Consider the following 144,179-nt stretch of genomic DNA (forward strand, 5'->3'; position numbering starts at 1 on the left):
CTTTATAGCATTTCTGGCTTGCTGCTCTTTTATAACTATCAAAAACACTTAAATGATCTGTACACGTCTGCTCTGTAACAGCTTTCCCAGCTTCAAGTGAACATTGAGAAACTGCTCCAAAGTTAGGTCCTACCTGAGCAAGAGTTTATCTGTTGATATAAAAACATGGACACCAGAACGACTACATATAAAGCCTAAAATAAAACTTCATGATTTGCCTACGGATTGTAGTACATTGTCTCTGGATGAGAATGCAGGGATTTCAACATGTCCCCAGTGGTTCAATGTGAGGAAGAAATAAAGCCTTTGTAGAACAGACTCTGTCAGCCCAGTAGCAGGATACCTGTGACAGCTGCTACATCAAAGCACAGCAGCTTCTCAAATTTGCCTCCAAATGTAGGTGTTACAAAATCACAGTTTCACTAAGTGTAAAAGCTGAGTGTGTTATAGCATCTGTGAATCGTGATCACCAGAGCAGCATCTCCAGGGGGATCAATCAATTCCCCAACCTCACATGAGTTGCAGAAGGCTGAAGAATGGCAAAAGGGAGAAAGTAAAGAAGAGAAGCTATGATACATGTTCCCACAAATCTCAACCACAGTTACAATAGAAGGAATTCTGAACCATCACTAATTCCTAGGAAGGGGGCACATTAGAGAACCAAATGCAGAGCAGATAAAATATTTCCTTTTGGAACCCACTAATTAGCGTGCACCCATCACAGAGGTTGCAATTTGATTGCAGCTCCCAGGCATGTGCCCTTTTCCTTCAAATACTACCAATAAACTCCCATGTTTTGCATTACACAGCTTCTGCTGCCCTCAGTTTACCAGCCATGGGAACACTGGGTGTGAGATTAGCTCAGTTTGTCAGAGCAGGGTATAAAAGGCTGTGGGTTTGATTGCCTTATGGGCCATCTACTTGAAAGTCAGACTCAATGATCCTTGTGGGTCCTTCCAACACAGAATATTCTGTGATTCTGAAATTCACTTCCACATCATGTCTAGAGAAACTGCACTCCTTTTTCTCAGGCACAGGGACACAATGAAAGCTGAAAACTATCACATGGATTGTCTGTTTTTTTCATGTGATAAAAGGCAGAGGTGGCTGGAAATTGAAAATATGAAGGCAAGGAAGATCTCACTCCAAATCTCAGAGAGTCCAGCTTTGTAGTAAGTGATCACCCTCACTGTCAGATATTGCCCAGAGTGGACCTCTGGGTAGGGATTTTCCTGCATTGAGGTGGCCAGGATAGAGATTCTGAGAAGTTTCAACTGATCTGGTTGAAGGAATGTAACAACTTCGTGTTTGACCTCTGATTTGGGCAAAAGCCAATGCCTGGATACTTTATAAATCATTGCTCAATGCCCTCCTGAAGCAGACAGTGAACAACATCTGCATTCCACTGAAGGGAACCTGGACAATCAAAGTGAGGGACCCAGCACCCAAGCTGGAGCTCACTGGCAGAGAGGAGACTCTTCCTGGTACCCTTTGTGAGGAGATTCTCTGACCACTTGTTTAGCCTCAATGCCTGATTCATCCTTACCTGTACTCCATGTTTCCTATAAACTCTCCTGGAAGAGAATCCACTTGCACAGGGATGCTTAGGAAGAACCTTGAAGTATCAATAATATTCTCTATGCTGCAGTCTCATTATAAGGCTTCTGCAGACCGAGAAAAATGCATCAGACAGACTTTGGTCCCCAAAAACATGGCCCTAATACCATATGAAGGAGTGTATCTACCATCCACAGAATCACAACTTGTCATTAGGAAACAGTAAAATAATAAAATAGTCATTCCTGTAGAACTATAATGCCTCAGAAGACACTAAGTGTTAGAAAAAATATTTGAAAGTTGAAATAAGGAAGTTTGGCTTAGAGAAATCATCACAGAAGGGGCATCAACTAAAATTCCAAAACAACTGTAAAGCAATAAGGTCAATTAACATACAGAGGCACCATTAATTTGTCTTACAATATCAATTCCCCCTTTATTGTAACATTAAAAAGCTGTTGGTCTGGGTCAAGTGAAAGAACAGTTGTGTCCCTGCAGTTTTTCAAAGGAACATGAAGTCTGTAGTTACACACAGTAGAACACTAAATTTAGGGAATGCTTACCTAACATGGACCTTGGTGCTACCAGAATTGCCATTCCTGAACAGCTACTTGCTTATGACTTGACACACCTTAGTTCTGCCTTTTGTGTGAATATCATACTTTTATAGCTCCTTCTTCCAATGTACCTACTGAGACAAAAGGTTTATATGAAATAAAGCAAGCAGAAAGAGTAAGAAATGTGGATCATTGCTGTAGTTTCTTCCCCTTTGTAAGATTAAGGGAAGGAATGCAGTATGTACCTCTCACTTTAAGTGAAAGCGAGTCCAAATTAATTCCATGCTGAAGCTTAGAGTTAAACCCAGACAATCAAATATTAGTTATTTAACTTCTGACATCCCTGTGTTACCTTGTCCTTGTTGCTTCCACTCTTGCTTGTGTTTTTGTATCTCTCATTTCTCTTTTCCAGCTGGAACTGTAATTCTGTTCCCAGGGGTGACTGAGAGCAGGGCAGCCATCTGTGGGGCAGTGGTTTTGCCTGGATCATCAGTGCACAGCAGTCAGTCTCCAACCTGCCTCAAAAGCACCAAGTCCCAAAGCACAGCTTGGCACAGAAGTGAGGTTTTGTTCAGAGGAATCTGACCAGGATGGTGTTGAAAGCAAGAGCATGTCCATACTCAGGGTGAGTGGCATAAATCCAGAATGGGACAGGTCACTGCCTGCCATGTCTCTCACACAGGAGCCCACAGAAGACCCAAACAAACATTTGCAAAGCTGCACAAGGAGCTGAACTTCAGCTCTGGGCTCAGAGCAGTTTTAGCACTTCATCAAAGGAGATGGGAGTTTTACTTTGGACAGTAGACTTTATTAGAAATTTTCTCCTCATTCATCAGTAAATTCACATTAAAATATGCTGAAGGCAGCTCAGTCTAAACATTTGACATTCTGCCCTAACAACAACTTCCAGTTTAAAAACTAGATAACTGATTCAGGCAGATAACTTGAAACATGTAAGAAACACAAACAGAAAGCAGCATCTTAAAAAAAAGGGATGAGCCTGAAAAACTGATACATTTCAGATGGAGCTGGGGAAAAAACCAGAATCAGTCACCCCAAGATGGGAAACAATTAAATGAGAACTCCAGACGCTAAACAGATAAATAAACATTATAACCACACATACATTAAAAAGAAAACAAAGTACTTAGAGTTCATACCACATAAAAATTATAAATTTGTTTTAAAAAAAAAGTGACAAGCTTCCTAAAATATGAATATCCTAAATTCTTGGGACAATGAACACTTTGTTATAAACTGCAGAACTTTGGAGGGACTAGATTTGGTCTAGAAACAATGAACTGCACCTTACTGTTACCAAGTCCAGAAACTGATCTGACACATAAACCATTTGTTTCCTCTCATGTTTTAAAACCACATTCTCTTCTTTTAGACAATAATCTGCTTTTTTTAAACATTAGAGCTTTTAGATATTATAGGCCTAATTATGTTGAGCACTGAACACACAGAGCTCTCAACAACTCTGCATACCAAGGTTTAAATATTTTTCAAGAGTTACAGTAAAGACTTTTCCTTTGCTAATGTTTTTTTATTTACTGGAGTAAAGTGTAGGAGAGAGAACAAAAAATGAAAATCATAATATTGAAAAATGGTCTGCCTGCAGGACACTGAATCTTGCAGGTCAGATTTTCTTTTGGCATTTACCAGAAGCAACAAAGAAAAACCAATCAGTGTATGAGAGATGAGAATTATAGCCTTCAGGACTGTAAACACAAAAGGCAACAGGTAACACATGAACCTCAATCAAATCAATGTTTTCACATTCTTTAGTAGTCCCCCACAGTGATCTGCTTTCACTGGTTCAGAAAAAAATACATATATTAAAAATTAAATAACACTTCAGTGTCCATCACAAAAATTTATATTTTGCTGTAAACAATTTTCTGCCATTTGCATTGATGAACTCCAATGTGAGGCCAGAGGGTTCTACATTTCTTATTGGTACTGTAAATAATTTTTCAGAGACAGAGGCAAAGGTAGAACTTCTATGTCATGCAGGCGGTCTCTGCCAAGAGCAAAACGAATTGATCTTCGGCACAAGTCCATTAAAGGCAGGGGTTCCGCTGGAAAAACAGGAGAAAGAAAAGAAAAGAAAACAAAGAGTTAATTTTTCAGCATCTCCATTTACAGTCACTGTTTTGTTTATTAACAGAGATTCTGTATTCTATTGTCAGTCACAAAGATAGCAATGGTATTGGGAAAACCTCTGTATCTTGAGGCAATTAAGATAATCAGTAGAAGTCAAGGCAGAATTTTCTACATTTCACCATAGTCAGGGGCTGCAAAGTTTCACACTGAGCTTCTTTATCTGTGAGGTTTAAATCAATAGTGCCAAACCACTCTTCAGGCTGCTCTACCAAGCATGAGAAGTTACTACATTTCCAGATCTCAAACAAGACAGGGAGTTTCTACTGTGTTTATAACACAACATTCATCATTTTGTGTTAACATGAACTACACTGGCAACTTCTGACCTTTACATCCCAGCTCCTTCTGTATCTTAGGAACTGGAAATGGCACTTAGGGGTAACCCAACTTCTCAGCCAACAGTGCTTTTCCTGCAACACTCTTTTAGCCTTTCCTTCTAGGAGCTCCTTTGGAAGAAAAAACTAAACAAAACACCCTCCAAAATCTAGAGGAAACATAACCTTTTCCTCTGTGAATAAATTAGTGGAGGAGGATTTGGCTGACTGGAAGGCAGAGTGTGTGTTCCCATATGTAAGCACCAAACACCCCCAAAATATATAAACAACATCTTCAGATGTCTTCAGTTTAAATTAATCAAAGTGAATTAAGTATCTGCCAGAAATGCCTTGCTGATACCGCTTCAGATTGGAGACCCAAACTCTGATCCCCAGCATCTCAAACCATCTCACCCCTATATCCCATCCTGGCCTGCAAAGCTAGCATAGAATTGCAGGAATATCATAAAATTTCCACCTCACAGTAGCAAGCATCATCTCTGTGACTGCAGTGTTGGCAATGGAAATCCTTCTGCCACAGGAGCTGGAATAAAGCTGTGAAGTCTTGTACCAGTTACTGCTATCTTTAAGAATTCCAACCAGATGGATTTTGTTGCACATGCTGGCTTATAAAGGTAAGAACTTAAAAGATTAGATGAAACTTTTCTTCTTTACATGATGAAAGAGTAGTAGCCTTAAAAACCTTACTAGCACTTTCAATGGAGGGGGAAAAAAAAGTATTGTGCCTATATTGTAATGATAACATTTAATAAACTTGACAGATTTCTTACAAGTGCTCAACACTGTACAGCACTCAGTGGTTTTATCCAGATCTGTGTATGAGCCATGTGCAGATTTACACACACTGCCTAGAGGAAGGAGTCCCCTCATGGCAGGGGGGTGGAACCAGATGACTTTTAAGGTCCCTTTTAGGGACCATTCCATGACTTTATTCTATAATTCTGTGTTAATCCATCAATCTGTTAGCTGATATTTTAAAACTAGTTGGGAAAAAAAATCACTACAAAGCACAAAATACCCAGTTAAGGACTGGATTTATATGCTAGAATTGTCTGCTCTGGTGACACACCACTGACTTAATGGATTTTCCATCATTTATCCCAACATCACATTTGATTTGTGTCGTCCACAGTTCACTAAGATATTTCCCCAAAGTGGCTGCAAAAAAGCTTAGAAAGCATTCTGAAAGACTAAAAGGTTTTTTTAGCTTATAACCACTTCAGTGACAATATGGAGTCTATTTCTTGGCAATACACCTCATTGATAATTTTACCTATTAAAAATTACACAATAAGAGCCCTCACATTCCATTAATAAAGCAACATTTTCTCTGCATAGGTGATCTTAGTTTTCATTTTTTCCACAGCAGAATTATGGATGTTAAATCTTAAGGGATAAAGCTGTGAAATTCATTAACCAGAATTAATAAGCAGGAGCAAAAATAGCTCATGAGTTCTGGGACACAGAATACAACACATCTTACAAGCCTTACACCATAAACAACAATTTTCTGAGTATCTTCCCACAATCTCTGAGGTCCCATTAGGAAGATATAAAATGAGCAGGAGGAGTGTTTAAAGCCATTAACTGACCATGTGGTGTCTTTTTTTTCCTAGACAAAGGAATATGTAAAATGTAACCATCTGTGCAGCCAGGCACAGTGTTAATCCCAAACTTCAAAACACAATTTAAGGAAAGGTTAAATTATTTTTCAAGCTTGAAATGCTAAATGAATGTCTCCTGTCTCACTTCTACAGGGAATTTTCAAATGCTGAAGAAAATGCCCTCAAGTGTTTGCAACAGCTGCTAAATTGCACATGCTAAATGTGTTTTTGCAACTTGAAAATTGAACTATATTCTTTTATTCTACCTGACAGCAGTTCAAACCTACAACAAATTCAGAACAGGTTAGTCCTACTATACTAAATAAAAATTATGTTTTCTGGGGTGCTGGCTGTAAGAACTTGAGAAAAAAATTGTAATAATAGCATTTTAAATTAAAAGTGTATGTAGCTGTGCATAGTCCTAAATGAATAAAAATTAAATTCATAAAAAGAAATAATCTTAGTTTTGAAACAGTTTATGGGACAAAGGTAGAACTCTTAAAATTAAAGACTGACAATTCTCAGGCAGCCTAACTTGACAGAACTATTATAAACCACTTGGTGTGTACCTTAATGCTGTCACTCCCCTTCCACCACATCTCACATTTTCACTACACATTTCACAAATCAGCAATCAAAGTACCAGAGTAAGTCAGTCCTTGCAGAGGGGAAAGGACACACACAGACTCAGTGCACCCAAAACACTCCACAGCACATTCAAACGTTCAAACCATACTTCCAAAATGCTGTTTTCATTTGAGACCATAGAAATACTGCTGAGAACAGTCTAATAATGCAAGAGATGGGAAAAGATGAATACACTGAAGACGCATCATTAGCTTTAACTTGGCTACAGAAAAAGCCTTTCCTTCCCACCTTTAAATATTTACCTTTGAAAAACTTTTAAATTCAGGGATATTAACTGTTTGTCAGAACATCCCACTAATTCTAACACATATTAGGTGTACTAACAGTTGTATTTTTTAAACAATCCTCAATGGATTGGAACTGGAACATTCAAGGGCCCCAGAAGAACCTGAACTAACAATTTTTCCAAAGTTATGTGAACTCCAGTAAAGTCCTTGCCATTAGAAAAAAAAAGAGGAACGAATTGTTGAGCTGGAATGCAAAATTGCAAAGAAAACATGATTCACAAGAATGGCTCTTTGTACTAAATTCCCAACCAGGCTAAGAAAGCCAAGGTGAGATACTCCAGGGCAAGGGAGCAAGCTCTGCACAGGAAACCCAGCGCTTCCTCTGGGCTGCAGCAGCACCAGGAGAGAAACTGCAGCTTTGGGAAACAGCTCCAGGCCTGGGCCAGCCCCCGGCACCCTCCTGAACACCCTGTACCCAACCACCTCCTCATCCAAAGTTTACTCTGAGACCCCTTCACCCAAAGGTAGCTCCCCATATCTGCCACATTACAGGAAAGTATTTCTCAAGAGAAGAAAAAACGAATTTAAAAAATACTGCTTAATTGACATGTCCGAGTTTAATTCCTGTGCCTCCCCTTTTGGCACCAGTAGTTTTAAAAAAGGCCCATTTGCAAACCCTCCTTTCCCAGACACTACAGTCACACCCGGGGGACACTTTGGCAGCACAGCCACAGCCACTCCTCTTACCCAGAGCTGCATTTCACCAAGAGGGCCACAATACAGCTTAAATGGCTATTTAACATAGTAACTAATAACGTAAAAATCGCTTAAATATATGTTTGGTTAATTACATTAATTAAAACAGCTATTGAGTAACTGTTGATTCAGCTATTGATTCAGCTGTTAATAACACAAAATAACTGTGTTATTATACATATAGATATAGTCATTCTAATGGTGTCACTGCTGGGTTAAGGACAAAGGCAAAGAAACGTTTGTAACCAGACAACCCTGTGCTTGTGAGCATTCCTCCAGTGCACATACATTTTTGAGAGCAATTTGCACATCATTACCAGCTGAAAAGTTCATTTAGTTTTGGCAACCTGTAGTTATTTAACAATCTGGCACTCGAGCAAGGCTGCCTCCTCTCTGCAAACAGGCTTTTGTAGAGGAGATAAAGTCATCGAGCAGCTGATAACACTAAATGTTATTAACTGCAACATTACATACGGCTCACACTAAAGAGCTGCCCTTAGCAGACAACACTTATTTGCCAAATGACAATACTATTTTTAAAAATAAATTTGTAAAGCTCTAACAGTCAATGAAGAACGTATTTTTATCTCGTGTTATAAAAGCAGAGATGACTGGGAGGGAGAACCACAATCAGCAAAATTAAAGCTGGGTGAAAGACAAAGGAAGTTTTCATGAGAACTGATGTCACTAGAACTTAGGAATTTATAGATACATACCTAAGACACTGAGCTACCTTATATTTCGATAGTTTTGACCTTTAATTTATTAAAAAGCACTTAAATTCAGCAATTCATGTTAATGTTAACAATTGCTGAAAGGCACTTTTAAAGTCAGATTTAAAAAACAAAACCAAAACCCAACAAAACCCCCAGACATATGATTGCACACCATTAAATAAGTGAGGGACATCTCTCCAGTTCTAACTTTGCTTTTCTCAAAATGGATGGAGCCAGCTCATTAAGGAGCTGAAGCCACAATGCCTCCAGAAAGGGAATGTAAAGTCTTGCAGAAGGGCTGCATGCCTGGTGCACAGAGAGGAGTCTGGAAAGGAGGGAAAAGCAGGATGCCATTGCTCATGTCCTTATGTCACTGCTTGTGTCCTACCTGGTTGTCATGGTCAACACTGGCCAAATGCTAGGGCACCCACAAAAGTCATTGCTCACCTGCTTCTGCTACAGCTGAGCCTTCCCTGCCTACCAAAACCCAGGCTGTGCCAAATCAACACACCTGGGCACAAGGTTTTCTTTATCTTCTGTACTTTCTGGCTATTGCCCTGTTCTCCTTTCTAGCCTTCACCTCTCTAAGTCAGCAGCACTCCAGCTCTCCCCAGCACTGCCTTACACTGCTCCATTTTTACCTCATACTTTGCCAAGATCAGTGAGCATCATGACCTTCAGAGGGATGGTGTCCCCAAAGACTGATCCCTTGCCATGGAAGGAGCTCCAATATGGACACCAAGTCTTACACCGGGGCCTGGTGGGACTTCCACATCCAGCAAGCAGGAAGGGAAAGCTTCTCCATGGCTAGTCAGCACACAGCTGATGCCTCCCTGCTCTGAGGGACAATCCTATGTCCCCTACCAGGGCATTCTAGTGCCAACTGAGTACCCACTGTACAGACTGCAGCATGCTTTTGTTAAATTCTTTTTCCTCAATTTTCATCCTCCTCTAGTTATTAAGACACCTGCTAAGAGGTAACATGGCCTAAGTGCTTCCATTAGGGTGATTTAGAGTATGCAGAAATTTCTAACTACCATTTAATTATCACACACAATAAGCACACAAATATATGTAAGCCAGGAGTTTTCCTTCCAACCTTTGTGTCAGAGCCTAATTATTGTTTTAATTTTACACAGTACAGGCCAAATTCTTTCCAACACATAATAGGGTACATAAATACACCCCTTGTGACATATTTATGGCTTCCCTGATGCAACTGATGGAAAATTTGAGTTGTGTTCCTGAAATGGCACAATCTAGAGAAAGGAAATTGCAAATAATATATTAAAGAACACAGGCTATGACCAGCCATAAAAAATGCTAATAAATCTCCTAACAGCAATGGAAACTCGGACAAAGGGTAACACTTATCTATTTTCCCCACAGATGTCTTTAAGCTCTGCAGCCTAAATCAGTGAAGCACCTTAGAAATCCCATGTAAATCACGGTCCAGGCGATCCAGAGCAATCACCTCTCTGAAGAATTCTGCAATCCCAGAGGGCACGGTGTGATTTTCAGGAGAGCGTTATCCTTTTTCCCAAAGTCACAGGTTTATCCATCCCCCCGCCTCCCACGGGCAGCCCCTTCCCAGCAGCTGCAGCTTTGGCAGTGCCTTCCAAAGCTCCCGGGTGGCAGATGGGGGATTCTGTGTTATCAGGCACGGCTGATAAGGAGACGCTGTCTCCAGCAGTTGTCTGCCAGCACAAATAAAGCTTTGTGCTGTCCACACCCGCCCTTGCTTTTAGCAGGCACCGTGGAGAAGGTGAAATACATAAAACAACACAAACACCGCCCTGTAGTTGAGCTCACCGGCATCCCACAAAAATTCGGCACTTGAAATTTAATATGTTGAGGGAGAAAGGAAGGCAAGAAAGCTTGAACAGAGGGAAGGACTCAAGGGTAACCCTGCCCCCCAATCCTCCTCTGCATACCTTGGGCTGGGAAGGGAGAATTGGTTTACAGGTTTATCTTTTAAGTGGTAAATGCAGTTAAGGGCAGTTCAAAACTTGAATCAAGCAGCATTTAGCAGAATTAAGCCGAAAAAGCAGCAGTGAACAAGCAGATATTCTGCAACATCATTTGTTTCCAGTTAATGCTCTCCAGCTGTGCTTTCTTGAGAGGAAATGGTTGAAAAGCAGAACAGAATGAAAACAACCAAAACCGACCCCCAACGCCAGTGGCTGTTGCATACAAGTAGAGATATTATAAAAGAAAAGCCTTATAAAATCAAACCTTGCTCTGCTAAATTGCCAGCTAGTCGGTTACTTCTTCTAAGTGCAGCTAGCTAACTTCCCATGTGAAAAATCATAAGAGTGAAAGCAGTTAACACAACAAGCTATTCTAGTAAGAGAACCATTTACACCTGTAATAACAAAAGATCTGTCCCCTGAGAATCTACAAAAGAAAAATGTAAATATCTGAGTAAAACAAAAAGTCTTAGCCTGTACACACAAAACACCTTTTTTAACCAATGAATTAAGTGGCAAGAAAACTACGAGCCAATCGAAGTTAAACACAAACTCTGTAAAAACTATATAAAAATAAGTTATGTGAATAAAAAATAAGCTTTTCTACATAAAGAAACTGAGTCCTGTCTGCTTATTACTGCAACAAGTGGCCTCTTGTTATGGGTTGGATAAAGAATCTGTCCTTTAAGCACAAATATACAGCTCCATGCAATGTCTTTTTTGCAATTCAGAGTTTGAAATCTCTTGGGATGTAGACACACAAGACTCAGACAACTGATCTAACTCAGGAACACCAGAGCCTAAATTCAATTAATTCAACACAGGCTTAAAATTCTCTCCTAAAGATTTAAATTTAGTAGGCTTAAACATAGACGTAAACATTTATCATATTGGTTATAGGAATGTTCTTAGAAAAGTAATTTTTGTCTGTGTACTTTTGTAGGAAAGCTGTATTTCTAGCCACACACATCCATACCTGCAGCAACCCCTCTGAGAAGCTCCTTGTGGTCTCTAATAGTTCTTACCCTCTAGGTAGGTTTATGATCCACCCAAAAAAGGGCCCTGACACACCACATTTCATATGAAGAACAGGCACAGTACAAAGTCTGGCCCTGGCCAAATCTACATGCATACCTTACTGTGGAAACTCACCTGAAAATCTTCTTTTCTGAATTCCAACTTCTAATTTAAATGTACATATGCATCATAATAATCCAATTTCCACCACCAAAATCAAGGGTATAACTCATATTTAAAACTTTTTACTACACTATTTCTACAGTTTAGATTACTAAATTGTATTGCTTTATCTGATTCAGAAACTGCAAAACAGTCAGATAATAAGGAATTTTAACAGGAAACAAGTGACTTTTTAAAAAATGCAGCAAAACTGTAATAATTTTTTTTGCAATATCTTGATAAATTTGCATGGTGACAAAGAGCATAAGCAAAACCAGTGGCCACTTCCCTTCTGAAAGAGAAAGGACACATGAATTCATTCCCTATGTGCATCAGAAAATGCAAATAAGGAGGATGGGCTGGAAAGATTTCCTTTCTGGCCTTGATTTGTTTGCTCTTCTCCTCCCCTCAGATACTTCCACGTTTCAAGCTTTGCACTTGAACACAGTGTGAAGGTAAATTGGGACAGTTGCTTCAGTGATGATTTAAATGTTCTTTTGTAGCAAAGACACCAAAAAATAATAGACACTCTTTAAACCAACAAACAAAACCATGTGCTTGACATCAGAGATGAGCCTAAGACTCCTTGGCTCCTCCCTGATCAGCCTTCCCCAAATTTACCACACTGAGAATGAAGATTTGGCTCTGATTAATCTGTAATGTATACTTTATAGCTTTTAATCTCAGAAATACATTTATCACCATTAAATTCAGTTTGTGTGCCAGCCCATAAAAAGGGGAGTTAAAATATATCAAGGTGAGAGAAAATAAAAGCTTGGATGAAAATTTCACTGAGTAGATGCACTGGAGTTCAAAGACAATGTTGTTAGGGGTTATGGACAGATTTATGGAAAAAGTAATAACAGAAAAAGTTGAAGGAAAGTTCAAGATTCAAGGACAAACCACGGCAGACAACTATTGCAACAGGCACCTGCACACTGTGAGCAACATCCTGGCTGAAATATGCTGAAACAATTCCCTGCATTTTCTCTCTTCATGAGATGTGCTTCATAAATGGGCATATAAAATAGCACACATAGGTACACACCTGTAACTGCCTTTATGGCTGTGAACAAGTCCTTATTGCTCAGGAAAGGGGGACAGGAAGTCAAAGATATTTTTGGTGAACCTCTTATAATTCCTTTAATTCATTTACACATTTCTGCTTTAATAGCATGACAGCAGATGAGGAGACTTCTTGGTGGGAAACCTAATCATACTGATTAAAATATCCTAAAATTCAAACTTGTACATTTTCACAGCTGTTCTTAAACACATTTTTTTATTTTGGGTTAGCTAATCAAGGATGAGAGGGGGAGAGGGAAAAGGGAAGAGAATGAATGAGAAGCTGCAAAGAACCAAAATGCTGGCACTATGTGCTGAACCCAGTGGGTCCCTGGTTGCCTGACTGCCCCCTCTGCCCTTCTCCCATTTGCCTCATTTTTACCTGTTGTATTTTGTGTGACATATTCTTTGTGTGGGACAGTGAAATACTCCCTGTCACCTTTTCTTGTACTGTGCCCAGCATGCTGGAGCCTCAGCACAATTTCTCCACACTACCACACTGAAATAACAGAAATAACACACCCTCATTCAACATTTCCACTGCTTACAACTCCCTTTCTCAGCTGGAACCTCTCACAATAGTTTCCTGTGTGTCTGTTTAGTATTGCACCAAAGTTGTTTACCTCAGTTAGCAATTAAATTGATTCAGAGCATCTTTTGCACCACACTTCAAAGTTTCACCATATTGACAGGGTAACAGAACCGATGACTCACCTACTTATATTAGTACAGATTGTGCTGAGCTGTTTAAGACAATTAATATTTGACTACATTCCTCATATCATTGTTACATGACATTTCCTTAACTACTTCAATTTAAATTACCCAGAGGCTCCAACATATGCAGATTTCCTCAAACCAAGCGAAAAAATTACAGCAGCATGTCATTTAAATTTTAATGCAGTTGTATACAAGCTAATGATCTCTAGTGGAGATTTACAAACAATAGACCTGACTCATCACTTTATTATTCTAGTTTTGGTATTAACAGAATTACATTGGAATAAATCTGGAGCCATGAAGTTGCAATTAAGCTTAATATAATGAATTTGATCCCATTAGTTTAGTACCATTTATATCTTGGACTTGTTGAAAGTGATTTTTTTTCTTAAGCACTATAATCTTCACCAGCAGTAAATGGGTGCTGGAGATGATCTGAATTATTTTCATACTGAATTTAGGATTCATCATTGTTCCTGGCATGCAAACACAGCTGATGCTCTCTGAACACATTTCTAAAGCATTCAGTTTGAACACAAATACACTCTCATAGCACAGAGAGAGCACACAGGGCTGCCTCCACTCACCATTGTGCAGCTCTTAATCACAAACTCTTGTTACCATCTTTCAACTCTGGCAAAGCTCTGTCTGAAATATCACACCCCTCTGCCCCACCTACAATCAGCAGTCCTGCCATGTCATCTTACAAACCCATTTTCTGAGAAATAGGAGTGTAGAAAGAGGATTTTCATATTATGCACTCTACAGCTGCTGTATGAGATGTGTTATCAGCTCCCAAGCCTCTGAAGCACCAGCACAAATCCAGTGATGGGATGGGAGAGATGAGAGGGTAGGTGGGCTGCAGTAAGGTTTGCCCACTGAAGTGACTTTTCTTGTTCCTAGGCATGTGGGGTAGGGGAATACAGCATGGAGACAAACATTAAAACTCACAGAAACACCCCCTGGAATTTCACACAGGATTCCTAGAATCTGATAGCTAACTCGAGTTTTGCTCTCACTGAATTTCTTCACCTCTAGGGCAGAATCACTGAGCTAAACTTTCCTGTACTTGGTCCTTCTGGGTACCTGGACAGCAGGAGCCCCCTCTGAGCTGCCTTCTCTGGCCAGGACAGCTGAAAGGGGGGTGGCAGCTGGGATGGACCTGCTGCCGATCTCCAACCATCCTTCAGCCTACTCCTCACAACGCTGCTTAATATATTTTGAGAACTCAGCCTGCAGGGTAATACCACTCACAACTTCTCCCTGTCCTCTGCAGCCCACCAGATCCAGCCAACACATTTCCTTGGGACCTCTGCACAAGGACCCTCCCTCCCCCAGGGGTGCTCACTTGCTGTTCCAATGAATTCAGGCACAAATGGGAGGGGTAAGGAACGACCAGGGGGACATTAACCCCAGCCCTCTCCTCCTCACACATTTCCCAGCTTCACACTTCTGTCCTTCTGCCCCCACTCCTGATTTTAGGGCCACCATCTGCACAGGACCCCCAGGTGTAAGATCAGGAGGAGAAGAGAAAGCCAGGAACAGCTGAAGCCCCGAGTGCTGTGGCTGTGCTCTGGGGTTATTGCTTCTCACTGATTCATTCAGCAAACACACCCTGTCCATAAACAGCCTGTTCCAGCTCGCTCTGCCCCAGCTGCCAGCTGGCAGCAGATGCACAGGTGTAAATGAAAGCATCATTTGGCCTGCAGGAAAGGTATTATGAACAAAGATTTATCTAGAATTTCAGGTCCCAAAGTCAATCTGTGAGGCTGGCAATTAAAAAAGGCATTTGGGAACAACAAAGCAAAGCTGAGCAATTCACCCACCTCTTTCATGTACTTGCACACCTGATTTCTTTAGGAAAGGGAATCTCATCCACCCACTAATACAGCTGATAGCAAATAAAAAACTAAAATGAAAGAAACTGAATATGTATGAAAAACCTTATCACAGTTTCTACATGTTTCTGTTTTCAGATTCCTGAAGGCATTCAGGCAGGAGCTCGAGGCACTCGGCTCACTATTATGTGTGTGTTTGTGATTATTATCATAGAAAAAAACCCCATTTCTAGAACTCAACAACCTCAGATTGCTCAGCAGATGTGCAATAATTTCTTAATACAAAATATAAACTGGTTTCAGCATGGTTTTAGCTCCATTGGGGTCTATTTTCTGATCTGTGCATTGGTCAATAGGCAGGTAACAGTTTTCTATAGTGAGTGAGTTAATACAAGCCCATCCTGAGGTCCCACAATAAATGACTTGGTTCATTACAGTGCCAAGCAGGCAGCACAGCTTACTGAACACAATGGAGCTATTTCTAGCCCCTACAACAGGGATGGGGTTTTGTCATTTTATTTACAGTTTGGAATATCAATTCTGAATTTACACAGTAAGTCCTTCAATGGGAATAATAGTGGGGACTTCTGTTTTAGGTTTTTTTTCAGGTACTGGAGTATCAATTTGATGCTAAATTTCCACTATGTTTAAATAGATTCTGGACAGACTCCTTAACTATCAGCCTCATATTTTGGATTTTCAGGGTTTTATTAATGAGATTACAAAACCAAAAAGGTGAGAGACAAATATCAATCCCATTTTAAGCTTGTGTGGTAGATATAAACATATATATAATTTTAATAGTGTATATATATGTAACTCCATTCTGATTCTTTTCAGTCAAATCTTCTGACCTATTAGACCATTTGTCTTATTTTCTGTCTTATCAGCTGGCTCCTTCCCTATCTTCTAATCTCTTACTCTCAAACTGTGTCACTCAGTGAACTGGGGTTTAAAAAGAAAATGTCCTTCTACCTGTGAGTAGAAGGGAAACATCAGGCACAGAATATTTTACTTGTTTTATGTAAAAATCTAGGTGACATTGGTGCAACAGATGAAATGCTAAATTATAAGCCTAAATTCTTTCAAAGGGTACTTAGTCCAAAATACAACTCACCCAATTCAGAATTGCACAGAGCACAAAAGAAGGCTTCCCACAGAATTCCTTCTGCTCCCTGGCGACTCAGCCTTTCTGACTCTACAGCACTGTCAGCAAAGCCAAAGGGATTTTTGCCAGGGTAAATACTGCTAAATGGGGTCCCCCATCCATATAAATTTCACTTTATCTCTGTTGCCAAGTCCTTTCTGATTGCCAAGTCAATCTGCCTGTAAGATTAACTGGATTTTTCTTCCCAAGCACTCAGAGTTTTGAGATAAACGCTGGCTCCTCAGGCACAGGAACATGCCCAGGCCATTCTGATGTCTTGGATATTTCTTAACTAATTAAGTTCATCATGTAGACAATGACTGAGCAAAAAGCTACACAGAGCTTTCCAAAACCACTCTTCTCAGGGGTGGGAACAGCCAACCAGAGCAGACTTCCTGGGGAGCATTCCAAACCCATCCTCTAAACCCATGGCATTAGTTTGTTGTTTACTTTGGATTTGCTTTTACCCCAGGAGGAGAGACCAAGACCTCGTGCTTGTTTTACATCTTATTCAACCATACAGAGAATCAAACCCACAACCCCAAAGCAGACTGCAGTCCAGCAGTAATGGGAGAAACAGGAGGTATCCCACTTCCAAAGGTGCTGAGACCTGGTTTGCATCTCCTTGTCCTTTCAAAGATCAGAAAAGAATTCTTCAATAAGAAGGACTAACACATGAAGGAAGATGCTTTCCTTCGGAGCTGGGAGACAACAGCAAAAACCAAAGGGGCACCAGAGGAAAGAGAACTGGGCTGACTTTATCCTTCCAAGCACCTTCCAGCTCAAGAGGTGCTGAGGAAAGAAGGGCAGTGCCCATCCAGATACCTCCCTGGGAACTCAAAATGCAGCTCTGTGTGTGCTGCAGTGACAGAGGGGAGACCTGGAGCCCTCCACAGCCTGTCTCTCCTGCTTTCCTCTGCAGACATTCCCAGGGAGGCAGGGCATGCTTCCTCCTGCTGATCCCCTGCCTGGGAAGGTGGAGAGAGCAGGAGATTCCTAATGGACAAAGACAAAAAAAAATTGGGAGTGGCCAGCACCACATAAAGATCAGTGTTAAAATGTCAATAAACAAAGGAAAAATAAAAGCTTTCCTTTCTCTGTGTTTCTGTTCAGTGCATTGCTTTCATCATCTCTGCTTGACATATTTGAATGTTGATGTCATGAATTTCATATTCTGAATGAAATATTTTTATTATATATACTGTAATTTTTATTTACTGACACAAAACCAGAATTCTGGGCTTTGGATATTTGGAATCTTGGTAGCAATTGAAATATGCATTTCACTGTCTCTCAGGTAACTTTCCAGATTAGTAAAAAGGGCAACATTTTATTTTTTTTCCTTTCCTGAAGTATCTTCCAAAGACAAAAGCAGGACTGTATATTCTTCCTCACTGCTTCTTTCTTGGTAGGTAACATCAATTAAAACTGACCTTCCAGGACATTCAGACATTCTCCCCTTCAAAACAACAAAGCCAAATGACAATTCCTCAAAACTCCTGGACCCCTCCCATTCATCTTTCAACAAGAACTTCTATGCCTGGACACAAGCAAACTTCATAGAGAGCAACTTGTATCACTGCTTGAGGGTCTCACAGAAAAACAACACTCACCCTGCAGCAACAAAAGACCACAGCCCTTCCAAGTAGATTTCCAGTGTGGAGCAGGACTGGGACATTGTGTTTGCAACCTTCCAGCACCATGTGAACACATTCCCAACAAAAAAACATTTCATCCACTTCTCTCTTAGAAGCATCCCATATTATTTTAGAAGCCAATTGAGCATGATACTTGTAATTTCATCAAATTCATGCCTAGGATGATCCATATGGATTTAGCAATTACCACTGACAGAAAAGGTCTCAGAATTTTGCTGGTTCCAAACCTGTCTGTTCCTCTTCAACTGTTGCTCAGTAGTCACAGCAGGACCGAATCCTTGCTTCCAGTGACTATTCCCCAAGTATGCAAAGCTCAATTAATTTTATGTACCTTTTTCCTTATGGGCTTTACCCAGTTTTGATGAAAGATCCAGCTTGTTGCCATGCTCCTGGCAGCAGGGATACAGTTCCTCCCTGAGTTAAACTGTGCCACTCCCCACCAGAATTCCAACCATGCCCAGGACTTGTGGTTCCTCTTAGGACAAGTGCACCAGAGGGGGAAAGGAGAGGAATGCGAGGGCATTTATCAGTAGTAACAAAATATTTAGAGAAAAAGTACTTCAGAGCAAGCCTACACAAATTTCTGTCTTCCCTGAGGTCCCAATGCCTGGTGACCCTCAGGTGCTGATGGCTCCCTACAGACATTTCAGTGCTGTTCTAAATAGCTACTGCCTGTTTCCTTCCTGAAAACCCATTGCAGAGTTTGGCTTTGTTTTTCCACTGCCTATCCAGGCCAAAGCTGTAGTTCAGAGAAAATAAAGGCAAACATCACCACGTAGACAGGTCAACCCCAAAATTATTTTTGGCTGACAGGTAGCCATGACGACACCTGCCGTGCTTTGTCTTTCCTGTTTCCCCAAAGCACACCTCCTGGGCAGCATGGCCCTTAAGACACACAGTATTACAACAAATACACTGCTAATATACAGCTACACCCATTGCCATCCAGATGGAACATGTCCATAATGAATTTCCAACCCATTACTAAAGCCTTAGTAATTAAATTTGACAATTAAACTAATTATATGTGCACGCACAAAGTAATCTAGAGCCCACGAAGCAGGGGAGTTGAAAGAATGACAAAGAAAGCAAAAAGTAAGCAAACCAACAGCTCTCTGGAGCCTCCAACTCTTCTGAGGATTCCTCTGTGCAAGCTGTGCTCTGCAGATCTAACATGGGTTATGGTCTTAACCCTGCAGAGCCTCACTAAAACTGCCTACTGGGAGCACTCAGCCACATTTTTGGGAAGCTCAGAAGAATGTAAAATTAAAAACTGTTATCTGAAATTTAAATGATGATTATTCCCCCACAGTGCTGTAAATTCATTCGTTTTTTCAATGCAACAAATAGCATGACCCTCTGCATCTACCATTTGTGAGAATTTCAAACATCACTTCACAACCCTGAAGTGTATCTGATAAGGGGAAAATACCACTGCTCATGCAAAGCCAAAACAGTTTAAATCCTATGCAGGTTTTTACCCCTGGGTTTCAGGAACAGTAATTTAAATTTCTAGTTGCCCCTCTGTGACTCCATTTTCTCCAAGGAGAAAAAGGCCATTTCTTACTGCTCCTCTATGAACTGTGGGCAGTGCAGGGAGCCCCAGCCTGGCAGCAGTGCCAGCCACCCTGCTCAGCTCCTTCCCAGGAGCCCCAGGCAGCCTCCAGGTGAGAAGCCCAGGCTACATTTTCCCAGGGATGTGGTCTGTGACGTAAATGAGGCTGCTCCCTGAGCCTGCCTTCAGAAAACACTCTCAGGAACCCAGATCTGCCATTTCCTCCTTGAAATCTCTCATTCTAGAAGGAAAGAGAAAAAAGCCCTAAGCTTCCCTAGCAATAAACATCTGCCAAGAAATTTTAAGTGTTCCCATCCAAACCCTCCTCCTTTTTCTTAAGCTTTCCATTTCTTGCTCTATTATAAATCACTCTGGGGAAATACCACGGACTCTGAACATTTAAGAATGTTTCTAAGTGGTAAACCATCAAGTTTTACTAGACTCTTTAAAATAGTGTGGTCCATCTGCATAAACAAATGATACATTGCTTTTTCTACATTAATTATATGTTGCACAGACTAACAGCCATAGAGAGAGAAAGTTTAACCAGCCCTTATTATGGAAATAATAATTTGTTCTGAAACAGAACAAATATTGCAAGGGTTCAAGAAAGCTTTGGGGAAGGCACCAAAACACTCTGCAAAGAATAGTTCACTTTCAGGAACTAATTTAGTAGCAAAAGCGCCTGTCAAATTCATTTTTCAGAAGATTAATACTGTCTTCTTATTCTGGTTTATCATGACAAGCTAGAAAGAATCACAGTGGCTGTTCAGGCAGGCAGGAATGACATCGAAGCACTCTGGGTTTGGATGTGCCTGGCCTAATTCCATTATTAAACCACTCAGTCTTGAAGAGCAACGCTAGACATCACTCATTCCACACAGTCAGACTTATGAGTCTGAAAAAAAAATCTCTTCTTAAGCAGCTTTCAGCATATTTGAATAACAGTGACTGTGAAATACACTGAGAGCATAACAGATGGCTTGCTCTGAGACTGGGTGGCAAAACATGCCAAGGGGATGGACACACAAAGTGTCTCCCAGAGGTGAATTATGGAGCGTGACTCCAAGGCAAAGCCCAGCCACGTCTCCAGCTCCTTCCAGTTCACAGCAAGGAAAAAACAGCCTTCAACTTCCCTAATCCACTTTCCTGGTGCAGAACCATTAAACTGTATATGGGATATGACTGCATTACATTAGCACAGTTCTAATGTTCTGATGCTTTTATGCAATATTACAACATTTAAGTCTTATCTAAGATTGACTAAATTTAGCTCGGATGGGGAGATTTAAAGAACTCACACCACAGAACTTGTTAAAATGAAAGCAGTAATGAGGAGATGATGCGACAGAAAAACATCAAATGTGGCAGCTCTCAGCATGAAAAACAACTGCTCAGGAAATACTACAAGTTTTGGACCAAAAAAGTGGTCCAAAATGAATACCAGAAATGAGCTGTGAAATAACCTCCTGAGCCAGACTATGGGAGTTTTATAATTTGGTACTTGCAGAATAGGAATGGAGGTGTGGAGACAAAAAAGATGCTAGAACTGTTCAGCCCAGAAAAACAAAGTCTTCAGGCAGATGAACAAAAGCCTTGAAAAAAACTAAATGAAAGGGTCATTGAGTTTACTGTGTTGCTACTGTAAGTAATGCAGCACACACTTTCATTACCTGATTGAGCCTCATCTTAGAGCATGCTGAGGTTCTTTCCCTTGTAACAAGTATTAGAGTAGCAAAAGGTCAGTTCCAACACCTAAAAATAAACTGGGAATCGGAAAAGGGATAAGTAAAAAATTTTTTTTCTATCCTCTTATTACTCCAACAGGCACTGGAAAATGAAACACCGAATATACAGCTATAATCTAAAGAGAAATATTGTTTCCTACAGGACCTACAGGAAAGTTACTTTGCATTTTTGCAATAAACTTCTAGTTGCCTTCCATTCAAGGGCCATTTAAAATAAACTGGTTTTGAATAAATGGCTGCGGAATCCAATAAAACCCGTCTTTTTCATTAATTTTTTAGTTTTATTTTTTAAATTGACTCCTGCTACAAAATATACCCACTATTACCATGGAGTAATGCAAAATGTGCCTTTCAAGCAGGCTCCACATGGTGTTTGTGTTGGTTGGCAGCTCCCAGGCACGCTCTGGCTGCACCAGAGCAGCAGCACTGCAGCAGGGGCAGGGCTGGGCAGGTGACACAGGCTCAAAGAGCAGGTGACACAGGCTCACAGGACAGGTGGCTCTTCCTGCTGGCCACATCTGACTCCTGCTCCTGGAAGTCAGCCCCCTGACTCTTAAGCTGATGGATGAGCGACTGCTGCCCAAATTAAAGCTTGTCACTGCCCTGTTCCAGACAGAGGGATAGTTCAAGGAAGGTGGGTCTCAGGTATAAACTGTTTTTCCTCAGAAATTGCCTGGTTGGTTGAACAAAGCCATAGCTTTTAGTTTAAGTTAGTATTCAACACAATTAATTTAGTTTAATTTTTGTATGTACTACCTGTCTTCACATCAGAGCTCCAACTACTCCTTCTGTCCTCCTGGAAGTGTTTCAGGCAGACAAAAAAAAGAGGGGAAAGCCCCTGTCCTCTCTGCACACAGTGGCACACGTGCACATTGAAAGTTGTGTCACTGGCTGAGGGAACTGCTAATTACAGTGCTTCTGAAATGGCTGGGTTTCAACTTGATAATATGGTTAGAACTATTAGCTTCTTCCATTACCAGATGGGCTGGATAATGTGAAACACTTCCCAGGGTTGCTTAAATGACTGATCTGTAGCTGCAGGCACCTAGTAAGTTATGAATGATTGCTGATGTAAAAGAACAACTCTACTGGGTATGACAGTAATTAGTCTTTACAAAATTCATTGAAACACTGTCAGGAAGAACAAGACATGTAAGTAATTTATGCACCAATTAAACAATTGTTAGAACTCACAAAAATTCAAGCCAGATAAATATTGCAAATAACATGCAGCACTTGTGGATTTAAAATCTTATCTTACAATACCACTTTTCTTTTAAAATAAATATCTTTTAAGAAAAGAAAATAACACAGTGTTGTCAGCGTAAGTTAATTTTACCATCACCTATTGTTTTCTAAAATGTTTCTCATGTACTGTGAAATGATGTAAGTGGTCTCCCTTTCTCATTTTAGAATGAATAAGAAATAAGACAGCACTGAGCTGTTAGTATGTTATGCCAATAAATCTCACCTATTGTCAACTATTTAGGACTGTATATAAATGTCCCTAGATACCACAAAAGGCTTTAAATGTTCCTGATTTGCCAGTCCAGCTACGGTTTGCCATGAATCAAAAATCATTTTGTTAGGGTTCAGTTATTCCTTACTGGGATCAGCACATCAAGTTAACCAGATGAAAAATTGTGCCTTGAGAAAAAGCACAATGTGTCACGACCTGGTTCTACCTCCTGTTAACCAGCCTGCCTGAGGCTTACTCAGCTATCATCACACACTTCACAGCCTGCCAACCAAAGTATTTCCTTTTAAAGGAAATGTTTGAATTACAGATTATAAAAAGCAGTCTGTTTCAGCAGGTGCTTTGTCAATCCCTGCCTTTTCAAGTTTTGCCTCACCTACTCAACGTGGAGAGAATATGTCACTAAAACGAACAGACCATGCCAAAATTCTCCCTGCAGCTGTGCTGGGTAAACAGGAGAAAAAGATTTAAGCTTTAAGTAAGACTTTCAAAAGGATATTCTGTATGGATAAACAAATACAGAAAGGCAGTTTTCTCTTCTCTAGTCATCCTAGGAAGGGTACATCTGTGATCCAACAGCTGCCTGACCTTCAGATATGGTATCAAACATAGAGAAAGGACTGCAAAGGGCACCCTGCTAGCACCCCAGTGCCATGCTCACTGGCAAGGCCAGCAGAACAGGTGGGACCAGCTGCAGATCCTGCCTGGTGTGGGCAGCTCCCTGCTCTGCCCTGCCCACCTCGCCCACACAGCAATGCCCAGGGGCTTTCACTGCCTCCAATAAAGCTTTACACACAACACTGGCTGAATATTGGCACGCCAACTGTGTCCACAGCACAAGAGGGATGTTTAGTAAATCCAGAGAGACAAATCTCTGCTGAAGAATTTGAACTCTGGAGCTGCTTTACCCATATAATGTTATTGTCTCCTACATTCACCAGTCTTTGTAGTCTTGAATGTTTGTGGTTAATTCATTCCCTTCCAACAGGATGGCAGCTAAGTAATAACAGGGAGGAAAAAACCTTAAAGGCCAAGAGAATTAACTGTGTCTTCCTAAAGCCATGAGGTCCTGCATTATTCATGCAGGGACAGCAGTACACTCAGCTGAGAGGGCTACAGGGAACTTGAACTCTGAAGCTCTCATGATTTGTAGCCATTAAAAAGGCAAGCTGCATTATATTATCTGAAAGCAAAAGACAGTTAACTGCTGCATCTCCTACAGAGGCGCATGGAGACAAAGGGATTGCTTCTGCTTCTCACAAACAATGCAGGAACTTCTGTTGCAGAGCTCACAGAACTTGGCTGTTCTCCCTCAGGCACAGCAAGGAAACATGAAGGAATATTTCAGCCAACTGATATTCCTAAAGGCAAGAAAGATTTCTTGGGTTACTAGAAGATGTCAGTGCATGTGGCTGTTACATAGGTGCTTTCCTGGGCCCTAATGAGACCATCAGCACTTAATGCTGGCCAATACACAATCCTTTAAATTAATAAACTCACCAAAAAAAAAGTTTTGTACTAAAAGCAGCCCTTTACACTTAAGCTATTTACATTCACTATGAAGTGCCAGTCCAAACTAATATTGCATATTTGGAACCTTCTTTGTAAAAATACACCCTCATAGTACAGTAGCTATTATTTCTCTACAGTATAATCATGGAACTGCATGACTGCATTACTGCTAGTCCATATGTGTTAAATAAGTGAGCTAATTTTGTAGAAAATTTCACACCCATGTCTGCAATCTGTTACAATACAATATTTACTTTTTACTTGGGCTGTAAACTATTAAAACCACAACACCAAATCCTGTAGACAAAACTCACATTCACTGAAATCCCAATTCTGAGAAAGATTGCAGAATTTTGAGAATGATGTTCACACACAGACAGTGTTGGTGAAGGAAGGCTGAACTTCAAAGAATTATTTAATATTTGACAAACAAACTCTTTTGAAGGGGTTCTGCTCCCTTAAACCAAGCTTTACAATTTGGCTACCCTTAATTTCTACTTCTTCATTCTTTCCCATATGCTGATATGAGCTGTTGCATAATGCCCTTAACCACCCACATCTCACAAGCAGTGTCTCCAGAGCAGATGAACTATTGATCCCTTTTCTCCTTCTTCTACTCTATAAGTCTAATGAACTATTGATTCTTTCCTCCTTCCCCCATTTTCTGCTTTGGCTATCCATGCCCCTTCTCCACTGTCTAAATCTCCTTTTCTGTGCAGCCTTAGGCTCATCCTTGTCCACTCTGTCTGTGTCTGAGGTGCTGCTGCTCTGGTCTGTGGTGGGTGTGTGACATCAAAGATTCTGAGTCAGAAATAGAGAAATACAATTGCACATGGAGCTGTGTCCAGCAATGAAGAGCATTGCAAAGGAGCTGGTTCTCCACATATTGAAACTGCAGTGGGACATAACCTGCCACCTTCTGCCCTCCCCATGGCCTGATCCCACAGCCATGAGAACCACCAGGCTGGGCATCCTGCTGCCAGTGAAGAGGCTTCAGTTTTCCATTGTTCTGTAAGTCAGTCAAGGTACTAACTGTGCTCTGCAAATAAACTCCAAGTGGGTTTTTTTGATTCCTCTACAAGCAAAAACTATGAGTTCAATCCCTTACTGTGAGGGAAATATTTAATGCTTCAAACCTCTTTGCTTGTTTATTTTTCTATCCCTAACCAGCTTCCTTCTTCCCCTGCTCCAAAGATTGCCTGCATGCTACAAGCTGCCTCCAGCTCCAGCCCTGCACACTGTCCCTGCCAGCACAGCCACCCCAACACAGCCCTGCACACTGTCCCTGCCAGCACAGCCACCCCAAGACAGCCCTGCACACTGTCCCTGCCAGCACAGCCACCCCAACACAGCCCTGCACACTGTCCCTGCCAGCACAGCCACCCCAACACAGCCCTGCACACTGTCCCTGCCAGCACAGCCACCCCAACACAGCCCTGCACACTGTCCCTGCCAGCACAGCCACCCCAAGACAGCCCTGCACACTGTCCCTGCCAGCACAGCCACCCCAACACAGCCCTGCACACTGTCCCTGCCAGCACAGCCACCCCAACACAGGCACCAAACTGCCCCTGACAGCACAGCCACCCCAACACAGGCACCAAACTGTCCCTGCCAGCACAGCCACCCCAACACAGGCACCAGCACCAGCTCCTGCTGCCCCACCCATTTCCAAACTCCAGCACCCTGTGACAGACAGAGGCATTGGTAGTTTCACTGTTTACAAGAGATTTAGTTGTACTTTCCCCCACTGAATCCTCTTCTTTACTGCTGTCAGCTCCTCTGCAGGCAAGACAAATGAGGAGAGAACTCCCAGCCTCACACAGCCCAGAGATGTGGACAGAGAAGAGCAATGTGCTTGACTGCTCCAGACAGATCTCCCATAATCAAAGCTTAACTAAATTTATAAAGTAAATAGTTTTCAAGTAAACTTTTGCTAACATTCTGTAGATGTATGGTGACTTATCTGTCAAACATCATTTCAGCCAAGAGTTTTCCCCCCACACCCTCTCTTTGCAGGTCACCAGAGTGATTAATTACTACTCCATTACAGCACCACCACAGACCTTTCCACTGCTCCATGCAGCCTACTTTTCTTTCTCAAATCCCACCCTCCTCTCCAGAGCATATAGACATTAAATCCCATGACAAAGCTCTGCTATAAACTCATTAGCAAGAGTCACCCCAGTCAAACACCTTCCTCGCTGCATCTTGTGTAACATTCACCATAACCAGCTGAATCCAGCTGCTTCATCACATGCACACACCAGTTCTGCAGATCTCAAGTATTTAGAGCAAATACATTCTCTCTGGCCTATTATCTAGTGAGCTCTTCTACTCACAGAAATGAGAGCTTAAAGAATTTACTTGCTCCTTAATATCTGGAGAGCAATAGAAAAGGACGTGGAAGTCTGCAAATATTTTGGGAAAGATCATCTGAAACCTTTACCTAAAGTTATCATCCCAGAGACACCCATTTTCAAAGCCTCACTTCATCAGACAAACTAGAATAAGAAAGTGTTAAATAATGGAATTTGTCTCCCATAGGTAATAGAAACCAAGTGAGAAGGTTTGCAAAGAAATCTCCTGCCATGGTTTGGCACTGAGGTCCTGTCATCTGGCTTGCCTTTTGCTCACCCACTCAGCCCTTTTCCGGGCTGGAAGGAATTCCTCCAGCACATCCACAGAGATGCTGTTTCTTCCATTGCCTCAGAGACCCAGACCTTGGCCATGCCTCAGCTTCCTGCTCCTTCTGGCAGCCACTGAGTCCTGCTGAGCTCGAGGTCACCTCCCAGCGTGGCAGGGGCTGCTTTCGAGGAAGGAACCGGCACTCCTGGCTCCCCTTCCCTTTTAAAAACACAACATCTACACACATTCAGTAAATGGGGAATGAAGGCATTAAAATCAGGTTTATCACCAGTCATACCTTCTTAACTTTTGGGAGGATTGCTCAGCCTTCACTGCGAAACCAGTATTTTTCTCTTCTGGTTCTAACTTTGTTAAAAACATTTACCTGTAGAAATCTTACTGACTGCTTAAAAGCTGAATTAGAGTAAGTTTTGATGTGTATGAAAAAAGACATCTGTAACTTAAGCACTGGACCAGGAAGAGGTTGTGTGGGCACAGACTGTGCCCACTCCCTTAGTGAGTATGAGAACACTGAGAGGACGGGGGGCAGCAGTGTGAGCAGCAGAAAGGCCCTCTGGAAATCCAGGGACAGGAGTCCTCACTCTCAATCTTAAAGCATTTCTACTGAAAGATCTGGGGAAAACCAACAACAAAAAACCACCCCCAACTTGCCCACCTGAACAGCTTTGAGCCATTTCTGTTATTAAGGAAGAGGATGAGAGCAAACATTAATACAGACTTGTAAAGGTTTCCTTTGGGTTCTGCTTTTTGATCAGACACTAAACTCTTTTGCTCATTGGGGAAAAAGTAACTTGGTTGCATAGCACTGCTATGGTATACATTATAATCAATAATATATAAATATTAACAACAAAAGCAATAAACTTGACATTTAGAGTTTGTTTTTACAAACTGCCTTCCCTCCCTCAATTCTGAGAATGTTTTAGGAGCTCATGTTATTATGAATCATCTACTCAAATATTATTTCCCACCTGGAATAGCATTTGACTTCTTTAATATTCCTGTAAACTTAGATGTGAGTGCTTCAGATCCATTACTACTAAATAATTTAACCAACATGTGTCTCCAAACCTGACTGCAACAGGAGACCAAATAAAATAACTGAATACAAAAGCCATTGTTGAATCAAAGCTATGAGAGATGAAAGGCTGTAAAAGTTCCACTTCATGAGCCCTACTTCTGTAGCTCACTCAAATCCCAGCTCCCACTCATTAAGGAGGCCACAAACACCTCCAGAGAATGATTTCTTCTACAAGGTTTAACTTCTGTTGTGACAAAGTTGCTCAAGTTTCCTTACCAGGCAACAGATCACTGCATCAGCAGCACCAACCCAAGGTGATGGGAAACACGCTGGGATGAGCTGCCACCCCCCAGGATCATTTTCACACAGCCTCCTCCTCTCCCAAAATACTCCATGTAACAGAAGTCTCATTGTTGTGGCTCCAACAGAATGTGCAGATGCTCACCAGATGCTGCCAGAGTGGGAATGAGGTGGAAAAAGCAGCTTCAGCTGTTACAAACATGACAGGGCTTGATCAGCTGCTATTGCAGTCAGCAGAACATCACTGCACCTCATGGCAGCAGTGCTGACTGACAAAGTCTTATCCTCTGCAGGCAGACACCCACAATGACTTTAAAAAAGCTCTATGAAATGCAGCCTCATCCTTCTATCACTTCTCAGGCTCAGGAAATGCATCCAATAACTTGTCTTGCTGTGTCCATCAAGAGATGCCCTCCCTGTCAAGGCCAGGTGTTCCCAGGCTGGGAGCACAGGACACACAGATGGCACCCCTGCTCTGTGTAAGGGGTTCTCCACTGCCTCAGCCAGGAATCTAATTTTATTTTCTGCTGGTATAAACTGAGCATTGCTTACAATTATCTGTCTGTGCACATTCCAAAGGGTATTGTCTCAACCACTGGGGCACATGATACTGTAATAAATGTTTTGAAAAACTAACAAATGTTCTAGCCTGAGTCATGGAAACACTGAAGTTCACCAGGACTTGTGAAAGGAGGAATGATGGAAAACCTGCAGTGATGAGGAAAGAAAATTAATACAGCTGGTAGCATGTATTGGACACCTAAAAATACTGTAATTATATTTTTTGCCATAAATATATTTAATACCTTGATATATGTTGAAAGCTGCCCCACTGCCCATTGGGTTATCAACATTTATCAACTGATGTGGCTTGGCCAAGCACCTGGCCTGGGCCCAGGGCTCAGAGTGCTGCTGGTGCTGCACTGCAGGCGCAGATAAACCTCTGCCAATGGATTCACCACACCTGCTCGAGCTTGACAAATGATACCTGAACAACAGCAAAAGCCAGAGCAAAAAGACTTTGTTTTAAAATTGTCTTTTGTATTTAACAGAAAGAAGTTGAAGCATGAATATGTGTCTGGTCATCTCAAGAGCTAGCTATGTGCTTTAGGTTGCAGCCATCTAACACAGCTAAAAGGCAGCTGCTGCTCCACTTGTCTTTTCCTCCTCCCAGCTTCCAGAAAACACTGCAATAAATGTAGATTAAAATGGTGATTTCTAGTTAAAGGAGTATCCTGATTGATTTAAAAAAAAAAAAAAAACCTACAAATTTCCCTGCCCCTCAACAATTTTAAATACACAGACACACCCCAAAACAGATGAAAAAGAGAAGTAGAGATAGTAGGGAGAGAAGGAAAATGGGAAAGGAATTTTTAATCTCATCTTTCAGATAATTATGACATGCTTTGTAACTTTTAGATAACTGAGAAAGCCACAGCCCTTACTAATAAGCACTGCTTCCATGTAAGCTGCACTGGGGCTGGAAAGACTTTTCTGGTAACCAAGAGTTTCTTCTGGGAGTGCTTAGGATAACTCTGCTTGCCTGGTGCTGCAACTAAAATTTTATGATACAATGCTGAGAGGGTGTGCATGTGCATACACTTGTACATGTACTCTGAGCATCTGCACACACACACACATGAACATGGTACTTTTTACAGAAGGCAAATTATAGGAAGCAGTGGTTAATGAAGCAGCATCCTCTGATTTTCTGCTCGTAAATACCCATGTCTGCTTCCATAAGCCACACAATTTCAGAGCTCTGCACAGGTATAGGAACGGTGGATCTGACCTGAGGCTTATCAGTCCAATTCTTTCAAATGAAATCACTGAAATACAGCAGCCACTTGGGTCTACATAAATGACATTACCAAGAAGTTGCATAGCCCTTGTAAGGACAATTGCATCTTCAAAAAGTCATCTGCAGGCACTTTAAGAGGAAGAAAGAAATAAGACAGATACAGGAAAAAACCTACTTGTTTCAGAAGAAAGCCCCTGTAATTACACAGAAATCTCTGTGCTTGCATTAGATTATACAAGAGCTTAAAATGTTTTGAGTTTGGTTTTCTCCCCTCATTTTATGCAAACATTCTGCACACAAAACAGCCATTGAGCTGGCATTACAGAGAAATATGGGAAAAGACTGATCCCAAAAGACTACACTGTCAGTCTTCAGTATTCCCAGTCTAAAAATAGGTTTTAAAGGGCTCATCAGTGCCACCAGGCTTCTGAGCTCCTGTTAAATCTGAACCTCCTGGAGTCCTGTCTCCATCAGTGCCAGTTCAGCACACGAGAGAAGCAGCACAACCACAGTTCAGCAATTTTCTCTGCTCTAACATTCTGAATATGAGGTTCAAGAAACAGAAACATACCCATTTATTCACTTTGGAACACAGTGGGGGTTTCTGTGCTCCAGGGAGGCTGGAAGGACAGGAGCAGGCAGTGCCTAGGGCAGCACGGAGGGTGACTGAGCCCTGCAGTGACACCTCCTCCAGCGGGCAAAGGAACTTATGGGGGGCTCCAACAAGGAGCCTTCTGTGACTTTCCATCTGTCAGCCCTCGTGATGCAAGGGCTGTCTGTGTTTACCAAAGCAGATCAGTGAGTCCAGACATGGGGCTGAAACACCCTGTGCTAAAGCAGGGCCAAGAGCTGATACCACTGGTCCTGAGCAGCAGCTGCTCCAGATTATCACTTCCATGGAGAGCAACAGCTGCTCATTCATGAAAAACAGATTTATTCCCTGACACTGTCTTGCTGAGGATCATTATTCACAGATACACATAAGGCCTGGACTGGATTTCTTCTCTTCATGCTCTTATTCAAAGATTTTAAGAAAAAAATCCAACAGTCTGCAGCAATATGCTGATGGGTTTCCATCACCTTGGATCACAACTGGCCAGGGTAGAACCAGACTCCAGGAACACCACTGTCCCTGGGAGCCTCATGGCTTCTCCACACAGGCTGCTCCTGCTTCTTCAGCTCCTGCATTCACTGACTTTATTTCTGTGCTCAAACTTCCTGCAAGAGTATAATTTTCAGATTTCTAATAAAGGAGAAATAAAGTGCAAGGAAATATGTTTCAAAAAACCATCCTGTAAATCCTAATCTGATAATTTCTCTTTTATAAACTGCAGAGTGATGCAATTACATGTTTCTGATCTTGTTTCCTTGGTTAACAAAAGGGTAAAAGTTGCCCTCGATTATAGCAACACACCTGGAGAGCCAGAATATGAACACAATTCCAAATACTCAGAGCTACAGCACATCAGCTGAAACCAAAAGGTTGAGGGGTTGGAAACAGTAAGAAAAAGGCCAAGATGCCCACAAGGATGAGGAGCTGTCAGGCCCAGAGCTGGTGAAGTTACTATGGGAAGTAACTTTAAGCAAGTCCATAGCACTTGCTACAAACCCTACTGACAGCAGGGAGTGCAGGGGTTCCTCCTGCATTACACCACTATGAAGCAAAGGCACAGAAATTTTCTTGTGCTGTTGGCAGCAACTCATCCCCAGGTTTTTAAAGCAGAAAGTAGACCACAATACAGTAAAACAACCACTTCATCACAGAAAAGGAAAAGAATAAAGAATAAAAGAGAATTTCACGTTCCATATTGCATACAATTGTACACAACAACTTTCTGCATATTCTCCATTATCTTCAATAATATGTAACATTCAAGTCAAGATTTTTTTCCAAATAAAAATGAGACATTGATACAGGAACACCACTTCCTGTAATACCAATTCCAATAGCCATAAGAAGCAGATATCACCACACCACTTGTGCCAGCAGCTTGAGCTGCTGTACAAATTCCTAGAAAACACACAGAAACACAAGCTCCTGATCTCCACCCAGTTATGACCTTCCTTAGCACAGTGCTCACCAGACACCCCACTGAAATTTCCTAATTACACCTATATGAAATATGCTGCTGTTTTGGTTTGCTTGATTTTACATGAGAAGAGAGGCTCTCTAAAACTGATTCTGCCCTGGTTTCCCAGACTGTCCCCATAAACATTGTGTTAATTCATTCAGGTCAGCCCCTAAAGACACAGCCAGCTCTGCAGAGAACACTATCAGCCTGTTCTGAATCAGCAGAGATGCTGGCAGCCTTTCAAGTCATCTGAAAAAGATGAGGTAGCTGCACAAGGAATAAACCCTAAAGTGCTCATCCAGAATTACCTCTGGGAAAGACCAAGCATTTTGCACATGCTAATTCCAACAATTAACCTGAGCTGCTTATGTACAAACTTCTGAACACATTTTTAAATGCAAATGACAAATTTCCCATTAAATACTAAGTCCTTAGAGGAAGACACCACATTTATGCTATACTGCACAAAAACAGTATGTTCACTTTCCAGCCAAAGTTCAAAGGATCCCCAAGAGGATGATTCAGCAGTTAAGGCACATCTTTCAGTATTAAACTGGTGAATCTCTTTCCTCAGACCACACACAGTCACCATCCTCCTCTTCTTTTGAAATTTTTAATGCATGAAAAGTAGTTCTGAATCAGAAGAGGAAACTTTTCATTATTTGTACTGTATGAGTGAGAGAGGGCTGCTGCTCTGGCTGGTTCAAGTCCTGCTCTTCATTAGCAGCACTGTCACCTGTACTCTGTGCCCAGCAACAGCAGGGCAGACCTGCTGCTGCTTCAAGGAGGAAGACACCAGTAAAATTACAATTAATAATATTAGGTTCTAAAAACTTGGGGGAAAACAAGGAGAAGAAAAACAAAACCCAAACAATGTAATAGCACTGATTAACTCATACAAGTTTCCATAGAGACACTATTTCCAAGATAAAGCATCTTAAACCCCAGTCTAGGAGCTCCATTTCCTGCTGGTTTTGAGCCACACACAGTGTGTGGGGCCCAGGATTGCCAGCACTTGTTCACCAAATCTGGGGCCTCCTGAAGGCACAGGAGCCTGGGGAGCCACAAGCCAAGCTGGATTTTCAGGCTCCCTGCTTCCAGATCTATGTAGATCCTACTCACCCATGTTTGATGTGAACATTTCAAACATTTGTTTAACAGAATTACAGACTTTATGTTAATCTGAGAAGTTTCCAACAGAAGCAACAACTCTTTGAATATGAACTATATACAGCTAGGGTGAAATGAAAAAAGAGGATTTGGTGCTTTAGTTATTAAAATATCTTTCACTTCATTCCTGCCTCCTGTAGCAGCACTAGCAAGACTATCAGAACCCGTACAAAAGCAACATTTTTGTTTTGCAACCAATTTCCATTTCAAAACAGCAAATCTAGGCATTACTGTTTGAATGATTTCTTAAATCTCATTTCCATGTGCCAGGCAGAGACCTGCTTCTTCTGGTCTGTACTGTGGAATCTTCCAACCTACAGATCCATCTGAGAAGGGCATGAAAACAAAGTACACACATGCTCCCTGCAGCTTTTTGATAAAGAGTTGATTTGCATGAGGCACTACAAATTAGCCTGTTTCAAATGAATGCAAAATCCCTAATTTACACTGTGCACATATTCAATAGATTATGAAACTCATAATATTGGGTTAAATAAAACTTATCAATTGTAACTGCTGGTTTGGACAGGGTTATTATGGAGTGATTCTAATCACTCTAATAACTCCAGAAAGAAAAAGGGGCTTTAAAAAAGACCCATACTGCTAAAGTGCTATTCCTGAAGGAACTAGCAGCTGGCCATAGCAATGTTACAGAGTGCAATCTCTTCCTCAATCTCTACTGGATATTTGTTGTCTCTCTCACTGTTGTTTCAGCCAGACAGAAAATAATGTCAAACCTTATGCTATTCCTAGCTCTTGGCCATGTTTCTCATTTGCCTTTGGAAGCAGCTATTTTGCCTTAATGCCTTGGTAGTTTTGAGCACTCCAAATAAACAAACACAAGATATGCAGGGGAAACTGGTGCACTTCACTCACTTCCACTTCTTTCAGACTTCAAGTGGAGACATGCAAGTCATAAGTCTTGAACCACACACATACAAAAGCCATGCTCATAAAAAAATAAATACACATCCCATTTCAGCCACATCCTCCTCAATTATTTCTGGCAAGCAAAATTCAAGACTTCAACCCAAGCTGTCTACAATTAAGAAGGGTGCCATGATGTACCTGTTCCCCATGCCACGAGTTTAGCTCTAAGCACAGAAACTGCTGTGTTCTTATGTCTAGATTTTTATTATTAATATTTTTTAAAAGAAAGATATTAAGATACTAGTCCACAGCAACAGTGTGCAAGGGAATTGTTTCCATGCAGTTTGTGGAGGCCACAAACACCACAGGGACACACATGATGTACACAAGAAGGAGTACTGCCCTTTGCTATTTTAGCACCATTAATCCCTTTCCCCCACCCCCTTTTTTGAGTGAGATGAGCTCAGAGTTACCCTGTGTGATGTCAATGGTTATTTTGTGCTGATTACTGCAATCCAATCTCCAGACAGGATATATTTACAGCTGTCTACACTGTCTTACAATAAGCTGATGGATGACTCATCCCTTTTCCCCCTTCAGCTGAAATCACACAAAGGAAGATGGAGACAGAATGACAGCCCATGGGAAGCAGGGAGAGGTGAACTGCAAAGACTTTGCTCTGTGTTTAAAACACATTAGAATATAAGTCTTTACTTGTGTATGCAATGGCAAAAAATAATCCTAGAATATATATAATTTTCAATGCTTTGGTACATATAAACCAACAATAAACAGGCACTTATTCCAGAGTTCCAGTACCTGTGTGCTTGCAAAGGCTGGTATCCCAGTGCCATGAGTGCATGTCTCCTTGCCATATATATTAAACAGCATGCAATAAATTAAAAATCAATTATCATAAATTTAATACATTACAGGAGGATGAAGTGTCAGAAGAAACAAAAACTTGACATTTTCCATCTATGATCTCGGTGAGGCAGATTTGCCAGCAAAATAAAAATATGACCAGATGATGGGCTGCTAGCACAGACTGGTGACAGAGACAGTCAACTCAGCAAGGCTGCAGGCAAGGAGCACGTCTGCTCCGTGTGTCAATGGGCAAGGATGCGACTCTGCACTGCCACAGAAAAATTTAAAAGAGGGATAAGTGTATTCACAGCCTGCCTGCTCTCATTCCTGTCAGCATCAGCAAAAGAATATTTGATAAAAGGCTGGAAAAGAGCTTGTGGTTTTGTTTTTTAAACTGGCTCAGTCAGTCTATAATCACAGCCTATTACCCTAATTCAGGGTGTACCAGAGGAGAGCCAGGATCCCTAAGCTCCATTGGTAATGATGGATCAGCTGGCTCAGCAGGATGTGCAGGATGTGTCACCAGCTCCGGCCACAGGTGGGTTGGGCTCTTCCTACAGATTCTGACCAGGCGCCAGGAGGTTCTCATGGACAGTCAAGCATGTGCCTCCATGTTGCTGAGTTTCAATGAATTTACAGAATCACTAGGTTGGAAGAGATCTTCAAATCACTGAGTCCAGCCCATGCCCCAACACCTCAACAAGACCATGGCACCAAGTGCCACATCTAATCTTTTTTAAACACATCCAGGGATAGTGACTCCACCACCTCCCCAGGCAGACAATTCCAGTACTTTATCACCCTTTCCCTAAAACAAAGAAAAAAGCAAGATATTAATCTGGAAATCTAAACGCTGCCCTTCCATCAACAAATAATCTCCATTAGATTACTTAATTAAAAGTGAATTAACAGTAACAGTCATATGACTTTTGAAGTATTTGCTACACAGAAATGCTGCATCTTGAACAGAAAGTCTTCAGTACTACAGAGATAAGCAAAAGCTTCATGTAAAATCCTTTCCACTTTAAAAAACAAACAAATGAACAAATAATTCTATGTTTAAAATATCAGTTCTTGCACATCATGTCCCCAAATACATGTTTGCTACAAATGTTTGAATATATACTTACAATGTGCAAAACCAAAAAATAAAATTGCAGAAATAAACACATCAATTCTGTTTTTTCAATACTTAATATGCAGGGTAAACAAACCCAAGCAGGTGTATGTCAGCTCATGCATACAAACTCCAGACTTCTGCAATGTTCAATGCTGAATTAAAAGCTTCCTGTCAGCCTTCAGGGGAAGCTTTGTCAACCAAACCTGCAGCTTGTAAAAGTCCATTCCTTGCTTATCTAGAAGTGGCAAACACTGCCAATGCTCTCTACTGCCCCATGGAATTGCCATCACCGTTTGGATATGCTCTTGCCTTGGATTATTTCTGCTGAGTCACAGCGTTCCCTCACCATCTGCAAAGGCACAGGCAAGCTCAAGTTATTCCTCCTTTTGGAGGCAGCTTAGAGGATGCCACTGATCCTCTCAAAGGACACAGTAAACTTGGCACTAGCAAATAGAAGTGCTGATTTTCTCTGACTGAAGGAGAACAGGCGTGGAAATAGCACATGCAAGAATTAACAATTCTGCTCACAGGCTACCCTGCAGAGAAAGGAAAAAAACTAAACCAACAAAACCAAACAAATTCAACCAACCAACACCCACTTTGCAGACACATTTAAATACGGATATTAAAACCTATGCAGCACAGCAATACAACTAGAATAATCCTACACACTAACCTGTCTTTGCAGTACAACTTGCTTTGCTCCAGGGGTATTGATTTTCTTGCATGGCTGTAATTTAGGGAGTCATCCAAAGTAATTACAAAATTCCACTAATTAGCCTCCTTGCTTCTAGATGTGACTTCAAGGTCACAACCAGAACCTACATCAAACTGGAGTTACATGAAGAAATCCCTCACTGTCAAGAGTTAAATTATCATTCTGCTTCCTTCCCCAAACACATACCAAAAAAATCAATTCTTGATGTGGCCCATACTGCATTATTGATGTAGAGATGACATAAAATATCCCTAATTCCATTAGCTGCTGTCTGAAAGAAATGTTAGTAAGTACATGATATTTAATGGCAAAGAGACAAGAACCCCATGGCACAAATCTCTCAAACCAGCCCCTCATCCTGCCCAGGGATCCATGGAAGTAGCTGCCAGCCAGGCGTTACTCAAGGGCATCAGAGGCTTTGCACACAAAAAAATCTGTCACAGGCTTTGTGCTTTATCCAGCTGGCCATGGAAATGACCTGGTATTAAGGGCTACTTTGCAGCATGTGTACCTGAAAACCTTTTAACTTCCAGATGGGATGCAGAGGGAGAGGACAGGCTGTGCCCAGGAACTGACAGATCCCCAGCCTGGGCTGATTTTCCATTTCCCAGTGGAGACACAATGGCCACATTATGTGCCTCATCACAGCAATAAAACTGCTCTGAGCAGCAACAGGAGAGTCACCTTGGCTGCCATAGCTGAAACTACTCCAGTGGCCAGGGAGGGGCATTTCCAGAGGTGTTCAGCTGTGCACTCATGGAAAAATCAGAAGTGGAGTTGCCCTGGCTATGGTAGAATAAAGCCAAGGCAGAATTTGCCTCTACTGTGACTGAATGAATCTCAGCAGCTCCTCTTCATCCAGGAGAACCAAAATCACCCAATGTTGACCCAGCACAGCAACAGCCACAAAATCACCCTGTCACTCCCTGATCTGATCCAGTGAGCAGAATTAGCAGCTGTGTCAAGGTAGCTGAACTTAAATGAAAAAAGCCACACAACTGGGCAATTTACTGCACATCCCAATAAAGTGTACCAAAGGATAATAAATTACCCTAACTACTAAAACATACAACTTCTAGTTCATATTTTCCTTCTAACCAGCAGCTCCTGCTGGGCCCTGCACATGTGAACTTCAAAGGGCTCTTTCTTGTCATTTTTTCCTTGAATACCAACTCCTAGAGCATGATGTGGGTTCTGGCTGCAGGAGCATTCAGCCAGGAGCACTGAACCATGCATGGACTGGAGCAAGACAGCTGACAGCTGAGTACAGAGGGCAACCTCATCCCTGATGGACTAAGACAGAAGAGGGTTATTCAAGAATGTTATGGTTATTATTTATACCTATAAAAATAGGTAGGTGTATGGAGAGGGAGAGAAAAATCTGATATGGGACTTGATGTAGAGTTTTCTGAAAACCAAACTTTTCTGAACTTTTTAAAACAAAACCCAAAGAAACAAACAAGGCTTGAGTGTGATTTCAAGAAAAATACACGTTTCAACAGTTTCAGCGAGTATTAATAAGGATTTATGGTTTGCTGGCTGGTTTACAAATATTTTAAAACCTAACACTGAAGTACACATTTAAACAGCAATGGAAAAGTGCATGGATTCACCCACACATTTCTCAACACTTCCTCTCATGGAAAACAGGAATCCCTAATCCCTCACCTACAGGAACTGCCTGCTTGACAAGGCAGATGCAGTAAAGTTTCTCTTAAAATGGTCAAAGAATTGGAATTTCATTTCTCCCCAGATGCTCTCCATGTATTTGTTCCACACCACAGTGGGATCCATACAGCCTGCAGGCAGCCCTGAGCAATGGCAGAAATGCCAGGGAACCCCAACAGCTGAGGAGAGATGCAAATCATAAACCTGGAGGTGTTTAGCTTGGCCTCATCCCAACACAAGCTCTTCAGCTCAGAAGTGCCAAGCTTTTTTCCTTGCCTTATGAACTTTCTAGGGGCACATGGCCATGTTAATGCTGCAGTAATCTCAGCTGAAGCAAGAGAGACAACCACTTTCTCCACAAAAAGTTCCTTTGTAATAAAGCAATGTCTAGCAGGACACGTCTTAATAATAGAGTCTGTGTTTCTATGCAGTAGTACTGCAGTCAAAAGGGCTTTGTAATGGAATTTAATAGCAAATAAAAATTTGCACAGAGAGCTAATGCAGCAAACAAATGCTTCAAAAATAGAGAGTAACAACAAGAAAAAGTATCTGATAAAACTGTTTCTTATACAAATGCCTCTTCTGTTTTTCCTGTTTCTTATTTTTAATATGCTGATGTCTACTTAAATGGGAGTATGAAGCTCAGTTTTATTAAATATGTTTTCATTAAGGAAATTATCTTCAAAATCATCCTATAGCCCAAAGTGACCATGCTATGAGTTACCCTCCTTTTCAGTCCAGGATTTATTACAGTTTCATTAAAATATATGTTACTCTCTCAGATACTTGAGAACATGAGTGTTATAAATAACACCAAGAGTTATCCTGTGTGATTTCATATACTTTTCTTCCACCTCTAAGCTTAACTCCGTATGTTCAACACAGCCTCAGTATCTAAACTTAGCTCCTATGCTCTGGGAGCAATCTAGTCAAGTATTAAATGTCATTGGACAACACTGACCCTTAAAGTCCCTTCTTATCTTGAGACTGCAGTCCAAGTTTGCTTACTTCAGTATTTTCACTTTCCCAAGAGAAAGCAAATTCAGTGCTTGCAAAGGATGAAAAATCAAACTATGAACAGAACATCAAAAGTGACCCCAAGTACACACAGTGGGGGGTATGGGGGGGGAAAGAGATTTTTTTTTAAAAAGGGGCAGGTGATAATTTTTTTCAATTGCACCCAGACAATAAACCCAAAACATCAACATTAAAAGGAAAGCAATGTTTTTTACAGTCAAGTCCTTTGTGTGATGTGCACTACATGCTATCAGTTCCCTTCCTGGGTAATTTTGGCACTTTATTAGGACCTTAACATCAAGAAAGACCCTGAAGTGTTTCAAAACCCTGGCATCATCACAGCACTGATACACTGTTGTCTTTGAAGTCACTTTCACTTAATAAAACAGCAGCAAGGAGTGCAGAGGAGGATTGCACAGACCCCACTGTGAAGTTACAGGACATAATAAACAACACTTGGAAAAAAAGAGCAATTTAGAGACACAAAAAAAAAAATAGGAAAGATTCAGAGCTTAGGTAATTCCTTTGGAAGGACACACACACAGCTCTGTAAGGGATGTTAGTGCTGAAGTGCAACCTCAGCAGCTGAGGGGTGACCCCCTGCATCCCCACCTCAGGAAAACACAACCTCCCCAGGCAAAGGGAATTTCAACAGCACTCAATTTAAAGCAACCAACTAAATAAAAAACCCAAATGGTGTCGTTTTAAACTGTCATGCAGAAGCTGCTGCAAGTTCTCCTGCTAAATTAATTCCCACAGTTTGATTTTTTTTAAAGAACTTATCATTAGGTGCCAACAACAAAACATCCCCTCATTCACTCACTCTCTCTCACACTCTCAGAATTAAACATTAAAAATGCACACTGCTTTCACATGCCACTTCGGGCATTTTATTTTCCTCTGAAATCAACTTTTTTTTTTTTTTAAATAGGTCAACTGCTGACCTCCCTGACACTGCAGTGCAACAGTCTGACAATAAACAGGCCCAGGAGGTTTGCTGAAAACATAAGCTTGTAGAACATCTGGTGCTACTGAAGGATAAAACAAGGCAGGGGTTGGTGGTGTCATTCTGAGCTGGGAGAAAACTTCCTTACCTAATGAAAGTTTGGAATCTTAAGCTCCAATTCAGGCAATAACAAGAAAGTGGCCTTCTTTAATAGACTGGATCAATGGATGTCAAATAGATTAAGGCTGCTGGCAGATAAGACAAACTGCAAATGAACTACTCCCAGCTGCTTCAGGGATCCAAGGTATCCATAACTAATTTTCCTAAAAACTCAGTATCTTTTCCAATCCAGCTTAAAGAAGAGGAAAGTAAAAAATAAACTTTTGTTTTCAATCCATCTTTTTTAGATAGCAAAGTGTTGCTAATAGACACCTCCACTGGGATGCTATTTCAGCGATGTATTTGTTAGCAATGCTTTGGTGGAGGTGAGGATTTCCTACAGAGTCACTCTAACAGAGTCACTCTAACCTCACTGACAGCCAGAAGGGTGCTCTGATGCTTCACTGCTTGCCCTCAGATTCAGCAGCAATGATGCTCCACAGCCAGCCCACCCAAAGCCAGCTTACAGCAAGGCTTAGACTGACAGCCTTGCAAGGACATGAGGCAAAAGGCAGCTTTTGTCCCATGCCAAACAACACTTCAGGGATCTATCTGGAATATTAGTGTCCAGCTGTTGGCAGAAAGGCAGGGCAGACTGGTGTCAGTCACCAAGTGTTTATGATACAAACACACCATCTCTAAAAAGAATCAATCCACATACAGTGCAAGCAGACCAGAAAGGGCAGATTTCCCCTAAGTCAGAGAAAACTCACCCTTAAGCAAACCATTCCAAGGATACCTATCAGTATTTTAGCAATAGCTGTTTTTCCCTGTTTTTTGAACACAACTCCTATTTCAGATACTGTACCTGTTATGTGATCAGAGCCAAAAGAACTCTTCTAAAGTTGTGTCTAATGAAGTCAATCTAAAATTAGTCAGGAGGCAGCATTTGCTTCCTTTGCTATGCTGAAGCACTGGTGCTGGGTTTAAATTAACAGCTCATTTTTAGCTCAGGCTTAATAAAGCACTTAATTCTGAACAGAATATTTTCCCTCTTCATAGATGAGGCTGTTTCTACTTTCTGCAGTGAGAGAGAAGGCAAAGGATCTGCATCCATTCTTCACCAGGGGAGGTTTTACATTTACAGAGAGTTTGTGATGACCAGTTCTGAATGAACAGCTGGTCAGTAGCCATAAAGATACCTGCAAACAACAGGCACAGCTTCCTTTTAGGTCTAAAGGTTACTTAAATATGAACAGATGCCCATATTCAGCTCAAGAAAAAAGAATTAACTTCACTACCAAGCAACAGCAGGAATTCTGCCATGGTCTAATCTTTATTGAGGGCAGTTTTTAGGCTTACCTATAATAATCCATTTTAAGCTGCTTCCATTTTAAGTGGTTGAAACTATTTTATAAACTGTGTCTGGCAAAAACTTTTTTTCAGTCTCCTGGAACTATTTTAAGCATTTACTTGGTAATAGAAAATACATGTGACAAACAGAATATCAAGTAATTCTAGCAGCAGTATTTCCATATTTTATTTTCATCTTATTCATAGAGGTGAAGTGGAAATTAAATTCACCTTACATGACCAGACAGACCTGTAATCCCTGCTGCAACTCCTGCAGCAGCTTTAGTGCTCTTCAGAAATACCTGACATTTTACTAAATATCACATTATTCCGTCTCTCCTGTCAGAGATCACAGAATGTGCATATCACAGATTCACTTCTGTTACCTTTTGGTGTTTCAAAAAACACATGGCTAAATCTTGTATTTATTTTAATATATGAGGAAGCATCATATTAAATTTCAAATTTTTTAAATGAGCAGATAATTTTATGATAGCTTGCCTGGCACTCTTTTGTTTTCTGTTTTATTACATTTCCTGTGCTGAAAGATGTAACTGAACTGCGTGTCCAACAAATATCAGTAGATCCTTTATGAATATATTTCATTCCTTTTCAAGCCCCTTTATACTTTTGATTTTCACTTAATCTCAGTGCAATATTTTATTGGGTTGATGTTTTTGATGTATAATTTATTTATTTTTTTTTTAAATAAGGGACCTGGTATTTTGCTGGAACACCTCCATCACCAGATTTTGACACAGAACCTTCCACAGTCAACATTTTCTGTGCCATTTGTGAATGCATAGACATTTTTTTAATATTCTCTGCAGTTATTTTTCAGGCTGAAGAGTTAAGCCAAAACACATCAAGAGAGGTGTTTTGTCACATAACACATATGTAAGCTGCCACAACGTGCTCTGGATGCAAAAAGCTGACACAGCTCCACAGAAAAAGACCAGAGCTTTTAGGAAAGTAACTATTAAAGGTTGCTAAACACATATCCATCTGGTAAAGTATGAAATCCAGATGATTACAGGCTAGGGGATCACTCAGATGAAATGAAGCTTCAGAGGAATCAGCTAAATAAAGGGCTCACTCTCCCTCTAACCCTGCCCAGTTCCCACGCTGTCCCTTAGCCAGCTAGTAATTGTTGCTCTTGAGGCCTGGATACAGATGTAGGTGGGCTATTGGTCAGATCCTGGTTTATTTATTCTTTCCTTCTGCAGAAGCCATGCTTTTCTTCCTATTCAAACTATTAATTTTTAGTATCTATTTAGTTTAGTATTTTTACATATTTTAACATCTGGGGAGAAGGGGCAGCAGAGGGCAGGTATGGACAAGAGCACACAGACATCAAGACACACCAACATCACAAGTTCCCTGCTCTGTCCCAGTTCACAACATCACATGCACCCCCTGGGTTACTCATTAGTGACATTTTCATCACGTGATGCACAATGTCTCCAGGGTCTCTTTCCAGGTGGCAACAGTTCATCCTGCACAGAACCCATACACCACACAGAAGGAGATCTGTTCCCCTCACCCCATCCTGTTACACAGCACTGGGCACAAAACATCACCAAACCTCACCTACTTTTTTACTGTGAAATTAATTACTACAAGACTCTGCTCAAAGTCCTGTGTTTAGATTTATCTACCTTGAAAGATTGTGTCTAAATTATTTCACCTTATTTTCCAATTCACTGTTACTGTTCTGAGCAGAGTAGATCCCCAAAGAGATTCTACTAATATGCTCTTCCCAACTTAGAACCTGACTATTTGCTTCCATCTTTTCTTGCCTGTTTTTAAAGGAGGTTCCCAATAGAACTGCTCAACTTCACCGTAATACAGGTTTTTCAGAAGGGATTCTTTCATCAGGTTCTCTGAAGTATCTGAAATTTCAAAACCTATTGGACTGCCCTTACTCCCACACATTCCCACCTTCAGAAAACTAAAAAGCATTACATTCCCTTCCCTGAAATAATCATCATATATATTCACCAGTCTAATCATACTATCCTTTGTTACAGTTTCTAATATCAAAAGCCCAAATTCTTGTTAGATTTTAAACTTAATCTTTATCTGAACACTAGATCTCCAGCCTGGATCAATGAAAGCACAAACTAGATGAGGTGTCCTCTGTAATGGACTCTATTGTACATAATGTAGACTAGATAATTGAAAATATACATGTTTTCTCAATTGGAACATCTAGATAAATACAAAAGCAATGCCAAAGTAAGTCTGAGGTGCCAACAGGAGAGATGTGAGAATTGCTGTAGCCTGAACACAAAAGGCCAGAAAGGGATGCAGAATCACCACAAAACAAAGCCAAAAGAGATGCTGCACACCAGCAAACCCCGGACAGGGCAGGAAATGCCTCCAGGGACACCACACTTAATGACTGTCTCTCCTAACATACTTCAGGGCACAATTGTTGTCAGCCTAATTAAAACCAGAAATCATTTACTGCTCCTTGTTTTTCCCTTTGAGGCAGGAAACGACTGGAAACCGCTGGCAGAAGTGCCCCAGGAGGCACCGAATTCCCTGCTACAATTACCTGGCAAAAAGAGCAGTAACATCTTTGGAGACTGCTGTCTGCAGCACACAGTTACATCTTTAATAAAGGATTTGGTTTCACTTTTCCAAAAACAGCCGAATGTGTTCTATGAGAATTTGAAGAAAGGCCCTAAAATGGATAAGAATTACATACACACACACATATATATATCTGAAATATATGTACCATTCATCTTGGATGGCCATTTGGCACACAGGTAGTTTGGCTCTGTCTGCAGAAGCTTATTTTTAAAATTATAATGTGGCCAAATGTGGAAGTTATTACCAAAAAAAAAACCCAGATAAAGATCTGAAAAATTACAGATCTATTCCTGCTTAATCCAGAACACTTCATTCTTTGGATGTGTTGTGTAATACAGAACATCAGCCCTTCTGTGAAAAGGCTCCTTTTGCTTACATATTTACTGCACTCCAGGTAGAACAGAGTAAGAATTGTCAAACAAAACCAAAGAGCCCCTAAAAACTCCTGTGACTGCAACTAACTTGGACAGAGAAACAGTCAAACAGGTCTTTCAAAGCAGTGGCAGCAACCAAGTCTAGAAGGGCCTTTAGTCAGTACCTCCCCCATCTACCACCTGAAAATCCATCCTCCTTATTCTGCAAAGTTAAAGGAGTGCTCTACATTTGATTCAGCTTTATCATGATTTTCCACTTTAAACAAAACTAGGGACTTCTTGACAGACAAAGAAAATAGTTCTTTTTTTAAAAACACAAGAATTTTAGAGCTTATTCAGGGGATCAAGTAAAATCTAGTTGTGTTCAAGACACATCTAGACAGCTTTGCCAATTGCACTTGTATAACTCACTTGGTTTACCCCAATTTCTTCAAAGGTCATTTTTCACATTTTAGCTCAAAAGACTATTTTAAAATACTGTTTTTGCAAAACAGCTGGCAGGATCAGCTGCTCAGAGCCCATTTTTCAAATCTGTGCAAATAGAGACAGTATCATTTGCAGATTAAAGAAAGGAAAGAATGACTAAAAGACAGCTTACAGCTGTACACTCAGAGGAGGACACCAAAGCACTCTTCTTCCCCAACTCCTGAAAAAAACGTATCATCATACTTCCTGCAGAGAAATTAGAGAAACAGTATTGCCCACCTGCTCACTAAAAGGAGACACTCCTCTGTCTCCAGCTAAAGCAAAGAAGACTTTCTTGCACAGGGAGACACCATTTCCCAGCAGCCAGTGGATTTCAGAGGAGCACACAGCATTACTGAGCTCCACAGAGGATCAGAACATTACTGTCAGATTAGCATTGGGAAATGGATTTACCATCTGCCTTTTTGGCTCAATCTTAATCCTAAAAGCCTGAAAAACAAAGTTTTTTTACACTTAATGTGTGTTCTTGTATTGGTTATATAAATGTGGTTTTCTTCTTTTCATAGTACTGAGCAACATCCCAAGTAGAGAGAACACTGGATTTTCATTTTCACCTGCTCCAAGAGCAGCTCCTACCAAACACCTCCTTTAATGCATTACTTCATAAACTAATACTGCAGAGTTAGCCAAAAGGTCTGGCTTAAAAGCCTAATCTCTTTTTTAAAAATCACCACTGCAAAGGCAATTGTGTACTGAGAACAAAACAAGAAGATGCTAAAATTGATAGGGTATTGGGCCTACAGCTTATCCTGCTTATAAGGGTAGTTAAACATACAGCAGGGGAAAATAGCAAACAATGCCATTTGTTATTGCAAGGAATTGTCAGTGATGGGAAAACAAATAATTCTACAAAATGGTTTGTTATTTTCTACCTAGGAAAGCAAACCTTTTTCCTGTTTAACATAACATCCCTACTGAAACAATTTGTTAAGTTGTCTTAAAAAGCAAATGAGTAGCTTAGAGTAAATTGCTGTTAAACCAAAATTACCGTGATTCACAAGCATGGGGACTAAGTGATTTGGTGTACCATGGTAAAAGTGACCCTTAGATTTGATGTTCACTTTTCATACACAAAATGTTTCTTGGTATATTGTCATTTTAAGGAAGTTTCCATCAGCACAATAATCTGGGGAACAGAAAGCAGATGGTGGTTCCAGCTGATGACAAGTTCCTGGAGCTGTGGCATTTGTTGACCTGGACTTGGGCTGTGGGCTGCTGAGAAACCCATCCACCACCACAGTGTAATGGCTCCTCTTTCTCCAGAGCAGGGTCTGCTTCCCCCTCTAGGAGAGAACCTCTGACAGCAGCCAAACTGCCAGACACCCCTCCCCAAACTCATTTTCCTGTAGTAGTCAATTCCTGGCCAACTCCTCCTGCAGCTCCTTCTCTGCAGAGCTGTCACCACTTGCTGCTGCTGCTGTGTGCAACACCTCACATGCAACCCAGCCAGGAGCTGGGACATCAAGAGCCACAAAAGTACAGAACTGCTGCCCTGTGGCCAAGGAAGCTGCTGAAAGCATCACCTCTTTGGTACCAAGTCCAAAACACCCTGGTTTGTTCCTCTTCTGTTCTGTTTTGAAGACAAACTTACTTTCATAAACATTTTAAGATAATAGACTATGTATGCATTATGTATTAAAGGTGTTTGGAAAAATGGGCCAGAGGAAGTCTGGAACTTCCTCTGCATAAGTGATTTAGGAAAAAAAATCACATTCTCAGGAAGCTGCTGCTTGCATACAGATGCTTGCCAGTTAACAGAGTTGCATTTCAGAGATGTTATCAGAGTTTTCTATCAGAAATGCTGCTGGGGATGATGCTGAAAGGCTGGAACTCCAGTGTTTCAAGTACATCAAGTTACATGCAGGATTCTGAAAACATTTGCATCACAGATTATTTAGTTTCTGCTTTATTCTTGAAATGAAATTATAAAATGCCTTGAACATCTTCCGGATGATCAGCTATACCTGGAAGTTTAGCAAATTATTTTAGAGGACACAAGATCTATAATGTAGAAGTAACAGATTTAAATTTACAGTAAGTTCAGAAAAACTGGGAAAAATAACATTTAAAAACTTATAAAAGTCCATCAGAAATTAGGTAAGTTTCTTTGACTTATACAAGCTCTTAGCCTGCTTTACAAAAAAGTAACAAGCAGCTACAAGAAATGTCCAGGAAAGCTCAGCATGGCTGTGCTTAACACCATAGAGCTGAGGGTTGGACTCAGAGCTCCTGCCAGAAAAAGTGGTGATGAAAGTAAAGAAAGCACAGGAGGGATGTCTGGCCATTCAGGAGCTTGGACAGTCCTGACCTTTCTTTTCCATGAGCTACTTGGCTTACTACATCAAGGCTTATTTCCTGTCAAAATCTCAGCATCTTTTTTTTAACCCTCTTTCCAGACTTACCTGCCTTCTCTCTTCCTTTTAAGCACTGCCTTCTTCACATTTGCTCTTTCAAGTACCTCTTTCTAGATTTTGCTGGCACTTCTCACTTTTCTCCTTGCTTTCCCCCTTCTTTGCCACACGTTTCATTCTGCTGCTTGTGTCACAGGTCTCTCATATCATTCATTCTTTGCACACTACAGCCCTTTGGCCAATGTCCCCACAACCCTAACTTCCAAATCTCAATCTGAATGAAAAGTGAAGCACCTGTGAGAGCATTCCCTTCCCAAACCAAGAAAATACCACTGAAGCTTGTTTCTCTCAGGGCAAGCCCAAGCCCCAGGTGAAGCCATCCCTCCTTTCCCAAACATGCCATGAACAAATTACTGAGAAGTACAAAAGGATTGGCTGTAACCAAATACTAACGTACACTTAATGGACTGCAGATTTTGCAGGATGTTTAAAGTTTCCCCTCTGATCTCTCTGAACTTTGGCCTCCATTTGTTTATACAGGCAGAGGCCAGCAGGTCATACCACTAAAATCAGCAAATTGTTTACACATATGGCAAGCATGCATGCAGCAGGGCTGGAGTCAGGGCTACAACACAGCACATTAAAGCAACTGCTGAAGTTAAAACAACAAAGATAGAGTGAGTCCACACACGTGATGGGGAGGCCTTCTAGTGCAGTGAAACTCAGTATGAACCAAGAAATTAAATGGTATTTCTTCTGGAGCCAAGGCACACATTCCACACCAACCTAACCCAAGTCACTTACCCCAACATCACTTGTTTCATGAGAAGTGGGAGCCTTTGACATCACCAGTGTCAAAATATAACAAAAATTTTAAGTGCATGAGCTAATTCATCAGGGTGGGAGTTAATGCTGTAAAGAATAGAAAAGCTCAAAAAGCAAGGCTGAAAGAGAAGCAGTCACTGACAATACACAAACCCCAAACACACTGCCTGGTTGTGGTTGTTTGAGCACCAGGTTCTAAACAAAACAAACTCCTAAGCCTTTAAATATTATTTTCCCTTTCATAAAGATATTTTTTAAAGTACCTTCAAAATATTTTATTTTACATAATACAAATCACTTGAAAATTAGGAGTTTTCAGAAGCATAAAGCATTTTAGTTTTGAACACATTAACAGGTCATTAGTATAACCCCACATTCTGTTTTGTTTTGATGGACAGAGAAATGCATTTTTGAGAGCAATTACAGGCTCATGCTTAAGAGAATGCCAAAATATGAGAGGTAAACACTACAAGAAATGAAGGAACACAGCAGGATCTAAAAGAAATGAATCACTTTGTCTTGCTCAGATAAACTGTAGCTGTCAAACTTGCTAAAACCAGAGGAAGGAGGAAGTAGATTTTTTTGTTAGCTTTAAGATCCTGTCTCAAAGCTTTGTGGCCCTTTTAGTTACACAGTGAACAGACATGCAGGTATGTGGCACACACAAGAATATTATTATCTTTTCACTGAAAAACAGAAGCACCATGTTTTTAAATGCCATGTCTGAACCAACACACACAGAAATGGAGTTCCCATTTCCAATGGGAGGACAGCATGCTGTAAAAGTATCTATTATGAGAAATACAACTGTCAACAAAAGCTGTAGCTTTTTAATGTTACCTACTTTGCTCATAATGCATTTTGGTTTAATACAAATAATTTCTCTGGAATAAGGCAATTTTTTTTCCCAACCAGTGATAAGAAATTGGTAGAGACAGAGCTAATATGAACCTTCTCAAAAAAAGAAGGGGGGGGGGGGATAATAACTTCTACCATCTCCTCTGCCTCAACCCTGAGTGAGCTCCAGCACTGAAGACTGAAATGTCCCATCTCACACTTCTAGCATTGAGGGTTTTCAGCAAAAATCAAGTTTGATAACAGACTGGAAGACAGATTTGATCATCAGTCCCAACCCAAACAGTTTAAAGCGAAAGACTGAAGGTGTATTGCCAAATCAAAGCAGATGAGGGGGAGCTTTGATCCAGTGCTGTCCTGCTAGGAGGGCTTTTCTGCTCTTATCTTCAAAGGGCAACACAAACCTGAACCTGAGAACACAGCGACTGTCATGCTCTGGGGGTTTCCACACTGGCTGGCTGGGGAAATACACAATACACCAACTCATGGACACACAGGGCTGGGGAGAAAAGAGTCAAGGAAAAAGTGAGTACAAAAGGATGACTTGCAGCTGAACCTACCACCTTTTAGCAGAGTGAAACACTATCCCAGAAAGTGGGATAAGGCTGCCCAGCTCAGAATTACAGCACCAAAAAAACAAATCCCATTCTGCTGTTTGCCAGCTTCCAAGTACTTCACAGCCTCAGCATTATTTTCACACAGTGTTACTGCTAGGGCAGCTTTATTCTCCTGTACACAGGGAGCACCAGCACTACTTTCAGCAGAACCACCTGCAGGGCACAGCAGCATCTCTGGACATGCTCATTTTCAGGCCCATTGGCTGTCAATTTACCATAAAAATATGAATTTTGCCATAATATGAAGATGGGTATAGAATAGCCACTCATGAGCCAAAACACACTCTCTTTTAGAGTGGAATTTTCTCTGAGCTCAAACTAGAAATCAGGTTGTTTAACTGCTTCTCTAGTAGAGAAGCTACACTGATTTAGGAGAAAGAGGCTATCTGCAAAAAGAGCTTGTAATTACAGAAGGGTAGAAATTTCCATGGCTAGAGAGACAAAGGAGTATCTTAAAGAGAAATATAACTGATGAGAAAACACATATGAAACAGAAAACAGTCAAAATTTAAAAAGCATATGCATATTTGGCAATAAAATAAATATTTCACTCAATGACAGAAGCATCCCTGTTTGCCCTGAAACTTGGATTTACAGCCTACAGCAATACAGACACAGCAAATCCAAATCCAAAACAATAGTCCTTTACAAATTTCCACTTCTAATACAAACCTGTGAGAATTAATTCACATTGCTTAGCAATTCCATCATTGTAGCTCAAGCAAATTCATAAAAGAATTAAGCAAGGCTATCAAGTTGCTATTTTAGTGTAATAAGTACAATATTCACAGTGTAACTTGTTCACTTCAGAATTGTAGTCACTGCTCTTCAAGATTCTTGTTTCCTAAGAACAGGATACATGGGAAATCAGTGGAAATATGATCAGAAAACATTATCAAGCATTTTTTCCTTAAAACTGCAGATGTGACAGTTGCCATGGCACTTTTATGAACCAGAGAGGGAAGAATAAACACTAGGTATGTCAGGATGCAAAGTGCACTACTGATGGCTGCTCTTAGCCTTGGGAGCTACAGAGCTTGAAAGAAAATATCCCAGCACCTTCTTTTGTGCTAGGCCAATGATAACTGGATTCCTTGCTAATAAATTAGACAAGACTGCAAGGAAAAAAGAAACCAAATCCACAAATAACTCCCAGACCATAAAACCAAACAACTTGCTAACTGTAAAGCTGATCTGTGCCTTAGACTGTCAGGAGGCTCTGTCACTGGAGGTCTGAACAGGAAAAAGTTCGATAAAACAAATCCCATTCACCATTACAGCTAAAGTCACACATTTAAATCGGAAAGTCCTTTTCTGGAAGAGTGACACTGCACCTGATCTTCTACAGTTATCAGTAACAAAAATGCACTACCTGAAGTTGGGGACAAGGACAAAAAAACCCGACAAGGTTTAGGTAAGAATTTATTATTGCTTAGTGTGGCAACAGAAGAGAAACTCAGCTGGGGAAGGAAAGAAAGAAATGGGGACTGAATAAATGAAGAGTATCTGGGAGAGAGATGTAATGCAGAGACCACCAAGAAGGGGCAGGGGGTGGCTGTGGTGAAAAGCCACTTAGCAGAGTGGCATATTCTAGTAACAATACAGTGGTTTCAACCTGCTGGGAAAAGGCTGAGAATTAATTAGGAAGTGTCAACAAATTAAGATTCAAGGACAAAAAAAATTCACTTAACCCAGGGAAGGGGAGTGAATTTAGAAGAAGACAAAACCCCCCTAACAATAGCTATAGCACTCCTAAAGCAGGCACTGAAAATGCTGTTTCCTGTTAAATTATCTCAAAAGTTAAAGATTGCTTCTTCACAGCATTGGCTGCTTAATTGCTGCTCTTCATCCTCTGACTGCATGTCTGTAGGGAAAATCCTTTCTAAGGTCTAGCAATACTGGATTTTCAGAATATGTTATTTCCACTGCGGCCTCCAGAGTCTTGTATTATATAAATAGCATAAAACAAGTTTAGATAAACAAAAAACCAAATCCATTAAGAGATTTTAATTGAAACCCATTGCGGGGGAAAACCCAGAGTGTGATGAGAGATTATGGATTTCTTCTGGCAGTTAATAATGTCACTATTTTGACTTAGATTTCTTTATAGCAAAAAAGCCTCCAAGGGGAAGACTGTATGTTTATAACTAGCAATTGTGGTATGTTAGACACAGACCAATGTGAATTAAAATAAACTGAGAATAGTAGCAAAGAACTTGTGCATAGCTCCAAAATTGGTCTTTTAGCTTAGAAGCATCACCTTTAATTCAAAATGCTAAACACAGAGAGCCTCAGGTCTGAAAGAGTTTCATGGGTTTCCACTGTGATCTCTGCACAGCTGAGAGCAAAAGAAGTGAACAGAGCACAAGCCAGAGCTCCTGCAGCTGTATCAGCAGCAGAGAGGATGTGCACTGAGCCCCCTCCTCCCTCCACAGAGAACAGCACCCACGTCCTCCCTGGAGCTGCAAGTGCCTCAGCAGCCAGGAGAGGCAGGAGCCACAGGATCATCACCCTCTCCTGAGGCAACCCAAGATCCAGGAATATGATCTACTGTTCCTGGGCCCTGTTCACACACAGGAGCATGTACTGCCTCAGCTCCCTAACTCAGCCAACTTGCAGGCAGACTGAGCAGGCTACTGGCACACAAAAACAAAAGCCAAAATTTCTGTCTGGATGATCTTTAGTCCACCTATTCCTTCAGGGTAGCTAAATTCAAAGAATATACTTGGAATAATACTTCTGTTTCCTTTGGGGGTGTCAGCAGAGATGTTAAAAGCAGGGGATCTGTTGCATGGTGGGCTCAGCAGCTGCTGAGAGAGCCCAGGGAGCTGTGCTGGTGAGGGCCAGGTCCTGCAAGAACAAATGCAAATAGGTACAGACAAATGTGTTCCATAAATTATACTTGTAAGTAAAGTCTTCTCCTCTGAGACAAATGCTTCCAGCTTCCTGAGCTCAACAATTATTTTCAACCTGTGGGAGGTTTAGTGCAAGAACTGCAATGAGTTCTGTTTACCTACTCAATGACCAAGTTTCCCATCACAGCATTGTTATATTGATTGTCCTCCCAATCTTTGTTTAAACACTAATGGATCAGTCATGATCTGCAATGTACATTTACACACAAGTATTTTGCTATTTCTCTGTTCCAGTCTATAAATAGTCTCCAGGACTCCTCATCAGACACCAGATATAAATAGACCAACTTTTTGTAAACAAGCACGTGCCCTGATCTAAAAAGTAACATTTTCTGCTTTTATGTTATTTGAGGCTTCTAATTATTGCAATAGGCAGTAAGTCAGAAGATTGATGTAAAATTCTGTCTTCTGCCCAGGAAGTGGGCAGACATCAGTGTGGTAGGTACTGATAGCATTTGATCAAAGGAGTTTGTGCTGGGAAGAACTCACTGTATTTACTATGAGCACTCTCCATCCTGTCCCTCTGCCTTTCCTCCCAAACCCTGAAAACATTTGCAACTCCAAGTCTCTCAAAATAAAAAAAGGAAAAAATGTCTTTTGTAAAGTCAAAGATCATCATCATGTGATGTTCAAGGTAGTTTCTGAAACAGAATACTGTGGGTATCAGATGCAGCTGGCAGAAGTACAACTGATTTTAATTACAGCATTATTCTAGGAGCAATATCTAGAGTCCAGAGGGCACAGAGGTCCTTGATCTTTGACCTGCAGCCTTATCCTCCTGTGAATCTGCCATCCCTGCAGTAATTAACACACTTGGAACTCTGCACCATCTGTGACGTATGTTTAAGTTCATTGCAGCTGCATGAAAGCCATCATCTGAGCCTTTCACTCTTCCATTCCTGCAAGCCTTTCACTCTCTGCCAAGCAACTGAAATACAGGGGCCTTTAAAGTATTCAGAGGTCTTCAATTTAAGCAGCAAGTATTGAAAACACTGGAAATCCCTGCCGTGGAGGTCTCCATTTGCCCTGCAGGACTCCACACAAACAACCATCCCAAGCTGTGGTTTGCATTCTGAACGGCAGCAATCAATCACTGAATAGAAAGTTACCGGGCACTGTTTGACAGCAGCTTCAAGACCAGCTAAGTTACTATGGGCAGATCTACCAAAAGCTGCACTCAGGAGCAGGAAATACTTCCAGGGAAAAGGGGGGAAAAAGATTATGGGGGAAAAAAAAAGGGGGAAAAGAAGAGTTAACTGGTAATGTTAGAGAGGAATCAAACAGTAACAATTCCCCACATACATATATGTTCAAATGTACTTAAATTTGTGAACACAAGTGTTCTTCAATACCTGCTCTGATTTTCACAAGAACAAGCAATTATAAAAACCTGCAATCAAAAGTGCAATGAGAGCAAACATGGAGAGTGCCACAGCCAAACCTGCACTGTTGCACAAGGGCTGGCTGGATACAAACACCCTTAGCGGAAAACAGACAGTGTTTGCTCTGGAGCACCAGCTAAACAAGCTCATTTGGTTTCTTGAATGCTGTTTTTGTTTCAGGACAGTAATGGATCAGTGAACATGTGATAACAAATGATGCGATTCCAAGATGTCAAACTGCCCCACAGCCAAGTGGCTTTAAACTTCCTCTTCACATGATCAGATTAACTCAGGCCTACATAAAAGTTTGGTTCACAAGTTAACTTTTATCCATGGGTTCATGTGTTTAAAAACAATACAGACTTTGACTTTCTCAGGGATAGTTTAGGAATCTATCCTGCCTCTTCCAGCAAAATTATCCCACGAGAAACCAGATGGGAATTTTTCTCTCTGCCATGTCACAGACCACAGCTATCCTTCTCCACTCAGTCCCTTTTATTTTGTAATTTCTACCAAACTCATTCACATCCTCCTCCTGTGTTTTCATCCTCCTAGAGCTCCCTTGAGCAGCCCTGTGAAAGCTACAAAAGGAATGCAGAACAATTCCTTGTGTGGATGTGATGGACAAAGCTGAGCTTTGCTTAGTTTGGCAGATATTCACAGTATTAAAAAAACTGCTTTCACAAACAAATACTCAGTTTGCAAAAGTCTCTCTCCCCCACAATCCAAGAAAAAGACTGTCAGCACATCAGTCTGCAATGACTGAGTTACTGCAAAATACCTAAGATCCTTGGATATTCCCCTGTATGAAAGCACTTGGGAAGCTGCCATTTAGCATCCAGCTGTAAAACCTGAAAGGCTTCTGTGAATAAAAAAAGTCCTTCCCCCAGAGCTTATTACAGATGTTTAGAAAAGGTAATCTTAAGCAGGGTCCAACTATTTAATTTTGTTGCTACTCGGTATGTCAGATACAAGATTAATGAACAGAGAAATAATTTTTGACAGAAAAAAAATTTAGACCACTCCATCCTAATGGAAAAGGATAGTAAATTCTTTTAGAAATTACTAATTAAAAGGCAAGTATTGAACACTTGCTCTTACTGCCTTCTTGAAGGACCATGTTCCATTTGAAGAGCCCAAAATAACATGAAAATGTTGCCCAGTCATCTATTTTTTTCCTATATATTGATATATATATATTTGTATCTCCTACTACACCTCAGATAATACAGTTAAAACAAGAACCAAGTTCACTTGCTACCTTGTCCATTCTTTTATTCCCCAGCTTTCAGCAGCTGAGAAGCTGACAGTGAGTAGCATTCATTCTTGCAGGGCCTGGCCCTCACCAGCACGGCTCCCTGGGCTCTCTCAGCAGCTGCTGAGCCCTACCATGCAACAGATCCCCTGCTTTTAACATCTCTGCTGACACCCCCAAAGGAAACAGAAGTATTATTCCAAGTATATTCTTTGAATTTACCTACCCTGAAGGAACAGGTGGACTAAAGATCATCCAGACAGAAATTGTGGCTTTTGTTTTTGTGTGCCAGTAGCCTGCTCACTCTGCCTGCAAGTTGGCTGAGTTAGGGAGCTGAGGCAGTACATGCTCCTGTGTGTGAACTGGGCACAGACCTGGCAGAGCCCACGCCCTCCTGTGCATGGAGAACTGGACAGGACCCACTTCTGCCACTCACCTTCTGCTGGGCCACTGCCTGGGGGTTGCAGCAGCAACATGCTTCTCCTTGTTATGTAACAATTCCATTAGATATTACCCTGTTAGAGCAGAAATAGCTCATGCTTACCCAAAAGCTTGGATTTCTGGACAATACCCAGAGAAACTACCTTCTGAAATGAACTACAGAACATAGCTCTCTTTCAGAAAAACTGCTGAAAGCAGTATTTGACCCAAGTTTCCAGATTCTTGGGGATCCACAGCTGCTTCTGAGGGTTCTGAGAAGGCAACTACAGAAAGAAAGCTGTCTGGCCAGTCTTCAAGTATGTTTATGCACACCAAGTAAGAGTTTCCACTACTACAGGAAATTTTTACAGGATCCACAAATCCTATTTGGAAACCACAGATTTAAAACATATCCTCCAGTAAACAAGAATTCTACTGTTAAATATACCCAGGAAGTTTCTCAATATCTTTTTCTCAGCCTGTTCAGTTTCTTTGGACATAGAATTCTTGCCACTCTGCCTGTCAAAAAGGAAGGTATTTTGACACAATCCATACCATCGTTACAAGACACAGGGATATATTCATTGTGGGCAGTAATGACAGGGTGCAGTCCCCTCACAGATGAACAGTCAGCTCCCCCCAGCATACTGTCCACAGCAGAAGGAGAAAGAAAAACCTCTATATGAGAAAAATCAAGAGGGTAACAAAAAAAAAAAAAGCGGTAACACTTACGGTCAAGTCCATTGATGTATCTCATTGTAATTTCACAGTGCCCCCAAACTGCACTGACTATGGGGTAAAGTTTTTTCCCTTTTAGTCCTCTGAAGGCCACTCCAAGATACTGTCCATCGACCATGAAGCTAAGCGTCCCTTCATCCATATCCAAAACCACCAGTAAGGAGTCTGGGAGTACAAATGACTCATCTGGTTCCAAAAAGACGGGGTACGTGACCCCGGGCTGGTTTTTACAGTTGTGGTAGAGTTTGTTGCGCCCCAGATCCCAGCCCCAGGATTCATTGTTGCTACCAACCAGGGACGTGTATCCCACCGAGTGCAGCGGCGCGTCGGCCGTGGAGACGCCCACCACGGCGTGAGTCCCGCGCTGCCTCGTGGGCCAGTGGATCTGCCACACGTGCAGGCCCCGCGTGTAGCCCACCTTGCCCCGGATGCAATCTGTGCTTTGTGCCACCGGGTGTCTGTGGAAAGTCAGTTTGTCGTCCTCCTTTACAAATATATTTAACGAGCGATCTTCGTTATTCCAAGCGTGTTTGTACTGGACCTCCAGCTTGGCAGGGGGCATATCCAACAGCATGTCCAGGCGCGCGGGCTTGCAGAAATCCGGGCCTCTCAGCTCTCGTTTCACGGGTCTATAAGGGGGCTCCCTCACATCCACAGACTTTATGCTCCCTGAGATTTTCTGGCCCATTGCTTGGCTGCAGGTTTACAAAGGAGAAAGAAAAGTTGACTTTGGCCCAACGTCACCTCATGAAAGCGCCGTTACACTGAGCCAGTGACCTGACAAGCTGAGTGGATTTACTCCTCCTGTTTGGAGTTTTTTAGCAGCAATGTTTTCAGAGTAAAAAATGCTCCTGAAAGAAAGCAGAAAGTTTCCAGTTAGTTTAAGCAAGCCAATAGGAAACCCACAGCATATTTTTGAAGCGCTTCTTCTCATCCCTAGGAGCTATTTTAAACACCAGAGCTAAATTCACTGCTCCTTGTGCAGTGTCCTGCAGCGCTAGCCAGGCTGCCAGCAGGATGCGGAGCCCACCAGCGCAGACAGTCATTTCCTCCAATTCATGATAGGATGCAGACATTCCTCACCTTCTGCCCTTCCACCTATTTTGTCTGGCCAAGTTCACAGCAGGCCCAAAGCAGGCAGATGCTGTTCCCCAACAACAGGGACAAACTTTATGTGCTGCGGTAGCTTCACTTTCACTTGTGCTTTTGGTTCAGTCCCAGACACACACTAGGGCAGAATCTTTTATTTCCAGACAAGCTGTGTCCTGGGCCCTGGTGACAGAGACTTCAGCTTCTCTGCTCTTATAAAAACAAATGCAGCCAACAGCAAATGGCAGCAAAATTTAAATGCTTGTTTTGAATTTACCCTGACACTAAAAAAAAGGAGAAAAACAACAAAAAATCATCAAGATTTTGAGGGGTTTTGTTCTTTTTTTTTTTTTTTTTTTTTAAATAAAGGAGCTAAAAGAGAAAAAAAAGAAGGCAGCAGGAAAAGGAGCCATGGAAGGACAAATGAAGAATGGCTGTTTCAGTTCTTTGGCAGACATTTCTAATGGGCAGCTACTGCAACAGGGGATGTTCCTAATGGACAGCAGGCTAATCCACAGTTCCTCTATTTCAGTATTCAGCTGACCCAAAACACACTAAGACACATTATGGGGAATACATGATTTTGAAATGTATTATTTCTCTGCTTCCACAGACAAACAGGGCAAAAAAGCACAAGGAAAGCTTCTCTGCAGCCTGAATAAGTTAGATTTGTTCACATTTCAGAGCTCAGGTAGAGTGTAGAGATAAATCAAGAACCTCTAAAAGTACTAGAGGAGTAGAAATTAAGACAAAGTCCTATAAACTCAAATACATGATTGACATGGAATCAAATACAGTATTGCAGCAGCAGACATATGTCTGTCCTCTAGCAAAATCAGTACCAAATCCAGGAATGCTCAAATATAGCAGAGTAGACCCACTCTGTTTATTTATTGACAGAGTGATGACATGTTTCAAGAAGCAAAAAATCTCCACACTCTCAAGAGGCTGAAGAGCCCAAGTGACAGTTGCTTGTCATAAAATACCAAACAGCAGATGGGCAGAAATATTCTTGCAAAATCATCCTGCAATATTTCACTTGGTAAGTCAAGCCCATGTACTTCCTTTTAAAGAACATCTACTCCAAACGCACAGTCCCATTCCAAAGATAATTCCTGAAAGAAGCTAAGAAACATGTATGTGCAATAAAAGGGAACAAAAAGAAGTTTAGGAAAAACGTCCTATACAATTTACCATCCAACCAAGTTTGAGAAGCGAATGAAGTCCTCTTACTATTCCAATGGCAAATAACACGTAAAGTATTTTCTGCATGTATTAAATACAGACATTAAACCACATCTAGTCTTCTTTAAAAAAAAAAAACAGAAAAAAAGAAGTACAAATTTAGTACTTCTTAGAAGTACTACTACTTAGAAGTACAAAGGCCATTTTTCAAAACCACATCACAGTTAAGTTATAGGAAAATATTTTCTGGTGGTTGGTTCCCACAAGAGCATATGCACACACATCAGTGTAAAAGTGCCAGCTCATTGCAGGTACTTTTAATGTTTGAAAATTAAACAATATATGTAAGTATCCAATCCCCTCATATCACATTTGCAGGAAGACTCACAATTCACAGGAGCTCTCCATGTGAGGTCAACTTGAATGATCCCCTTTATTCCTTTCCAAACCATGTAAGAGGAATCCAAAACTTTAAACAGCAATTACATTTAAGCTGACGCTTCCCATTTCCAATAGTGCACAAGCGCTCATGGGTTGTTTCAAAGCTATGATGCCAATTTGGCCCAGCAAAGCAAGTTCAATACTTTATTCCACACCTATAATGCCAGGAGAAATTAAATAGTGACACTAATAAACACACAGGGAAGGAATAGGAGTAAATGTTGTAAGCAAACTTTCATAGGAGGACACATGCTCAGGGATTGGGTAATTCCTTTTAAAAAGTGATTATTTGAGCTTGAAAGGAAATGAAAAGGGAAAACGTCAGACTTTCAAAGGGAAAGTCAGTGACATCTATTTGAGATTTAGCTCTACATGCCTTTGAAAATTTCTACTTTAAAGCACAAGACAATTGCCACATTCCTGTCAGGGTGCTGAGGGGAGACAGGCGGGGAAGTCCTCAGTGCATCCTGCTGTATCACTTCCTGATCACATGAGAAACTAAACTTGGCACAGATGTTTGCCTGGCAAATCACCAAGAAATTATAAACACTGAATTGACTCACTTGGCAAGCCACAGACATTCTTCCTCATGTGCCCCAAACTGCAACATAAATAGGCTGCTAATAGATAGATCAGTATTTCAGAGGAGTAAAATGCATCATTATGAGTACCTTGATATACACACAACTGTGCCTGCACTCTGGGATGCCCTCAGTAAGTACTTTAATTTGAAACTGTATCTAACAATATTAAATCTTTCATTACACATGAACATTACCACATAAATTAATTAGATAATTAAATATTTTGCCAAATAGCTTTGCATGGACATAGTACGGAACAACAGTGGAAAATCTTACAGTTAGGCAGCTCTGGTTGCTGGAGCTGAGTAGCAGCTTGTTGTATTGCACTAAATAGTTTATTTAGTTGTTGTTTTGCACTGGGTGATTGGAGATTTGCACTGAGTAGTCTTTATATTGCACTGAACAGTTTATGTTATATCACATGGTTTGTTCAGGCACAATTTCTTACAATAGCTGACATGAAAACTTTATCTGAGGAGCAGCCTTGCCTCCCAACCCAAGCAGCAGCAACGTGAGCTCCACAGGGAGCAACTCATCCCTAAAGTCCTCCTGGCAGCTCCCTACAGTCCCCTTGGGTGCTTGCAGGAGCAATGTGTCTCAAAAACCAGATCATCCGTGGCCTTGCCTGTGTCCTGTCCTTTTTCACCAAGCAGATGGCAGAGACCCAGCTGAGCTGCTGTGCCCTCCACCTTATCAGCAGCTGCTGCTGCAGGGACACAGCTCACCAAGGCTCAGCCTGTCTTCACCAACACAATCCTCCCTACTTCCACAGGTCACACACTGGCAGCACAGAAGCCTCAGGACAGTCACTCCTGCCTCACTACCATGGGGATCTGCAGGCAGCTTCTCCTCACACCAGCCGCTGTGGTAAAGCCATGCACACTCCCATGGAGGGAAGGGGAGTGACAATTCACCTGGCAAAGGTACCCCAGACCTGCTTCCTGTCTGCAGCACGGGATCAGTACCTACACAGCATTACCAAAAGCTGTGGGTTAGGGACAACACATTATTCCTGTCAGACTCGTTCGTGTTCAACCCACTTACAGAAATAATTGGTTGTAAAACCTTCTTCCCATCACCTGAGTCAATAAAAACTTGTCAAAGAACAGTGTCATTCAACTGCTTGTTTTGCAGTCTAAGACCAAAGTAGAGAAACTTAGATTTCCTTGCGTAAATCTTCTCACCAGATACATAAATATTCAGAAATAGAAAGAGCATAAATTTTCACTGTATAGCTTTGCTTTGAAGGTTTTCCCGAATCTTTGCTCTTCCTGTAATTTCAAACCTCTACAGGAGTTAAAAAACAATAAACTATTTCAAACTGGTTTAATATATGACCTCTCCATTACACTGGTTTAGTGACTAACACTACATTTCACCACTAATCCCTGTGTGAGAAGACTGCTAGTTTTTGCAGCCTAAATAATTTCTGTCCCACAGCTTCCCATTCATGCTGAGCTTTGTCAGGCTACAATGATCAGAGTAAATGCACTGTACAGGAACAATACAACTCCAAACAGGAAAAGCGTGTCAATGTCACTTAGCAGTATCTTCACTCAGAGTGCTAAAATATTTAGGGAAATCATTCACAAAAAAAGCACAAATTACACTTACTATATAAAGCTTTGCTGGGACATCACTTTGCTGTAATTAAATAGGGTGCATTTCTTAAGTTTGGTATGCTGGCATCAGTAGAACATAACTGATAAAAGAAACATGCTTTCAGCAAAGTCAGCTGTCAGCATTCATAGTTGTATTTCCCTCTGGATCACAAACTAGACATGCAGGAAACTTGACAAAAATGCATAAGAAATGACAGCACATAAATACAATTCAAAACTACATTAGGAACACGCTAGGGCTCAGGTTAATCCTCCTAAAATAACACTTACCCAAAGAGTGAGAAGCAGAAGGTGAGTCCCAGCTCATGACACTGACCAGTGAAAGTGGCCATCAGAAAATGCAGGGAAGGAGATGCCTCTGTCCAACAGCATTGCCAAAGTCTACAGGCACTTCTCACTCTTTCTGCTACTGGCCCTCATTCTTTTTTTTCCTCCTGCAGCCAGACCTCACTGCCACCTCCCCTGCCAATGTGGGCTTTGTCACCAGCCAGCAAGGACCCCTGAATGTCAAGAGAGGCAGCATTGGACCAAGGCCACTCCTCTGTGGGCACCAGAACTGCTCCTTCCCCAGATGCCTGAACAGAACAGACACAGTGTCTGAACACTCTGAATGTAACTCCAGTCCCAAAGTCCCTACAGAAGGAATAGGAAGAAGAAAAACACATGATGTGCTATGCTGGGCAGATCAATGAAAAGGGTTTATGTATGTTCAAGGACAAGGACTTTTACCCCTAGCCAGACAACGTGAAGGCACAAGGCCCAGTGTCTATCAACTTTGCTCCCAGTGTGCAAACAGCTACATAACCATGACAACACTGTTTTGAGGGTGACAATGAATTAAGCATATTTTTGGCACTTAAAGAGACTGGGTAGCCTGGATTCAACTATAGATCCTGGTATCCAACATTGTTCAGAATGGGCAATAAATCAACGGTGTTGGCTTCCTTGGTCAAACTGGGAATATGCAATAACAATGCAACCAGACAAAAATGCTTGGCTATTCCAAGTTATCCTGTGCTACAGACAAAATTTGATGCTGCATGCACACTTAGCAAGTGACATTTAATATGTGGGATGAACAATGCAGCAGTAAATCATGACTTCTTCGATTCCTGAAAGGAATGCAAATCCTGAAAATCCCAAGGACATTCCTCCATAAAGAGTAACTTGTTTTGTAATGCTACAAAAATGTAATTGTTTCAAAAATCAGGATAAGCTTGTTATTAAAAAAGACTGTGCATTTAGCTGCTTGGAATTAGAATAATCTGAAATACCATACCATCTGTACCATCTGACTTAGAAGCAGTTTAGTCATATGATGAAGAATGCAGAAAGAATCCTGAGTAGCAATGAATACAGTGGAATGTATATTTTTAAATACTTCCATCTACTGTATTTTGGAACAGAGCTGACTTGAGGTTTTGGGTTGGTTTTATGCCTTCCTCTCTCTGCATGTGTTTCTGTAATTCTCCCTTTTCATGCTGAAAGTTGGTTTTAGATGAAGACATTTCCATTCTGAAGAAACATGAACTGAAAATACTTCAAGTCTGTAAACAGTTTTTCTGTGTAATCACTTCTCAGAATACAGCAATGCAATTTGAAAAACAAGTATATTAACACAATGCAACAAAAACTACCTTTTTCACTATGTAAGTCCTTTTAAAACTAGAGATATTTTAGTTCTTAAGTTCCTGAAAGGAAAGAGCACTTTTCTTTCCAGGGTATATAACAGGAATATCCATGCAATCCCACAATTACCATAAGGGTACAGATGTTTAAGCTGCTACATCCTTTCTACCACCCTTTCCTAGTCATTCCTCTCTTTTGTCTTCAGCCACCTGCATTCAAATGGCCTTGAAATGGGTCTGCCTCAGAAATCTAAAGTGAGTAAAATCTAGTGTTTTATTTTGCCAGGTTATTTTCAGGTGAATAAGCCCTCTGATCTAGAATACCAGACAGTTATGTAAATACTTGCTCTGGCAAAAGGAAAGAGAGAAAAAAAAAATTAAAATCTCAAAGGCAGAACCAGTCCTTTAGGCAGCAGTCCAAACCATGGAGCAAATTTCCACAGTCACTTCAAGCTGCTCTAAGGGGCACAGCTAAACCTCATGTCTGAATTCAGCACAGGCATGAGCTTCTGCTTACATCTTCCTCTGTCTTCAGAATCATTCATCTTCCACCCTTCTGTCACAGCAAATACCTTCCTGTTTTTTTTCCAAACAGCTGATGTGATCATTTTTAATATTCAAGTGTCAGGGTTGTATCAAAAGAGCAAATTAACACTTGAAAAAGGCTTAACACTAAATTGAAAATTATGCTTTCAGCTCCACTTTGCATTTTACAGGATCCTTTGCCATTTTATATTTCTACTCACCATGCTTCACCAAGTAAGTAATACCAATAGGTGTCACACACATGAGATTTAAAACCCAAGGAATAATTAAATTTTGATATTGCAATTTCTCACCGGTCATTACTACTTTTCATCAGCCTAATCCTTTTCTTTTTAGACAATTCATTTTACATTTTACCTCTACAGCTTTGTAGAGGATCAATAGCCCTACAGCTTCAGTTTCAAAATCAGAACATCCATTAAGTGACAGCCTCAAAATGTGGCTGAATACATTTCCACTGCCTTTCTTTTACTGCAGTTCCTTTTGCTGTAATGTGCTGTGGAGCCAGTTGGCCTTTAAAATGAAATAAGTTAAAAAGCCATAAATGAGAGAAATACTCCTGGAAAGCATCATTCCTCAGTCTAGCCAGCTGCAAATCCCAGGGAACGTGCCAGAGATGATCCCTGAGCAGACTGAGGGAAGGCCTGCAGATGGTGGGAAGTGACAAGCAGACAGATGAGAGCTCCTCTGGCTTGACAGAATGGTTCACCAGAACTTTGCTGCAACTGCAGAAACTGTAACATCACACTGGAGTGAAAATTTGGCCCCTCAGCTCAAGATTCAGTCTTTGATTGTGTCAGTGTTTTCCAAGCTTGGCAAGACTTTGTAAATCATAAGGCAGCCTTGGTTTGCAACTGGTTTTTACCAGTACCATGATAAGGATGGGGCTAAGGAGGAACACTCACAAGTAGCAGCTCTGTGGGTGTCTACAACATCACAAGGCTACTGCAGATTTGCCAGACTCCACAAGAGATGGCTCCACTCTCACAGTGTCTGTCTGTACATTGCAGTGGATGATTCTAGGGCCTTGCCTCGCTATCTTTTATAAAAGACATTCACTAACAGCTTAAAATTTACAATGCTTCTGCAATGACCAGGACACTTTTGTGATCATCTTTTGCACCCAAGTCTTATTTTGTGTAATTCCCATTAGACTGAAGCAGTTAGACAACACCTGTGAGATGTGCTCAGCTGAAGCAGCCCATCAGAGGCACTTCCTGATGTGACCTGGATGTCATTAATTCTTCCAGCAGTGCTGCAGCAGTCCAGTGACACAAAGAGACTGTGCCTCTGGCCAAACACAGCACACAAGAGCTGGAGGTATTGTTCCCCTTGTGAACTGAACAGACTGATGCAGAAGAGATGCCCCAAAAGGCTGTCTTGGACAAACCACGGGTGCACACAAACGCACACGGGGTCAGGCCCATTGCCCCAGTCAGGGCTGCAGAGTGAGAGGGGGAGGCCAAGGCTGGAGGGAACCCAGCCATTGTTCTTGCACAAACATGCAGGAGATGAATGCATGAGAATAAGTTTGATGCTGAACAAAAGCGTATTCTTTTGTTTAATAGGAAAATAGACTTACACAATCACACCATCTGCATCCCTCCCAGTCCTTCCCCCTCAGCTACTTCAGTCAATAGCCAGCCTCAGCCAACTCTGACAGGGCAGCAGCAGGCTCAGGAATAACTGTTCCTACAGGACAGGACAGACATCCTGGAAGTGAGCACATGGAACATCAGGCTAGGCTGCCAGGCCACATCTTGCCAAGAAACCCTGATGAGAAGGAGCTCACATCAAAGCTGCAACTGCAGGCAAAGTGTCCTGAAGATTTCATGTCAAGTCAGCCACAAGACACAAAACCAGGAAGCAATGCTTCATCAGTCCCACAGTTCCTTCTTCTAAACAACAGAAATTAAGTAAACACACTTCACATATGTTAAGGAAACAATATGACAAAATCAGATTGCACAGAATCTGTATTTCCAGGTGATGCAACGAATCAAGTTTCTTTGGAGTGCTGACAAAAAGACCAAACAACAAAATAACTTCCTGTTAAACAAATAAATGTTTTTGCAAAACCCCACATTATTTAAGCAACAACAATGAATTTCATCTGTTTCAAACACCAGCCACTACTACAGCCCATCTGTCAGTAGAGAACAATTGCACAGACAAGTGGAGATAATGGAGAAAGTAATATCATAAGAAACAAACTGCCTAAGCTCTAAGCAACAAAATTGATTTTCCTCATGCTTATAAAAGCTTTTCATTTTACTAAGTAATATTTTTGTGTCTGTTTTTATTTATTTAGGAAATTTAGGAAACAGGGCACTTGGTAACACAGGAGAGGCAGGGGAAAGGCACAGGGCTTTAAGGAGTTAAAGACTTACAGACAGTTATGTTCCCATGTCAAAAATCTGACTCCTGAAGACACAAAGGCCACCTTGGTGAGATCCCAGAATGGGTCTCACAGTGGTGAATCACAGAATGGTTTGGTTTAGGAGGGACTTTAAAGATCAGCAGGACTCGGGTTAATAGCACAAAGCTGAGTAAGGGGAAGTTCAGTTTGGGTATCAGGAAAATGTTTTTCACCCAGAGGGTGGTTGGGCACTGAACAGACTCCCCAGGGAAGGTCACAGCACCAAGCCTGTTCAAGAAGTGTTTGGTCAATGCTCTCAGACACATGGTGTGATTCTTGGAGTGTCCTGTGCAGGGCCAGGAGTTCGCTTAATGATCCTGTTGGGTCCCCTCCAAATGAGGATATTCTGTGATTTTAAGATTTGGTTCCTACCTCTCTGCCATGGTCAGGGACACGTGTCCTTAGACCAGGTTGTTCAAAGCCCCATCCAACCTGGCCTCGAACACTTCCTGGGATGGGGCATCCATAAAATCTCTGGGCCCCCTGCTCTGGCCAGCTCCTTATCCCCTGAGTGATTCTTTGATGAAATCCACATCTCTCTAGTTTAGAAACAGAGATGTCCTGTAGGACAGTGTTAGATGCTTTGCATAAATCCAGGTAGATTCTATCCATTGCTTTCCCTGATCCACCAATGCCATAATCTCACCATAGAAGGCCACTAAACTGGCCCTCAGTAAAGCCCTGCTGGCTGTGTGGAATGTGATTTTCTTTCTGGCTCTTTCATTGTCCTAGAGCCAGATTAAGCAGAAAGGCTGCTCTTTCAAATCAGTACTGTTCTATGGAGAAAAACTATACCAGACTTGGCAGTGTTAAAATCAGAGAGGGCCTCCAACTAGGAAAAGCCACAGTGAAAGAAGTTGCTACTTGGAGTAGCATTGACATCTCTCTATTACTGACCTAACAATGTACACCCTCAAAGAAATTCATGCTGCAAGTGCCAACAATTCCACGTATTTCTGACCACAGGAAAGTACTTTAAAAAGCCCACACTAGACTTCCTAATAGAGGTATGGATAAAAATAAATCAGCTTTGTGCCTGCCTACAGGGCAACTCTCAACACAAACTGTGAGCTATAAGCTCAAACACAAGGCCTGTATTTCTCAAAATAACTTTACACTCTAGTTCCCTCTACTAAGCAGTCTTCTGCAGGGAATTTTCTTTTAAGCAGTATTTTATTTATAACAATTAATTACTAACCATATTTCCTTCTTTAATGCATTGGATAAAAAGGGAGAAAAAAATATTGAAAGTTATTTGGAAGAAAACTGCACCAGGATGCAAGTTTTGATGTGAATAAAAATATACAAATATACTAGTACTTAATCTTTAGGTGTACTGCTGTTGAAATGAAATAAGTAACACTGTGTTTTGGAAGCCTTGCAAAAGCTATATTAAAAGTAAAAATGTAGCATATTCCAATTAATCTCTGTACAACCTCCCTATATTTGATATGATGGCAGAAAATCTTCCAGACATGATCTAAATCTGCCAGACTCTGATTCTCCAATAACTCAGGAAGGGACCTGCTCTGCCCTGGAGAAAAATGTGTTCAGTCTAAATTTGGATCAGCAGCACTTTAGACAAAGGGAAAGCACATCAGTAATTACAAGTTAATCTTCAGCAACAGGTAGAACACACTGAAAACAAAGTGCTCTGAGTTTTTAATTCTGGAAAAACAAAACCCTACATTGTATTGGGATATATAGATAATCTTGATTTCCAGCATGATAAGGAATAAAAGCAGTATGTAGAAATATCTTTAAAAGTAAAGGACTACCTCCAGAAAAATAAGTCATCTTCCCACTGAGTTGTAAAAATTATAGTCAGTATAGCCTGCATTCCTGAACAAATACTGGGAAAATTATTCTTTTTTCTATTTCATCAGAGCTAAACTTGTTTTTGCTTACAACATCCTCAAGAGCAGCACAAGTAGCGCAAAATGAAGTAGATTTATATAAAGATCCTTCCAGAACCATTTGAACTCACCAAGATGTTCACTTGAGCCTAAATACAAACTTGCATTTCTCAAACAATCATTTACTGCTGCAAAAGACTTGCAAGACATGTACAAACCACAGCACTGTTGAATATAAAACCATGTGGGATACTGCACAAACACTACAAATAGTTTTAGAGGAGGAAAGTAAGTCTTTTGGCCAAGAGGTTAAGGAAAAAAATATCTAAGGATACTGGAAATCTGAGGGGGTTTAAATTCCAACCATTCTTTGAACAGATGAACTGTTCCCTGAAGTGCTGTGTGGACACAGAAATTGCTACAAGAATCATGGGGTGCAGAGAAGTTGTGCATTTTCATATTTAGCATGAAGTCTTGTCACAATTTACAGTCAAGAGATCAAAAATAGAGGCAAGTTTGAAGAAAATAATTTACACAGTATGAAAGTTTAATGGAGCATTAAAACCCAGAAGTCTATTAACACTTCTAAACACCTGGAGAATCTCTCTCATGAACAGAGGTCTTTCTCCACAGTGAAGGAAGGAATGGAAAACAAAAGTATTTTCAATTGCCCCACATATAATGTTCATCACATCTATGGCTAACAGCTCTTTGTTACAATCCCAGTCTTTCTAGTTTCCCTCTCTTTTTCAATCCTTCCCCTCCTTTTCCTGTACATCCCATTGTCAGTTTCCTTAACACTGGGAAGCCACATTTGGCTTAAAATTTTACCCATTTTTTAGCATCCTTTTCAGATATTCACCTCCCCACCTGGCACTGCTACAAAGAGAAGCATGTGGAAGCACATTCAACCCTCACCTTTCGTTAGGTAGCAGACTCATGAGCAATTATCAGAATACATTATCATCTTATTAACACAGCATAATCAAGGGGAGCTGAAAAAGTCTATGTAATGTCAAGCTCCTCTCTGAAATTCTCCTAAGGAAAAAAGAAAACCCACCTGTAAACAAAGATCTAAATTTCTGAAATTACTGCATGGATTTAATGACAGCCTGTGCACTGCAACTTCTGATACTGCAGAAATCATTTCTATTTCTACAAAAAACTGCAAGCCGGGACAAGGATGAATGATTTATAATTTGGAAAATAATTTGTTGAGCCAGTAGCTGTAAACACAAGAGCTGAGCCTTGCAGAGCTCCAGGCTGCCACAATACTGAGCAGTCAATACTGTTTGGGTTGCAGTAGTTACTGATGGGTGGGTTCCCAGTACCACAGGGATCTGTAGGATAGAAATTGGTTCCAGCTGAGGCCACTTTTCTGTGCTCTGAAAAATATAGGATACTGTAACATAACCACCATCCTTGCTGGAAAGGGAGGGGATGTCTGCAAGGAAAGCAGACAGATGGACAAGAACTCTGTGCTACCATCTGACTCCCTATTTAACACCCCTTTCCCTACTCCCTAATGACACATGCTGTGAAAATAAATCATTGGGTAGAAAAGAGAATGCACTGGGTTCCCTGGGAGGGACACTGGTGGTACAATTAGGAAATGCAATTCCCTTGCTTGGGAACCACAGGGCACAGAGAAGAGAGTGTTCCCCTCTCCCCTGATGGAGGATTCAGAGTGATCTAAGCAGGAGGGAACTTCCAACACCAATAAAAAAATAAAGGTAGTCAGGCTCCATTCAATTGCACTGTGCAGAAATCACTGTGATTTATGACTTCTGCCCAGAACCAAGTGCAGAGAGGGGAAACACCTCCCCTGTGTGTGCCCCTCATACTAAGCACACACCATCCTGTGTCTGTGGGAGACCACGGCTGCCTGCCTTACACAGACACAGCATTAAAGGGACTCATTCCTAAGGCACTGGGAACATACTACATGGGAGAACTTCCAAGTCACAAATTCTGCTTACTTAAGCTAAGCTGCTTAATCAAGTTAATTGAAGGAATTAAAAAAGCATCTGGAGAAGAACATGTTCACCAGCCAGTCTCTAGTCATTCCTGAGCTGGCGTAACTTCTTCTGGGAGCCAGTTCCCTGCTGGCACAGCACAATCTATCATCAGCCATTACACTGATTACAATCCATTAGTTTTGCTAAGTACTAATGAATTTAAACCTAGTTTAAACCTACAAAACCTAGTTTTGTAATTTATTTACAAGCTATTCACATACTGGATATGAAGCATATATATACACAACGCTTTGTGTTAACAAGAGAAATGTGGCTGAGTATTAAAGAGTTGCACATTAAAAATGACCAATGTAAGTAATAATTCTCCTCACAAGGAACTGTTTGTGGAAATTTTTTTGGCAAGAGAGCAGGACAGAAGCTTACAGTCTTTAAAAATACAGCTGGTTAATATACAGGGGGAAACAGGTAAGAATCCACAAGAATGACAAGTTTTAAGTATCAGTCCCATAAATATAAAATTCAATTAAAATGTTCTTTTAGAAAACACAGAGAACAGAGTTGGTACTCTTATGAAATGGTTTTTCTTCCCTGCTATTAAGACAGGGTGATTAAAATGAAAGATAATCCTCTTTATTTCAAAAGCTAATTATTACACATAATGAAATTTCTTCTTGTACCATGAGACTGAACTGAATTCTACCAAGACCATCAACCCACACATCTTTGCTGTAATAAAGTAACTGCTTGAATTTTTCCTTACAATCCTATTTCTACAATAGACTGTTAGTCTCAGCTTTGATTGCAGCACACCACATTCCTCACCACTACGGAAACCAAATGCAGAACAGCTGTGGAAGCAAACCCCACTGTAAGCATATATTCAGACCAAAAAAAAACCTACAAGTAAAAAAATCCCTTGTGAAAACCCATTCACTGGGAATTCTGACGAAAGTTAAACTGCCAGTTTAGCCTTGGTTTAAGGATTATCCAGAGGAAGCATCCCACACACATTTTTCCCAGGAGGTGTAAAGAGATGCCTGCATCTGTTAAGTGCCCAGATTTTCTATCCTGCCAGCCAGCAGTGCTCCGGAGGAACTGAGCTGTTTGCTACACTACTGCTTCCTGCATTGCTAATTCAGATGTCTAAATTTAGATGCTAGGTTTAGCCAATGGTTTTTCCACTTATTCCAATAAGTTAAAAGCAAAAGCAAAACAGTTCTGCATCAATTCACTATCTTCATCCATGTGCAGAAGAAAACATGATGTCAGAACTACACATTGGAATTACATTCCCAACCTCCAGCTACAGGGTCAGAGACAATTCCTGCTCTTCTCCTGAATGACTGCACACCAGGCACTACTGAGTCACATTTCCATCTAACCCTGGGCACTGCTCACCCAGGTTCCAAAGATGTTACCACAGGGAAAACAAAATCTTAAAATAAAGGGAGTGAAGGGAGGGGGGTTGGCTTCTGCATTCCCAAAGACTGCCTGCTGCCATGTCCTCTATTAGCAGGATGTGGATGGAGTAAAGCGGTAAAACCAAGCTCATCAGTCACTCTCACGTCCCCAGAGTGTTGAGACATTTCACTTTGAATTTCCCTTTGGTGTCTTTTTCCAGCAGTCAAACTGTCACAAACTAAAACATATGGATTTTTTTTCTTCCCTTGCACCATTATTCACCATTGCTAGACAGAGGTGTATTCAAGTGAAAACAAACTATTGATTCTTGTTACTGGGTCTAAGAGCAGGAAATGCAAGCAAATTATCAATGCTGAAGGTGACTCACTGAAAAAAACCCCAATTATTATAAACTGAAAGCCCACTGTATCCCTAGACACAAACTCAAGGCTGCAGCCTCGTGCACCTCCTCCCATCCCACTGCAGCTCACTGAGGTGAGGGAAGTTCTGATACCACATCACTGCTGACTCCTCAAGGAGCTGGAGCACCACAGCAGGAGGACATTGCAGCAATTCCTGATTGTTCCCTTCATGCACCCTGCCTGGGAGGTCTATTTTCACTCCCTCTTTCATTTTTTAAATCCTGACAAATACTTAGCCTTAGTCCCTTTGACAAATTAATCACCTTTTTCTCCATCACCTTCAGAAACGGCTGTTGAATGTTCCTCTCTTTCCCTGTCCACACTTCAGTACATTGCTACCAGGAGATCTCACAGGTGAGCCTCTCTTCCTTCTCTCCACCCACACACTTGGTTTCAAATAACACTAATAAGAATGCAAAAAAATTTAAAAAGAACAAGGACATATGCCAGGTCTCATGCTCATGCTTGTTTAATACATCTTGTTCTATTTAACTCAAAGGATAAGATACTGTACATGTTGTAACAAATCCTTCCTGAGCACATTCTCACATCTTTGGTAGATGATCATTGCACTTACAGCACAGCATCTTAGTCTAAACAAGCCAGCAGTGAACTCTGCAAGGTTTTCCAGACTCCTAGAAACAGTTACATCAGCACTGACCCAAGTACAAAGGAACTTCTTGATGTGATAATATTTTAAATAATCACCAGCTTCAATGTACTATTTGCCTTTGAATACAAAAGATGATAGAAAACCCACCCTTTTTATCTTGGAACATCAAAACCAAAGGACTCTATAAATATTTAGTGAATGACCAGTACACTTAGAAGTGAGAATATCACAGCAAGTGTTACCCAGATGTTAACAGCATCAGAGGCTGATGGTGCTGAAGTGCAGGGATAGTTAGGTGCTGGAACAAACCACAAATTACACTAATATGCAGCAACACAGTAAAATGAGGTTGGGATGGCAATGCTTCTGTCTTTCATACACTTTGATGTACTACCATCTTTAGTTCAAACAACTTCTGTCATCTCTGACACACTTGACAACAGTTTTCAACAACAAGGAAAACAGTATTTTGATTTCTTTATGCTGTACCATAATTTTTGAAAGCAAGATAGCAATGCACCTGAACATGCTTGCAGGGTCAGACTCCCAAGATGTGCTCCATAGACAGAGATTTTGCTCAAGCATGGGATAAAAATACCAAAGGTCAGAATTTAATTTATTATTCTCAGGTTTAGCACTACTGCTGCTCCTTTCCTAGGCAAAGAACAAAGTAATGGCCCTGCCCAGGTGAACTAGGTGGAGGCTCAAAATACCCTAAGTCTCTGAAAGAGTTCAGCATGTGCTCCTATCACACTCTCAGCTCCTCAATTTAAACCCAAGCAGACTAGTGATAAGCCATGAGGAACAGATACTTAATTCCCCATGCACAGATGTTACACAATTTTGAAGTATCTACAAGTACACCTTTTTACATGTTAAATTAGGATTAACTTTCAAGATAATCAAACAAATGAAGCAGTAAATTTTCATTTAATGGCCTCTTTTTTTAAACTCAAGAAAGTGTCTCAGCCAGAAAATACCACACAAACAGCATCATAAGGACCAGGTTTCAATTTTAACTCTTAAATTCCCAGGTCAGCTACACTCAATTTTGGGATTATTTATAATTTTAACTAATAATTAACATAAATGGAACACTATGGACACAAATGGACACACTACAAAATTATATGCAAGGAATACAAGTACAAACAAATTAACATGTAAACTTTATTTTAAAGCAACCATTCACTTGACAACACTGCAATGATTCTGTTGTCAAAAGCAAATGACAGCAGAGCTTATTCTGGAAATGGAGTCTAAAACACTGGGAAAACAAAGTTTAAAAAGTAACCAGTTACCAGTACTGGCCAGCAGATTACTGAGTGTGTCCAAGCCAACTTAAAGTCATTCTCAAAACAAGAAATTGTTTATAATTTCACCAGTAACTCAGAAAGTAGTTAAAGCTCAAAATTCCCTTTACCACTTAGAGCACCTATTTCTTTGGCTATATATATAGATTTGACTCCCATGGCAGTTTCTCACATCTGAAGTAATACAGTCCTTGTTGAGAACACTGTGGATTCATTGCTTAATTTTATGCAGCTTCTATAATGAAATAGTTTAATTAGGGAATAAGATCAACATTTTCGAGAATTAGTTCAGTGTTCAAAGACAACAGCCAACTTTATTTCAAGCCATTTTCATTCTTCCAGAGCAAAACTATTGTTCAGAATGTTCTTATAGAAAAACAAAGAACCATCACACAGCTCATAACCAACACACAGCAGAAATCCTCCATCACCTGGGGATTTCTGTGGACAGCACACTCTCGGTATGAAATGTAGCACTGATGTAAATACTGTGTGCAATGGGGCTCTTTTTAAAAATCATGACCTCCAATATCTACTGAAAAAAGGCATCTTTCTGCTGGAGGTACTTTGTTTCCACATTCATTTGAAAAAGAGATAGAGGAGAAGCAGTTAAAATTAAATTATAATTAAGTACATAAACCTTTCATCAGTTTTGAAAAATCACACCTTTTTTCCATGCCTAAAGCTATACAAGTGCTCTTGCATGATTAATACTCCTTTAAAAAGCAACTCTAAATATGTTGATTTTTAAACATTCAAGAAACTGATCTCTACAAAGGCTACATGAGGCTGCTGCTGTGAGGTGAAGATGGAGCCTGAAAGGTCTCTAGGTACTGGCCTGGCTTCCCCCTCTCACAAAGAGCTGGGCCATATTCAGGTGCCAAGCAGAAAAACTGCTGAAGGAACAGAGCAGCCAAGTCAGCTGTCAGCAGTGCCTCTGCTGCCTCAGGACAAAGCAGAAATGCCAGCCCCTCTTCAGGGAATTCCCTCAGCAGCTCCCTACCCCAGCAAGGGGAGGCTCTGGGGGATGAGCTCCTGCAGTCTGGGCCATGGCTGGGTCCCAGGACATGGACCCATTTCTGCAGGAAATCCTCATTCTTCTGATGAGACACTGTAAATACAACCAATCTTTTCTCTTTCTCAAAATCTCTTGGCAAAATTTTCCTTAGGGGTTGCTACTGCAGAAAGGCACAACAGCAGACAAGTGCACAGCAGACTTCAGCAATGGGTTAGGATGAGAAATGCAGTATAACACAATTTTTTGAAAATACGTATTTAAATCAAGAAAGCAAACTCATCAAAGACTCTGCTGTACAGCTCTGAAGAAATAGCTTGCAATCAGCTCCAAAATGGATTTCCTACATTGCTGCACACCAAAGCTTACTTGTCCCTTCAGCCTCTGACAAATCCTCAAAGATAAAGTTGCTAAGTCACCACACTCTGCAATGCAACACAATAAAACTTGTCATCTGACACTACTCATGAGCAGGATTACCCCACAATGTTCAATTCAAAGATACAGAAAATAAGCACAGGGAAGCAAAAAAATTATACAGAATACTGCTCAGCATTGGTCTAAGTTCAAATGACTTCAGCATGAACAGATTTAGGCCACAGAACACCCATGTTTAAGTCCAGGCACCTCACCTTTTACTAAGGATGGAAACAGATATAAATTCTCCTCACATGCTTCTTTGCTATGGCCAAACCACAGTAAATTACGTAAAATTTCTACATTCAACTGCTACAGAAATAAAACGCTGCATCACATTGGCCTCTGAGGCAAAGGTGACATCCACTTAAAAAAGACACCCTCCAAAAAATACAAACATACACATATGTGCATTTCAACAAGCTAGTACCTGACACTACTCCATTTCTGGTGGAAAAGGAGCCAAAGGAAAGAGGTGAGCTCTGCACAGAACTCTTGATGGGCCAGTCTTTAAAAGAGCAGAGGCAGCCAAATTAGAGCCATCAAGTTGTAATCAATTACTGCCAGTCAAATGGCAGTTCTTAGCCCAAAGTCATGGCACCCTGTGAGCACTGATCTCTCTTAACCACGACTGCTACCAAAAACATAACTCACATCTTCTAGCTCTCCTTTATGCATTTTTCCATGCTGCCACCAAGGCCACAGGAGCACCGTTAAAACTCTTCAGGGCAAGGATTTTTCCCTGATGGGCTGTGAATGCTGCTGAGTATCCTGCCAGCTTTCCAAACACAAAAAAACAAACCAAAAGTAACTTTTAACTTTATCACCATCCAATCTAAATGGCTGTGGGCTGTAGAGCTGAGGATAAGGCATTTCCTGACATCATTGCAAAGGTCACCTGGAAGCAGGATTCAGACAGCATTCACCATTTCAGATACTTTTTAACTCTTGAGGGAGCACCTGACATTGCACTGCTGGCTTCAAGCAACAGCCGCTTGGACCCTGTACCAGAAGAACACATCTGCTGTTCTTTGGGAAAGCTGGTTACCCATGAAGCTGCCTCCAGCCCTTCTGGAGCAGCACCCTCCAGTTCATGGGCAATACGCAGCCCAGCACCAGGGCAGCGATGCACACACACATTCTCTAGGCAAAAAGCAAACAAACAACCCCCACAAACAACCTGAGCCTAAGTTAAAGAAGTCAGAAGACACGAACTGCTCTTCCAGGAAGCACGTGATGCATTAACATCTTATCCTCCAGTACAACCTGTGTCAGCTAACAGAGGATGTTGCAAAGACAGCCTAGAGTCACCCCCGAGGGCTGTGTGTGCTGCAGAGAGTGACACAGATTCACCGACATGTACACAACCCCATTAAAAACACAGTGTGTGAGGGAGCTGTCTGGTCTGGCAAGTTTCAATCCACAGTACTTGTTGATTTCAGTCAGTCCAACAACATCAACTTCCAGAATTATAGGCAAATATTTATCCATAACACAGAAACTTTACAGAGAGTTTTGATTTCAAAACCGGTTAGCTGTTCAGTGGGCAGGTCTAACCAATGTCTCCATCACAGAAAAATGATCTATTCTGGCTTAATAAATACTTAAAATTCCCAGGACAACATGAGTGGCCTGCACCTTCACTAGCCTCAAGGTACACACGGCATTGACATAGCTCAGATGGACCGATGGCATGCATCCATCCACCCATCCACCCATCCATCCATCCATCCATCCATCCATCCATCCATCCACCCATCCTCTGCCAGCATGGAGCCCCTCATCCCTGCAGCCACGAGCCCAGCTTTGCTTCCTGGGCAGTGCCAGGAAGGCGGGCACCCAGCAGTACCAGCCTCCACTCCTCTACCATCAGCCTCACCTCAGCCTTCAGAGAGGATTTATGAAGTCCAGCAACATTTACATCCACCCTCTATCCTGGGAAACTTGCTGAGAAGAAATTACATCTAGATTTCCTTTACATGGATATTCTATTAAGAACATTGCATTTATCCTCACTAATTGATGCAGGAAATAGATGTGAGTATCAAGGCCACTCTGCATTATCGTTATTCAACCTGGGATTTACCACTGCAAGAGCCTCAAGTTTACACTGAAGTGAGGTTGCCCCAGCACAAAAAGAATTGAGCAGAGGATGTCAGTGCAGCAGGAGTGAGCAGCCAAGCAGACTGATGAGAGCAGACAGCTAAAACACAGCATGGCTTACAGAATTTGAATACGGCATCCCTCTTTCTACCTTCCTCTTCTTGGCCATGAAGAAGTACCAGGATGGGACAGTTGAGTACCTAGCATAACCTTGCTAATCACTTCAGCCAAGGATTTTTAACAATGATATCTCAGAAAATCATGTAATGCCTTCTTCCTCAATGCTGTCACTATGCTCAAATGGGTAGGCAAATCAGCTCCTTATAGGAAAACTCTCCAGCTGTCTCAATTAAAGGAAGTCAAGGCAAAGTAAGCATTACATGGAGTCCTGCAACATGTCATTGAGCGCCACTGTGAAAATTATTTTCCTTCTCCATAAAAAGAGGTCAATGCCCTATAAACAGAAGAGGGGAAAACAGTGATTGTGAAGGAAAATGAGACAAAAATAGCTGCCTTGAATTTTCTTGGTACATGGAAAATCCATTAAAAAAGTTTGCACAGCAACAACGAAGCCTGACAAGTTCATGACTTGTTGCTTGTAGAGTCATAGGAGAGATGTCCCATCATTCAGAAATTCACATGCTGCACAAACACGAGTCATAAAGATGACTGCAATTTAGTCAAACCAAGAATCAGAAAAATCTGTTCTTTCAAGAAACAAGATATCCAATTAGTACTTCTCATGGGGGGGGGGGGGGGGGGGGGGGGGGTGCTTCTCTTAAAAAAACCCCAAATATCCAAACCAAAACAAAAACACCCCACCAATAACAACCTCTCCAAAAACAAACAAACCCGAACAACACCCCCCCAGAAACAACAACAAAAACAACCCCCCCTCCCCAGAAAAAAAAACCCAACCCTGAAGTCTCACAACTCTGAAAAGCTCTTTGCAAAAAGGTGGCACTGCTTTCTCATCCCGAGCCCAGAGCCTGTTGCGTAGGAAGCCCGGTGCTTCAGAGCTGGCTGCAGTGACATTTGCAAAGACAAACAGGCCGATGGGATGGGAGTGAACACAGGGCTCCCGGAGCCCAGCAGCACCAGTGTGTGCTTCCAGAGCAACACCCACATGAGGGCCGCAGCAAGGCACGGCGCTGGGAAGTTTTCTCATCCTGGCGATGCAGGAAAGTACCGAGTCTCCCTTCAGCCCTGGCAGGGTCACTGAAGCACAGGACGGTCATCCAAGGACATCCGGAGTCAGCAGCAAGACACCGAGGCACATTAGCTACCAAGGAAACCAGACTTATATGACTAAGGCCAGTTATAAAACTTCCGCTTGTTGTTAGGAGAACTTACAGTATCTGGCATTTCTCTGTCAGCAGCACCAAATAATCTAACAGCAATTTGATATTCATGTCCCTGACGGGCTGCTTTAGTTACAGAAACAACATTAAAAATGTAGCATTCTTCGAGATACGCTGCACAAGTGAGGCCAGTTTCAGCCACAAGCATCAACTCTCTGGGAGTGCTTTTTTTTTCTCCTGATAAGCTCTTTTGCAGCGTGGAGATAGCTTATCAGGGATTGCTTCTGTCACCGGAAGGCAAACAGAGCACTGTGAAAATATCAGGTATGACTTAAGCACCGAAGGGCTGCAGCCAGCATCAAACCAGCAGCTGAAGTGGTAGCTGGCCATCTCTCTATATAGGACACTTTCCTCCCTGTAGCAGTCTACACTCCAAGTGCTAGGCACAAAGAAATACGAATGAGTTGCTGCCAGCACGGACGCTGCCACATCAACGCCGGAGCCCCTCCAGGAAGGAATGGGGCGGCGGGGGCAGCGCTCAGCTGCTCTGCCCTTGGTGCCTGGGCAGGAACAGCTTCCCAGCAGCGACAGCAAAGCCACGGCCGGGCTCCGAGCGCTTACAGCAACGCGAGGGCAAATTCAGTCAATACCTTTCTTTGTTGAAACTCAAGTCTCGCATACAAATTCAGACGAAGGTTCAGCTTCCCTCATATTCTTACGGAGAACACAGTTTAATATTTCAGATTCATCTAAACACCTGAACCGAGGTCTGGTTTTTACTGCCCGAAAAGCACCAAGTAACCACTGTAAAACATTAGCTTATGGCAATCGTGAGGCAAAAGGGTTTGCGTCCGGCAGCGCAAAGTCAGATACAGACAGTTTATGAGAAACGTAGATCTCTAGATCTCTCATCCAACATCTAGAAATAATTTTCTTACGTAGCTCACGAAACTAATTTATTTTGTAAGCCACTTCATTATAAAGCGGAAAACGGTTCTCAAGTGTATTTCTTCAAACACCACTTGAAACCCAGCACTACTAAAAAACAAACAAACAAGAACTCCCCCCTCACAAACGCGTCTTCACATACTGTGCAAAAAAACACCGAATTCCCACGAACTGAGGGCTTCGCCCATCGCAAACTTACCATAAACCCCTCGCACGGCACCGCCACCGATCCGCTATGCCGGCAGAGAGCAGATACCGGGGACGAGAGGCGAAGCACAAGTAAACAAACTCGGGAGCCGCCGTGGCCGAGCTCGCCGCGCTCGGAGCCCGTGCCCCCCGCCCGGAGCGCGCCCGCCCAGCAGAGGCTGCTCCCGCCGCCTGCGGCTGCCCGGGGAGGCCACAGGAGCCGGGGGGAGCCGCGGCTCGGAGCGAGGCGGGCGCCGCGCCCGGGGGCCCGCGGGCGGCTGCGGGGCTCGGGGCGGCCGGGCCGCCCGGGAGCCCTGCCCGGGGGCGGCGGCCTGCGGCGGCTACCGGGCTTTGTGCGCGCTGCCTCCCCCTGCGCCGCCCGCCGCCGCCTCATGCGAGAGCCGGCACAGCTGGGGAGCGCCGTGCCCCCTCGCGAAAGCCGATCCCGCTGATCTCATCACCGCTGGTTACTAATCCAATGACCGCGGAATTAACAGCAGATGGCAACGCCCCTTCCCCCCGGCCCGGCCCGGCCCCCGCGGACGCGGCGCGGCTCCGGCACCCGCAGAGCGCGGCCGGAACGCCCCGGGCCGGCCCGGCAGCCCCCGCCGCTCACGCGTCAAAGTCGCCCTCGGGCACCGGGAAACTTTCTCAGCACCGCGTCTGGCCGCCGCCCTACGGGCCACAGCGAGCGGCTTCGCACCTCCGGCAAGGCGCAGCAGCATCTTCCGGCGTGCGCTTCCAAGGGGAAGCAACAGGGAGGCGCCCGAAGTCCGGCTAGCGAGTCCCTGCGGGCGGCCCGTGGTGTGCGGGGCACAGCCGAGCCGCGGCCGGGCGGGGATCCGTGCCGCGCATCGGGCGCCGCCGCCGTGAAAACTCAGCACACGCGTCCTTGGGTCTGGCGGCAGGAGACGGGAGGTTTGCATTGTGCGGGCTCTGTAAGCCAGATGCATGCGGGTGAAACTCTAATTATACTTTTGGCTGCCAAAACCAACCTCACACTCTTAGGTGAGCTTCACGTCTTCTAGAAGGCTACAGGCAAGGCAAGTCCTGTCAAACCAGTGCAAGTTACAAAACAGTCATAAGGCAAGTGCTTCAGTCACTACTCGTTAATATCAGTAAATAACGACCTGAAAAGCTGTGGTTTCTAACCCTAATAAGCTCGGTCTAAATCACCCTCCCTCCCCTCTGCCTCCAACATAGGTTGACACACATGTGTTCTCTCATGTATGCAGTACTTGGGTCCACACTCAAGAAGTGTTACATGCTGCTTCTGCTCAAGCTGTGCAGTTCTCACCCCTAAAATAGATTATCTTCTCTTAGAGACCTTAGACCGGAATGGTGACATAAAATAACTGTCTCTTCTAGGACAAGAAACTAAAAATTGAGAAAGGTGAGGAAAGCCTTACTGATTAGTAAGTATTTTTCCTCAAATTCTGCTGTTCTACCTACACTCTACTTCTGGCAATGGAGAGGGCAGAATTTTTCCCCCCTCCACTTTCATGCTGATACTTATTTCTATAGTATTTTTATTTCTTTTACTAAAATGTTCAGACAGGCTTTTAGGAAAAAACTGAGCCAGACAAGAGAAATATCCATGCTCAGACCATAAAAAAAATTGAAAGGAAATTCTGCAAATTCTTTGAGAGTCTTCAGTCAATAAATCCTCCATATGAGCTGCTGTAAAACTGGCTGTGTTTCACACATGCCATGTGGGCAGAAAAAGTGTCAGACAATGGCAGCACCCCTTCTGTGGGGACCTAGAGGCGTCTCCAGGGGTCAGACACTCCTGAACCCAAATGAAATCTTTTAAAGAGTATTAAAGTCCAGTTTCTCTCCAGACCCTGCACACTGACCCATCCCCACAGCCTTTGGGATGTACAGTAAATAAAAAGCACAGGATGAATGGGAGTTTTCTATCTGCTCCACAGTTCTTTATGCCTAGGAAAGGCTTTGTGCCACTTCCCATTCCCTCAGGCAGTCTTTGTCTGGTTTATATATACATACACGGACATGAGTAGTCCTCTGTGCTCTTAGCAGCAGACAAGTTAGTGAATGTAAATCCTTCTCTTGGATGTGACCACCAGCTAATGTCTGTTCTGTGGCACTCAGTGGGAAGAGGAGCCCTGGAATGAGCCGTGTCTGAACAGTCAGTGGGGCAAGTCTGTGCCTTGGAGGATGTTTTGCTTTCCTCAGTTTTTAACAGCCTTATTTCTCTTACACCCTTTCCCAAAACAGCAGTGTCTCCTCACACTTCTTTTGGCAGCCAGCAGTGTGTTTCCCAGTGTAAGATGGGATGTGGTCCTTTGTGCCTGTGCCAAGCTTGATGCAAAAAGCGAACTTGGAAAGACTTTCTACATGGTTTGTAATACTAATTCTACAAAAGGAGATTAAAGAAATCACATTAGAAGTTAAGCTTTGTATCTTTTCAGGCAGCTTTAGACACATAGGTCTGAAAAGTGCACAATGCAGAGATCAATCAGGCAGCACAGAGTTTTGGGAACACGCTTCATGTGCAAATGTGAAAACACTTGAGGGTGTAGAAAGTGTCATTTTGATTAATGAGGGCTACAACATGCTATTTGTAGATAGATGAGAATGTAAAAGAATAGGAAACAATCACCTGTTAAAATATTAACTGTGATTTTAAAACACACTTGAGCATGGTACAGATACAGCCCATTCTTTTGAGCTGATCCTGCAAAATACCTGGGGAGAGGAGGAAGAGGCACATGTTTGTGTAACACTACAAACCTTTCAAGATAAACTCTGTGACACAAAGTCAACAAAATGAACCATTTGGTACAGTTCCTGGAGCTGTGCATCACAAAGGGCAGAGCACAGGCTGTGTCATAAGCACTGTGCATTGCTCACATTCCCCAAAGTCTTCCAGTACTTTGAAATTACCTCACAAAATAAAAATCACAGTCAGAAAGGAAATCTTGAGAATAACACACTTGATGCTTGACTGAGAAACACCATGGTTAGGTAATGAGGGCCAGGTGAGAAATCTTCTGCCTCTCCAGTCACTTGGAATTCATGGGCAGAGAGTTGAGAATAAAAATTGTTCACTGTTACCCATGAAACAGTAAGTGCAGTTAAGAAAAAGTGAGGAAAAAGAAAGTTGATTTAGATCAAGAAGATGGTAATCTGCTTTCTGCTTGTGTCTCACATGAGACTCATCATTTGAAGTTGCATCTTGTCATCTGATAGCAAACAGGCCAAAAAAATATAACTGCCCAAATTTGTTCTTCCCCTACACACTCACCTTCAAGGTAAGTTCCACATTATTGCATGGTGAACCTTCCTACACCCTCAACTCCACTCAGAAGCAATTAGGAAACATTTCCTACACACACTCACAAAAGTACTGAGTCCTGATCCTGTGATCCATCTAAATAACTCATCAGATCACTGATATTTGACCCACCTGGTTTTTGGGCACTCCTATACTTGGGGTGGCTACATCTGCTCTGGTTTGTAGCAGCAGGCTGAGCTGCTCTGCTGACATTCCAGGCTGCCCTGCAGCTGCCCAGCTTTGCAGACAGAGCTGTGTCCCAGCACAGGCAGGAGGAACTTGCAACAAAAGGCCATTTAGGCACTGCTATATCTTGTGTATTTACATCCCTGGGATTCTTCCTCCTTCCAGACTGGAGTTTTGGGTGAGCTCCAGATAAAGGTAGAGGGGAGAGTTGAGTGAGGCCACAGAGAAAAGGTTATAAGCTGATGGACAGTGTGGACAAAGCCCACCTAGAAATCCCTAAGACAAAACAAATACACATCTGAGATTTATGGAACTGTGTTTTGCACCATAATTTCTATTTATGGAGCTTAAGTAATGCATGTTATTTCTAACAGCCCTCTTAAGTACAGCAATACTACAGTCATCATTCCTACAGAGGAGCCAAAGTTGAAAGTTTTTATGAAAATCTGTATTTCCATGCATTTTAGATATCCACATGTGAAGATGTGACCTTAACTGTAAGTCTAAAGTCCACAGAACTCCCACACAAGATGTTTAAACTTTAAGTGTTCCAGTCCTATAGCTCTGCTCCATGAGCACTGGACATTTGTATGAAATTACCCGGAGAGGCACAGCAGCCTCTGCCTTGCTCCAGCCATTCAAAACACTGTCTGGACAGAGCTCCTCTACCTGGGTGTTTCTATTCTGACCTGGCCATATCCTGGTAGCCATGAAATCAGATTTACCACTGCTCCTTGGAGCCTAGCAAAACCATTACCCAAGAAGTCAGGATACTGCATCTCTTAATGAACTGACAAATTGCTGCTGGAACTGAGATCTGCTTCCCTAGGCCATTGAGCCGAAGTTAGAATTTACCTTCTTGGAGTTCATCCCCCTACAAGCAAAGACAAAACCCCACAGAGATTAGGAAATCAGCACTTGCCTCAATGTTTCCTTAGTTCAAAGATTCTTAAGTGAGCATAAAGATCCTGCACACCACATTAGACAAATAAGGATGGCATTCAGAAATACTTAACAATTCAAAAGTAGAGTATTTTAAAATGTCAGAAGTCCATCTATTCAAAAGCAGAGCTACCTGCACTCTCAGATGTGTTTCCAAAGCTCACTATGTACTTCATGTCCATGTAACACAGTCAAATCCCTTTCCCAAACACATCAGATAAAGGGGGAAAAATAATCAAACTATAAGTACACAATACTCCCAGGTAAGAAGAAAGCAGCTCAACTTCCCCTTCATTTTCCTGGTGTGTTATCTCCATCAGAGCTCATGGTCTCAAAGACTATCTGAAGGAGCTGCTTTTCTATGGAGCTGGTATTCAATTTTTTCTCTCAGGCAAAATTTCATTGGACAAAGACAGCCATAAGTTTTCACCAACACAGAAACAGGAGAGTACAAGCTTTTTAGGGAAGGGTTTTCCCTTAAACACTCCCTGGCCTGGGCCAGCAGTAAACAGGGTAGGGACATCTCAGAGGCTGCAACAGAGTCAGCTGATAAACAATGGAAATCATTATTACAGTACTGAAAACAATCCAAAACTCATTCTACTTACTTATTTTGGGTTCTGCAAAACCTAAGGAGCAAATTCCAGTGGTTAAATTCAAACACAGAAGCCTCTGTCTGAGAATGGCCTCTGAAGTGGCAGTTCCTGTTTGGGAAGCCCAGAGAGCCTGTGCCTCCTGCTGGCTCCTCCAGCTGGCTGCTGCAGTCCAGGTCATACAGGCATTTGCTTAAAACTTGCTTTGAGACTACATCAGACCCTTTAAGTCATTACAGTGCCACAAAGCCCATCAGAACCTGGCTGGTGCCTAATTGACATCCCAAGCTCTGTGGTCTCTGCTTTGAACTTCAATCATAACTGTAATCATATCTTGCACTAGCTTTAATTTCACATGGTATTACTACATCACACTGCCTTCATTGCATTGCAGGAATGACATGGAACTGTAGGAATGTGGATATCAAGAGAAAAATGAAACACAGATTTTTCAGTTAGAAGAGATGGATACAGAGTCTGGGACAGTGGCTGACACAACACCATCTAAACCCAGGGCAGTATAAAAGACTGCTGGCACTGGACAAAATGTGGTTGTTTTGCTAAAGGACAGGACAGTGACACTGACAAGTTTGGGGTGCAAGTGGGTCCTCATTAGCTCACTTAAGTCTCTTTGGTGTATCAATAGCATCTCCCCTTGGTTTAGATTAAATCATGACTGATCCAACCTCTCTGGCTGCATTTGGTCCCTGTGCATTCATTCTGCTGTTACCTCAGCTACACACACGAAGGAAACTCAGATGTTATTGATACTTTTGATAGTATTGGTTCTTGTCCATTGAGCCAGGGAGAGAATAGGGCTTTATGGCCTCCCACAGGAAAGTTTTGACTCTCTAGTTAGCAAGAAGTGGCTGCAATGGTCTTTCTCTCCTTTTTTCTTTTACTGTGAATACAACATCCCAAAATAATTAGTTGTGGAAAGCCACAAGGTGCATACTTTGGATCACAGGCAATTTGGGTGAGCAGAATCACAGCATATTAACTGCTCTTCCAAATCCTGTCATGAGCTCATGTGGGTAGGTCTGTCACCCAGATTTCTCCACAATATATTTCTAGAAATGTAAATAATAGTAATGTATTTCTCACACATAGTGCCCAGAAATTTTTTAACTGAAACAGACTGCTTTTGTTTCAAAACTGCTTTCCTAAACTGCTTAGTGAGAAATTAGTGTTCCAACTGCTTAGTGTTGAAATCCGTGAGATTTCAACATATAACTATCAGACAAATGAAGAGGGAGGTCAAAAAAATGATCCTTTTTTTTCAAGTTTATCCTGCATTCTTCCTTGCTTCTGGAAGAAAAATTCTGCATTTTCCAAAATTTATGGAAGCTGTATCAAAGATGGATTTATTAAAATCCTTCATATAAAAATACACTATTGCTGTTACTCAGCACATTCCAAACAATCACCTTTGATTTAGATGGTTTTTTAAATATACTTGTATATATAATATTCTAGAGCCATTAGTACACCTAAGTCTTTTACTAGTCTATAATCTTACTTGCATGTTAAAAAGTCTGGTGATAATTACTACTTCTAAAAAGATTAAAAATCTCTGTTTAGATATTAGAAAAACATGTCATAGCAACATGCCTTGGAGAGCTAAAAAAATTTACATTAACACATTTTTTCATCCCATTAAAAACCAACCAAACAAAAAGCCCCAAACCAAGCATAAAACCATACAGCTTTGTTATCCAACCCTGGAATACTTACTCAAAGTTAACACTTAAGCCTGACTAAGATCAGTGCGGACTCTTTTTTTTGCTCAGAATGACTACCAACACCTGAAACAACTCTCAGGATGTGTCACATTTTTCTGTTCCCTTATTTGAAGGGCAGAAGAGAGGGAAGAGAGCCTCAGAAGTTTTCAGTTTTTGCCACTGGAAATTTCTGGGAATACTCTAGCAACTGTAAAGTCTTCTCAAAAGCATTTTGTTTCAGTAAAATTAAACTGCTAAGCATTCCAGGTATCAAATATGGCCCATGTGAATTCAGAACATAGGAAAAAAGGCTGTTTTAGTTTCTTAGCTGCAATAATCTAGAAAACAGGATATAAGAGACACTCTACTAATTTTATGATATTTTCTGGGGTTTAATCTTCAATTTCTGCAGTGCTTGTTTCCTCAGCAAACCCAATAAGGAGCTTTAATTTATTCAGCTTCCCTCCCTCCCTCCCCAGTTTGAGATTTACAGTGATACATATCTTCAGCAATTTTCCCCAGGAGATCTTGTTTCTTCAACTTGAAGGCATCCAATTCACCTCAGAAGCAAAGTCAGTACTGTTTATTATCCATTAGACAATTAGAATATGATTCTCCTGCTACAGGCAGTGTCTGCAGGCAACCATCTGGGGTCTGAACACACAAAAGGCTGTTGGGAAGGGTGCACACACAAAAGCACCGTGGGGACAGGGAAGTGTGTGCCTCACAAAGGCCCCTGTTTGTCTCTGGGTTAGTGAGGGGGGTTTTGGGGGTGCCATAAGCAGCCCATCCGAGCACTGGGGAGGCACCCTCAGATGGCAGACGTGAGCCCAGCAAGGACAGATGGTGAACAAAGGTGAAAAGCACAGAATGCACAAGGGCCAGGAGAGCACTTCCACTGCTCCCTTCGAAGTTGCTACAGTTCCTGGGACACCCTGGGCTGTGAAGGGAAAAGTGTGGCCCTGCAGGGCAGCAACCCACTGTTAATATTGTCTCTGAAGTATTGCCAGCCCTACCTGGGAGGATGCACAAGGCTTTTGAGAGAGGTACCACCTCTGTGAATGAAAACAACATGGGCTGCAGCCAGATCCTGCTCTGGCTTATTGTTTGTCAGGGGAGACAGTTCACTGGCTGACTTCTGCAACAGAAACTCAGGGTCTGAGCAGACCAAGGAAACAATTGTCTCATTTGACACACTCAGCCATAATTCACTTATCTTCTAATCTCTTATGATTGATTTAAAAATAGGATTCATAAAGTAACAAGCTGCCGTCCAATAGAACTTTTTCTTATGGTGGTTTATGTGCAGTTTACACAGTGTCAGATACACTCTGGCATACATCCTGCTGCTAAATAAACTCTGAAAGAGCAAGAGTTCTAGCCCACCTTGTGCTTTTCTAAAAACTAAAAAAAAAAAAAAAAAAAAAAAAAAAAAAAAAAAAAAAAATGTTTTACATCTTATTTAAACAGCAAGGATATAGTGACTCAACAGGCAATAAAGCCCAAATATTTAAATAAAGAGCAGGAATGTCAGCAGGAAAACAAAAAAATCAAAGAGATCATAACTCAATACAAGAAAGCATATCAGTCTTCTGATCAGGTACAATCCTTGCCAAATTCATAAAATACTTAAACTACTGCAGTTGCTGCTGTTGAGGAGAAAAAAGTCCTTCCTTTTTCCATTTTTAATATTTTCTCTCTTTCTCTCTTGAAAAATATAATTAACTTAATTTGCATATTCAGGTACACAAAACAACCTCCTAATTTAAAAAAAAAATAACCGTGGTCTGTCTTTCTTCCTTTTCTGAGAGAGACAGAGGAATATTTAAAAGTCTTGAAAGACTTTTCTTGTTTTGTGAAACATTGCCCAGGCATGGACATGTTCAGCATCTTTGGAAAGGTTGTCAGTTGTTCACTTTAGACTCTGAAAATTGATCCATGAACAAATAGTGGCTCTTTGTGGATTAGCCCATCTGCCTGCCAGCTGGGGGAAAAGGTGGTATTGTAGTAACAGCTGCTCCCACAAGTTGTGCTGGTTTTGGCTGGGATAGAGTTAATTTTCCTCAGAGCAGCAGTTTGGATTTGTGCTGGGAGCAGTGTAGAGAATGCAGGGGTGTTTTTGTAACTGCTGAGCAGTGACTGCACAGGCAGGGCTCTCCTGCTGCTCATCCCAGCAGTGAGTGGGGTGGGCGTGCAGAAGGACTGGGGGGAGACACAGCAGGGACAGCTGATCCCAGGAAAGCTGGGGGAGGAGGGAAGGGGGAACATTGCCAGTGATGGTGGGGGTGTCCCAGGTCACTCTGACACTGCTGGAGCCCTGCTGCCCGGGGATGGCTGAGCACTGCACCCAGGGGAAGTGATGAATGCATTCCTTGTTCTGCTTTGCTTTACCTGTTGAACGGTCTTGAGCTCAGCTCATTTTGTGCCTTTTACTCTTCCCATTGTCTCCCTCCATCTGACAAGGGAGTGAGTGAGGGGCTATGTGGGACTCCAGCCACCAGTACAGCAGGACATGGAAGAACAAGGATGAGGAACACATGGAGGAGAGCTTTTATCCAGAAAGCATGTGAATTTTGAATGATTTCAAGATGAGCCAATTTAGAAATGTGCCACTACCATATCAGCACAGAGAAAACACAATGCAACTTTAACATAGTCCTGTTTGATTTCTTTTTTTAATTTGTTTAGAGAAAGAATATAAAAAAACTATTCAGGACTAATATAGAGTCCCCTCTGATATTTGCAATTTTGGTGTAAAGGCCCCTAAACCTTGAAACTCAGGATTTGTTTCATATTTCTATCACAGCAGAGCTCCAACCCTCAAAAAATGAAAATGACGTGTGTGTGCAGCTGGAGATATCTTTGTTTTTTCACCTTTGGAGTTATACATTGTCATCAATCAAATGGTCCTGCTCATATCGATGTAGCTGAGTCAGGCAGAATTTCCACTGTAACAACCTGGTTTTCTTAGAAGTTAATGCTACTGTATATTTTGTCTCTAAGTTAGCCTGCTTTTCAAATTTTAGCCTGCATTTAGCTTGAGACAAACTCCATGCTACAAACACCATCCTACAAGCCAGTTAACAGCTTGCGTTTGCTTGAATTCACTGGGGGAAAAGAACATTTAATGGAAACTGTGGACAGCAGGACTGGAAAAATTAAGATTTTTCTGTGCTGAAAGTTTAAGAAGGACTTCATAAACTCTTAATTTTTTTCCTTCATCCAGTTACTTGGACCAATACATGGCCTGCAACACAGCATTCCTACCTACAAGTAATTCACTTGTAATTAATTTCTTCCTAGATGCCATGATCCAAAGATTTTAACAGGAGAAGAGCCTTTTGGGAAGGAGTGCTGCCACATACCTCACTTAGTGACACCAGGAAGTGCAGTCAGTACATGAAACAGAACGTGCCAAGAGCTCCTTTCATTTGAAAGACTGACTGGTTTGTATCTAAATTAATAATTGCATGGTACTATGGCTCTCCTTATGCTGAACTCCAAGTACTTCAACTGTTTTCACTTAGAAAAACAAGTTTTCTCTTTCTTTTAATCAGACTTACCAGAAAACATCTTTAAGGGAAACAAAGTCATTTTTTAGCTCTAATAATGAACTACATTCTCAGGGTGTGCTCCAAAATACGTTATAAAATGTCTTATGGATTCTGTATACATGGTATGTAATGGAACATTTAATGTCTGCAGCTGCAGATTGTTCTGTCCAGAAAAATATATTAGAACAGTAAATTCTTCCCAGTTCTGTCATATGACAGAAGAGCCATTTGACAAGAAAGAAAGAGGACCTGTAACAGTAATCTTGTGTTGTTCAGTGCCCAAGTTGAGTTCAACTGGTAATTACACCATGTTCCAGCAGTTAAATGTGCCTGTAGTGCCAGAACAATAAACCCCATCTTGTGTACATGCAAAATACTAAACCTCATCTTCCAAAAAGGCAAATCTACTCACTCTGCAAGGTCTTTGGGGAAAACTGATACTACTTACAGGCTCCCTTTCTGTTTTTATAAGCCTACAAAGTACCATTTAAAAAACCTCTCAGTACCAATAATGCTAATACACTCCCAAAATTCGTTTGCTGAGTTTTTAATCTAAGCAGAGCAGGATACAGTTCAGTGCCACAGAGGATGCTGACTTGGGTGGTTCTGCCCTGTCCTGCCATCATCTGAGATACCCTCAGTCATGGCTTAACCCTTGCCAGCAACTCAGCCCCCCACAGCCCCTTGCTCACTGCTCCCCTCAGATGGGGGAGAGAATTGGAAGAGTAGAACTGAATTTGTGGTGTGAGGTAAAGAGTTTAAAAGGTAAAGCAAAGCAGAACAAGGAATTCATTCATCACTCCCATAGGCAGGCAGGTGCTCAGCTACCCTGAGGACAGCAGGGCTCCATCATGCGTGACAGTCACTTGGGAAGGCAAACGCCCTCCCTCCAAAAGTTCCCCCTTCCTCCTTCTTGCCCCAGCTTCACATGCTGAGCATGATGAAACAGAAATTCCCTGGGGTCAGCTGGGGTTGCTGTCCTGGCTGTGTCTCCTCCCAATCCTTGTGCACTCCCAAGTCTCCTCACTGGTGGTGTGAGAAGCAGAAAGGGCCTCGATGTTGTGCAGGGAACAGAATTAACTTTATCCCAGCCCAAACCAGCAGCTCCTCTCAGCCAGCAAGGCCATGCTCATCTCTTACATTGTCTGCCCACCACCAGCAAAACACAAGCCACACATATACAAATACAGACATACATATCAATGATGATACTTAAAAAAAAAAAAAAATATATATATATATACACATGTATGTATGTATATACATTTACAAACTGGGCTTTCTTGAGTTAAAACAAGTTTCCATGACATTTTTGTCAGAAAGACATTTTCTTACCCCTTCTAAACACTCACTTGCCTTCCCCACCAACCAAAGCTGCAGTCTATTTCAGGTGTACCAAAAAGGGAGGACTTTTGATGAGAAAAGACATGAGACCTAAAATGTTAAGTTTAAACACATATGGAGAAACTATCCTCTTTGCTCAGAAAAAGGGAAAAAAATAGATTGTCATCTTGTCACCTCTCCGTGTTTTCACACAGTAGACAGAACAGCATCAGCACAAATCCAGTCAAAATGATATATTTCATGTATTACTGGAGACCATGTGGTCAACTGCTTTTACCACAGATTTTTCACACAAAGAAGCCTTAAAGGCAACTATTTCAATCATGGGTTAGGAAACCAAAGTTTCACATTAAACCCTGGAAGGAGGTTTCACATTAAACCCTGCTCAAGTTATTTCCCACCCTCCCCCTCCCCCCCGCCATATCCTGCAGCAATCAGTCCAATCCCAAAACATGTGATAAGAGAATTTCTGTTACTTGTAAATTTCAGATGATGCTCAGAGTTCTACTACTGAAACAAACACTGGTTTTGTTGTAAAGTACTACATGGGTACTTTACAACAAAACCAGTGTTTGTTTCAGTATGACTTGAAACAATCACATTCACAGCAGAGCTCTGGGCAGCAGAGGCAGTTTGAGGAACTGTCTGAGCAGCACCTCCTCGCTGCTTTTGGCAGGGGCTGCCCATGAGGTTCCAGGAGCAGGCAGGTGCCTCCAGCAGGAGCCTGCACAATCACACTGGGAGTGAAGCAGGGAGGAAAACCAGCCCTGCCACCCCCTACAAGGACCTGGCTGGGTGCTGGGCACTCGAGAGAGCCCCTGAGGCAGCTCAGAGGAGCACGAAATTGCATTCTGCACCCACCTACTCTGAGCTGGATGGAGAATGATGCTCCAGGGATACCCTTTCCCCAGCTCTGCAGGAAGAGAGCAAAGCAAAGCTTGAGTCTCAGGAGGTGATGGCTGAGGGTGTGGGGGGAGATTTTGCTGTTGCCTGTTAGTTTTAGGACTTGAGCATTCCCTGTTAAACCTGATACAATGGAGTAGGGGGGAGTGGTCAATCCTTCCCTCCAGAAATCATTTGGGAGCACAGGCCTCTCTTCCCCAAAATGTGTTAGCATGGGATGCTGAGGTGAACCACAGCCGTGGAGTGTGAGTCATCCCTGGGGCATCATTCCCAGGAATCTCTGCCAGTGGAGCAGGGAGGAGGACAGGCTGCTCAGGAGGCTCTGTAATTGCACACTCACTGAATTGTAACCCAGCAGCTCTATCATTAAACTAATAATGTTACTGCCATGCAGAGAGCTCAAGTCAGAGATGGAGTTAAATTGTACGTTGTCAAAATGTTGGCAAATAAACGAAATCTAGCTCAAATGAAACTTCCCTTAATCACACCATAACATTACCACATGCTTAATTAGAGGCTTTTTAATTAAAAGAAAGTTATTTAATGGACAAGATAGTAGGCTTTCAAAAGTTATAAATATGCAGCAAGTTATTTATTATATAGCTGATCTCCCATCCATATAAATTGCTGATGCAGTTGCCACACACTTCAAAAGGCTTTTAACTCAAGTTCTTTAGATCAACACAAAGAACTTAATAAAATTGTAAAGGATCTTGTCAAGGTTAAGTTTTGAAAAATAAAAATTAATTCTCCCCTACAGGACACAGATACGGATTTTTTTTTTTTAAATACATCACTCTGTCAAAAATGTTTTCGAAATCTAAGAGATGAAAGGAGGATGCTACAGAAAACCCAAAACCAACAAAGAGCACGTTCAGTAAAGAGGCACCCAAAGCACATCTATTTAAATAGAATGCTGTGAGCTGAGTGCATTGTCCACTGGGAGCCTTTGCGTCACAAACTCCCGAGGCAGTGACTCAGCCTGCCCAGGAGCGTGTGCCTGCCTTGGGGGCTGGCAGGGGGCACGGCATTCTCTTTGCTTTTGGCCTTGAAGGAGCAGGTGTTTGTTTTATTATTTAAATAATTGCTTGTTTGCCATTGAAACCTTGCTTTTGAGACATGGCTCCCCGTGAATGTGTTTCTCTCTCTGGGCTTCGAGATAGTTACACTTGACTTTGAATAAGGAACTCTTGAGAACATTCTCAGGGTTTTTTTTCCCTGATAAGGTGGATCCAGCTAATTGAAGAAATTTAATACAGTTCAATCAACATCTCAAAATGCTAATTCAACTGCATATATTTACAGATTTTCACTACAGAAAAAGTATTTTCACTAAGCAAAAAAAAGTGTTGATAATTCTCCTCAAAACAAAACAACAACCAACAAACAAAACCCCAAAGTTACACCCTTTTCCAGGTAAGGAAAAGCCCAATAAAATCTACACTTTTACCAACAAAAATGACAGAAAAAATTTTTGACCCCTTAGTAAAAGATAATCTCTTTATGATATTTCTAAAATGAAGATGCTAAACATATCTGTGAAAATTAAATAAATTCAAGATCTAATTTAATTATGTAACAGTGAAACCATGATGCAAGTAGCATAAAACACTGATGGGAAAAAATTTAAAATATTAAGTGCAGAGCCCTTTATAACCAATTTGAGCCATAAGAAGTTTAAAAGTAGCAAAAAAATATATACATAACAATATCTCAGCATAACAATTTGTTAGGGGTTAGGTTTCTTTCCTTTTGTTCCTTTTTACTTACAGATTTTTTTTTACCCATAAGTTGCTAAGAAATACTAATGACTGAGTATTTAGGAAAAACAAAAGAAGTGGCCAGGCTCAGGGGAGGAGGGCATTTGTTTGCACTTCTCTTATCTGGGAGTTTCTCTGAGAGACCATGAGAATTTGGCATGTGAAGGATGGGGCTGGGGCAGCTGCTGGCTCTGGCTCACTCTTACACACTGCTCCCACCAGAGCTGCTTCTTGTCTGTGTGTGAGAGCAGCCACTGAGCTGGGACCTCGTTACCAGCCACCTCACAACCAAGGGGACCTGTCCCCCCGTTCGGCTGTGGGGCCCTGCGCTCTCCCCTCCCTGCTGGGAGCGGCCATGGCACCCGCTGCCCGCTGGGAGCCAGCAGCGCCCCTGCCGGCCGTGCCCGGAACTGCACCCAAGGGGAAGAGGCCGGGACGGGGTCTCCGGTCCTGGTCGGTGCCAGCGCCAGAGCTGCTGGTGTTTGTTTGCTTTATTGTACATACCAGTAAAGAACTGTTATTCCTATCCTCATATCTTTGCCTGAGAGCCCCCTAATTTCAAAATTATAATAATTCAGATGGTGGGATTTACATTTTCCATTCCAAGGGAGGCTCCTGCCTTCCTTAGCAGGCATCTGTCTTTCAAACCCAAGACACCGTGGTAAGGCACCAACTACCATTTCACAAAATGCAGGCTTTTGAAAATTATGTTATGTAGGAAAATAGCTTGATTGATAACAATAATTCATGCTGCTGACAACAGACCTTGTAAAGGGAAGTGCTGTCACATTGGAAATATGGAAACTAAAAACAAAAACAACCCTCAATATGTGGTACAGCTATCTGAAGGCATCTACAATTCAAATGTATTTTTAGGGCCTCTTAAGCCATTTCTAATTAAATGGTGGACTTATAAAACTGAGTAGAACTGCACATAGCTCCAGTTAGTACCATCTTGCCATATAGCTCAGGAAAGATGCTTGCAAAAACCAAGCTGATATGGAAATCTATTGTTGCTCATTTCTATTATCAATCACTTAATTTATTATTGCTCATATCTATTATTGTTCATTTCATTTATTATTGTTCATAGTTTCATATTATTGTTTCATTTCAGAGCACAGGAATTAATGTCTGCTAATTTCATTAGCAATCAGCTCTAAAACAATGACAGCATTAACTAATCTTCAAGACAATGTACCAAGGTCTTAATTAACGTCAAGCGCTGGAGGAACTGCGGTGGGCAAACCCTGAGGAGCAGCACAAAGGCTGGTGCAGCTCAGCTCTCCTGTCCCCTGTCCTGTGACACCCCCACAGGGTCACTGAGCCAGGGGACAGGGGCACAAACTTGCAGAAAGCCCAAGGAACACATGCAGCCTCCTATTCCACAATCTGTGAATCCAAGGAAAAGGAATTGAGCTATGGCTGTTTCTCCTCCATGCTTTTAAGGACAACCTCCTCCTTAAGGACAAGTTCCAAGGGCAACAGACAACAAAGACATTTCCAGAAGTGTGTTCTCATTACTGCTGTGCTTCAAGCAAGCCAGGAAAGTCGCTGCTGACCTTGAGCCAACAGGGAGGGGAAAGTCTTGTAAGGGAAAAATATTCCTTAGCAAAACAACCTGGAGGAAGCTCTCCCTGTTTCCTTTGCAGTCTGTCCCGCCAGGGCTCTTTTGCAAAAGTAAAGTTCTCTCTAAATAAAAAAATCATCCTAAAATTGGTTAAATGCACAATTATGTTCTTTCTAGAAAAAAGTAATTCTCAATGTATGAGTTAACTACAATTCTCTAAGCAATTCACCATGTAGGTTTTCTTAGAGCAGAACAAAAAGTATCAATTTAGTGAAATGAATCAGTGTTCTAGTGAACCTACTCTGAAGGAGATTGGTTTTAGTAAGATTGAGGAAAACCTTCTGGGATTAGGTTCTATTATTTTAAGCTTTATTTCTTATTTTTAGAAAGTTATATTTACACGCATTGTCATGCATCTATCGCAGAACCGTATATTTAGATTAAATATGCTGCTGATACCTTACTAAAGCTATCCCAATGAAATTTTCATGTTCTGGTAAAAGTTTACAAAACTACTATGAACTGTCAGGGCAGGCGTCTTTTAAAGCATTTCCTTAATTACACCTGTTTTGTAAGTAGACTTACTCTGAAATTAGTGGCAGATTGGCTATGTGTCTGAAGAACATTTGTTTGCACAAAATTTACTCTTTGAACACAACAGAAGGAAAATTCTACTATGTAGAAAACAGTAGTCAATCACAACTCACTACACATGGAGACACCGATGCTCACTGAATAGACAAAATGTACATTAAAGCTCATCATGGAGATTAAAATCTTGCCTGGAGCAGGCTTTCCACATCAACAGGTTCTCAGATTGCTGTGATTCAGAGGCATTACCAGGTATGTTTATAAAATGAGGTCATCAAAAGCCGTGGAAGGCTGCCCAAGCCTGGCTGCAGAGGTGTGGCTGAGAGCCCAGAGCCCACAAGGTCTGGGTGTCCAAAGCCAGGACAGCCAGAGCTTCTGTCCTTTCCCTGGGCACTCACCCTGGGAGGGCAGCACCGGGGTGTCCCTAAGGATCTGGGCATGTTCATCTAGAGATCAATTAGCCATGAGACAATTATTGTTACCTCGTTAATCACCTGCTGGGGGTACCTGTGTGTGACTTTTAGCTCTATGGGAATCCTGAGCCTCATGTGAGAAGGTAAAAGTAGAAGCACTGTTCAACAGCATGAATACACTGATTTCACCCTAACCTGGGGAGCAGTCATTTCCCCACATAAACCAGAAAACAGCCATATATGCACCACCAGCTCTGCAGAAACTAAGCAACACAAATCCATAACTCACAGAGCCTTTTGCTTCAGTAATCCTTAATGTTATTCATAGAGACTTCTTCAACTCAAAAATAGAACTAGTTCTTGAAAGGCTGAAAAGACTGAAATCACTACATGAAAGCTTCTAAGAACTGACATAGTCCCCCAAAATATGGTAAAAACATGCAGCTACTGCATTAAATGCCATTGCACAACCAATACCAATGCAAGCATGCCAAAATGGCTGTAATCCATCCTTAACAATTTGGGAAGTTCTCCAAATTGCTGCCAGTTTTAGATTGCTTACACATGATCAGACATTTGGTTTGCTCTTTCCTCCTTCCTGGTTAAAAAAATACTGCATTTCTTATTTTCAAACTATCACTACGGCCGCAGAGCTGTCACCTTATATATTTAATTAATCAATAAGACCAGAAATCTGAGCGGTTGTTATGATAATGGTTCATGAAATACCTTGAAGTTTCAATAAACAAAGCACAAAGAAAACAAGCCACATGAGTACAGTGCTCTTCAGTTAACCATTTTTATTTTGTTCTGGTAAAGATGCCCAAACATAAAGATATGAACCAGCCAATAAAAACATATCTGTCTCTAGCATAGCTTGGTGGTAAAGGAACAGATATGGTAAATATTCACAAATACATTTTCTCTGATTTCCTGCATGTGCTTCACCTCATTTGAACTGCCAGAGCAATGCCTTAATTGCATCAAAGTAAATGACACAACTCTGTCCTGCTCCTTGTTACTTCACACAGATTATGATCTTTATCACCTCACCATTAATTCTTAAAGCTGCAAATTAGACTGCAACACCCATTGTACTGTCAAGATCACAAATTGCAATGTCAGCCCTTGGCTTCATGCCCTGGCTCAGTGGAAGGAGTGGCCATCTGCACAGGTCTTTAAGCAATACAGAGTATGCACATGTATTGTTCTTTACCACAGCAAGTTCAACATGGAAAGATTTTCAATCCCAGTTTTGAAAATTTCAAAACTCCATCTAATTCTACATCAAGAACTATTTCAATAGCAAAAAGTATTTCAATGATACCATAATATGTGATCTGAAAATTCAATTTGAGGATTGATCTGAACATTTTACTGAGGAAAAGGTTCTACTGCTCAAGGAAATATTGTGGTGAAATCCCCAAGAGCCAACAGCCACGATTGCCTTACACATCTTACACACACTCCTTCTCCACCAGGTAGTTCTTGGCATGAGGCAGTGAGAGAGGGAAGCAGTGTGAGGGTTCACCTGACACCCAGCTCTGCTCAAATTCAAGCTGTGTGTGATCAAAACATGAGATTTTTACCTTCTCATTAAACTAATTTCTACAGCTGATAAAAATCAGAACTGCCCCATTATCATGGAAAAAAAAAAAAACCCAACTGAAAACCTCAAAGTTTCTGCCTGCCACCAATGCCTTCTCTCTCCATCACCACTGATGCTTTCTGTACCTGGAAAAAAGCCAAAGCTTACAGAAAGGAGGTTTTTAAACTTTCATTTAAAGTCACCCCCCTCCACTTTCATTTTTTTTGTAAATAATATTGCTGCCAAAAATATAACAAAAAGGTTTTGCCTATCCACCATCACTCCTGGAGGGGGAGAGGGGGGAAAGACAGCCTATCTTACAATTCAACAGACTTTCTAAAAAATGTGCCCTAGGAGTTTTTAAATTCTTCTGAGATCTTTTAGAAAATCAGATCAATACAGTCTTGGAACAAGTATTTGATCCCCTTACTCCTAAGTGTGCAGTTTTGGCTTGTAATCCCAACAGAAGAGTTGGAGTTTTGGGTGCCTCACTCATTTGTTACCACTCCCCTTGGCAATCTGCCATTCTAGGGGCAGTGACCACAGAGTTAAAGGAATTTTAGAGGATGCTCCACTGAATTTTAGAGGATGCTTCACTGCCCTATGTTTATGATAACACTCTATTGTATAAGCTACTAAAATATATCTATTATTGTCTTATTTCAGGGACAAAGCAGGAGGGGGTTAAAAATTCTCAAACAAGAGTAAGAATTTGCACCCAAAATCTGTTGGTTTTAACACAAATTTGGGTTTCTTTGTTTACTACAAAAATAGTGTTCATATTTATTTCTTTTGGGAGGAGCACTCAACTTACTTAAAACAAAGACATCTTCTAAAACAAAGCTTGACTTATAAAATGTGATTAAAATTTCTAAGTGCTAAGAAATACCCTTTCACTTTAAAATTTTTCATTTTTTTTTTTAAAGATAGTCTGACAAGGTCTAGATTGTTATACTTTCTTTTGAAACCCCTCAAATGTGGAAAGACCATGGAGATGTTTTCAGAGAGATGACAAGAAATGCAACTGTAAAAGAAAAAGAACAAAATTAAAGAAAAAAGCAAAATGTATCTAAATTATTGGCTTTGAGGGTTTTGATTTGGCTTGGTTTTGTAATGAGTACATGAAAATAGAAGCCAGTCTCAGCAAATCTACAGCTTTATCTTGAATCCACTTCAACTGTACCAATCACACAGATCTCAATATCCAAACCAGTTTGAGGCCACACACTGTTTTTTGGGGGCAAACCATTATCAAGCTTCATATGCATGGCCAAGTCCCAACCACTGAGCTCCAGCTTGTACAAACATGCACATGAACAGGACCAGCATCTCAGAAAAAAAGAAAAATCATGTAACTCTGAAGTGGCCTCAAAACATCCCCAGCTGTAATTGCCTGGAAATAATACAGTTCTGCCACAGTATTTGTAGTGCAATATTGAAGAAATTCAGAGTTATCAGTTTTGGGTTTGGCTTTTCCCCTACCCCACACTCCCCTCCTTTCTGTCTTTGCATTTCTAAGCTGGAGAAAGCTTTACTGCCTGAATCTAGATAGTTATGGTACAGGTCAGAATAAGACCACGTTCATGGCCAGACTTTTTGACTAAAAGATCACAGAAGCAATCAACTCTCACTTCTATACTTTCACTGTGAGACAAGTTTGAGAACAACCAATACAATTTAAAAATAGAAAATAAGTTTGCTGTGCATCTCCCAGAACAGTCCTGTTCTACAGTTGTCCTTTCTACTTTTAGACTGATACCTCAAATTCACACAGTGCCATGTAATGTTTCCTTCCTTCTCCACTCTTTCTTGGAAATCAGTTTTTGTATCAGTGAATTGCTGTAAATAAAAATCCCCTTGCACATGGAATACTAAATAACTGGAAAAAGCCCACAATACCCCCAAACCCCCTAAAATCTCAACCCCTTCTTCTCACCACAGTCCCGTTCTCTCGATGGCTTTGTAAAGGGCCATCTCTGTCTTTGCAGGGAGCATCCTGGATGTGTGAGGCTGCTCAGTTTTCGTATCTCCCATATGGTGTGAAACACAAAATGAAAAAGCACAGTAGTGCAAGTTTTAGCTCGTATGCTCCAGACAGAATTGACTTGGAGAAGTATGCAGTCAGCTGTGCCCAACACTGTGTGTTCCCCCCTCTATTCCTCTAAAATAAACATTCCAATCCCTTCCTACCAAACCCATCTGACACGTTACAGCAGCCCAATATCGAGTGCCTTACTGCTGTTCTTTTCAACACTGGATTTTCATCTGCAAAAATAATCTAAGAATGGGAAAATTCATTTTCCCATGAACTTAGATCAGCAAGACTCACTTCTCCCCTTCCCCTTCTTCTGAGAGAGGTGGTTCAATACAAGCTCCTCCCTGGCAGCCAGACAATAAAGCTGCAAATAACTTATTCTGATCAAAGCCCCATCTGCTTGGCAGCAGCAATTCAACTGCACTTGTGGTTTTTGTATGGCTGCAGCTTCGGAATTGAATGATCCTTTCATTTAGATGGAAGTTTAAACAAAATATGGTAATTAGCATCAACCACTGCTTTCATGGCTACTGTCTACAAAGACATCTCTAATAAAAGGACTTTGCTGCTTTTCCATCTAATTACACAACATTGTTGAACAATACAATTTAAATTTAAATCAGGCAGCTCTTTCTTGAAGTCAGTTAACAGACTTCCTGTCTTACACTACCTATCGATGGTAGGGTATAGGACTAAAATGAAGAATTCCAACTCCAAATCATCTCACTGGATTTTGTTTCATCATTTCCTGAGGAATATGGCTGAGGTTGGTAACATTTAGCTCTAATCTTGCTAGTATAAAACTACCTCTCTACCTTCCAAAAGGAAAGCAGGATTTAAGCTTTTTACCACAGCAGGATGACAAACCAGGCATTATGTAGCATTGCAGTTTTATGACATAATAAAAGATGCCAGCATACAATGATGAATGTTTTTAATGAGACATCCACAGTGCTGTAGTCAATAAAAAATTTTATAGGCACAATCCTCAGCAATATAAATAAGAGGAAAATTAATTTATTATAACCACTACCAGTTTTTTGTTTAGGTACTATAATTTCTCATTACAATAAAAACCAATAGTGGAAAAATTAATCTTAACCCCAAAAAAGAGTGGTTTTGGCAAATTATGCTTTTCACAATCACATTGGGCTGAATGTACCTGACCTTACAGCGAAGCCAAGGTGGGCCTGACCTTGGGTTGAGAGAGAAACCCCTGGGGTAAAGCAGCAGATGCTGTACAAAAAGCCAGTGGCTCAGCTAAAACACTTAGTTAACATGAGCCCACAAAACCTGACTGAATTGAAAGACCTAATTTGGCCCCATCGCTGCTGATGAGCTGATAGGCAGGAATAAAATACGGTTTTAAAACCTCTGGCTGGGGCAGGGATTTTGACACAAGAATTCCCTTAGGCCATTCTGACAACTCCAATCTAAAGGTTTATCCTAAAGACTTTTCTTGCCACCTCCTATTTGCCAAGTGAAACAAAAAGGGCAGGTAGACGAAATGTATCTGAGGGAGTCACGTATTTTAGCAGTATGAGTTATAATTCGAGGGAACAGTTTTACTGTGTACTGTTTCATGTTTGTGAAACTCCTTTTTAGAAATCTGATTGGAAGAGAAAGCTCCAGATTGGAAAATGGCACCCTCCATTAGTTCCTAAATGATGAAAGTAATACGAGGCACCAAGAGAGAAAAAGTTTCTGTTTCAATAACATCATCTATTGTGCATTCCCCAAACAGCTAAATCCCAAACAGATTGGGACCTGGAATACAGAAATACAGCATTCCTCACTTACATCCTGTTAGAGAGCTGAACAGCAAAACAGAGCAAGTTCAAATAGAAACTCTGTGTTCAATCCAACAGCTTTTAATTGCCATTCCAGGGAAGTGCCCTCCCACCCAAACACCTCAGGCAGAACAACCTGAAGCCCGTCATGTCCCACCAGGCAGCCCAGCTACTCTCATCAAGCGATCATCTCCTGCTCTTCTCAGCCTAAGCTTTCTCTCACCTGACACATAATAAGCTACTCATCCACCAATCCTCCTCACCTAGCCAAGAAACACAAACACTCTCCAGTTTTCCACTGGGGGGAAAAAACCCAAAACCGTAATAAATTAACATATTGACAATTTTGGAGAAAAGTGGCAAAAAAATAGAAACTGAAAATGATACTTGTCAGGAAACTGCGTGAGAGCCATTCAGCTGTGCCCTGTGCAAGGAAAGCTCAAGCAATCTGGAAACCTGCAGCAGACAAAAACAGGAATTCTCACCATAAATTACTGCTTTCTCCAAAATTCTTTTGCCTGTGTCTTCTGGATTACATAGTAAGGTGCATTTAGCAATAGTCAATACAAGACTCATGAATGATTAATAAGCTTTCCTATTATGTGATACTGATGGTTATCCCCGTGTTAAGGGACAACATTTCACACAAGACACAATACAACTGATACCCATAAGGCTCCGAAACAGCAGAGACCTTTCAATATCCTTTAACCATCTGCAAGGACTCTGTGATTTCCTTGTATCTACTTCCCTCCCCCAACAGGATTTCTGTCCTGGCACTCTGTGTTTGACAGGGAGAAGCTGGAAGTTTGTGTCTGGGTACAGTTTCCAAATGTACTTTATAAAGGTATAATTTTGTTTCATTTATAATCCAAATATTTTTGAATTTAGGGGAAAAAATAATGAAAAATCAATGTTCTAAGGTATATTTTTAGCAGGAATGATGCCAACTATTGTGCCTTTAACTGCTGCAAGCAGAAAACAGCATTAACATGAAAATTATGTGTCATGTGCACATTATCAAAAAATTACCTACTGCCCAGAGGGAAAAGTACTTGCCAGTTGCACAGGTAGTGCCATGCCAGGACAAACCCACGGGAATTTCATTATCATACAGCAATTTTGTTTGGAATTTACCTTGAACCTTCCAGCAAAGAGTATTAGCTAAACTGAAAATATTACTGCTAAGCAAAACTGAAGTACCTCCAGAAAGGAAAACCATGCACACTGCCATGGCTGGGGCCACACAGGCTCAGAGCTGCAGCACATGGAACAGCTTCTAGGGAGCACAGGGGCATGGACACATCCCTGAGGGGAGGCTCCCAGGCTGGGGCTGCTGACTCAGCCTGTGCAGTGGGCACTGCCTGCACATTCCATCTCCTGCTTTGGGCCACGGGGGCTGTCACTCTGACTGCACCATGAAGTTTGGGAAATCACTTTTTTCCTAGAAACCTCTCACATTATCAGAAATACATATTATATGTAATCAAATTTGCTGGTCAGCCTGCTGTGTAGCTTCTTTAGTTTTTCTTTATATCAGAACCAGATGGCAAACACAGAAAATATTCAGCTTCTCAGCACTTCATCAGCTGCTTCAGCAAGCCCTGACAAAGCCGCACAGGTATCATGGTAGAGAATGGCAGTGATGTAGCATGGAAGGGGGCAGTCAGTCTTCCTCATATTGAAAGCACCACAATTAGACAGCTTCAGTTCCAGCAATGACAATGATGAATGATCTGCAACTCCAACGGTAAAATTTTAAATACTAAAAAGGCATCAAATGTGGATTGAACAGCACCATGTCAAAAAGAAATATTTTCCTTCCATGAAAAAAAAAAATCCTTTTTTGTACTGTAAATGGCGCTAAAAATAAATAGGGAAATGTGGGTGTGGAATGCAGTGGTTTTTATGGAAAGCAACCCACAAAACCCACGATGCATATGAAGCATTAGTCAACCTGGGACTAAACAATGAGTCCTGAAGACCTACAGGTAATAATTTTGCAGTATTCATCCTCTTGAAAGAGAGTTCTAGAACCAAGGGAGCACTCCAGGTGCTTACAATAGCTCAGTTATCAGACATCTGCATCTTCACATCATCAGGGAAAGAGAGTTTGAACCTCAGGAAAATTGATTCTCATGGAATCACCTTCCCACCGACAAGCAGCCAGGACAAATTCATGCCCACCACAGGCACCTGTATGTGTTCAAGGTTAATTCACACAGAGGAGGCTTTACTTTAGAGCTACCTTGGAAATGTGTTCCCCCCACCTCAGCTTAAGGTAACACCCAATCTAATTCCAATCTTCCACTGGCAGACCAGCTACTACCAGCCAGGAACACACTCCCTGCTCCAGCAGCCTGGGAGGTGCCCCAACAGAAATGACAGGAAACAGTTCTCAAGGGAAGGGATGAATACACAGGCTGCAGTAAAACTCCACAAGAGATATTTGTTCAGGATATCGTGTTTCCATGAAATGTAGTTGCAATTATCCAAAGCCATTATTATGATTATTTTTCCCAGTAAATGCTGTTATGGCAGTACAGCATATTTATTTCCTTCCACTACCTATAGACAGTCCCTTACTTTCAAAGCCAAGCACAGAAACCCTACCATGGAATGCAAATTTCATGTTATAAAACAATGAATTTTTTATTTTTTTTACAATGAAAAGCAGAAACAAGCCTGCCTTTTTCTCCCCTTCCTGCTCAGCACCACTCATTTCTCAGTGCACCTACTGATCAAACTCTCCCTGAAAGGACTTGTCACAATTCACCATTACTTGTTAAAACACAAACCTCGGCATCCAGTGGCCATGATGTGACATGGATGAAAATTGCACATTTTTTATACTTGTATTGATTATTCCCTTCCTACCTCCCATCTATCTCTCCTGTTATAGTGCATCTTAGGAAGCTGCTACAGTTGACACAACCACAATACACAGTTTCACCCCACAATTTTCAGAAAGCTTCAACCCAGCCAGAGTAACTCCATACCACATCAGAAGGCTTCGGCACCTGCCCATACAGAGTAACATCAGGTCACTTCAGAAGGCTGCAAGCATCTGCCCTCCCTGTTCTTTAGCCCAGCCTTTTATCCCCTCCTGTTGATGCACTGCACCTGTGTGCCCTCTGCTCCCTTTGGTGGTTGGTCAGTGCCCCTGGGCACTCCATGGCTCATTGCTGTCAGTGCTGCTCACCTGCTGCTCACAGCTGTGCCCATTGGGGATGAGGCTTGGCCAGCCCCACTCCCAATCACCACAAACTGTGTGCCTACAGGAAGCTAGACCAGATGACCTGCAGAAGTCTCTCCTCTCTCCAAAAAAAAATTACTTTATGATTCCATTAACCTTTGTACTGCAAGAATCCTGAAGGTTCTCCAGGGAAAAAGCACTTTATACAGAGATCCAACCAAAAAACAATTTTATATTTCACACCATAAAAGTAATGATTCTGGATATGGCCATGAATATTTAGAATTATTTGTGGAATGCCGTGAGTTTTCTAAAATATATATCCACTATATCTACGTATGAGAAGCTAGCTGTCCATTTCTGTGCAGAAAAACATTCTGAGACTCAGTTTGCCCTCGTTTGCATTAACATATGCACAGTAACAATCCACCAGGTCTCCTGTGCCTGTTCTAACAATTGTAACAAGACTGGCAGGCCAAAAGGGATTAGCACAGGTAGCAGGAACAGGAGGCATTTCAAATTGATCAAGTCATAAATTTTTTTCTTGTAAAATGTCATTAAAATATTCTACAGAAAGATCTATCATCTGTCCTAAAGTACAAAGCCAGCCTCAAGTCTGCCCAGTGCCAGTGTCACATCATCATCTCCAACACTTAGCAGAAGTGTGTTACTGTGTGGTCTTCTCACCTTCAGAAGGTCTGCTTGACATCAGTATAGAGAGATATTAAAGCATTATTCCAGGTGTTCCAGGACTGAAGACACTTCCCTCTGGCCTGATGCTGTTCAGCACAGCCCAGCCATACAATAACCCTTCAGAAAAGCACTGCCTGTCGTGTCTTGTTATTTAAATATTGAAAGGCAGATAAGTATTCTACTTAAAAGAGACAGGGCTTAATCTGTAAACACTTCAAAGTGAGCTCTAATAACTTGGTTTTATTTCATCTTTTTTCATTTTAACTGCAGCTTTGATGTTCCCCGTAATCTTCATCTAACCCTCGGCTCAAGAGCACATCCTCACACTGGAGTTTGGAGACTGTTCCACGTATCCCTGACATATCAAATAAAAGTCACCAGTGGGTTACAGCAGGCAATCTGGAGCACTTGAGAAGGGATCAGGGTGGCTTTGTGTCACACTCACTGCGGACAGGTGTGTGAGGACACGGCACCGGGACCTTATCTTCCTGCTATGTACCACCCCCAGATGGGTGACGCTGACAGTGACAACCTGCAGGCGAGGGAAGCATTTGCAATACTATTGACAAATGTTTCACCTTCACTACCGTGATTTTGTCAACTTGTCACAGGCAGGTATTTGTGTTTCCTCGAGAATCTATCCATGTTATTCTACTCAGAGATTTTAAATCAATAATATCCACAAACAAAGGACACTTCTGGCAGACTAATTTTTTAACATTTCCTTTTTAATGCAAAGCAAGCCCCAAGCAAGCTAATTTCCAAAGTATCAAGCAGATATAAAAATAGGATTGCTTTCACTCTAGAAATGTTTTTTATAACCTCATGCTCTTTTCTATGTGGAATGGAAAATCAGTGACTATTACTCTCCAGAGAAACTACTTGCACTGAAAAGTCATTTAATAAATGTTACTTCTGGACACACACTGTCCAATTTTGGTTTCTACACTCCTTGCCCTAAATTACTCTTCCTAAAATTTCACGTAAGAGCATCAAACTAAAGATCCTCTACATATGAAACTCACTGTGGAACAGAAGCCCAAACTATCAGAAAACAAACAGCAAATTTTCACAGAAAGGAACTCAAATGATTTGCCAAGCAGCAATGATTTGCTGAAATAACCTGTGAATGACAAACATAAACCAAAATAAACAAGAAGTTGTCCACAGTCTGCTTGAGGATAATGGGGAAATAGAAAGATTAAAAAGCTACAATTCATTCACTAATTCACAACTACTGATTTATTTGCTGAGTTACAGTGGCATTTGGTCTGAAAATCAAATAGTGGTGACTCCCATTACATAGATTTCAAATATACTATTTCAAGCAGATGGCTGGGGCAGTCTGGATCATTTTCTTGTTTACTTCTTCCATTTGCTTGTTGATTTTAAATTTAGACCAATTCCTACCCAAGCACAAAAGTACAACTAGATAAGGGATTTTCACTTGTGTATTTACAGTCTGTATTAATAACAGTATGAATATTTATGTCATACAGTAATCATGTCCAACTGAGCCTGTATTTTTTTAATATATTCATTTTGTGTCTTATTATTAAGAGATCCCACTCTGAACTGTGGCACAGACAGATTTGATTTTGGATGGCAAACCTCAGAGAACTTAATTTCTACATGTTTGACTTCCTAAGAATATCTACAAACTGTGGTTAAAAATGCCCAATACATTTCCATTTAATTATAACTTCAGACTCTGCCTGGAGATTTATAATTTATTAATTTTACATATCACTGAATGTGGCTGTAGATATCTGAGTCACCTTGTGCAATTTCTGAAGGTGAAAAAGCCACAAAAGGAAGAAAACCAGTTCTGTCAGCATCAGGGTATAATCAATAACATCCTAGATTAGACAAACAGTGCCACACTATATCATTCCCAATTTTTCAAAGAAACATTCTAAAGTGAATTCTTAAATAATTTAAAGAATCTACTTCATACATATATATATGAGCCATTAAGAAAGTACTTTACAAGATACCTACAACTTTCATCACCTTCAGATGAACCCAGTTGAACTGAGCCTAAACTTTCAACATTTGCATAGACAAATGATAAAGTCCTTCCATAAAAAGAAAAATTTAAGAGATGCCCTAAGAAATATAATTAAATGAAAAAATTACGTCATTTAACTACATATCCACAAATTTTAAGTTCCCCATGTGCTGTTAAAAATAAATAAGAGCACACTGTTTGTACAATTGGTGACTGGACTCCATTTGGGTTCCCCCTCCTTTTAATTTTCTATATATTAACGTTACCTGAGTAATTCTACACTGATTAATTTTCAGTGGTACTCAAGTACATAGATATTTACAGAACCTGTCCTTTCTATTAATATTGGTTAAAACTGAGGCTGAAGCAACGTGATCTTCTACTGATACTTTCACTAAAAGGTAAAAAAGACTTTAGAAACTACATTTAATTCAAAAGAAAATAGACTATCAATCACACACATGAGAAGTTTGAATTTTCTTACTTTTTTCAGTAGAAAACCCCAGAGAGCTATATGTTATCAAAACTTAATAAAAATTAAAATATTAAAAACACAGTCATTTCTATATGTTGCTTCAAAACTATCCCACAGAATGCAACAGGATTATGTTGTATGAATACACTTTCTTCAGAAAAGTTTAAAATTTCTTGAAAACTCCTTTTCCCAGTTCATAAGACATTCCTGCTAAATGTCAGCCCTAGTATGATTTAATAAAAAAAGAAAAAATCAGTAGGATTTCTCTGAAAGAAAACTAAGAGTTAGTTTCCATGGCATAACTCATCATCTGACACACAATCAACCCATAAAAATAAAGGAGTTTATAAGGAAAATGACTACATTTGTACCACTTAAGTATAAAGAGTAGGAGTATAAAAATCTGTATGGAAGAATGGAAACATTTATACCTTTAATATTTCAAACATTAATTTATTTTGTAGTAATTCCTGTGAACAATTACGAGGAAATTTCATAATAATATCATATATTTACAAAATTTATACTCAAGCCCTCTCAGAAAGCAAGAAGCCCGATGTTCACAGTAACTGTGGGTAATTACACACCTCTTTCACATGCATAAAGGAGTGCATGTGGCCATTACTGTTTTGAGTCCCTTTAAGTGCAGGGTCAATCAGCTCCAGATTGCACAGCCAATGCAATTATTCATTTACAGCAACCAGATCCCCCCAGTAATTAAACATGAAGATTTAAAACTCTTTCAGAGAGAATTGGTGTTGGTTCTCAATGTCTGTAAAAGTATCATTGAAAACAGTGTGAAACTTAGATTTCTCCCTAGCATTTATTTTTACATAATATGTCGTTTGTAAGCATAAAAGGGTAATAAGACAGGTGAAAAGAAGAAGAGGAAGAGGGAGAGAACTTTTCTTTTAATTCCTCCTACATGGAAAATTCTGCAAGCAACCTGTGATAAATATATTACAGTATTGACTTTCACAATTGTTAGAGTAAATACGGTGTGTTTTATAATGTTGACTTTTGTAAGAGAAGTTTTGCTGAAGTTCAGAGTTCTTTTACAATGTGAATGCTGTGTTGTGATACCAGTGTAGGATGGGAGTTGTTGTAATGTTAACATTTAACCAGTGAAAGAATCAGGCCTGTTGAATGTATTGAAAAGCAGCAGATGGCCACAATGAGGATGACTGCACATGCTCTGAAGTGGAAGGACAGAGGAGGGACTATATTAAAATATTTTAATATCTATAACCATTTATGAATATGTATTTGGCTGATACAATATAAGAGGTGTTGCTGTGTTGACTGCTGCCCCCAGCTGCAGCTAAGCACTCAGTGCTGCTCCTTTTGCTTTATTGAATTTGTCCCCTATTATCTCTTATTTAATTTTCTTTAAATTTTAACTGAGGAGTGGGCTTTGTTTGTCTTTGTCACAAACCCAATACTTAGTAAACCAGGGGATGCAGCTGGAACCAGTCCAGGCTCTGCTTTAGAAACAAAAATTACTGAAGTGTTGGTCTTTTGTTTCAAATAAACGTCTGGGCAAACTGGCCAGAGTGAGATTAATTTGGAAGTCATTATTCACCACTACAGACACTATTTTGTTTGATGGAGAAAAGCATTATAAACAAGCTTTGTGGCATGTCCTACCTGATCAATGGGTGGTGTTAACAACCACCAAACCCAGCCCCTGGCCCGACCCAAAAAAGCTCTGAACACAATTGGCTCCTCACAGCTCAGCTCTGTCCCACCAGTGAGGCTGCAGCTGCAGGGCTGCTCTGTGCTCCACTGCAGGGACTGACAGACACGGACCATGCTGTGCAAACAAAGCCAGTTTATTACACTAATCACCAGTATTTATAGCTCTCTAACTTCCCTACAAAATTTTCCACTCAGACCCCTTTGCCCCATTCCCTTAGGAACACAATCTTTTCTGTTATCAAGTCCCTGTTACGTTCTTTTGCGCCAGCAGTGTCCTTGCTACATCTTCTCTCCTCACAGGGGTCACAGTGACCAGACATGGTGTCTTCATTTTTGTTCTTGGAGTTTATCTCTCCCACAGCTTCCACTGTACCAGGGCCAGGAGATCTGTTGTGCTACCCAGCTCATCTTCTGTGCCTGTCTGATCTTCCACACTCCATTATCTACACCTGGAACATCCCAATTGCTGCAGCACAACACACCACCAATGAGCTCCTTGTAAATCTGCTTGTTGCAAAAATGGGTAGCAACAAAACAAAATAAAGAGTCTGTACACACACACAAGGATCATTTCCCCCTTACTTCAAGAATTCCTGTCTTCCCCTCACCTATGTCTTAATTTTCCTTCTTCGGTTTATACATCTCATGACTTGAACTGCTATTAGACTTCGGTGAAGTAAGAGTTGCAAAGCCTGTGAGGGATTAGAAATCTCCTGATAAGACAAAAATTCTATAACTCTGAGAAGTTCCCCTTGGACATGTCCATCCATTTGAGCAGTTTGGGTAGCATTCCTTCAGTGCCCAGCGTGCAGCCAAGTGTAACAGCACACAGACAGCCAATTTGCCAGCTGATCACCCTGCAGCCACCACTGCAGCAATCCAGGTGCACTGTGCCCAGAAAGGGATGAGCAGTTTACATGATTTCTTTTAGTGCAGATGATGCTGGTTTAGGTACATTTGGGCTGCTTTATCACCTCAAAATTATTAGAAGCATGGAAAGAATGTAATAAAGAAACGCCAACTATCAAGTGCTGCCTCAGTGCATGCAGAACACCCAACTGTCTTCCACAGGTCTGAATGTAAATTAACCTCAGCTGCTTCTTAAATTTCCCCCAATGCCCAGTTTTGGTCTGGAGCTTGTCTCTCCTCTGTGTTCCCTTGGCTGGGGCTCCTCAGCGCCCTCACAAGTCAGCAAGAGCAGAGGAGGATTCTGTGTGTTACCCCTGGCAGAGGCTGACACCTCTCCCTGTCTGGATCAGACTAACAGGGAGATGGGAGTGCTGCAGCTTGTGTGTGGCCCGGGTAAAGCTCATTTCTTAACCCTTTCCTCCTCTGAGTCCTTGGCCAGTTCAGAGAGCATCACCTACATTCTGCTGAATATATGTTATATCTATGTAAAATTAAGCCACAGAAGCCCCAGCTGGTGAGGAGCACCACACACTGACACATTTCCAGCCACAGGACAAAATAACTTCTCCCAGAAGGGGAAGATGGACATGGACAGAACTGTCCCCAGGACAAAGCTGTTGGCCCCATGGGGCTCTCAAACTAGAGCAATCAATAAGAATTAATCTGTAGTTTCCAGGACTTTAATTGTTCTTCCTGATTTCATCTGAGCCCAGTGAAAGTTCACACAAAGGGTAGCTAATGTGATTTAACCTGTAAGAAACTGCACATACACATGTGCAATTGAGAGGAAAGATGTATGCTAATATCTTTACAAACCTCTGGCATTTGTGGATTTTCCTGACACTATTTTTTTTTTTAGGCAAGCTTTAAAAAAGGTGAAGGAATGTCAGAAGTTGTAGAGGAAAAGCTACACATGAAAAAAGAATAGCATATGAAAAAAAATCTGTTATCTTTTTCACCTGATCCATATATTTTCAATAATTTAAATTTTCAAAATTATTTTGAAATATAAAATTATTTTATAGAAATATAAAATTATTGCTGCTAACAAATTGCCTGCTAGGAAGGAGTTCATCCTTGATTAACCTCTTTAGTAATCTGAATATTTCTGGAGGATTTCCATGGAAAGGCAATACACACACTGATAAAAAATGTTGTACAGGGAGCAAGAACACTGCTCATAACCTAAAAGTGCTTCCATGGGTTTTAGCCTTTTTTGGGGTCAATGTATATCAGGAAGAGAGAGCAGACTGTTTCTGCCAAGATGCACTATGCTCTCAAGTGTTTCCCAACCACTTTTTTTACCACTACAGAAGGGAATTTTAAAATTTAAACATGAAGTACAAATTAAATTAAGAGTTGAGGAGGTTTTCTTTATTGTTCTTAATTGTCATCTTTTGATTCAAGGACATATTCTGGGTGACGTGGTACTTTCAGATCCAAGTGTTCAAAGATGCTGAGTCAGGCCACAAATTCCATGAGATCTTATAGTGAAATAGCCAAGCTTCATGTTTTCTTTTACTTCTATATTTTATCATCTGTTCCTTAAGCAGTGTTAAGGTCCACAAACATTTGTTAGCCTGGAGCTGGTTTGTGTTTCTCAGAAAAGTACATAAATTCTGGAGGCTTGCAAGCATAAATATGAGACATGAATTGCCTGTACTGAGTCAGGGAGAAAGAACTGAAACTCAAGATTGTGCCCATATAGGAAATAAAGATATGATAAGCATGGGGAAAAAAAGTAAACTTTTATCCATTATAAACTAGTCTTGAAGTCTTACTCATCAACAAGATACAAAATATCAGGTTTATTATTTTGCATCTCACTCAGACACATTAAGAGCTGGGATTTGGACATGGCTCTCCAAAGGTTTCCCTACCTTACTCCAACTAGCCTAGGATATAATGGCGACTAGCAAAAGGTGAGGGAATTCTGTCTTTAATTTCAAGTTACAAGATTTGCTTTCAATGTATAGTTAAAAAATTAAATTAAAGTCATCCTAGTTTTTAGATAAATGTAAATAACCAAAAATTAAACAAATACAAACAAACCCCTTACCACAATCCCACTTTCCCACCTTGTTTAGGCTTACAAATTATCTTGGAACTCTATTATTTTTGTTGAGGGTTTTTGGTGGTGTTTTGTTGCTGTTGTGAGTTGGTTTGGTGGAGTTTGTGTTGTTTTGTTGTTTGGGGGGTTTTTTTGAGACTGGAGGCATATTAAAAAATATCTAAATGTCTTGCTCATATGACTTTGGTAAAAAAAAAATAGAGCAGAATACCCATTGTCCATGGCTACTTTCTTAAAACCCAGGGGACCACATTAATTACTGATGGAACACATAATCCTTGTCTGTCTGCTGCCAAATCTGTTCTCTCACAGGGAGTTGTAGATAGGATCAGGGTCTAAGCTTCCTCCAATGCCCCTCTGATATTGCTGCCATTACCAGTCTGCACCAGGGCGTCAGCTGAGAACGCGGCTCCTGCACGAACTGCCTGTGGTTAAATGGATTTTAACCAGAATGAGATGCCTCACTTGGCACCGCTACAAAATAATCTCTTTCCAAGGGGACTGAAATCAATCCATTCACCAGCGAGCTTTTAGGACTCACTGCTCTGCCCTGTGCTCATTAGTCGTGGAAGTGGGAAAGCAAGTCATTTACTAATGTACTTTATGATGCCTGATTAAAAGGGCTGAGAGGAGGGAAGACACTTAAACCTAAATTCAGCCTGAGAGGAAAGCTGCAGCTCTAGTGAGTAACACAAGAGTTTCTGTAATGCAAGGACCATGCTCTGCTCTCATCAGACTGAGGAGTAACTGCAGCAAACTGCTGGCATATGCTGAATTTACTGGTGTCCGTGGTGCATAAGGGGCCATCACCAACACGGGGTGCTGCGTGGGTGTAGGTGTGTTTCTGTTTGGGTTTAAGAGAGAAAATAATGCTGGAAAAGGACAGGTCTCTGACAGATGAGTGTTACATAAGTATGAAATAGAAGAGGGTACCCTGATTTAGGAAGAGAGGATAAAGAGCACAGGCAGATTTCTGGATGAATGGTGACAGTAATCTGACCGTCTGGCAGAACCCATAACGGCTGATTAAGAAGGGAAAAAATGTGATTAAAGCATACTACAGCTTCATACAGTACTGTCATCTTTAAAGCTCTCAAAAAGGGATTTTTATAGGGTCCAACACAGCACATATATAAACACACTGTAACAGCAAGAAGCTAAAACAAGTGAGTACAGAAGAAAAAAAAAACCCAACAACTAATTTAAAGTAACTTGAATTAGCACAGAAGAGCCTCAAATTCAGGTCAAACTGAGCAGACTTCAATAAACAGATTCAAAGCTACTTAGTAGTTTAAGTACCCGGGTCGCTATTTTAGTTTCCTTGCTGAAAAAGCAACATAAAGAAGATAAAGCAGGCTAGTATGAGCTGAGAATTCAAAACAAAACATCCCAAACCACCCAAACTCCAACAGAGCTCTCCACATTTACCCTTAGAAAGGCAAATGAGCATTGTCACTGTTAACCGGTCCTAGCGAGCCTGGCCTCGCTGGCCCAGATGTGTTACGGATGAGCAGACGCCTTTCTGTGCTCCTTGTGATAGCCTTAGCAAAGTGTCACACACTGAAAAACCAGGGATCAAACACTGCTCGAGGCTGGCTGCGAGCCTGACACAATGCAAACCCAGAGAGGGGATGAGAGGAACCCAGGCAGAAGGGACACAGGACACTGGCATTGTGCGGGGCTGGGGCCGCTGTGCTGGCACTGAACGGGGCAGAGCCGGTGGACACAGCTCCGAGCTGCAAGACTCTCCTTTTAGCCATGCTAGATTCAGCTGCTATTTCCAGCCCAGACCTGACGATTCCTTCAGGATGATATAAATCGGGAATAGCTTCAGACAAGCAGAAGGACAAACGACCCAAGGGAATTCTTACACCGGTATAGATTTTCTAAACTTTTATCTCCTGTGGGTATTTTACACTCCCTGTCACCATGTACCTAGCAATCACTACAGTGACATAGGAGAAAGCTGCTTTTATTTCACAGATGGGACATTTCCTGGAATAATAAAACCCCAGCAGTACAGGGACAAATGCTCTGGTGACTGCTCACGTTCAGGGAGGCAGAGACAAACAGAACATATGTAGGTACCTGTGATGAACAAGTATTTGTGTGCTTGTGCACGTAGGTGCCTCTGTGTGTGAGCTGCTTTACAAACCTTGTTCTCCTGGGATTCCCGGTGCTGACAGAGCACACCCGCATCGTGTAATAAAGAACAGTAAAATGACACCTGAGCTCCCAGTGCCAGCTAAAACAAAGCAGCACAGTCCCACCAGCAGGGCTTGGTGAATCCCATACACTGCCCCGGGGCTATGCTGCTTTTCAAAGAACGAGAACTGGTGTCTTTGTATGGCCCCGTTGATCTGAGTGCTCCAAGAGGTGCTTGCAGCCAACTCAGTCCTTTTTTGTACCCTGCACACAGTACAATGGAGAAACAATGACCAGAGTCATTTGATGGATCACAGAATTAGCTTGACAGGTATCAAATCCCAGACCAGTCCTCTGAGCAGAGGTTCCTCCCCTCCAGGCTGTAGCTTGTTCTGTAACCCAAGCAAAATCAAATTCTGCCTAGCAGTGTGTAAATGAACATTTCATGTACCACTTTGTCTGAAACTCCACCAGCTGAATTTAATCCCGCCCTGGGGCAGGGAAGTAGGTTAAATGACTTCACAAATAGTTCCTGTTTCCCGATTCTACTACTGCTTGGGATTGCTGCCATCTCTGTTCCCCACCTGCCCCAGTGGCATTCAGATGATGTGCTCATCTCTGCCTTGAAATATTTTAATAAGTTCGATTTTCTCTTCCCCCAAAAAGTGAGTTGCCAATATGGAATACACCAATCATCGACAGGGTGACAAAATACTCATGTTTATGTTAAAAAAAAGTTTTAACTTTTTTAACTTAAAAAAAGTTTTTAACGTCAACACTATTTCTTCCAAATACATAAGTGGAACCCTGTCCCAGTTTAGGCAGCAATCTTTTCTCATCTCTGGTCAGTTTGGAGGGCCCAGCTGAAGAGTCTGTTTGCATGACTAAAGGATCTCAGCAGAGGAACAGATGATTTAAAAGGATACTGAAATAGAAACCCAAGGCAGGTGTAGCTGACTCAGATTTGTTTTGCTCTTTCCTGTATCACCCATTGGGAAGTATTGAGTCATTCTCTGCTGTGGACATTCATTATCCACAGCTTGGTTCTAACAGGACTCATGGACAATTCATCCCTTGACAGTGAAATAGTCACTGCAAGGAAAGAAAAGATAGCCCAAGGTCAAATATTGCTTGGTGTGAGCTATTCACACAGGCCATGCTGCTTCCTGCTTTCCTTGGTTATATTCAGGAGACATGATTAAGTCAAGCGAAAAATAAAGCTTCCAAATGATCTGAGAACTCTGCAGTAAGGCAATTGACATTCTAAAATATGTGATTAACATAGATAATCAATATACTCTAGTTAACAGTTATGTGAAATTAAATCAGGTATGAAATCTGACTGTGAATATCTGACAAGTATTTCTACTAGGAACATAACACATTTGAGGAGAGGTGCTTTCCTGCAATCCTAAAACTTGTAGTAAGTTTGAGGAAAAACCTCTGCTAGACCCATTTAGTAAACTGATCCTTCTGCAAACTGTTTTTACCCACTAATAAATTCCTTAGACACCACCCAAAGCAAGTACCCAATCAGCTTCACAGCATGGATTTGTCATTAATCATGTTCACAAGTGACTGCCTCTTCTCCAGAAAGGCCAGTTCCCACATTGCTCAGAGCACACTGCTTCACTCCTCAACAAAAAAAGTACTCAGCAGCTGCTAGTTATAGGTGTTAGGGATATTAAAAAAAAATAATTCTTGCAGTCAGAATATTCTCATTTCAGGGGTGCAGGAAGGAGGAAAGGAAAAAATAATAACCTTTTTCCTTGGAACGTACCCATGTCAAAGAGGTTTTATGGGAGACATTTGTAATGACTGGGCTTTATTTTCCCATCAGAGTAGCCACTAGGCAAGTGGCTGGAGATTGCAGAGATGAATCCAACAGAAAACCTGACCAGTGGTTACTGGCTATTCTGAACTATGTAATTTCTTCTTTGCTGGAGCATTTGTTTTTAAGTGCCTTAAAGGTCACTTTTGTGGCAGAAAAGGAAACTATGCATTTTGCAGAAGAGAATCTGGATTTCTAATTAGGCTGTAATTGCATTCTTTCCTTTCCCAGTGAGAGCCTGGGCTCTCCGTGGCTGCTTCACAGACCACCCAACTGTGGAAGCTCACAGATCCAAGTGCTCCCAACACCTCTGCAGAGGCTTTCTGGGAAATAGCTCAGTTAATGCCCGCGCTATCACAGTGCTCATAGCCTCAGCTTCCTCTGCTGTTACAGAAAGGCAAGTGGAGTCAGTTCCTCCTGGAAAAACAGCAGAAGCACAAGCTGAAAGGCTGAAAAGGCGTTTGGGTAAAGCAGCAACAGGCAGCCTGAATGTTCTGAGAGCACTAAGGAATCATGACCTCATCAGAAATGGATTAATCTTGTATATGTTATCAGTACATCTAATTAAAATGGGCAGCAATGGAAACTAAGGACTATGAGTTGTAATACAGAAGTTACTTTGTAACCTTTTCTTTCAGTACAACCCCAAAACTTTCCCAACACAAGTAAATCCCCTCAAACGTGCTCTGTGGTCTTTAGAAATCATTCACTGGTTTAAAGCAGTCCCAGCAGAACCAAAATAGCCATGCTGAGGAGCAGGGACATTTCTCAGTGAGAATGAGATGGACAGAGAAAGTCTGCTGCCAAGATATCAGACAAAGGGAGCATATTTATATTTTTTCAAAGGGACACTTTTTTCCATAATAAAATTTAAACTTTAAAGACACAAAACCTATTTCAGCACATAGGGATGTGTATGACTACACATCACTCAAAGAAAGAAGTAACCTTGTGGTAAGCACTGTCACAACATATCTAGACTGCCCAAAAATACTTTAAACACTGTCATAAAAAATGCAGATTTTTTTTCTTATAAGTACCAATTCTCCCTATGATTTCTCTATATCAATGTTACATTTTTCCTTTTGGCAGAGCAGTGTGTGAAAGCTTACAGCTCTCATGGTAATGAATTATCCAAGGAGGATGGTTCTGAGCTGTGATTCTGACATGTGCTGATGCCTGGCTGACACTACTCAAACTGGCAGGCACCAAAACATGCTGCTTCCACCCAGATCAGGCAGACAGTAATTTCTCTTCCTCTTTCCCCAACAGAAGGTTACAGTGCAGCTACCATGAGCCACAGAAACAAAGAAAATGGGCAGCCTCAGATGCACACAGCATAAAGTCAGCAAGACCAAGGCAAGACTCATTCTGCAAAGGACAAAAAACCTGTCCAAACTCAGCTCAACATGGCAATCCAAGTGAAACCCTAAAGACACAGTGAGGATTCAGCATGCCACACCCTTGTCCTGTGGGCTGCACTCAAGGCACCTGGGCAGCCCCCTGAGCACGGCTGGTTTGGTGCTGGTGCTCTCCCAGCAGCCCTGAGAGGCTGCCAACATACCCCATTGAGGCTCCCCCACACCATGAGAAATACTTGTTCTTTCCAGAGCTCATGAACTAGACTTCTCCAGCTACACATCATTGCAAGACCTGGACTTTCTTTGCCTCAGCCTCCTCAGAAAGTCCTGTAAGTGCCAGCAGATCAACACAGAGGAGTGCTTGGTTTCCCGAGGTGGCTTTACCTCCTCCTGTTCAAGCCCTGGGGCTGATTGCCAGCACACAACAGACTGTCACATGAGGGAAGTGAATCCTGCATAGCTTAATTCTGTAGCTGTTCTTCTGCACACTTTCCAATCGATAGGAACAAAGAGCTTCTTATCTCCTAGCAATTCAGATCATAAACACAAATTAATGTCAGTCATATATATCCTTTTTATGTTTTCTCCTGAGTTAAAAAAACAAAGCAAAACAAAACATCCTTACCTACAGAGGAAGAAAATGAAGGAAAATAGAAGAATACAAGTCATGCCATAAAACAAAGATTCATCTTAATACTCATTTAAAAATTGTGTACTTTACTGATTTAGTCAGTTACTGAGTCACTATTGCCACTAAAGTGAACCAATAATTAAAGTTACAACCCAATGCAAGTAAAATACAACAGATTACTCACTTATCTGGAGACAAAGCAAAAATATCTTTCATCTCTGTTAATACATGTTTTTATGCTATACCAATTGAAGATAGTTTTGGGACATTTTCTCTAATTATTCACCAAAAGGGGTCTTTTATATTTCAGCCAGGATTATCCAGAGAATAATACACTTTTATCCCTTTCCTCAAAACACACTTGTGCCCCAGGAAATTTAACTGCCTCTATCTAATCCCATGAAAGTCCTTTTCATTGTTGTCTCTTGGTGGGACTGTCAATCAGAGATGAAAAAGGGAAAAACAAAACACAGAGTGAAGTGATTTGCTAGAAACATCACCTCAGCCAGTGCCAAAATTACAGCAGATGGCATAAAGAAGAATCACTTAGAAGAAGTGGCATGGAAGAAAAGTGTCTCTTTTGTGTCCTTTTCCTCTTTCTCCTTTCTGTGGTTTTTTTGTTTGTTTGGTTAGGTTTTTTGGGTTTTGTTTTCTTTTATGGGTTTTTGTTTGTTTGTTTTTCCCAGGCACACACAGCATTGCATTCTATCTCCCAAATAACATCATGATCACTTCACACAAGTTTATATTAAAACACAGCTGATGCTGGGGTTTTGTTCAGCTTTCTTCAAGCCGTCCTCAAATCAAACACCACAGGATTTTTTTTCCTTTGCACTTTAATGCAATTACATTGCCAGTAGTGACACAAACGTGGAAGGTGGGGCTCAGACCCCAGGAGGTGTCTGATCACTGCTGACAGTCAGCTGTGAGCACAGAGGATGTTCTCCCACAAGCAGCAGAAGCACAGACACTGTTCCTCCAGCTCCCCACCGGGCACAGGAGCTTGGTGCAAGCAGCCCACACCCAGAATCACTCAGGGGTCCCAGCCACAGATAAATCCCCACAGGTGCTTTGCAAATGCTGCTCTTTCCCTAAAGGCCAAATTGCAACCCTGTACAAAGGAAGGGAGAATCCTTCTGTCAAGCCTTTTCAGCTGGCCTTAAAATTACCATTTCTCTAGGAAGTATGTTCTTTTAAGTTAAAAGCTTTGAAAAGTAAATCTTTTTAGCATAAGAAAGACCAAAAAAGAATGGTCAGAAAAGAAAAGAATAGAGAGAAGTGCTCACTGAAGACACTCAATCTCACCCCTGAAAGCTACAGGGGTATAGGGCACTGGACCTGCCATGCTCAGGTAAACACAGAGAACAGGAGCACTTGGAAGGCACTGCTTCTACTCTTCCCAGGTTCACAGTAGTGCTTTCTGCATTTCTATGAATTCTGTACTACTGAGGCCTTCACATCTTTGCAGAATAAGAATCAATCCCACCCAAGCTCCAGGATGGAAAGATGTCAAATAGGGTTATAAATGAGTAATAACTTGTGTACACATTCTCTTTCCATACATGTGATATTACATGATTTTAAATTAATTTGCAGTGCATTATGGTCAGTGTTCTCTATAGAGCTCCCAGATCGTTGAATATTTGCTTTCTTGCTGGCTAGCAAGGTTTTTCTATTGTGGATTTAAGCAACACAACTGAACCTGAGACACGTGGGTCTGAATCTGCTCAGCCATTACACAGAATTCAGAATACCCTTACACATTTGCATTAGAGGAGGGGTCAGATTTTCTTAATCAATATATTCTCATATCAAGTAAACCTTTAGTTTAAACAACTCAAACCTTACCCTCAAAGCCCCTTAGAAGGGGTTGAACTTTGGGTTTAAAATATATATATCTAAATAAGTAACTGTAAAGCTAAAGAAGGGATTTGTGAGATGGGAAGGAGGACAGGTTTCCTTCAACATTGCTCCCTGTGCAGCCAGACATTTGTGCAAGTCAGAGGCAGAGCCTCTGCAGAGCTTTCCGACTACCACTGCAGCTGCTCTGGGTCAAAGGAGCACTAAGAAATGTGGGTTGGTTTTCAGTTGGTCACTTTTTGTTTGGATATTTGGTTTGGTATGGCTGCTGGAGAATTAATTCTTTAAAGCTTTTTTGTTTGTTTTTACTGGACCAGTTCAGTTGTCAGGCTTGCATTACAAACAACCAAACTGAGAGTTGTAAACATCACTCTGTTTTGTCACCTCCTGCCCTTTTCCACTACCACTGCACTGGTTTTCCCTATTCAAAAGTTGAAAATAGGATTTCTCAACCTACCTTAGAGCTTAACTCTCCCAGCAGCAGCAGAATCAGAGCAGCTAACAAAGGGTTAGTAGGAACTTGATGATGAATAAAGACCAGAAACATAATGGGGGAAAAAAAGGTCTGTGAATAGAAAGAAAGATTCCAAGCAAACCAAGAAATTCTAAGCTCTGAGATTCAGAAATAAAGCCTTCAACACTAGTTAAGACCACATTCTTTCTAGTAAAGAGATGCTCTTTCTTAAGTTTTCTTTCCAGTTTTGTAATCATCAGGCATTTATATCTTGTATCTTTGAGTTGGGTAATTCTTGCCTTATTGGTTGCACAGAAGCAGCTTCAACACATAAATCTAATTTCTCACACATTTCCCAGGATATTTATTTTAACCTTTTCATACAATGAAAAAGGAGCCTCAAGCTGGAATGTAGCAACCAATTCTGAGACAGGTGCTTCCACATATGATCAAGCAGGTAAGAAAGAATGAAGATAACTTTAAAGTCTTTAAGGCAACAAAAAGCAGAAAAACTCCCAAAAATGGACAGCAGTAAGGGGAAGCAAGTGTCTGTTAGAGGTATTTCTCAAACAGGTACAATTTTAACTGCTTATTCTACTGAAGTGTCTCAGGCTCAGCTCTTCCTCAGAGGTTGTGATTTTCAGACTCTGTGTTTCCTATGTAACATACATACATGTTCCTTGTATATAAAAAAGGCTGGGTTTGTGTGTTTTTCAGAGCAACTGGTGACTTGACATAGTAATCACCCTGAAGAGACCTGAGGTCTCTAATCCAAACTCCTGCTCAAAGCAGGGTCAGTTATGAGGTCAGATGAGGCTGCTCAAGGTTTTTATGGTTGAGTCTTGAAGCTCTCAGAGGATGGAGACTGCAGAATCTCTCTAAGCAGCTTGTTTCACTGCCTCACTCTCATACATTTAAGAAAAAAAAAAAAAGAGATTTTGTCCAATGTGCTCCTGTTTTGTTTCAATTTCTGTCTGTTGTCTTTCATCCTTTCACAGTGAAAAGCCTGGTGCTTCATAAAGAATGGCACACTGCTTTTCCCATAAGTTTGACTGCTTGGTAAAATATGTGGGAGCTTTGCAGAAAACTTCTTTACCTGATCAGAAGAACCAGGAATAAACCCCACAGCTTTTATAAAAAATTCAAATGGAATTGCATTTGCCTTGCAAAAGGTCCAGCTCCTCATTACTTCATGGTAAGCATAAACATTTTGGAGGAGTGGAAAATATTAATTAGCTAAAAACCAGGCAGAGTAAAAAGGCTTCAATTTCAAGGGCAAAACAAACCAAACTATGTTGATCAGGGACATATCAAGATCAAAATTAGGCAGCTTAGATGGCTGGTTATGACATAAACCATAAATTTCCAATCAGTGCCTAAGGCAGAAATGTCAGAGCTGAACTAAATTACCTAGATTAGGATGTTTAATTTGATATGTTTATTCTAGCTGAAAGCCAAACAAATTTTTCTAACTAGATTTTTTTCATCCATTTTTGGTTTTTTAGAAAAGCTAATAAACTATTTTTCTAGCAATTCTACAATATGAAGGAAGCAAAATTACAAATGTACAGATGCAAATATACAAATGTCCATAAAATAAAATGTTTATATATTATTTATATATATAATGGATCAGATTTTTTACTGTTTGCAGTGGTAGTCTTAGTTGGCAAAAGGTTTCATATTTATCTATAGATAATTCCTCTTGGTCATCTTAGGCACAGGTAAATGCATTTTGAACAATTACAGATGCTCCTGAATGCCTCACACAGCTCAGTAAAAGTCAATCCATGGGGTATCCATGAACTTATTTCCTGGGGATCAGCAGCTCTCTGTGCTGCTGGCACAGTTAGATCAGAATAGAGGAGAAGGAGACCTGAGAAAAATGGGCTTTCAGGGAGCTGAAATTCACTCAGTGTGTTGGAATTCATCCTTCCAACACCAGGATGTGCAGCCACAGGACAATGGCCCAACACCCTGCTAGAGGAGGAAGAGAAAATTCCTGTGCAGGTGCAGTTAGGCTCCATCCAGTACCTCTGGAAACAGTTTAGGTCTGTTGTGATTATCCCTGATTTACACTGCAACCCTGATCCACCTTCATAACAGTCTTTCTGTCCTTATAACCCAGGACAGAAAAAAAATCTGCTTTTTACCTTTGAAATTTCAGCCTCAGAAAAGCATCAGCAGGTATGTGGGAAGAATCTGAAAGAAAAGGAGCCATTCTAGAATATCCCACGTGTGTTACAAACAGTGCTTGCACAAGAACACATGGCTCATTATGCTACACGTGCATAGGGGAAATGAAAGTGAAATGACTGCTGAGAGAAAAGACAGTCAAGTCTTCCCAGGCATAGGTCAAGAAGACTCCTCAGCTCAGTCATGGAGGGTGTGCAGCTCATGGAGGCTCCATGACTCAGTTTTTGTGGCTGTGCAGCAGCACAGTGCCCCAGCCAGGAGTCAGGAATGCACCTCTGGAGGAGGACAGAAGAGGGATTGAAGGAGAAGAGTCATCCTCCTGTGTGAGTGAGCTAAACAAACAGCATTCCTCATCTCTGCTCGTGTTGGGTTGGTAGGGAGCAGCTGGATCCAGGCTCTGTGGTCTCTCCTACACAGAGCCCTCAGGAAAAGGAGGGAGAAGCTGCTGATGGGACAGCTCAGGATGGGAGGAGCAGCCAGGACTCATGGAGGCCTGGAACATTCCCACACAGGTACTTTGCTATAAAACATACCCCACTGTGCCACTAAGATTTATAAACTGGGGGTTAGGAAGAGTTAGGGGGGAAACTACAGTGGAAAATTAGGATTCTGCTTTTCTGATCTCATCCTAAAGACTTGCTTACTGAAACTGACCACCTATTTACACCCATGTCTTTGGACCTTCTCCCACCAAATAAAGATATACTCTTTTTTATGTTTAAAAAGTAGAGATTCACCTTATTTAGCTTCTATATCAAACTGTATCCTTTACATTAAACAATGAATTCTGTTAGTAAATGCCTCTTTTTGGTAATATTTTAAATACTAACCACTAAATGCCCATTGCTCAATGTCCTAGACCTGCTCAAGCAAGAAACAGTAAGTACATCAAATTGGACTGTAAATTATGTGAGTTCTATTTTGAGCCTGACATCATTCATCCTGTTGTTTCAATTTAATTATATTTAGTCTTCAATCCATCCCCAGCAGCCCCAATATTTCACATTTTGTTAGTTTGTCTGCTCTACTCTGACTAGTGACTTACAAAAATAACCACATTTCAAAACATTACTTCAGAAAATTAACCCTAAAGCAGTGTTCCCAACCCATCAACACTTCTGTGCAGCAGAAAAAATATCCTGAGTGCCCGGTTGACAACAGTAGCTGCTGAAAGCAGTAACAGAAAAACAAGGTGAAAACTCAGAAAAACACATATTCACATTTCAGTTCTGGACTGTTTAATAGTCTAGAATCTGACAGCAAATACTCTCATTACTTTATTTTAACCTAGGTACATATCCTTAAACCTTCCTATATATTTTTTTTTTTCAGATGGCATTTTCTGTGCCAGGTCCTACTTATAAGATGACACTTTTCTTTTAGTATTTTCAGCAAAATTACTTGGAACAGTCCTTGAGTTGTAAAGGTATTTTACAGGTCCTTTTTTTTCAAGAAAAATATGTTAAAGACATAGAAATTATCCTCACTGAACAATAAAATTTTTGCTACTTTAGACTAGGTTAAGATTGTAAAAACTCCAAAAATTACAGAGTAATTTTGAAGGAAAAGCTTAAATGATAAAGTTGAAATTTTAAAATTGTATTAATTTTCCTTGGATCATGGAATAATGCATCAAGCTGACATATTTATGCAGGTAGCTTACAAATGTTTGCATCTCCATGGTACAAACAACTCATTTGGTAAATGACTTCACTTCAACTTCACTTCTGCAAAACTGAGTTTCCATAAGCACTCACTAACCTATTTTCTATGTGAAAGCCCCAAATAGATCTAGTTCTTCAGAACAGTCTTGTCTAAGAAGTTTAACAATAGTAATGAATTATTTTATTAGCAATTACCCCAGGACTGGACATCATCACAATACTCCAGCAGTGCAGACATTTCCCAGCCCCATTCTGCCCTGCCCAGCCTTGGTGGTGGCTCTGGTTTTACTTCTCAAGCCTCTGCAGAATTTCCCTTTCCTAAAGGGAGGCTTTAGCCTGAGTCCCACCTTAGACAGGGATTGCAACATCTGGTGGGAACCAATAATGCTTCAACATTCCTTATGGGAATGCAGTATTTATCTACCAAACAGGAATCCTATCGCTTAGGAGAGAGTCTAAATATACATTTTTTCCTTAATTCAAATTATAAACCCAAACATAAAACACAAAGCTCAACACCCAACTAGCAAAAATTATTGCTGCTTTGTTGTTGCTCTGGTGGGTTTTAAACAAGCCAAAAGTTCTTTATTCTTTCCCAAACCTACCCACAAAAAGATGGCAATTGACATTGCAAAAGACTCAACTTGCACTGGTGCAAGTGGCATTTCTGTTTTGTTTTTTTCAGTCTAACATGAAAATCCTTTCCTTCCACTCCTGCTAAAATGATGGTTAGCAGTGTTAGCGGGGTAGGACAGGAGTCTCACTCCAGGCCCTACTTTCACAGAAGACCTAATGTCTTATGGTACAATTTTCTACTGTTTATTATTTCTTCAAAATATTTCTTTGAAAGTGACAAAGTTGTCTTTGATGTAAGGCAAGAAGACAACTTATCAGAACCATCTTTCACATGAAAGTTAGTCTGGTTCAAAGCACCAACAGAAATTTTGTGTGAATAAACATTTTTAAGGCCATCAGTTGGAAATAGAACCTTATGATTACATTTCAAATGTGTCAAAAATGAAATTTAACAAACTGAGAGTGCAGCTGAGGCCTAACCTGCTCTATTTCCCTCAAATCCAGATTTATCATTGCCTCTTTTTGCTGGGTTTGGCTCAGCATCTTGCCCTAGGGTGTTGAATGACACCCTCAGGGTCCTGCTGGAAAAGAATAAAAGCTTTCTCTCTCAGCTAACCAATAAAGAGCAAGTCAACAGCACTCCAGGAACACCTATTAAAGCCTACCAGAGTCTAATAAAAACAGTTACTTAAATATTAAAGCCATTTCATTGCTAGTGGCTGGAACACAAGAAGCAGGCGTTTCAGCTGGTTCAAGTCTTTATCAAAGACTTAAAAGGAAAATTTGTTCTATTTATAGGTACAAGTATAGAAGCAACGTGCTTGCCTGCCCATTTTATTCTAACATCAAAGAAAAATTAATGTTTAAACCAATTTCTTAAATCCTACAACTAAAAATGGTGTCTCAGCCCCCTCCACCAGTGCTACTGTACCCAGCCAGCCCAAAACAAACCATGGCCAGTCAGAACCAATCATGTCAACCATGGGGTCAGAGTTTATAAATTCCTTCAGGGTGTTAAAAACATCAGAAACACCATTTGTGTTTAGACAGATGTAAAAGCACAAGAGATTAGAAACTTACAAGGCTCAACAGAAACAAGAGGTGCTAAGGGAAACAAAAGGTAATGGGTACAAACAAGGAAACTTAAACTTCTTACCACTGAATTCAAGATAAAATAAAACCACTCATAAAATAAACTTGTCCTAAGTCCATAATTGCAGAAAACCAATAAGATCTTTACTTTCCTTTAAACTGGATTCTAACACTGACCACTAAAGTCAAGGATCATTTAATCTTTTCCTTCCCTCCTGCTGCACACCATTTCCACCCTGGAAAGCAGCAGCAGGGATTAGTTCAGTTCAGACAGGTTTTGTTGTGAAAGACTCAGCTTCACTGGAACAGCTGTGGGCTGGAGAGAAAGAAATGCTCATTGTGCTGGGAATTTTGGAAGTGCCCAGGTAGAAATCTGCCACATCAAGCTTCACTTGGGACTGCCTGTGGATGTGCTCACTGTCTGCTCTCCTCCCTTTCTCTGTTTACCTGTCTGTGAAATATTCCACACAAGTCAAGGTTTGCAAGTTGATCCTCGCATTTTGATTGTTCCTATGACTGTGTTGCCAAAATAATTTCAGTAAAGGTTTGACTTTATTTCACTCCAGTCTGGAAGATTCCTGCTTTTTATTTCAAAGATAATTACACCTCTTACATTTACACACGTTCATCCAGTTCTTTAGGCCATTTATGGATGTGTCCAAGTAAAGTCATACTCAGGAAGCCATTTAAACATGGTTTGTTTTTTGCTGACTGGGAAAGACACAGCCTTGTATCTCTTTGGATTAAGTCCTTTTCATAACATTGCATTGCAATAAGGAAATTCTCAACAGCCATGAGTGTACATCTGGATTATTTCTCATAAATAACAAGTCTAATACATGTGAATGTATGATCTGAGTATCATCAACTGATGGTGCAGTAATCCCTGTCTTTCCTCAACTAACATTTTCCTATAGACAGTGAGTCTGTATCAGCAAGTTTTGTCACATCTAACATTTAAGTTCAACACACTTCCATGGCAGCCATCCTTTTCCATTCAGTATATAGTGGGTCTCTAGAGCAACATTGGCTACAAACAATCAGCTTTTTAGGCATTCAAAAAAAAATGTTCCAGACAGAGAGATAAGTGCAAATTTGGATAGTGTGCAGGGATCATGCTGACACCAGAATTGCTCAGGGCAGCCCCATGGAGCACACCATGCACAGAATTAATACTGGGGACTCCCCAGGACAGGCACATCAGTAGCACTGGGAGTACAAATGCCCTAAGAGTCGGGTGCTGGTCTTGACAGTGCTCAGAGAAATCAGTGCCATCCAGCATGAGTGTGCACTAGGAGTTTTTCCACACAGACAGGAATGCACCCTCCTCTTTCAATAACCAGGCTGAGCCATACACAACCAAGCAGCAAGGTTCCTGGGGTGTGGTGCCAGTTTAAAAGATGGTTGGGGTACAGCTCCAGTCTGTACTGCAGGGGATCATCTCATGTAAAAACAAGAGCTATGTGTTGGCCAAACGTTAAAACTGTGAAATGTATCTTTAAAATGGTTTGCTATGTAACATTGGAACTTTAATGTATTCTAAGAATTTTTCTGTGCAAATACAGAGACGTAAGAAACATGCAAATGAAAGCCTAAGAGTATGACTGCAATGTCTATCTGCCAAAGGCACAGCACTCATCACGGATCATCCAGTTCCCTTCTGCAGGCAAACCATAATTAGGTGGCCAAAGAAAGAGAACAGAACAAAACAAGCTCTGACACATCACTGAGAAACAACAGATTTGACCTTTCAGCATCCTGTGCAGAAACTTGCTGTAGCTTAACTGATGAATCATAAAGTAGAAGTTTCTTTAATTTACTCTCTTATACCAAATTAAGATCAACTACGTCATGCAATTCCTCATACATTTCCCTCTTAATGATCTTTATGGAGACTACAAAAATACTACTGCAAGGTAATACACTGTAGGGATTCACTATTGAGCAAGAGATGGAAGATTATTTGTTCTAAAGAGCAAAAAGGACACATTGGTAGCACAACTGGACTCCAGTCTGAGTTCTCATTACTTTACCTTTCTCTTTAAAGGCTTCTTCCTGAAAAATCTCTTTGGAAAAAATAATTTTAAAGTGCACGAAAATCTCAATAAACATAGCCTTCCTGCCACTTAAAACCCAGTCTAGCCTCTCTGGTTTCCTAATTGCTACCAGGCAGAAGTAATTATAACTAAAATAAAACAGTTTTGTTTGACTTTGCCATCCCTGCAGTGATTCCCAAAGCTTAGAGAACCCTGCAAGATAAAGCAGTACATTTCACTGAGGAAGAAAAAGGAAAACCATAATATCAAGAAGCAATGAGCCCAATTTCATTTATGAGAACAGAGTGATTTCAGGACTAAAACAATGAAGCTCATCATCGTGAATGATTCCTTCTGCTGGAGGAAGGAGGTAACATCCAGAACAGTAGGGAATTTTGCTAAGACTGCTTCACATCACATGCTCTAAACCAGCATGGATGTAGAGCACATCTCCTGTTGGCACATACGGTGATTGTACAGAAGAAACGGGAGCTTCTTTCCTTCCTGACCATTAAAAAGTCAAACATTGTGCAGATAAAGAAATTATTCTTTAGCTTGAGAGATACAGTCTCTAAAATAGGAGTTCAAGGTAGCCATCAGCTTTTTCACCTGTTTCTAGGCAGGCACCAAACTGTCCACACAGCCAGAAAGTTTAACCAGCCTAAGGACATTTTTCATGCTCCTGGTTAGGAACCAGTGTTGCCAGTTCCAATTCTTTCAAAAGTAGGATAACATAGCATGAAGAATTATTTCATGACTACTTCAAAATCTATGTTTAAAACTTACCCTTCACTTTGCAGCAGAGCTGGAAGATAAATAAAACTGAGAATGTGTCCACTCCAAACGCACACTTCCCAGCTCAACCTGCCAGCTTCTTTCCCCTGAGTCAGCAGGGAACTGAAGGAGACTAAACAGCTTCCCCCTAAAAACTTCAGAGGTTAATTTCCCTCAGCTGATATCCTACCAATTCATAGGAGTTCAGCACAGAAAGTAGGAGGCTGGCAGGAGATCAACATTTTTAAAATTTAAATGCTAACATCTCCAGTCTTTTTAACGTCATTTTAGCAAGTTGATGGATTTGTTTGTTCCTTTTCACTCTGTCAGTGGATCTTTTTAAAACAATCCTATTTGACATTGACATAAAGGTTACCATGTGCATCAGGCAGTTTGAACATGTTGCTTAAGGAAGAGAAAGACAAAGGAACTCAAGGAAGACTCAGAGAAAGGAACTTTGGAAAACAACATGGGGTACAATTTTAAATTAGTGCTTTGCTGTAAAGGAGGATGCAATAGCTGACAGGAAAAAAAGTATGCTTTGTGCAGTACTTATTTGTCTACAGATAATAAAATTTTCATTACAAAATATTTTTATGAACTGTCACACTGTTCTATTAACACAGGAAGTTACATGCAAACAAGGCTGCTCATTAGCACAATCCTAGAAGTGACCTAAATGTGATAAATTATAACGAGACACCACACAGTAATTGCACACAGGTATTCATAAGAATATCTCATTAAATTCTTAAGTTACCAATGACAAAACCATCAAAAATAAGAGTGTTTCATTTGCAATAGAAAAGGACAATCCAAACCCAAAGCAGAGAGGCCTTACATTTTCCAAATTAAAAAAAAAAAAAAAACAAACCAACCAAACCTGGTGGAATGGTGTTGATGATGTAGGAATGAAGAGTACCAGAAAGCAGTTAATTACCCAGTTTAGACTGCATTTCACATACTTTTCATTGCATTAACCATTATTTTGCCATTTTTTTTCCTAATAGCCTTTCCTTAAATCCACCCAAAGCCACTGGATGTTTCAATGAGCAAAGAAACAGGAATGGAGACTCAAGGCTTGGATCACAGCCAGAAAAAGAAAAGCTGCTGCCATATGTTAAATGCATAGGAACATGTCACATCAGAATTGAATTCAAACTTCCCCAGTGTCTGCAATTTCACTTTTTGAAGTGTGGCATGATACGAAAAGACATTTTAATATAAGTTTCAGTAATTTTATAATGTTACCTAAACAATGATTTTACAGCAGACACCACTCATTAGTGACGTACAGAAATTTATTTATATTCCTATAAAAAAGCAAGGTCAATGGAAGAACATCAATACAAGCTCAAAGATAAATGCAACACTCTCTGCTACAAGTTAAAAAAGGATGGTGGCTAGTGGGGAGAACAAACAAGGGGAAAGAAAAACAAAAGGGTCTTAAATGAAAAACCACTGTAAAAGTCAGCAAAATATATTGTCTCCAGAAGTGAGGGCAAAAAGAAGTGCTAGAAACTCCATAAAATAGTCTGAAACCTTTTGATACTAATTGACATAACATGGAAGGTGGTGACAAAATAGTTCATTATCAATGCAAAACAGAGGTGTGGGAATGCTCTGGAACACTGACAAAAAGACCTCTGGCTATTCCCAGGCTGCTTGGATAGCATGTAATGGAGGAACTTTCCATCAGCCTGGAAAGGGAAAAAGCCATGTCAGGGAAAACAAAAATACCCAACCAAACATACAGCTACACTGCTGAACTCCAAATAATTTTGCCTCTGTGCAATCCTTCCACTAAAAGTAAATTAAGAAGTACAGTAGTACTTGCTCACTTAAGGACAATTCTGATGCCATTCCCTGTTGAATAAGGGCTTTGTTCTTGCCACTCAAAGAAAAGTCCAATGAAAAAGAAATAATGAAGACATACGTTATTGTTCATCTGCTCTCCTGCTGCCATACAAATCCTCTACAAAATCTCCAATTATTAACAAACATAAAAAGCAAATTACTGGAAGTTAACCCAAAGGTCAGCTGTCTGCACCAAGGCAAAGATGCAGTCCCAGTGAGCAGGTCCTCAATGGAACCAATCTCTGTGAAAGGAAGCTGGCTGGCTTTGAATAGCCAGAGAGCTCTGGGAAAATGCACCAGGTACAAAATCCAAAGGATGAAACTTCTAAGAGCATGAAAATATTTCAGCATTCCACGAAGGAAATGTAACAACCTGGCATTTTATTTAATGCAGTATTATTTTGTATTATATTATGACAGCCTGGTCAACAAAAGAAAAAAAATTTGTCTTTTTGTTCATGGAGAATTTGAAAATTAATCAACAGGGAACTGAACCAAAAAGAGAAAAACTGAAGGCTTAAACTCATCACAAAATACATCAGAACCTGTGGGGGACTGCAAATAATATGGCTGATCTTCCCATAGAATTAAAATTGCTCTAGAAACAGTATACTGCTACTACTGCTGCTTCTTTGTAGGTTGTTTTTTAAGGGGGGTGAACTTCAAAAATATTCTGAGTAGTAAATTTCCAACTATTTAGGATAAAATTGACCCACAGTAACTCATGTTATTCCTCTTTTTCCATGACAACATGACATGGAATGACTCTTGGAAGCTGGCTGCAATGGAAAGGTGAGTACACCTTGGCTGGTGTTTGGGCTGTGACAGGCAGCAGTCTAACCCCACAGGATGGACTGGCATGGATTCACCTTGTCAGGCCTACAGAGACTCACACACCTTGTGGGTGACAGTGTTTTGGAAAATAGATGTGCTTTATTATGGAACAGCTTTTTACAAAATTTCACTACTCCCCATCAAGCCTGCAACCTGAATGTTTTTTACATTCAACCCATCCTCCCCATCACCTCTTTTCTATTCAGCTGACTCGTCCCAGCAGCCTTTTCCAAGCATTTATCATCTCCCCCCTTCTCATGCTCAACAGTCAACTTGTTCTGCACAGTAACACAATAAAAAATGTTCACTCTGAACCAAGAGATTTCAAACACCTTAATGGAGAATGCCAGTGGGAAGAGAACTGTATGGATGTGATCCTCAGGAGAAGCAGCATTTCTAGGAAGAGCAGTGAATCCCTGATTATTATGGGGGAGGCTGCCTAGGAGACAGCATGCTGGCCCCTGCAGCCTCTGCTTAAATTTGTCAGTTTGTTACTTAGCAGAACACACTTCACATGTGTCACTAAGAACAGGGTATTGCCATGGCAAATATTTCTATATCAGCTTCAACTTAGATGGAACACTGGCTTTCTACAGAGTTTGCAAATGGAAAGAAGAACATTCATGTTCGCTGGGTCTTTCTATCTTTCTACTGTTTCTGTAGAGGTTCATCCGAAAGGAGAATAAGAGAAAGTAAACTGTAAATGTTGCATCAAATTCTCAAGTTCTGTTACTGGTGTCCAGTAGTTAGAATCAGAAAGAGAAAGGATTCCATGCAGCACTGGAGTACCTTACATCAAAAAACCAATATGAAACTCAAGAAGTTACAGAAACTGTTGTCTGGGACATGTCTTTTTTGTTCCATATAAAATCCAGAAGGATGACGGGCCATTTTTATTAGTCTCTGAGTCATAACTTTTAGGAATGAAGACCAGAATTGAAAGTTATTTTCAGTTAATTTTGAACAGCTGTGGGTAGACAAGTGCATGAATTCTGGAATTACTGGGAAAAAAATCTGGTATGAGAGCTACAGCGTGACTCGAGACTGAAAACAGAAGGAAATGGTGTTTTGTTTCCCTAGAATCAATCACTGTGGATTGCCTGACAAAATTCTCTGGCACTGGAACAGAACACAATAAAACAGATCTATTAACAAGCCTGGGAAGCACAGCTGGGGTACTCCATTTCCCTCATAGAGGGAAACATTCTCCAAATCCTTTTCCTATAAGGTGTGAGAGGTTCACACCATCATTGAGATGTAAAAAAAAAAAAAGAAAAAAAAAAAGAAAGGAAATAAAAATGGTTACCAGAATACAGAGAGAAGATTTCATATTAATTTTTGTGAAAAAGTATGAAAAGATGCACCTGGACCCTCCAGAAGCACCTCCAGGTCTGCTAGTGTGGGCTAGTGGAGCTTTCTAAGGCTTCTCCCCAGTCAGCAATTTGAGAGCACAGCAGGCATTTCTAACATGGCTCACTCCTTCCCTGTGTTGCAGGCCGTGTACATGAGCTCCAGACTCCAGGAATTCTGCTTGGGCTGCTGTTCTCCACTGCTGGGGATGAGCACACTCTGCAAGGTGTCTACTTGAGACAGTCAGAGCTGGAAATTAAAGCTCCCTTTCCAAGAGAAAACTTGTGTGGGAAGCAAAATCAAGTGGCAGTTCACAAGCTGATTGGGCCAATTACAAAATTCAACTGCATAAAGTTCCCACTGAATCAGTTGGCTCATCATTATTTGAGTGCAAGACAGGGTCTGGCACTGAGGAGAGAAAAAAAGATAAAGTCTATACTACTTAATGAAGTCCATCTTCTAAAAAGAAGATGGGACAGTGAAACACCTTCAAGAAACTGCCAAATCTGGGCATCAAAGAACATGTGCTGTTACTTCCATGCCAAGAGTACCAGAAAAGTTTCAAAAAGTCATTTGCTAGGTCTACAGCAGAGCTAGATACAAGAAACAAGTTACAAATCAGGTGAAATGGTGAGCAGGTGAACCATTTACTACTCCTTAACAAATTGCCAAACACTTGAGGAACTGACTGCACAAATCTTCTTCGCCCATGGGAAACACAAAATAAAAATTCATTGGCTTCAATACTATGAGCAAAGTGTTGCTGTGTGTTTTCCTCTGTCATCTCTGGTTCTCCCAAGTGGCAATGCCCTCTCATCACACTCTGTCCCAAGAGGCTCTGTGGACTGCTTGTCCTTGCAGACCATTTCCCACAGCCCAGCAGGTACCAGCAGTCTGCACAACAATTTCATAACTCTGGATCTAGAAGCAGCATGGAATTGCCAATGAAATTAGTTAAAGTAATTTCAAAAAGCCACACAGTGAAAGAAGCCCCATCAAAACATTAAATCATTTCCAGCTAAAACCCAAGAGCCATATCTTTAAAAAGCAAAAAATAGAAACACAGCATCATCTAGTAAGAGTTAGGAGCTCTTAGGATTTATTGCTTTGGAAAACTTCATGGAAAAACCACAAAACTAGACCAAGGTGAGATACATTATGAAGAAAAAAGGGAAAGGAGTTCCCAATAAAAGAATCTTTACTAATACACAGAGGCAACATCCAAAGACAGCAGCACACAGGGATGTTCAACCATTTTTTTCCCCAGGGAGTTTTAAAGACTTACAAATTAGAGGTATGTGCAATAGTAAAGACATGTAAAGTATTACATGAAGGCATCAAATTATTATTAATCAGCTAAGAACGTGTGCATTACATTAGACTTCCATCGTCCTGTTCTCATTATTCTGTATATGCTCTGAAATGTATGGTTGTGCTAATCTCCAATGCTGTAAACATTCCTGGTTGTAATTAGTAACTGCTGTGACATTCAGACTGCAGTTCTACAAGCAATAAAATTCTCCCAGGGTTTAATAAGCAGACTTTTTGTAATTTTATGTTGAGCTTGGGAAAGTCTTTGGGAAACTTTGTGTGTTGGAATACAATTTCTCCTCCCTCTTCTTTCTGCATGCAGTACCACTGCTTACAGAATGCTTTACAATTCTCTTTTCTGTGCAGTCCCAGATTTCTGTCATTGACTTTCCCAAGTCCCTCTTCATCACAGAATCCTTTCCACTATGAGGGACAGCTGAAAACTCAAGCTTCCCCCTGAATGTGCAACCTGAAACTCTGTAAAGACTTTAGACCTAAAGTATAACAATAAATATTCATTAAAAAACCACTACTCCAAATTCAAGTGTTGATTTTGAAGCTCAGATGACAACAGTTTGAATGCAACATGGGTGATTTCATAATTACATAGTATAAGCAAAGCCAATTAACTAAACTATTCCAGAATTTCAGCTATCCTTCATGTGACAATAGATCTACTAAATTCTCTATTCTGCTCCCAAAACACCTTTGCTTTCCTCTGGCAGTATCTGCAGGAAGCCTGTATACTTTAACTACTTAAAAAAAAGAATTAGTACAACACACACTTATTTAATTTCCAATTCAAAGTAAAAATTCTTTTGATTATGTTTATTTTCAATTTGAGAGAGAAAATAAATAGTTGTGGGTTTTAAACTTTTCTAATTTTTAAAAAAATTAATTACCTGAAGCTCCTGGGGAAAACTAAAATAAGCTAGAACACATGAAAAACCTATAATTTGATTTTCAGAATCTATGTTTACAATTACAGAGTGTAATTGTAATTCATGGAGGAATACACAAAACAATATAAATATTGCATTTATACTTAAAAAATAGGTCAAAAAGTGTTTGTCAAGTATAGCCTGACAGAGGAATAATATGAAATCATATCAGCTATAATAACTATCCCAAAAATACACAACATACTGCTTAAGGCTGTATTTTGTATAAAATGCACAACATAATTCTGTATCTTTCTTACCAGTTAATTAACTTGAAATATAATTCGTATTTCAATGTAGGGTAGGAAGCAGAAGGCAGAGAAACTCTGATTTATCCACATCTTAGGCGATTTTTGTTTTTAACTAGGAAGCTTTGAGATGAAAAGAAAAATTAGAAATGTTAAATTTCTTTTGTGTAGAAATCAGGAAGGCTTGATTCACTAAACCCCTAATCCAAAAGCAAAATACTACTGAGATGTAAAGTAGTACAGTCAGAGATCACTAGGGAGCTCTCTTAAAGAAATCTTTTAAAAAGAAGAGAGAACAGCAAACAAAAATCTCAAAAATAAGTTATCAAACAAAGATCAGCACTGTGGAGCTGCCCTGTTTCATCTCTCCAGGCACCTCTGCACTAACAATGGCCAGCAGCACCACATCCATATTCATCACAGCCTCTTGCTCTACATCAGGCAACTTCATTCACATTCAATATACTGAGATCAAAGGCAAATTCCCAAATTTTATGCTCATTTAAAGAATAAAACAAGTCTTTAGGAGGCATTCTAGGCAGCTCCCAGTTACTGTGCTGATGAGCTTATGAAATAATTCAGATTTGTCACCACAGATTATATAGCATACAAACATGGATGAAGATGTAAAAGGCCAAAACCTCTCCACTGGTCCTGCTGGGATTGTCTCAGATCACTCTGCCTCCCTCACACAGAGCCTCCTACCATGGGATTACGCCTAAGCCCAGACACAAAAATTGAGGATATCACTATCCAGTTATCATTTTTGAAAAACTATTAATTCATTAAGTTGGTGTCTTCAGTTTAGGTCAAAACTTGATATTCTAAATAACCTTTGTGAACACTGTAAACCAGGACCAGAATCTGGACAGTCACACAGGAGCTGTGTTTGAAGACCTTCTGTGCAATGTTGCTAAGCCACCCCTCCAAGGCTGCAGCTAAAGAGGCAAAGCTCTGCTGCAAGGCTGCTCTGGTCAGCTACTCCAGGTGTCAAACCTCTCTTCCAAGTGGAAGGCAATGGAGACCCAACTCATTATTTAGGATCTGTGATTTTCAGGCTATTATTGCAATGTTTAAAACACTTGGTTTTGAAGCTACTGGTGCTGAAAGATCATTGACTTGGCATGTAATCAGAGCAAAAACAGAAATTGCACATTGCATTAGTGACGATATAGCTTAACATCCCATATCAGACCAATAGGTTCCCTAGGTTCAGAATTTTCATTTAATTTAATATTCTTTCCATGCCTGCACAGCCAATGAGCTTGTTGAAAACTGCTTTAATAAAATTACCCAGACACAGACTCTGCCTGTAGTACAAGTCCATGAAAACAGAAGTTAATAATGGAAACACTGGCAGAAGTTGAGCTATCAGTCATAAACAGAAGTGTAATTACTCATGTTGCTATCAGAAATGCTGCAGATCCATGTAATAGCTCTTAACACCTTAGGATACACATTTCACATCCCAGTATAGCTGCTTTAACAGTTTGCCCTTCACTGCTTTCCCCAACCTGCCTCCTTACCCCCATAAAAGACAGACCCACAACAGAAACAACCAACACCAAGAAATAGATTCAGTAGAGCCCTAAAACCAGAGCTCTGTAGACCATTTGCAAGGAGGTATTTACCCATCAAAAACACAGATCCAAACCAGAGACACTCAATTTACATGACCAGCTCAGATAAACCAAACATTCAGATGTCAGGCAAAGGAGCTGTGGTCTTTGAAAAATGGCCCAAATTGGATTTAAAAGAGTAAACAGAGATTTAATTATTGAAATGTGGACATGGATCTGCCTGGCTGCAGATAAAGAAACCAACACTGCAAAAAGCTGTTCACAAAATCAAACTCTTTGCACAACGTCTCGTTTCTCCTGGGCTCATTCCTGCAGCTGTGAAACATCACTTTATTCCCCACACACCAATTGCTCCTCTCAAAGCAAACATGAACTTCCCAGAGACAGAATCCATAAGAACCACACATCATGGGCCTGAACACTGTTCCAGCATGGCCACAGACTGATTCTCAGGAAGAAAGAGGTTGGAGTCCAGAGTTATTCTAATCAGGTTAACTAAGCCCCTGTGCTCTCTTCTGAGACTCCATGGAAACTTTTCAGTTTACAGACATTTCAGAGATGAAACTGAGAGCTTCTACATCATATCTTACCAAGGTAAATCAATCACCAATCAAACTTTTAAATTTAAATTTTTAAATGCAAGAAAAGAAAGAAAATACACTTAGGTAGATTTTTCCATGTTAAATTGCCTTCTCTAAAGAGGACTGGTGAAAAATTATCCTCAAATTCCTAATTCCATAAAATAAAGAACAAAACTCCTAGAATCAATTAACTCCCTGAGGTCCATTTCAAACTTGGTTTTGATAAATTGCACCTTCCATATTTACAGAAATAGAACAGAGAAAAAATATCACGTCCTTGAAATTTACAGAAGAAATAAGAAAGGAAGACTCTAATTTTATCTTGTATGACAACATGAAGGTTTGTACTGTGGAACCTGGCAAACAGGCCCAAGGAGAGATGAACATCTCTCCTTACACTGCCAAGACAGAGCTGTGCTCTGTGCTGTACATTTGTGACTTGCTCATGGAGAATGGGGAGTGCAGAGGCAGAAGGAGTGACTGACTGCCAGCTGGCAGGAGAGCAGTGGGCTTTCTTCTGGTACCCAGCCAGATGCAGAAGATTTCCAACATCTGGCCCCTTGAATCCATCCCACAGTAATTATGCTGCCTCATCTTCCACCCATGACTTGAAGGAAACATTCATGGCATTGGGAGGCTTTGAACTCTAATCTTCCTGAAGTCATAGTACCTACATCAACTCTAACAGGGCAAGGATTTTATCACTGATGCTCTGGAATAAAGTACTTGATAGAATTTACTGCATAAACCCCTCTAAACTGGAGTACAATTATTAGACAGACAAAACACAGGAGCAAATACTTGTTTTCAGAAACACCATAACCAATACAGTCCATTAATGATGCATCTTAAATCTTGTTTGCTCACTTTCAAACTGATATTTTGCTTAGAAAATGTGCTAGAGAATTTTACATAACATAATTAATATAACCTTTTTTCCTAAGACTAATACTAAAAACTGATACTAAAAACTAATAGTAATTGGTTTTGGCTAGCCTGGTGGTGTTCCCAATGCCTGAAGCATATGGAAAAGAAGGGTTAATTACAAACAGGATTTTGAGAATTCATAAAATCCATACAAATCAAAAATCAAAATGACAGTCTCTGGTTACAGTAAAGATTAAGACTTTTATGACGGACTATGATAGGAAAACCCGTCAGGCTAGTAGATCTGTTTTCAAATAATTTATCTTTATCCTAAACCTAAGCTCCAATACAATTTATTTTTATTTTGCATTTTTTTCTGTTTTCTCCAAAGCCAGGCTATTCCATTGCCAACTGGCCAACAGCTCATTCACAGACACTGTTATTGATTTCTCTTTAAGCAGCAACCTTCTATGAACGAAAATAATTCATTTTTTTTTCCTTATCTTAGACCTGGCTAAAAAGAAATCCCTTGGAATAACTAAATGAAACTTTCAAGCAAGATGAAAAGTACTTAGAAATGCACCTGCCAAGGGTGAAGAGAATGAAGAAAAGCTTCAATAATCAGAACCTCTTCTCCATCAAATAACTCCATTAACTGTATTAAGTACTTTGGAGAGGGGGAAACTATACTAGAAAAACCAACCAAAACAAAATTCAGCTGAAGCTTTACTCATTACCTTTGCTTTAATTTGCTCTCCCATCTGTGGGTGGCAGCCAGCTCTCCATCACAGAGGAATGTGAACTTGTCCCCATCCTCAGGAGAACACAAATTTCTTCTTCCTAGCAAAGGCCTGCCATATTCTATAGCAACACACTGCCACACAAATGAGGCAATCAATTACCCTTTGTAAACAGTACTTACTAAATCTTACGGGATTTTCTTAGAAAAAAAAAGGCACTTTGATACCTCATTGGGTTTATAGGACATAATTGTTAAGCTGGGTCATCTAACACAAAACTAATAATGTTTGACACACCCAAAGCTATGTGGAGACTCAACAATTACTGCAATTTACTCCACACCTTCTAAGTCCCAGGGCTGGCCATCCTCCATTGCCAACTGGCAATCCTGTATATCAGCACCAAACAAATCAGCTGCCAGTCCAGCCCTGCCTCCAGTGCATAACAAGAGCACCTGGTACTGCAGGACCAGGGGCTGCCCAGCCTGGCACTGCCAGCACAGCCCTGCCCAGGCCAGCCAGAGCTTGAGAAAAGGCAGAGAGGGAGGATTTGCAGTCTGTCATCAGTACCTATCCCTTAGCATGTTTATTAGACTGATAAAATTCCTCTTCTGTTAGGAATTTCACCCTAACATGAAAAGATTTATGGAAATACTTCACCTCAGGAACTGGTTTAATGAGAAACTGAGGCCATTTCCCAGTCCTCACATTACTCTCATACCTGCCCTGTATAAATAAAAATCATCATAAATAGTTCTTCCCAAAATAGAATTAAAACTTAAAAGTTAACCTTTGATGCTGAATAAAAAAGCATCTGCCTCACTTGACATACTGCAATTTGCTCCATTAACAGTGAATAATACAAGAAGAAATGAGCCCTCACAGGCATTTTTTGCAATGTTGTAGCATAAATGTTTTAAAACTCTACAGAATAGGTTAAAAGGGTATATAGGAGATAGTCAAACAACAACTGGTCGTATCTGACACTTCTTAGATCTAATGTTGAAGAAAAGAGAACAGAAATTAAACAGAAAAAATTCTAAAAAATAAAAGAAGAAACAGAAAACATGACAATATTCTTGGCATATTCATTTGAAGTACTGACTAAACGAGAAATTCTGAAGGGAAAATAGTCAAAATCATTAGCCACTTGAAGTTATCCAATTATTTTAGGAGTATTTACTCTAATTAATATTAACAATGAATTAATTGTGGTTACATAACTGAATGACCGCAAAATTAAGTTCCTTTGAAGAAATACAGATAAGTAAAACTTGTTTTCTAAAATTGGTTTTCTTATTGGGAAATGAATTAATTATAAGACAATCATATCTAGGCATCAAAGCAATGTAGTTATTTATATATTTGCAATGTTCTATTTATGGAGGGAAAGCATTTAAGGCATTAGTTGTTACCAGTAATAAACTCAAAACTGATTTTTCCATTAAGAACAGAAGAATCAAAGCAGACAAAAAAATCAAAACTATGTAATGAATGCACATGATTTAATATTGTCTTGCTATTAAAGCTACTACCACACCAGAAGATGACCAAGTTTGTCACTGATTGAAACCTTGTCCCAGCACACAAGGGTGACACTTCTTAACAGTCCAGCCCATCCAGACTGGCATGATCCAATTTTGACATTTATCTGCCATGCCTGGCACCCTGCACTGGAGGAGGCACCACATCAACAACAGCTCTGATCTCTGACTCTGGTATCTCCCAAGGCCACAGCTCCTAAATTACACTGAAATTGCTATATATGGAAAAACTACCCCAAGTTGTACTCTATTTTATATCCACCACTAAAAAGTTAAGATCCCCATCAGCAGGAGAGTTATGCTGTTTAATTTAACACCTGACAGTTTACTAGTTTCACACATTAAACTTACTGCCTCCTTTTATGGCACTGCCAATGAAACTGAACAGATCAACTCCCTACCTAATTACTGTTACCAAATTACACTTGGTATGGGGAGTCACACAGCACCATTCATTATCTGATTATGCTGAATTCCTTAATCAGCAATAAAAGCAGCATTTTTTGGACTACAGACCCATATAATCTCAATTCTCTCAAAAAAGAGTCAACTTCAAGTTATTGATTTTCTGAACCGCTTTTTATGTAACACTTGGCTTCTATCACTGATACAAACCCCATATTTGCATATGCACTTATCATGAAAACAGGAGCTGATGTACGGCCCAAAATCTACAAACAAAGAGAGCACTGAAAATTTACAGAGCCCCAGGCTCTCTGGGGTGGCTGCTGCTATGGGTTGAGTTGCTCAAAGGCACTGCTATTTCTCACCAGAGCTGGGATGCTTTCAGTTTTAAAAATCCTGTATCCAGCCTCTTGGGAAGAGGGCCCTAATGGCAGACCAGATATTGCCAAGAGATCAAACTCTTTACAGTCATATTTGTTCTTAGAGGCAAGTAAAAAATATCTTGGACTCTCCACAACTTTACTGTATCTTGAGATCCTTAGTATTTTTGATCTTTATTTTAAAAAACTATGTTTAAACAAAAAAACACCGTGGGAGACTCAGCATTTCCATTTTAAATACCTTGAAGATTTTTGCTCTTGGAAAAATTAAGGTACTGATTAAGCAGCAATCTATACTATTTCCATTTTTTGAAGTTAGCAATAGAGACCTTAAGTGTCCTAAAATGGATACGTTTGCTTATTGAAACAGCCACTAAAGCAACTACGGCTTTCACTGAATTTTCTACAATTTATTGTAGAAAACAAATTATTATTTACAATTTGTTTTAATCAGCAGTGGCAGTGTTAACATCTGCACCACAGCAAGCTTAATCAGGAAATACCACAATTAATTCTGTCAGTGTTCAGAATTCTCTCTCCTGAAAGCTCCTCAATGTTTAGGTGCCTTGGTGCTGTAATTAAGTGTTCAACTGGCTGTAATTAATCAAGTCATGATGTAATAAAACTGCATGGATGTTTCCATTCAAGATGGTCAAACAATAAGCCAATGAACCACAACCTGTCTAGAAATGTTTACAGACCCCATTTAACTTACTGACATTTTAAAATGCTATGTCCTGCAAATTTACACTGGTTCAAGAAATGAATTTTCTTGCATATAAGAGACCACCAAGCAATGCAGGTGCATGAGATTTCACCTGGCCTTAACAGCAAAAAAATCTAATAAACTCATAAATGATTGGATTAGTTCTGCCCCAGGAAGCCAGCCTGGTGCATATACCCTCTACAGACTAACTGTGCACAGTAAGAAATAGAAAAAGTTGTGCTGCATTCATTTCTCATTAGAAACAAGGGGGAAAAAAGAGAAAAACATGCTTAAATACTGAGTGCAGGTCCCCTCCATAAACTGCAGCATAGCCTACATTTGACAGCACATTTCTCTGCAAAGCACACACTGTAAGAACTGTCCGCAGAGATCAATTCCACAGTTCAAATGCTTCATCCATTTTGTGTTTGGTTTAAGCAAACTGGCTGATAGACTTCTAATTATTTTTCTAAAATTTCCTTAAGCCAGTCTGTGGAAAAAAAACCCCATTGAACCAAAAAAAGCCCAAACCCCCAAACCACCAAAACATTGCTATGAACTGTGACTGCTAAACCAGACCTTTTACATTTTTGCAGCCAAATTCAAAAAGATACAATTGGGAACCAAAGAAGTCAAAATGGTCTGGAGTAATCACTGGGCCTTATGTCTGTTTTCTTGCATCTGGAGAACTTTTCTCATGATTTGTTAATACAGCTCCTCACTGTGCCCTGTGCTACCCTGCCCTGCCTGAACACACAAAGCTGTGAGGAAAATCCTAAACCAAACCCCAAAAGGGGACTATGCAGTCCCAGCTCTGGTGCTTCCAGACCAGCAGAGTCCAGATAGCACCAAGTTATGGGACATGATGGATTTTCCTT

General features: G+C 40.9%; 1 protein-coding gene across 2 annotated transcripts; it reads right to left on the bottom strand.

Moving 5' to 3' along the window:
- Positions 1 to 2,900: 2,900 nt before the first annotated feature.
- Positions 2,901 to 80,790, bottom strand: SPSB4 (splA/ryanodine receptor domain and SOCS box containing 4). Of its 2 annotated transcripts, none has more exons than XM_071437468.1 (3): positions 80,700 to 80,790; positions 56,923 to 57,779; positions 2,901 to 4,198 (listed from the first exon to the last, which is right to left on the bottom strand). In XM_071437468.1, exons 2-3 carry the CDS (start codon positions 57,614 to 57,616, stop codon positions 4,071 to 4,073), a joined length of 822 nt encoding a protein of 273 aa, XP_071293569.1. In that variant the 5' UTR covers positions 57,617 to 57,779; positions 80,700 to 80,790; the 3' UTR covers positions 2,901 to 4,070. The 2 variants fall into 2 exon arrangements, with proteins under 2 accessions (XP_071293569.1, XP_071293568.1); XM_071437467.1 differs by lacking the exon at positions 80,700 to 80,790 and adding an exon at positions 80,010 to 80,596.
- Between the last annotated feature and the right edge of the window lie 63,389 nt (positions 80,791 to 144,179).

Source organism: Agelaius tricolor, unplaced genomic scaffold (assembly GCF_023055355.1).
Source record: "Agelaius tricolor isolate 1412-34295 unplaced genomic scaffold, bAgeTri1.0.p SCAF_12, whole genome shotgun sequence".
NCBI classification, from domain to species: Eukaryota; Metazoa; Chordata; class Aves; order Passeriformes; family Icteridae; genus Agelaius; species Agelaius tricolor.

Excerpts from the sequence above, each read along its gene's own strand:
- SPSB4 (XM_071437468.1), bottom strand. The coding sequence starts at position 57,616 with ATGGGCCAGAAAATCTCAGGGAGCATAAAGTCTGTGGATGTGAGGGAG. Across the intron at positions 4,199-56,922 it reads ATACATCAATGGACTTGACC|CGGAACCCCTGCCTTTAATG; the intron begins GTAAGTGTTACC and ends CTGTTTTTCCAG.